The sequence below is a fragment of the Crinia signifera genome, chromosome 2 (genome assembly GCF_055691185.1).
Source record: "Crinia signifera chromosome 2, ASM5569118v1, whole genome shotgun sequence".
Lineage (NCBI taxonomy): Eukaryota > Metazoa > Chordata > Amphibia > Anura > Myobatrachidae > Crinia > Crinia signifera.
In genome coordinates this window covers 321,347,296-321,491,474 of record NC_139218.1, presented here as the reverse complement: position 1 = coordinate 321,491,474, position 144,179 = coordinate 321,347,296, and the positions used below count along the sequence as shown (strand labels likewise).

General features: G+C 43.7%; 1 protein-coding gene across 1 annotated transcript; it reads left to right on the top strand.

The window, feature by feature from the left end:
• Positions 1-39,067: 39,067 nt before the first annotated feature.
• ERBB3 (erb-b2 receptor tyrosine kinase 3) lies at positions 39,068-138,842 on the top strand. Its single transcript, XM_083169172.1, has 28 exons — positions 39,068-39,286; positions 88,716-88,867; positions 91,315-91,501; positions 95,435-95,560; positions 101,546-101,611; positions 103,015-103,133; positions 103,222-103,360; positions 105,633-105,746; positions 106,008-106,128; positions 106,524-106,597; positions 106,687-106,777; positions 108,857-109,059; positions 110,321-110,453; positions 110,565-110,655; positions 110,745-110,899; positions 112,532-112,588; positions 119,072-119,213; positions 119,519-119,638; positions 119,735-119,833; positions 120,467-120,658; positions 120,775-120,930; positions 122,192-122,267; positions 122,402-122,548; positions 122,656-122,753; positions 123,915-124,088; positions 128,697-128,768; positions 131,247-131,514; positions 134,573-138,842. The coding sequence occupies exons 1-28, from the start codon at positions 39,211-39,213 to the stop codon at positions 135,145-135,147; spliced, it is 4,023 nt and encodes a 1,340-aa protein (XP_083025298.1). The 5' UTR covers positions 39,068-39,210; the 3' UTR covers positions 135,148-138,842.
• The last annotated feature ends 5,337 nt before the right edge of the window (positions 138,843-144,179 follow it).

Genomic DNA, 144,179 nt, shown 5'->3' with positions numbered 1-144,179 from the left:
GTCATAATTGGGAGAAACTGGATGGCGAAAGCAGCACCGGAGCTAAACTGCTGGTTGGTATTAGTAAATTACATCGTTAGGCAGGAGCGAGCCCTACACACTAACCGTAACACTGTAACCAAATTTAATTTAATATGGCACAAATGGATTAATTGCTCGTATTATCAAAAGTAATCTATAAACGCACGTATATGGGGTTAATTATATATGATAGAAATGGGGGGGGGATAAAGAGGGGAGGGGGGGGGGTAATATGGGGACGGGATAGATATTACCACTATAAGTAAGATTTAGCAGAAATCCACTTGAAAGTTGCACCAAACCACGTGGAATGCAATATTGAATCATGTAAATTATTACGTACTTTTTCTTTTTTTCTTTAGGTTTGTTGAGTAATTTCACAAATTGTATTAAGGGTACACACGGTAAAATTTAACTATCTGTCGACTTTAGTGTAATAGTGGGCAGTATAAATGTTCCTGCTCTGATACACCTATGTCAAAAATTCACTTAGACCAGTCCCGGCAGGGCCACCTCCCCGCCCTACGCCCAGTCGTAAAAAATAACTCCTAACATGTACCACAGGCGGATAACCCACACTACACCCATCCAGGTTAATATGCAAATATTCACCCTGGGAATAATAAATAAAATATCAACTCCGTTAGATGGGACCTTACAACAAGTACTGTCAATAACCGGGAGCTAAAATGTTGGTCAGAATCTCGGAAACTACACCCCATACCGGTGGCAGCCGTAGTAACTGCACCCCCTATATCAAGTCAATAAGCAGAAAGCGCAATGAGTTAAATCAATAGGAAGGAAGGAGGGAGGAGAAGGAAGGAAAAATAAAAGAAGAAAAAAAAATTTCTATTCCGTAAATGTATTAAAATGTAAAGTACTGTATTGTATGTATGTCTATTGTTTTTTCTTTTGTGTCTATATGTGTACTAAATTATAAGAAAAATAATAAAGATTTGAAAGAATAAAAAATAAGTTGTGCTTAAATGTAATTCTTAGGTCCAGCTATGTGGTGAGGAACACCACATAACTGTCTATGTGGGGAAACTTCTGTTTATAACTGGAAGCCCCAAGCACTGATTTTGCCTTTTTCATTGGCCATAAATAATTTGAATTTGTTCTGGACCACCAACCTGAGGCACCCCTGCAAGTGTTCCGAGGCACCCCAGGGAGCCTAGGCGTAAAGTTTGGGAACCACTGGCATAGCTTGTAGGTCCAGAAGGGAAGCTATATAAACATAAGTGCCTCAGAGGGTTATGCGTATGAAACTTAAATATGATAGGCTTGCCTGAAGAGGTGAGTTTTCAGGGAATGCTTGAAAGTTTGGAGGCTAGTGGAGAGTCTTATTGTGCGTGGAAGGGCATTCCATAGGATGGGAGCAGGCCGATGAAAGTCCTGTAATAGTAAATGGGAGCTAGTGATCCGTGCAGAAGAGAGACGCAAATCTTGTGCAGAGTGGAGTGGTCGAGATGGGAGATATTTTGAGATAAGTAAAGAGATATAAGCTGATTCGATAATACAACATGGTTCCTGTAGAGGAAAACAGCAAATGATACTAACTAACCATGCTACAAAAACTTACCTGTTTGTACTTTTAACAGAGGATTACTGTATAACAATCTCAGGGTTACCTGCGTTTGGATGCAAATAGAAAATATATGAGTTATAATTGTGCATATGTAATGTTTAACGGACAGATCCAGCATGCCCCCCCCCCCCCCTTTTTTCTCTCCCCCCCATACCCGTATGATGTGATTGTGTGAGTGAATGGATGCATAAATAAAATTACTTTGTTCAGTTACAGTATGTAGATTATTAGTTATGCATAATCTGTCCATAGGGATGGTTGAGATGGGGCTGTTCTGCCTGCCTGCACTGGATGCAGCAAAGTGAACTCGTCATTCCTAGAAGACAGGGTGGTTTTTTCATTTATTGCAAGGCCTTGTTTGCATTGTTGCCTTTAATGCCTATGTCACATGCTGTTCGCAGTTCCCTCCTTGCAGGGGCGGATTGGCCATTAAACTTACCGGGAAGTTTCCCGGGAGGCCGGCCGACCCTGAGGCCGAAAGCTGCAGGTGGCTCTGAATCCAGGTCACCTGTCCCGGATAACAGAAATCCCCCACTGCAATGCCCAGCCCCATCGCTAAGGTAATCGGTAATGGGGCGGGCCATGGCAGGAAACAAGGGGCCGGCCACTGCGGAGTTATGGGTAGCAGTGGCCGTGCCCGGAAGCAGTTCCCCGGCTCCAGCAGTGAGTGGGCTGCTCTAAGCTGCTCCTCCTCCTGGTCCCCGCATACACTGAGCGAAGGAGCGAAAGGAGGCCAGTTTACACCAGCAACAGCAGCAGCTCATCGGATGACAGCGGGGGACTGGGCATATCAACAATGGAGCCCTCCGTGAAATGCAGCAGCTGGAGGAGCAGAGAAGTCCCTGCAGGCAGATAAGGTAAGGAAAGGGGTAACAGTGCATTTTACCGCGATTCGCGGGCCTGTGGGGTTATGGCAAAGCTGACTTGATGTAATTGTCATTAGATTAATTTGTCACTGTCTTCCTAAATTCCTACAGTACAGCCCCGCGAATCGCGGTAAAATGCCGTGGGGGGAGGGGCCTAATTATGTAAATCGTCTGGTCACAGCTCTGAGCAAACATAAATTCTGCTGCTGCTGTGCTGCATTTCAAGCTCTGAGTGCCAAATTGTACAAGTGTGTGTATGTGTATATATAGGTATATAGGTGTATATATATATATATATATATATATATATATATATATACACACACACACACACACACGGGCACAGGCTTACATTTTTGCCGGTGGGTGCTCCCCCCAGTCCTGGCAGCGCCGCAGCGGGGTCTCAGCAGAGGATATGCCGTCAGCAGCGGGGGTCCCTGCGGAAGATGGGAACTAGCAGCGGTATTAATACTGCTACTAGTTCCCATCTCCGCCGCAGGGACCCCCGCTGCTGACGGCATATCCGCTGCTGGGACCCCACTGCTGCGCTGCCAGGATCCCCGTGGATGCTCCTCACCTTCCATGGGTGCTCAGGCCCCGGAGCACCCATGGTTTAGGCGCCTATGTATGTATGTATATGTGTATATATATATATATATATATATATATATTGCTCGAAGTGGGTCGGTATACACCGGTATGGTATACCGCCACTTCTTCGAGCACTGCTTTCTTTTTTTTATTGCCACGCTGAAGGCTTTGACTTCCCGAGTCCCCACCCCTTCAGTGGCTATTAGCAGCATGCAGGATGCGGGGCGCTTGCGAAACGGAGCTGCTGCTGTCACTACGCAGGAGGCCGGGCAAGACGGCGGGGCCGTCCGGATCACTGTCCTGCTGATGCGGCATGCACGGCGCCATCCACATGGGATGCTCTGTGCGCTCTGCTGCTAGGCGGAACTACCGGCGGTGGAGTGCACCGGGACCCTGATGTCAGCACTAAGGCTGAGACCCTTCTCCCACCGCAGCCTAGGTCAGGACCCTGACGCCACCGGCGCTGAGACCCTACTGCTGCCAGTACTGCTGCCTTACTAGGTACACCTCTCCCTGTGCCCCTTCTCCCTCTCTCTCTCTACCTGTGCCCCTTCTCTCTCGCTCTCTCTCTATCTGTTCTCTCTCTCTCTCTGCACTAACTGCCCACTGGGGTAGGGAGGAAGAGATAATTGTGCCCAATAGGTCTGAGGTTTGGCACATACATGGGGGCAAGTGTGACAGGGACACTAAAGCCCTGTACATACAGGGCGATATATCGCTCACGCTGAGTGATATATCACTCGGTGTCCTGTTTGCATCAGCGACCAGAGATGGTCGCTGATGAAAAAGAAATTGCTGGGGGAGCCTGGCAGTGGAAATCAGCTGGTCGCAGGAGCATGTTCCTGCGACCAGCGATCACTACGGGCAGAAAACGGGAGCGCGCACCTGGCGATTTATCGCCGGTACACACTCCCATCGCTGGCAATATGGTCACTCAGAGACCATATTTCCAGCGATATTTGCAATAATCACCCGCGTGTGTACACACCATTAGTGAGTGCGTATATAGCCATGGTTAATGGATGCTATGTGTGTTCTTTAAAGCAATGCAGGGATGCAGTTTACACACCACGGCAACTGCTGGAGCCAAGGGCTTAGATCCGCCATCGCCGTGACACAGTACACCTGCTACCACCACTGCCGGAGCCTGCTGGAGTAAAGGAGAGCCACAACTTCCAAAGCAGGTGAGAAATAGACCAGTCTGTCCTTGAAGGGAAGAGAGGGGAGTTAAAGTGATGCCTGGCAATTCTTTTAAACCATTGCACGCCCCCTCTACCCCCTCCTCCATTCCTCGACCCTCCTCCCCACCGCTCCCCTCTTCCTCCTCCCTCTTCTTCTGCCCCTCTCCCCCCCTACTCCTCCTTTCCCCATTCTCCTCATCTCGTTTTTCACTCCTCCTCTCCCTGCTCCTTCTCACCCTCATCAGCACTATAGGTGTAATGGCCACACCCCTTTTATATAGCCATGCCCACTTTTCTGGAGCGCGCGCAGAGAACAATACCTCTCTTTCCATACCCCCACTTTAAAATTTTCACTTCGAGCACTGTGTATATATATATATATATATATATATATATATATATATATATATATATATGTATGTATGGATTCAGTATTGAATCCCGGCGGTCGGGATCCCGGCGTTCAGAATCCCGACGCCGGAATCCCGACAGCCGAAATGCCGACAAATGGGGGACGTGGATCGCCCCCCCCTTGCGGGCTCGCTGCACTCGCCACGCAGCGGGCCCGGTGCCTCGCTACGCTCGACACACTAATTTCTTCTCCCTCCAGGGGTGTCGTGGACACACCAGGAGGGAGAATGTGTCGGCATTTCGGCGGTCGGGATTCCGGCGTCGGGATTCTGAACGCCGGGATCCCGACCGCCGGGATTTTAACTGCATCCCATATATATATATACTTCCAGCGGAACAGCACTCCTCATAACTTGCAAATAGTAGGTGCCCTCCAAAGGAATCCCAGACGTGGGGTCCAACATACAAAACGATGGCTAGCGGCACTCTGACGAATAATACTCAAGTGGTCAGGTTTCTTTCAACGTTTCAAAGCTTTATTATCACCGTCATGAAGCTGCTGCTCCTCTGCCCCTGTCCCGCCGAGATGCTCATGCACCTGCCACCCCTGTCCCCACCGACACGCTAATCCAGCTGCCGCTCCTCTCCCCCTGTCCCCACAGAGCCAGCCAAGAACCTGCCGCTCCCCCCCCCCGACTAGCCCTGATGTTGTCCCCCTCTCCATCCAATTCATGAAGCTGAAGCTCCCTACCACCAGCAGAGCAGTGGAGCCATAATACACAAGGACCCAGTGGCAGCTCTGCACTCCTCTCCTTCCATGAATGCCTAATACCAGCCTGCAAAAAAGTGAGCATTACTATTGTAAGGGGCACTACTGGTGGCATTATGTATAATGGACTAAACTGGGGGCATTGTGTGTAATAGGGCATTAGGTGCTAACTGTATAAGTGGAGCATTACAGTAGCATAATGTGTAATGGGCATTATGGTGTGCCGTATAATGTGTAATGGACATTACATTGTGCGGCACAATGTTTAACTGGCATTACAATGTGCAGCGTAATGGGCATTACAGTGTGTGGCATAATATGTCATGGGCATTTTGGTGTGCAACATAATATGGAATGGGCACTATGATGTGTAATGGTCATTACGTTGTGTGGCATAATGTCATGGCAATTATTGTGTGCTGCATAATATGGAATGGGCACTACGGTGTGTGGTATCATGTGTAATTTGCATTACAGTGTGTGAATTAGTAATGGATGCTACAGTGTGTGGCATAATATATAATGGGCATTACGGTGTGTAGCATAATATGTCATAGGCATTATGGTGTGCAGCATAATATGGAATGGGCACTACGGTGTGCGGTATAATGTTTAATTTGCATTACGGTGTGTAACAATGTGTAATGGGCATTACTGTGTGCGGCATAATATGTCATGGGCATTATGGTGTGCGGAATAATATGGAATAGGCATTACGGTGTGCGGTATAATGTTTAATGGGCATCACGGTGTGTGAATGTGTAATGGTTATTACAGTGTGTGAATTTGAATTTGTAATGGGCACTACAGTGTGTAATAGGCTTTAAATTTAAAGTAAAGAAAACCAACCACAATGTTAGGTTTTTTGTGTGTGTGTTTAGGGGCCCAACCCATATTTTTGAACCTGGGCCCACAACTCGCTTGATCCGCCTCTGTAAGGGGGCAGTGCAGTGGACAGCGTGGGCGGCCGCTGATCGGCGACGGCTGGGCCGGGGAATCCTTTTTATTTTATATAACATACATGGCCTGGAGAAGAGACGGGACAGTAGCTGCTCGGAAAGAGGCCACATCCAGTAGCAGGCAGGGCACTGTTCGCTGGGGAGTGCACTGTGAGGAGGCGGGGCAGCGGACTCTGGAGTGACAGTCTCACTCTGAGTCTGTGATTATATGTGCATTAGGACGTCATGACATCACCACGCACATTACAAGAGGCGCAAACTGTGCTGGGGCCGGGTGGGAGGAGGAGAACAGGAGAAGCCTGTGTTGCGCAGCAGTTGGAGTCCTCAGTCGTGGCTCCTGCTGTCCTGCTCTGAGTCTGCTCACAGCAGCAGAAGACTGCTCTCAGCAGTCCAGTGGCTGTGGCATCAACTAACTGTAAGTAACAGCACTGCCAGCAGCCCATCATCACTGAATATGCAAAATGATTGACTTTCTGCCAGGGCTGCATGTATGTGCATTAATACAGGATTACGTTGTGTGCACTAGCGTAAGGGAGGGATGCGATGAATGGAACAGTGTATGCATGTAGTATGTATGAGAGTGGCGGTGTTGTATGCAAGACAGTGGTGTATGTGTGAGATTGGTGTATGTAAGAGAGTGGCGTAGTATGTATTAGAATGGTGTATGTATGTATGAGAGTGGCGGAGTATGTATTAGAACGGTGTATGTATGTATGTATGAGAGTGGCGGAGTATGTATTAGAACGGTGTATGTATGTATGTATGAGAGTGGCGGAGTATGTATTAGAACAGTGTATGTATGTATGAGAGTGGCGGAGTATGTATTAGAACGGTGTATGTATGTATGTATGAGAGTGGCGGAGTATGTATTAGAACAGTGTATGTATGTATGAGAGTGGCGGTGTATGTATTAGAACAGTGTATGTATGTATGAGAGTGGCGGAGTATGTATTAGAACGGTGTATGTATGTATGAGAGTAGCGGAGTATGTATTAGAACGGTGTATGTATGTATGAGAGTGGCGGAGTATGTATTAGAACGGTGTATGTATGTATGAGAGTGGCGGAGTATGTATTAGAACGGTGCATGTATGTATGAGAGTGGCGGAGTATGTATTAGAATGGTGCATGTATGTATGAGAGTGGCGGAGTATGTATTAGAACGGTGTATGTATGTATGAGAGTGGCGGAGTATGTATTAGAACGGTGTATGTATGTATGAGAGTGGCAGAGTATGTATTAGAACGGTGTATGTATGTATGAGAGTGGCGGAGTATGTATTTGAACTGTGTATGTATGTATGTATGTATGTATGTATGTATGAGAGTGGCGGAGTATGTATTAGAACAGTGTATGTATGTATGTATGTATGTATAAGAGTGGCGGAGTATGTATTAGAACTGTGTATGTATGTATGTATGTATGAGAGTGGCGGAGTATGTATTTGAACTGTGTATGTATATATGTATGTATGTATGTATGAGAGTGGCGGAGTATGTATTAGAACGGTGTATGTATGTATGAGAGTGGCGGAGTATGTATTAGAACGGTGTATGTATGTATGAGAGTGGCGGAGTATGTATTAGAACGGTGTATGTATGTATGTATGTATGTATGAGAGTGGCGGAGTATGTATTAGAACGGTGTATGTATGTATGTATGAGAGTGGCGGAGTATGTATTAGAACGGTGTATGTATGTATGTATGTATGAGAGTGGCGGAGTATGTATTAGAACGGTGTATGTATGTATGAGAGTAGCGGAGTATGTATTAGAACGGTGCATGTATGTATGAGAGTGGCGGAGTATGTATTAGAACGGTGTATGTATGTATGAGAGTGGCGGAGTATGTATTTGAACTGTGTATGTATATATGTATGTATGTATGAGAGTGGCGGAGTATGTATTAGAACGGTGTATGTATGTATGAGAGTGGCGGAGTATGTATTAGAACGGTGTATGTATGTATAAGAGTGGCGGAGTATGTATTAGAACGGTGTATGTATGTATGTATGTATGTATGAGAGTGGCGGAGTATGTATTAGAACGGTGTATGTATGTATGTATGTATGAGAGTGGCGGAGTATGTATTAGAACGGTGTATGTATGTATGAGAGTGGCGGCGTATGTAATAGAACGGTGTATGTATGTATGAGAGTGGCGGAGTATGTATTAGAATGGTGTATGTATGTATGAGAGTGGCGGAGTATGTATTAGAACGGTGTATGTATGTATGAGAGTGGTGGAGTATGTAATAGAACGGTGTATGTATGTATGAGAGTGGCGGAGTATGTATTAGAACGGTGTATGTATGTATGAGAGTGGCGGAGTATGTATTAGAACGGTGTATGTATGTATGAGAGTGGCGGAGTATGTATTAGAACGGTGTATGTATGTATGTATGTATGTATGAGAGTGGCGGAGTATGTATTAGAACGGTGTATGTATGTATGTATGTATGAGAGTGGCGGAGTATGTATTAGAACGGTGTATGTATGTATGTATGTATGAGAGTGGCGGAGTATGTATTAGAACGGTGTATGTATGAATGAGAGTGGCGGTGTATGTATTAGAACGGTGTATGTATGTATGAGAGTGGCGGAGTATGTATTAGAACGGTGTATGTATGTATGAGAGTGGCGGAGTATGTATTAGAACGGTGTATGTATGTATGAGAGTGGCGGAGTATGTAATAGAACGGTGTATGTATGTATGAGAGTGGCGGAGTATGTATTAGAACGGTGTATGTATGTATGAGAGTGGCGGAGTATGTATTAGAACGGTGTATGTATGTATGTATGTATGTATGAGAGTGGCGGAGTATGTATTAGAACTGTGTATGTATGTATGTATGTATGAGAGTGGCGGTGTATGTATTAGAACGGTGTATGTATGAATGAGAGTGGCGGTGTATGTATTAGAACGGTGTATGTATGAGAGTGGCGGAGTATGTATGAGAGCGATGTATGTTTTAATACAGGATTACAGTTAAAAAAAAGTCTTCAGTAAGTTGCTTTGTGGGCTAGCAATAAAATCATAGGTAACACTAACAACGGTTCTTGTACGGCACTAGCCATAGTGTAGTCGTTAGTTGGGGGGGGGGGGCAGCACCAGCAAGCCTGGCAGGCCATTGTTGCATGTGGTATACTATGTAATGGGTGTGCGACGTGTAATAGGCATTACGGTGTGAATTTTTGGAGCGCACCTACGGCGCGCACTATCCCTACTGTCCATATTTTACGAAAATTTGTACAGCCCTGACATGATGTATAATGGGCATTACGGGGTGTGGCATTCATTTTGCCTGTCAACAATGTATCTAAGTATAGTGATGTAATAATCCCGCCTACTGTTATGTTGGCTCCGCCCTTTATTGATTTGTTGCCGCCCACATGAGGCCACTTTCAGAAATTTTCCAGGGCCACTTTTAGTCCCCAATCCGCCCCTGCCTCCTTGTAATGCTTGATATTAATGTTTACAGATGTTTCTTATCTGAACAAAGCTCAATAAAATACTTTTGAAAAAGAGATATAAGCTGGTGCAGTATGGTTAGTAGCTTTATATGTGATAAGTATTTTATATTGAAAACGGTAAAACACAGGTAACCAATGGAGGGCCTGACAGAGCAGATCAGCAGATGATGAGCGTCTTGCAAGGAAGATCAGCCTAGCAGCAGCATTTAAAATGGATTGCAGTGGTGAGAGCCTGTTCTTGGGAAGACCAGTTAGGAGACTATTGCAATAATCGATGCAGGATGTAATGAGTGCATGAATAAGAGATTTAGTAGTTTCTTGTGTGAGATACGGTCGTATTTTGGATATGTTTTTTAGATGCATGTAACATGATTTGGAGACAGATTGAATGTGGGGAAGAAAGGACAGTTCAGAGTCGAGGATGACCCCTAGACAACGAGCTATTGTGGTAGGGTAGATTGTCGAGTTGTCAACAGTGATGGAGATATCAGGATGGTAACTGTTCTGAGCTGGTGGGAATATAAGTAATTCTGTTTTGGAAATATTGAGTTTGGGGTGGCGAGAAGACATCCAAGATGAGATGGCAGAGAGGCATTCAGAGACTTGGCCCAAAACCACTGGTGACAACATGCAAATCCACATAAGACACTGCTGCTTTGAAAAGAGCTGTTTACTAAATATAGCCAGAAAGTCCAACTAACACTTCAACTTTTCTAAAATACTTCTTGGAGTAGCTTCATGTATGTCTAAATGCATCATGGGGTGATTCTGGATGGTTTTCAAAAGCAAATTCCTTTTTTTAATGGACAAAACCATGTGCACTGCAAGTGGGGCAGAGAGAGCTACATGTGTAGATAGTTACATTTGGGCAGTTGCGTAACTAGGAATTTTGCACCCCCCCAGTCAAAAGCGTTTCTGGCGCCCCCTCATTTTGGTAATACAAACATGGCAATTTGTATTATTAATATGTAATAGATATTGTACATAGCTATAGCTGTGGTAGGAAGGGAAGATAGGAGAGGGTAGCCTGTGTGGGGAGGGGGGATTGCAGGTGCCGCAAATGGGGGGTGTTGGAGCTGTGAGGGGAGAGAGACAGGAGAGGGTAGCCTGCATGGGGGAGGGGGGGTTGCGGGTGCCGCAAATGAAGGGGGGGTGTTGGAGCTGTGAGGGGAGTGAGACAGGAGAGGGTAGCCTGTGTGGGGGAGGGATTGCGGGTGCCGCGAATGGGGGGGTGTTGGAGCTGTGAGAGGAGAGAGACAAGAGAGGGTAGCCTGTATGGAGGAGGGAGGGGGGGGTCACGGGTGCCGCGAATGGGGGAGGGTGTTGAAGCTGTAAGTGGAGAGAGACAGGAGAGGGTAGCATGTGTGAGTGAGGGGGGGTCACGGGTGCTGTGAATGGGGGGGGTGTTGGAGCTGTGAGGGGAGAGAAACAGGAGAGGGTAGCCTGTGTGGGAGAGGGGGGGTCGCGGGTACCGCAAATGGGGGGGGGGGGGTTGGAGCTGTGAGGGGAAAGAGACAGGAGAGGGTAGCCTGTGGAGGGGAGGGGGGATTGCAGGTGCCTCGAATGGAGGCGGGGGTGGTGGTGGTGGTGGAGTTGTAAGGGGAGAGAGACAGGAGATGGTAGCATGTGTGGGGGAGTCGCAGGTGCCACGAATGTGGGGAGTGTAACTGTGAGGGGAGAGAGACAGGAGTAGGTAACCCCCCCGCCTGGAGCGACTCAACAGCAGCCGCAACTCTCCCCCCTCCTGAACGGTGGGGCTGGTCACAAATCAAATGGACTTAGCTAAGGGTGCCTACTACAAATACCAATATTGTATGTTCAAGCAAAACTCCTATAGTTAGAACTGTCTTGTACAACAAATCATCAGGCACACATTTTTAAATATATTGTATTTGCAAATGGCAAACATATATTATTTTTACACTCTCAATCAGTAATTTAATCAAAGTAAGGTAATGGGGTCTACACATGGGCCAACACTACTAGCGATCTGAGCAATATAGATTGCTCAGCACACAGCACTGCACAGTGATCTGTCAGCGCTGTGTGCTGAGCGATCTGGCATGGCCAGTGTTCTCCAGTGAGAACACTAGCCCTGACTGGCGATTTTACTAGATTTATCCTGCAAGCTGGATATTAAATGTCTGGTAATAGTGACATGCGGGGCCACGCACCTCTATCGCTATGGCCCTTATACACGGAGCGATGTAGGGGCATTTTCAGTTCTCATCTAGGGCCAGATGCACCAAGCTTCAAAAGTGATAAAATTGAGGGTGATAAACAACCAACCAATCAGCTCCTGCCTCATATTTTTCAAACACAGCCTGTAACATGACAGGTGGGAGCTGATTGGTTCGCTGTTTATCACTCTCCATTTTATCACTTTTGAAGCTAAGTGCATCTAGCCATAGGTGAGATCACTTAGAAAATGCAATTAAATCACCCCATGTGTAGGCCTCTTAAGTGTGGTGACAGATCCTGAATTGTCTCCTCCGTTTCACTCCCACTAGGGTAAGAAACAATTATGAAATTAGAAACAATTATGAACTAATTTCTATTGAATCCGATGCTGGTGTTTTCCATGTAGACATATCTCCAGGCATTTTATTCAAATGATACTTTTTGTGAAACTATTTATTAATATGAATAACAATGTAGCAAACGTAATGATATAGGGAGACTTCATCCACCCTCCAAATGCCACTGATTCCGGGTGACCCTGTTTGCATACCATGTATTTTTCATATATCATACAATCCAAACAGACATGCAGAAACAGATTGGTAATAGCAGAAGTAATGCAATAAATCTGTAAGCACCATGCTAATGCCACTGATTTTGGAAAACAACACAAGTCACTAATGTGACATTACTTTAGCATCATATATTTTGGTGTATCATGTAATCATAGATCCAAATGCCATAAAAAAATTTTTTAATATATGCAACTTATCTGTGACATATTTAACATAAATGCCATATATCTGCTTCGAATTAGATGCCTCATATCATGCATTCATGTTGTCCATTCACTTCAGATTGATGTGAGGTCGGATATCCTAAGAGAATATAATGATCAGAGTTTTTGCGAATTCCATCCAACTTCTGCTCCTCATATGTGTGCTGAATTAGCAGTGAACATCGGAGTGAGAGTGCGGGAGGGGATGTCAATCAAACTCTTATACAAACTAGAAAAAATGATTGGATCTACTATTGTATGAGCACATCACCTCTCCCACAGTTGTTAGTATAACTATAAACCATTACAGGGGAGGCAGCAAGCTAGCCCACGTGGGAATACAATATTACAGCCTAATTTAGAGATAGTGACATATTATATTTACCCTCAGGCATAGCAGTGTGGAAAGTATATACATACAAATACCAGGAGCAATATAGTGGTCTGGTCCTTGCACAAACTAGAACCACCTTACTGTGACTGGACCTGGGGCATGTGCTGCCTGTATGTTGCTTGTTCATTTACAGTACAAGGGCTCCAGCAAAGAAGTATACTTTTTCTTCTACCCCTGTATCAATAGATATATCTGGGCATTTGTCTTCTGTTTTTCCTTACAGTAACCTTCCAATCCTCTACTCTAATAATCTGTCATCTTGTCAGCGATGTGCTGTAGGTTATAAAGCTACAAATTGATGACACTCACACATGTGTCCTGTGGGTTTTTTATATAAAGTTGTAAAACCATTTGGTCAGAGTATTCATTCCTTTGGCAATACCTGCGAGGCACCTGCATTATAATATAGGAGACATATGGTAAATTGCACATTGTGGGCTTTTTATTTTGTCAAGTTCGTGGGATGCCCCAATGGACAGAAGAGGACCCTTTTTCTCAAAGGATTTAGGGGAGCAATTAATTGGAGTATGAGGGAGCTGAATGTGTGGTTTACATTCAAGTGTGACCTAATGACAGTATCCCCTTGACTGTAATATCTTTTTACAAGTGCCAGACAAATTATTAACCAAACATCCACTTCCAAGGGGTGGGTGGATTAGCTTTAGTGTTGCCCCTAGGCAGGGGCATAACTAGAACTGTGTGGGCCCTATAGCAAACTTTTGTAAGGGCCCCCCACCATTGTTAAGGGGGATTCGGCATGAAAAGCCGGCGGTCGGGATCCCGGCATTCAAAAACCCGACGCCGGAATCACGAACGCCGAAATCCCGACAAGGGGGGGACGTGGATCGCCCCCCCTTGCGGGCTCGCTGCGCTTGCCAAGCAGTGGGCCCGGTGCCTCGCTACGCTCGGCACACTAATTTATTCTCCCTCCGAGGGTGTCGTGGACACCCACGGGGGGAGAAAGTGTTGGGATTTCGGCGTTCGGGATTCCGGCGTCGGGATTTTGAACGCCGGGATCCTGACCGCCGGGATTTAAACTGCATCCCGTTAAGGGAGTCAGGAAGTGAGAGATGCCATCATGGAGAGAAAAGAAGAGAGAGACAGAGGGTGGGATGTATTAAAATACATCGCCGCCCTTCGCCTCCCCCCCTCCGCCGCGATGCTGCCGCATATGTACTAACATATGCGGCTGGCATCGCGGTGCGGTGACGGAGGCCCCCCGCGATACCTGTACTCTGGTGTGCGGGGGGGGGGTCTCCATCATCTCCCTGCCGCCACGCTCTCCCCTCACGCCGGGGACAGCTAAGCATGCTGTCCCCGGCGCCTCTTCCTCCCCCTGCAGCCGGTAGGATGTCCGGCTGCTTCACTAGGGGGAGGAGGGTTTTACCTTCCAGGGTCCAGGAGGACCCTTCAGGAAGGTAAGCCAGAGGGGGAGGGGTCGGCGAGGCGGCGGGTTTGCGTCGGTGGCGGTGGGCGGCAAAAAGAAGCCCCAAGGCTTCTATAGGGTATCGCCACCCAAAGGTGGCGATACCCTTCAATGCGGTATCATTTTTGATACATTGGAAAATGCAGTAAACCCAGGGTTTTACCGCATTTTCCATTTGATACATTTTGCCCAGAGTAAGGGATTGTGTCATAGAGACAAAGGGGGAGTGAGAGAGTGAGAGAGAAGGTTTCAGGTAGAGAAAGAGAATGAGAGACTGTGTGAGTGAGTGGAAGGAAAGAGCGAGGGAAGGGTGGGTAGAGAAGAGGGGAGGAGAGAGAGGAGAAAGTGAAAGACTAAGGCAAAGAGATATCGGACCAGATGTATCATGCTTCAAAAAGTGATAAAATGGAGAATGATAAACAGACAGCCAATCAGCTCCTACCTGCCATGTTAAAGGCTGGGTTTGAAAAATGACAGGCAGGAGCTGATTGGTTGGTTGTTTATCACTCTCCATTTTATCACTTTTGAAGCTTGATACATTAGGCCAGGGCTGGGCAATTGCGGCCCTCCAGATGTTGAGGAACTACACATCCCAGCATGCCTTGCATCAGTTTCAGCATGGCCACATAGCAAAACTAATGCAAAGCATCCTGGGATGTGTAGTTCCTCAACATCTGGAGGGCCACAATTGCCCAGCCCTGCATTAGGCCCATAAATAGAAAGGGGAGATGGAGAGAGTGGAGATAAAGAGAAGGGCAGTGAAAAGACAAAGGGGCAGATTCTCTAAGCTTCAAAAGTGATAAAACGGAGAGTGATAAACAGCCAGCCAATCAGCTCCTACCTGCCATGTCACAAACTGTGTTTGAAAAATGTCAGAAATTTATCCTGCATGCTGGATATTAATTGCCTGGCGATAGTGACATGCGAGGCCGCGCACCTCTGTTGCTATGGCCCCTATACACAGAGCGATGTCGGGGCATTTTCAGTTCTCATCTAAGGCCAGATGCACTAAGCTTCAAAAGTGATAAAATGGAGGGTGATAAACAACCAACCAATCAGCTCCTATCTGACATTTTTCAAACAGGAGCTTATTGGCTGGCTGTTTATCACTCTCCATTTTATCACTTTTGAAGCTTAGTGCATCTGGCCATTAGTGAGATCGCTTAGCAAATACCATGAAATCACCCCGTGTGTAGGCCCCTTAAGTGTGGTGACAGATCCTGAATTGTGTCTTCCACTAGGGTAAGAAACAATTATGAAATTAGAAACAATTATGAAATCATTTCTATTGAATCCGATGCTGGTGTTTTCCATGTAGACATATCTCCAGGCATTTTATTCAAATGATACTCTTTGTGAAACTATTTATTAATATGAATAATGATGTAGCAAACGTAATGATATAGGGAGACTTCATCCACCCTCCAAATGCCACTGATTCCAGGTGACCCTGTTTGCATACCATGTATTTTGCATATATCATACAAGCCAAACAGACATGCAGAAACAGATTGGTAATAGCAGAAGTAATGCAATAAACCTTTAAGCACCATGCTAATGCCACTGATTTTGGAAAAACAACACAAGTCACTTACTGTATGTGACATTACTTTAGCATCATATATTTTGGTGTATCATGTAATCATAGATCCAAATGCCATCAAACTTTTTTTAATATATGCAACTTATCTGTGACATATTTAACATAAATGTCGTATATCTGCATGGGGTTAGATGCCTCCTATCATGTATTCATGGTGTCCATTCACTTCAGTGTTGCGTGAGGTTGGATATCCTAAGAGAGTATAATGATCAGAGTTCTTGCGAATGCCACCCAACTTCTGCTCCTCATATGTGTGCTGAATTAGCAGTGAACATCGGAGTGGGAGTGCAGGAGGGGATGTCAATCAAACTATGATAGACACTAGAAAAAGCGATTGGATCTACTATTGCATGAGCACATCACCTCTCCCACAGTTGTTAGTATAACCTGCCCCACCTGCAGTGCACATGGTTTTGCCCATTTTGAGAACACTTTTGTACTGCGATCAGGTCTGAATAAGGTCCATTGTCACTATATAGATTCCCCACGGTATGGATATGAATAAATGAGGCTCTCTATGACCCAGTTCTGATTAATAATGGCACTAGGCAGGGGTGTCAGCTCTCTCTTCTTCTCTTTCTATTATGAATGGAAGCCCTGGCTAATTCTGTTAGACTAGACAAATATTAGTGGCCTCAAAGTGGGTGCTGTTGACTATAAGCTCACTTTGGGCCTTATTTTGGTTCACTCTTTCTGACAAAATACTTCTTAGATGGACAAAACCATGTGCACTGCAGGGGGGCAGATGTAACATGTGCAGAGATCATTAGATTTGGGTGAGTAATTTTGTTTCTGTGCAGGGAAAATACTGGCTGCTTTATTTTTACACTTCAATATAGATCTCACTTTGAAGTAAAACCCCACCCAAATCTAACTCTCTCTGCACATTTTGCATATGCTCCCCTGCAGTGCACATGGTTTTGTCCATCTAAGAAGGATTTTGTCAGAAAGAGTGAACTAGAATAAGGCCCTTTGTTTGCAGATGATTAATTGGCTGTACTCTCCAACCTCAACCTCATGGTTGAGTTCTGGAAGTTTGGATCCCTTTCTAACTTTAAGATTCATTTTTCCAAGTCTGTAGTTGTGAATGAGTCTGCCTGTACCCACTACTTAGAAAGGCTCAAGAAGTCCTTTCCATTTACCTGCCATCCTACTAAACTCATATTTGGGCATTTCCTTGCATTTTGACCTCTTCCAAGCCTTCTTTGGTGACAATTTTAAATTATTACTCCTTACGCTCTGGACTCAGAAGTTAGGATAATAAACATCTCTCATGGTTCAGTAGGCTTAGTGTAGTCAAAATAAATGTACTTTCCAGGGTTCCATACCTACTTCAATCTTTGCCTGGCTGTACATATCCCTAGGACATGGTTTTAAGGTTTGCACAATGAATTTAGAGCTTTTGTATGGGATAATAAGTGGCCTCAATGTCATCATGTCATACTTTTTCAGAGTAAACATATGGGAAGACTTCAATTACCCCACTACTCCGTTTATTAGGATGCTGTCATATTGGGTAGGATATTGGAATGTTTATGAACAACTGATATTAATAGAAATTCATATAGAAAATGTTGTCCACTATGTGATAGGCACAGTACCTGTGGCAATCCAATGTTCCTGTTGTCTTCCATCTTACCATTGGTCCCGCTTCGGCCAGCTGTAGCAGATTGTGGAATTCTTGGGGGTGTGACCTTCAGATATTTAACGGATGATGATTGGACTAGGTTATTTCAAAATACATTTGTTAGTTCTTTCAGTCATTCCGTGATCAAGACTCAATTCAAGGTCCTTTCACGATGGTATAGATGTCCGCTCACTCTAGCTAGGATGCTCCTGGAGATGTTTGATACCTGTGATAGAAGAGATAGGGTCCCCACTGCACATCTGCTGGGACTGCCAACTATACCGCCCTTTTTTGGATCAGGTGATTTCTATCTCCAGGTTGATTGTTGGTACTGAGGTCCCATCTGTTCCCTCATTTTGGCTCCTCAGTTTATATCCTAAATCCTTATTGAAGTTCCCCAATGGTTCTGTGAAAGCTGATCTCAGATTACTGGCAGTTTACTTCCCCTCCCACTATGCAGGAATGGTTCACCTGAATTCATATGTATATGTCCATGGTCTGGGTGACCCGGGAAAAGATTCAGATGGTAACAGCTACGTGATATCTGTGATTGGATCATCCTAATCATATCTACTGAGCACTGTCTGAGCTCGTCTCCTCTAGTTCCTCCCCCAGAAAGGGGGGCAACCCTCCCGCATTTTCCTCCATCTCCCGCGGGTCAAATGACGTGATCTCAGCATTTTAGCCCCACCCCCGCAGGGCTAAAATGACGTGATCACTCTAGACACGCCCCCAATAGGGCAGCCTGGCCATGGCTCCGCCCCTGAACCCCCCCCCCCCTTTTTTTCTCTCCCCCAGAGTGGGCAGCCCCCCTGCTTCAGTGTGCTGGCTGCCCTCAGCAAAAAAGTTGGCAACTATGTAGATCAGTAGTACTAGTACCCCTGGGGGTACTCTGCAGACCAGTTGGGGCTACTTGAACATAATATTGGTAATGGCAGACAATGAAAAAGTCTTTCAAAGGCAGAAGAAGACCCGTTGCCATGGAGAAGAACCATGTTGTGTCACGGTTCTGTCTTCAGCATCATCAGCATCATCAATATCTCCTTGTGCTTTTGCCTGAACAGCAATCCACTGGGAGCTTCCCATGCTGCCCTCAGACATCAGTAATGATGACACAGGTAGAGAAAGCAGCAGCATTAATCCTACAGGTGTTAGTGGGAACCCTGGAGACAATACACAACCAGCGGCCAGACATGGAAGGGCATGATTCCTTGCCGCATACTACTCCTCCGCTACTCTTTAATATAATAATAAGGACATGCATAAGGATACGCATAATGCTCACTTCCACTCCACTCGTAAGTACTGTCTATATTTTAAATTGAAAGGAGGGGTACTCATCAATGAAAAACCTAATCAAGGGGTACGGGAGAGAAAAAAGGTTGGAAACCACTGATATAGATGCATGGGGGGAAATTTTATAGGATAAGAGAATTAGAAAGTGAGAGATTTCGTAAGAAATCTCCAGGGTTTTTTTTAAAGCGGCAATCATTAACACAGCAAAACCAATTTGATTTAGCAGTGTAAATGAATGCCGCTTTAAAAAAATCTGGAGATTTCTTACCAAATCTCACACTTTCTGAATCTCTCATCCTATTACATTTCACCCACTGTTTCTGTTGAGTAGACACTCTCATTTGCATAGTTCTGGAATTCTCATTCTTCCAATATCTGCCTCATGTCCTCCTACAATAACCTCTTCCAGCAATACTTCCTGAGTCATGCAGACAAGTGCATGACCTTGGCTTTACATTGTGATGCCTGAAAGCCTGAGTAACACTTCAAGGCTTGAACTACTGTCTGTGTTTGACATACAAGCATAAACCACACTGTAAAGCTGGCCACACACAATACAAAAATTCAATTCAAGCATTATAATTACATTGGTAAGGACACATGTTTGGGTGTTATAGATCCTATACAGTTAATTCTAGGTGGCCAGATTGATTGATAGATTGATTTTATTGAAACTAATTGTTTAAAATCTCTCCATTTAAGTATTAATATTGTAGTGGACCTGGGGAAAACTTGTAAAAATGTATATGATCTGAAATGTTTCATAGTCCTCAATAACAATTCTCGAAAAAGTGCCACCTAAATTCTCGAAGACTGCAGGTCGCTCTAAGTGACTTTTGTGGCACTTGCCACAAATTACTGGCACATCTGGTTCTGCGTGGTCATTGTCCCGCCACCTACTAACAGACTGCAATGGACTTATTAATGATCTGTATACCCCTTTCACACCGCAACTGCTGGGTAGCACCCGGGATTTAGACACTGGTCCATTTCAGGATCAACTGTCTTGCATTGTGCTTACAATTTGGGTATGGTGTCCTGGTGATGACAATTCCAGCAGTCAGAAGACTGATCCCAGCAGCCCAATGGCCACAATCCTGACAGTATGCTAACCTTCTCCCCTCCCTCCCCCTAACCCTCCTTTCCTGCAGCCTAAAGCTAATTCTACCTCCCTTTAGGGCCTATGTAAAACCGGACCCGGACAAGACCCTGGACCGCCGGACCGGACATCAAAATCTGCAGTCCGGAGCTTGTAGTGTCTGTTACGGGGGGGTGGCCTCTCCTGGGGGTGTCTTGTCCGGGGGGATACCTGTGATGTCACCAGAGACATGGGGAAGGGGAGATTACAGCCCCCCCCCCCATGTGGTCCGGTTCGTTCTGGTTTTTGCTACATGGCCGGACCATACAGGGAGGCTTTATTCTCCCCCTCCTCCTCTCCCTGGTGACAGCTGTCATGTGAAGCCCACCCGGACAGGACACCCCCAGGACGGGACACCTCCGGACCGGACACTACAAGCTCCGGACTGCAGATTTTTATGTCCAGTCCAGTTTTTACATTTACCCCTCCCTTTAGTATTCTGAGCACTGGGATGCCAACTACATCCTGTGCTTGCAATACTTATGTTCTGCCACCATGTCAGATAAACACTGTAATGTGATTGAAGCTATTCCTCCTTTATAATCTGATAAAGAAGACCCAATTTAACATAGCTTGTATTGTAAAATGTGTGCCAGAACTGTATATTGATGTTATTGTACACACATATGTATTCAGCTTTTGCTTATTTGGTCAGCTGCAACATTGTTTTGTGTTAACACTAGTAGTGTAGTAAAATATTATACATTGTTTTCCATGTAGAGGGTTGTGAATAGAACACAAAAATGAGACATTAAAGTGTAATAAAAAGAAACCTAAGTAGTCTCTCATGTTCACAGACACATCAATCATGTGCCTCTTCCCACATCCCCACACACAGATCAAGCAAGCATTGTACACTGGGGCATGTGGGCAGCGCACATCATATTCATCACAGTTGTCAGCAGCCATTCACAGTAAGGAATAAAGGGAGTATAGAAATATGTGAGCCCCTTCTAGTGATGGGTTCTGATAAACAGTCACCTTTGCACTGGTCATGAGTCAGTAGTTGGTGAATGAGTAGTCTGTCTGGCTGATATCCATCCTGTACTATATAACACAATGTATGCAAAATACTTGCACCAGAACCAATGAATGGAAACACACTTAAGACTTAGTTAACACAATATTTGGGTACAATATTTATAACTAGTGTTGCTCACTGGAGGCTGATGAGACATACGCTGCATAACTGCGCCATTATAATCCAGCAGAAGGAGAGTTGGGTACATTTTGCATAATGTACATTTTCCGCAGATTGCGGAGCTGGACATATCTCCAGATGCTTCCAGTCTCACAATGGTAGCATTATATGTGCAGGAGAAACAGTACTATGTGCACCTGGAATATACCAGAATATGTGCTTGCACAGTGCTAGTGTTAATGCTCCAGTTACTTAAAATCCCCCCCACACCCCTCAGTTCCTTGAAAGACCATGTGTCCAGAAGGTGCGTCCAGTGGCATAACTTGAGGATTTAAGGCTTCTGACAAACTCTCATGGTGGGCCTTTTTGATTTCTATAAACCTTTAGATCTAAATATTTTATCATATCTGAATAATTTCTGAATAATGCATACAGTATTAAAAATATGTGAGGCTGTATGGCTAAGGCTGGAGCTGTGAGGGGATGTGCAGGCCGGTGTAGGCGTGTCTGCCTCATCTATGGGTTAGTGTGTGTGTGTCTATGGGACAGTGTGTGCGTGTGTGGAGCCAGTGGCTTAGCAACAGTTCCCACAAACTCATTGGTGGCTTGGAGGTGCTGGGTGGCTTATGGATGCTGGGGGTACTATGGGCAGTGCCAGATTAAGGTCCTCATGGGCCTTGAGCTGAATTATATGAAGGGCCTATTGTGTACTGCCATGCTGTGTGTGTGTGTGTGTGTGTGTGTGTGTGTGTGTGTGTATGTCAGAGTATACGGTGCAGGTGGGGCTAGTAAATCCTTTCTCTGCGCTGTTATCAGTGTTGATTCTTAACCAGTGGAGCCCAGGTTAAAAAATTTCCTTTGTGGCTCAAGTGGGTGTTTGGTCAGCAGGAGGGGGTCATAGACCACTGCAGGATCTTGGATGGCAGGAAAACATTTTCCTGCTAACAGTATCAGCTCAGCAGGTACTTTGGGCCTATTTTGATGGTGGGCCTGGAGCTGCAGCTCCATCCGGCCCATTGTTAATCCTGCGCTGACTGTGGGGCTAACTGTTCCGGGCTGCCACACCTCTATCAGTGCAGCAGAGAGCAGCTGCTGGACCTGAGGAGCAGCACTGTTGGAGCGATGTCCCTCCCAAAATGGCTGCTGCCTCAGAGGAGACAGTTATTAACGATGCAAAAGGAGGCAATGGCTATTTTGGGTGTTCAAAAAAGCAGCCCCCACAGGTCCGTTGTGGTGGTTGGGGTGGGGGGAATACCCTGACAATGAGCAAAACCCCTGACAACAAGGGGGTGGAAAATTTGTAGTTATGGAATAGTCCACCAGTCATAAAAAAATCAAGTAGTGTTGAATTTTACGTTTTCATCAAAACCAAATCCGCTCCTCCCCTCTGCTCCCATTCAGGTCTGGCATCAAAAATCTTGGGTATGGAACACTTGTGTCTTACGTACATAAATTTTTCTATGGGGCTGCTGTTGGAAATAGATATTGAGGATATCTGCTGTAATCCCTCCTTCATACATGGGGGTGATATTCAAGTACATGCAAAGAGACATCAAGTGCAAAAGCATTTTTCAGGCTATCCAATTTGCGTGTAAAAAATAAATTGTCGAGAAAACACACAAGTTCAGTGAAACCTGTGTGTTTTTGCAAGAAACAGCCGTTTGTGGCTGAAAATTGGGCTGTTTTTTTATGAATTTAGTTTTGCCTGCCTGAGGCAGGTGAAAAAAAATACCAGATAAATTGCTTGTGCTGGCTTATCTGTGCTAAGTGAATAGCCCCCCGGCGTCACAATAAACCAATGTTCATGGTTTATTGCATACCCCCTAAATATTAAATTGGTGTTTTGAGGAAATATGCTGCAAATATTTAATGATAAATAGGCCCCTATGTATCTGATTTATTACCATGTTACAGAACCCGCTCTGCATGAGCTTACTGTAGTGACTTCCCTATACAAAAATATATCTACATCTTTGTCTAATACACCAGAAGACAGTGTATTCTTTATAACAGCCACCAAGGGGCAGAACCACGAAACAGGTGCAACATTCTTGGCATATCAGCACTCAAAAACCTGAAATGAGTCAACCTTTGACTCACAAACTCTAGTTGTTAGAAGCTCAATTCTTCTCAAGTCCTCGCCCTGAAAATAATGTGAGAGTATTTTGTACAGAAAGGCAGTGCTAATCCAGCAAGTTTAGACACCCTAACATATTAACCCTCTCCTTCCAGCCACAGATAAGTACGCTCCACAAAACATAAATAAACCCCGTGGCTCAGCATTGACACTGACAGTTTTGAGTAGTGGAGGCATTGTTCAATTGAGACAATTGTTACAGTTTAATCCCATCGTATGTCACTCTACTCTTATATATCCCACACATGTTATTCTTTTTATACTATTTTATACTCTTATATCATTATAAAAATAGCATTGTATACTGTTATTTCTAGACATACTTTCCTTACCCAACCAAGTTTATCTGTATTTTTGTCGCATAGATAAGGGGTGGCTAACCAATACGAGGCAATGATCTAAAAAATATGTTTTGGTGAGACAAAGATGATACCGCATTCCCCCCAACTTGTGAAAGCTGAAAATCAGGAGCCTGCATGCCCCATTTTTCATTGCTGTGGGGGCATGGGCAGCAGCTGCGAATCGTGCTTGCGAATGGGTGACGGACAGGGCAGCTGAGAGGTATGCCACCCCATGCAAATCTAAAGGGGTGTACACATGGGCTCAGGCTTTGACTTATCCCCAGCTTCAACCATGTGTACAGCCAAAAACAGTGTGCGGCAGCTAGTCAAAAATAAGTTGCCTTCACTATTTGGCCAGGCGGTAGCTATGCCCCAGGGCTGCGCATCGCTATCGCCCGCAGTGTACAGACTGGGTGATTCTGGCTAACCTTCGAGGCAATTTTGACTATCTAAATGGCATGGGTTTTGCCCATTTGAAAAAGATTTTTGCTTCTGCAATCAGGTCTGAATCAGGCCCTTTGGCTGAGCCTATTGTCACATCTTACCAGAGATTTTGGGAAACCTCTCTCTCTTCTAAAAACTCATACTTTAGTACATTTATAGTGATCCTTTCCATAATACTGTAACACTGGGATGGCACAGTCAGCATCCAAGGGAAGGGGCATAAGTTCATCCCAATCGCCCAGAGGCAAGTTGGTGTTTGGTGCCCCCTACTTAAAAAAACAGGGAAAACAAATATTGTGTCTGTATACCTGAGACCACAGTGAATTGGCAGGGTTCCAGCTACGCTATGTGAGACTGACCAGTGGGTCCCTTCTTACAGTCCAGCAACAGCATATGCACAGGTTGCTGCGGCACAGGTTAAGTACAAGGTTCCAGGCAGGAGCCATCCTGTTCCCTATAGCACAGGGGTGGGCAATTATTTCAGCTGGGGGGCCACTTAATATTTCCTGCAGATATTCGAGGGCCGCACTCCAGAAATAGGGGGTGTGGTCACTCAAAAGGGGGGGAGTGTCTTTGAATGTATTGTAGCACACCATATACCCCTTAGTTATTCCATACACCTGCCCCCATTAGTAATGCCACACATGCCCCTCATATTTCCAACACCAGCTCCCCCTTAGTAATTTCAAACACCTGCTCCCATTAGCAGGGCCAAAACTAGGTGTTTCGGTGCCTGGGGCGGCAGTCATTTGGTCCCCCCCCCCTAAAAGAAAAAAAACACAAATCACTGCCTTGTGGACAGGCAGTGGGGGTCCGGGGACTGGCGAAGGTTAACTCCGGCTCCTAGCGCTGCCGGGCGGTGGGCGGGAGGCAGATTTTGAAAAAGACTTGCCGGACGCTGATTGGCTGAATTCAGCCAATCAGCGTCCGGCAAGTCTTTTCAAAACCTGCTTCCCGCCCACCACCCGGCAGCGCTAGGAGCCGGAGTTAACCTTCTCCAGTCCCCGGACCCCCGCTAGGACCTGGCGTTAACCCACCAGTCCCCGGACCCCCACTGCTCATTCCAGGGACCATGCTGCCGGGACACCACACTAGCGCCCCCACCCTCCAGCGCCCGGTGCGCGTGACCCCCTTGCCCCCCCCCTAGTTACGGCCCTGCCATTAGTTACACACATACAGCAGCGCCAAGCGGTGGGCCAGTCAGGAGCTGTTTGCAGGCCGCATGTGGCCCACAGGCCACCTGTTGCACACCTCTGCTATAGAGGGTGTTAGCAGGGCTCCTGGACAGAACCACAGAGATCTGTTGGAAAAGCAATGATCACACATGGATCTCACTGTAAACTACACAAGTGCTGCTGTATATGCAGGTGCCCCTTCAGGGTTTTGAGCCCGGAGGCAGGTGACTCCATTGCCTCTAGGAGTTACGCCCCTTTCCCCAAGGACACCTCTACAGCATAATGTAGTAGGAAGAGGCTCAATACTTTTCAGAGGTTGATGACTTCCTTTGGTGGGGACATGATTTTTTTATTGGGCATTTTTCCCTTCACCTAGAGATTCTAGCCTTGTCTGCCTGCTATAATGGACAAGTGTCCTGGTTATCTGGCATTGGTGCCAATGATGATTCTGTGGGAGAAGTAAGGGTTGGGACTGCTTATTTTGTAATGAATTGAATTAAAAAAATATTGTAATCATGTCTCCAAGATGCGCAGCTTGTGCAGATGACAGCCACATATAGCCATGGCCTGCTAGTACCAGGCACTGACCTATGTCTTGGTTGCCATGGACCTCCTATGATTAATTTGCTCAAACCAGCCCAGATATTATAAAATAGCCATGAATTCAGATCTAGGTGCTTGTTGTAGGAGGCAGAGAATAACCTGTCCCTTACCTTATGCTTTATGTTTGCTTTGCATTATATGCAGATTTTACTATGAATATTACCAAGGGATGAATGAGCAATGCATTATTACCAAGCTAGCCATACACATCAGACAGCACATACTGTGTCAGTCATCATGTCACAAATAATAACAAACAGAACTGCCCGCTGAGTTGTGTCTAAACATGTTTATGATCATGTATCTATTTGCAGACACGTCAACTGACTACTCATTCACAGGTCAGTAGGGGCATTCAGATGAAGTAAAGGAGGCATACCTGCCTACTTCTGAAAACTAGTTTCAGGGAGATTATAGTAGTATTTTGCACTGCGCCCCATTGAGGGGGCGTGTCATGCTCCACCAAAAGGGTGTGTCTAGTTCCATATATGGAGAGATTGTGAAAGTGGCACCTAGAAGCGTGGGTGTGTACTGCTACATCTGAGAGGAATCTTGTAAAAAGATTCCCAGAGAAGTTAATAAGAGCTACTATACTTGGTAAAGTGCTGGGAAATGGTGCTGATGATTCAATGGAAATGTATCTATCTATCATTCCTTTTTCCCCAAAAAAATGTAATAGTGTAATGTGGGCTAGGTGAAATGAGGGAGATTGCTAGACTAATGAGGGAGAGAGGGAGATTGCTGCTATTTCGGAGAGTCTCCTGCAGAATGCAGGAGGGTAGACAACTATGAAAGGAAGTGGTATGCTTAATTAGGTAAAGTAATATTTTCAATGCAGAAAAGAGGTGCCTTCTGCAGTCAGAGGCCTTAGCTGAACATTAATGTACTGGGGAGCAGCTATGATTTGTGGCGTGGTTGTAGGTGAGTGAGATCGGACATGCTTTATGCAGTACCACATCTCTAGACAGAGGATGTATCATTGATTACATCCAGGGTTTTGATGGAGCCCAATCCTGCAATGTGTAAAGGTAAAGTGATTGCTTTAGCATCTGCTGACCTCACAGGCATGAGTGGAAAGTGTCAGGGAGGTATCCTAAGGATCCTTCTGCGGTTGCTTTTTGCTGCAGTTAGCCCATGGGCTAGAATGGCTAATGCCATCTTTAGATGTCACTAACTAGGGCCAAGCTCCAGAATGTGAAGCATTATGATGAGGGGGCTGCTTTTGCAGTTGAAAACCAAAATGTTTGAGATATCTCCAGTATAGTTACATCCTGGGGGTACATAATATTTGAGCAAAACTGTGAGATATATTTTTAGTGTGAAGTCCCTTGTTATACTCATGTATAGACAATCATGGCTGACATATAATGAGCAGCGCACAGCGTTGACAGTATGTAGGAGGTGTACATGTTCTCGTCTCTAATCGTCTGTAGGCAGCTGATGTTTAGTTATTCGGGTTCCGCTAGTCACTGCTCAGACACATGATCACAGTGCACTGATTACCAGAGAAACTCATGTGTGAACCAGTTTTCTTGTGTTCTCGCTACACAGTCTCTATGGGATCACCAGGATAGTCTTCCCCGATTAATAATCTACAGAGAAGGGGACATTATGGTGTACAACAAAAGTTCTCCTGGGTCTCTAGGTCTACTTTTGCAGTCAGTATACACTACTTCTCTTGGAAAACTAATACTTTCCCATATGGCCTCCTAGGAGAAACGTTTCAGCCAATCCCTCTTGAGCAGCACCGCCTTGGAGCTTTCTGGGCAACAGGATCGCATGTGAAATATCGCAAGCAACAGGACCGTATGTGGGATCAAGGAGGATCGGCTGCAAGGAGAATTGGCTTATGTGCAGCAGTCGTACAGCAATTGCTCACACGTTTTAATCTTTACTGTATAATACTGTATTATACTGTAATGAAGTATCTGCATTAGCGTATATATAATGGGTACACACAAGACCCTGTGTCTAGGGGGTTCACACCGTACACCCTGCACCCATAATTCTTACCTCTCTGGACTGCCACATCAGCCTTGGCTGCAGAAAATCACTGGGTGCCCGTTCACAGGGCTTTGTGCATACTTAATAGAGAAATCACCAGGATTGTGGCATCATGTTCTCGAAGACCTGCTCGTGTGCATAAAGCTAGAATCTAGCCTGGAAATGGGCCCTCTCTCCTCCTTAACCTGCCTCTGAGATTCTGTGCAATGTCAATTATAAATATGGAATTCACATTTACCTTATAAAATACAATGAAATACAATTAAATATATAACGTAAAAGTACAAATTAAAAACATTAGACGTTGCTATTGCTAAAAACTTGTAGGTGTTTTGATTCCGTTGCAGTTACTAATGGATATTTATGCTGTATGTTTTATTATAAATGCTGTCACTTGATAACTGCTGCTGTCACAACACAAATAACAATTATGTGACGTCATATAATATAGCAGCCTAATAATGATTTATGCAGAATGGGAGGATTCAGCTAATGATAAGTAGCTGGTGATCATTATCATATTAGTACGTATTTTACACATGTCTATGTCCAGGTCGACGTACTCTAGTTACGTTTATATGTAAACCTGTTCTTGCTGCACCTAGAATACGCCTACTAAGTACTCTCAGTAAAGCAATGTGTAAAATGTAGGCATTGCATAATGAAGGGTCATTATATAAAATAATATAGCTATCATTTTTATTTTGCTTAGAGAACCACATAGGGACCCGATGTAGAGGATCAGAATCAGAATCAACTTTATTGACCAGTTATACTCATGTATACCAGGAATTTTTCGCGGTAACATTGCATTGCCAAGCAAGAATATATAGGGAACATACATTACAAGCATTACACGCTCAGGATTAAAGTGGACACTTCATCTATCTATGAGTGCGCAAAGGGTTCGCCATATTAAATGTTATACATTAGATATTGTTCAATTGACAGAGAGCTATTGGGAAGAAGATTTAGCGGTTCTGGTCGACTTCGCATGGATGGACCTGTAGCGTCTTCCTGATGGAAACTCTTCAAACCGGTTGTGGCCAGGTGCAACTTATCTGCCACAATTTTCCCAGCATGCTCCTTGACCCTGGACAGGCAAAGTTCCTGGACAGGCAGGAGGTTCACCCCAATAATCTTCTGACTTTACTACACCTTGCATCTTCCGTCTGTCTCTCTTGTTGGTGGCTCCATACCAGACTGTGATCAAGGAGCATAGGACGGACTCTATGATGGTGGTGTAGAAGATAAGTACCAGCTCCTCGGGGATGTTGAATTTTCTGAGTTGCCTCAGGTAGAACATCTGCTTCTGAGCCTTCTTGAAAACAGCACTTAAGTTTGTGTCCACATTTGAGGTTTTTGACCCTAGAAATTTGAAGGAGTTGACCCACAACACCATGCTGTCTTCTATAACTAACGGGATAATGGCATTAGGTTTCTTTCTAAAGTCCACCACCATCTCTACCATTTTGAAAGGAGTTAAGGTCGAGGTTGTTCCTGCCGCACCACTCATTGGAGACCTGCTAACATAAGCATCTTGACCCCATGTACACAGCAGGGATTTACTATAGCCTATGCTGAGTCCTGCACATAAACACAGAGTATAAATATGCAAGACACCCTCTGAACACTGACATGTGTACAAACCTGCATCAGCCATTTGTGTGTGCATCCTGAGATCAGAGGAGGATAGGGGGAAGACAGCACTGTGCTAGAGGGCTAAAACAAAGGATCTCTGTGGCTAGTTTATACCTAGCAATTGGTAGAGTCTGGGACCAAAACATAGTGAATGATGTCATTGTTGTACTACATAAATAGCACATCTAATTTAATGTTGTAGGAATTTTCACAGGAAGATTAAAACACAATGGGTGTCATTTATTGACGCAGTGTGAAAATAAAGCTGCCAGCATTTGTATCAAACATAAAACAACAGGTAGTATTTTCCCAGCGTACTAAAAAATATTGCATTGGGGCCATATGTATCGGTACCGTAACATGGTTTGTCTGAGTATAAATGAGCCAGCATCTGTCTAATTTGTATTAATACAGATGTGGTAAATGATTTACTCCTAAATTTGCAATGTGAAAGTGTACTGTACATTGTCATGAGAATTTAGAAAAAAGCTTTTGCGTGGGACACGGGTACCAATAAGAGCGTGCACCGGTGCAGAGCTGGGAGGAGACTGATAGCGGCTTCCTGTTTAGGATCTTATATTACTGTGTGGAGTTTATATATTCTCCTAGTGCATACATGAGTTTCCTCCTACACCCAAGAATCACCCTCTTTCAAGGGATGGCCATCGACCATGATTCAAAATCATTGATGGTTTATGGCTGATGTTGAATACTTTTGCCATCGATGGGGGAGAACCAGATGGTTTCCCTACATCGATGGCACAGCAAAAACAATGTTTTTTGTATTTCTGTTTCAGAGCAACACACTTCTCGCGATTTGTAGGTTTGAACACGATCACATCAATGTCTTTTCCTGCACACAGTAGGGGTGCAAATTTCCCTAGCTCTACAAAAGTGTAAGAACATAGTTGACTCTTTCACTATAGCCCCTGAGTGTTGCCATACCTCCCAACATGACCCTCTCCAGAAGGGACACAATGCTCTGTTTCTGGACTTCCCTCTTAATGTATGATTGCCATCACCTGTTTTGAACAGCTTAAGTAATAAGAATGGTGTCTGAACACAGGTGATGGCAATCAAAAATGAAGAGGAAGTCCAGGAACAGTGCAATGTGTCGCTCCTGGAGAGGATCATGTTGGGAGGTATGAACTGTTGCTCACCTCCCTCTCCGTATAGAAATAGTACAATGTGAATGAAATGAGCAGGTTCAGTCATAGGACCTTATTCTAGTCTACTCGGTCCCGATGTTTTGCGTCTGCGCAGGTGCGTTTCTGCACATACGCATTTTTGCACATGTGCAAATGCATGATGCGAGCGGGCAAGGCAAACTACATCTTCGCTGTCCTGCTTGCACCTAGCAGTGAGGGCAGGGAGTGTGGGGCATCGGCGGGGGGCACAGCCCATGGAAATGCCCAGCTTTCATGGGCATTCCCATGGTCAACCAGAATAAGGGCCATAGAAAATTTTCTGAAATGCAAACTCTGTAACTACTACAGGTGACAAATAACGGATACAGCACGAGTAAACCACTACCTCAAGATTTGTGCTTTAATACTTTGCCTCAGCGTGTGGAGGATGTAAAACTGCAGTGATCACGTTCTATGTACAGGTAATTATTTCAAGTTGAATTCTTGTGGTTCATTTAACATTTATTTATGTGGTTAAGTACAATGTTGCCAATTCATCCCTTTAATTACTGACACATGTAAATGATCACATTACAAACATACATATTGAATCCCTTCAGCTAAAGAACCTATTTAATTTACCTATCTGGTAAGTGCTGTAGTATTATCTCATACAGAGGCAGAACTCTGGGAGGCGGGATGTAGTTAAAATCCCGGCGGTCGGGATCCCGGCATTCAGAATCCCGACGCCGGAATCCCGACCGCTGAAATCCCGACACATTCTCCCTCCGTGGGTGTCCACGACACCCCTGGAGGGAGAATAAATTAGTGTGCCGAGCGTAGCGAGGCACCGGGCCCGCTGCGTGGCGAGCGCAGCGAGCCCGCAAGGGGGGGCAATCCACGTCCCCCCCTTGTCGGGATTTTGGCTATCGGGATTCCGGCGTCGGGATTCTGAACGCCGGGATCCCGACCGCCGGGATTCAGTACTTAATCCCTGGGAGGCAATGGAGTCATCTGCCACCGGGCTCCTGCTCTCAAGGGGGCACCTCTCCACCAATGCCAGTGTGTGTGTGTGTGTGGGGGGGGAGACCAATATTCATCTTGCCTCCGGGCAACTGGGACAAACTTACGCCACTGATCTCATACCTCCCAACATGACCCTCTCCAGGAGGGACAGAATGCTCTGTTTCTGGACTTTCCTCTTAATTAATGACTGCCATCACCTATTTTAAACAGGTTAATGGACAAGAAAGGCATTTCACCACAGGTAATGGTAATCATAAATTAAGAGGAAAGCCCAGAAACAGAGCAACGTGTCCCTTCTGAAGAGGGTCATGTTGGGAGGTATGTTATCTATACAATGTATACACTCAAGAGTCTAGACCAGGGGTTCCCAAACTTATTTAAATCACGGCGCCCTACAGCATCAAAATATTTCCAAGGCACCCCTAGGCCAAATGCTTCTTATCGAGAAATTTAGAAACAAAATATTAAATTAAGTACATTGTGTGTATAGGTCACAGTTATCTGGTGAGGGACAGGATTTGTTTCTGTTTGTCCACATATGTTATGATTGGCAGCCACAAGCACTGGTTTTGCCTGGTACAGTGACCACAATATATATAATATGAATTGATCCTGACCCTGGTCCACCAACCCAAGGCACCCCTGCAAGTGTCCTGAGGCACCCCAGGGTGCCTAGGCACACAGTTTGGGAACCACTGGTCTAGACAAAGGTGGTTTATAACAAGTAGGCTTACCATATGACCCATTTAAACCAGGACACACATGAATTACATGGGTTCAGTGGCTGATTAAAATCAGGTAAAATCATGGTTGCCTACCTGGCCCTCTCCTTCAGGGAGAAAATGCTCTGTTCCTGGACTTCCCTGGTAATGTATGATTGCCATCATCTGTGGTGAAACACCTTTCTTATCAATTAACTAGCTCACCACAGGTGATGGCAATCATACATTACCAGGGAAGTCCAGGAACAGAGCATTTTCTCCCTGACAGAGAGGGTCAGGTAGGCAACCATGGGTAAAATCCAGACTTGAAGTCAGCCAGCCACAGAATCTGTGTGTCCCTGTATAAAGGGGTAGTATTGTAAGCCTATTTATAGGACCTGCAGGTTGCATTTATTCTTTAGAAATATGTAGATCCAAACCACAAGCAGCAATGAGGTTTGCATGCATGCAAGGCCAGCTCTACCATAAGGCAGTTTTAGGCAGCTGCCCAGGGCACCTATCACATATTGAAGGGTGTCTATGAGGTAGACATCTGTGGTATACTTAATGCAGGCAGTGGCTGTCCAACATCCAAGATGCCACCTCCACACTTTCACTTGAAGGAATGCAAAGTGATATCGGTGGGAGTGTGGGATTTTGGGGGAAGCCAGTAGAGTGAAGTTTTGCCTAGGGTGCAGAGATACCTTACTCAAGCACTGCAAGTGTATATTTAGTATTTTAATATATTGTTCTGTATTTTCACTGTTCAAAGTAGCGTTTCGTTTTTAACGAACTCACCTGTAGTAGCAGGGCTGTAACTAGCTGTATGCGAGTATAGCCTCGCACTTAGCGCAAAGCTGGGGGGGGGGGGGGGCAACACCATCACTACCCCACTACCAGTGGGGCTGCCTATAACATGAAATCCCCTCTCTTTAATTCTCCCATGCCATTAGCTGCATAAATGTCACAATTCGTGTGTAAATAGGTAGTGGGGCTTAATGCCGAGAAGTGCCCACCCCCATCCATAGTCCTCTGGAGCTGCTGGAGTCAGGAAGTATGCTTCCCCCTCCCCCCTCCCCCTCACCCTTCTCTACCTGACGTAATGTGCGCAATGGGGCTGCCTGTCGTAATGTGTAATGAGGGCTTTGCCTGTCAAAATGTGAAATGGGGCTCTGCCTGGCATAAAGTGTAGTGGGGGCCTCTGTCTTGTCGTAATGTATAGTGGGGGCTCTGCCTGGCATAATGTGTAATGGGGGGATCCCCCTGGCACTGTGTGTAATGGGGCTCTGCCTGGTTTTACTGGTAACAGGGGCTCTGTTTGGCATAGTACAATGGTGGCTCTGCCTGGCATAACGTGTAATGGGGCTATTCCTGGAATAGAATGTAACAGGGGCTCTGTCTGTCATAACGTGTAAAGGGGCTCTGCCTGGCATAATGTCTAACGAGCACTCTACCTGGCTTAATATGCAGTGGGGCTCTGCTTGTCATAATGTGTGTACCAAGGGCTCTACCTAGCATAATATGTATACGAAGCTCTACCTGGTGTAATGGGGGCTCTGTCTGGCATAATGTGTAGTGGGGGCTCTGCCTGGTAACATGTAACCTGGCACTGCCTGACAAAGTGTGTAGTGGGGGCTCTGCCTGGTAACATGTAACATGGCACTGCCTGACAAAGTGTGTAAGGGGGCTCTGCCTGGTTTAATGTGTAACAGGGGCTCTGTCTGGCATAGTGCAATGGTGTCTCTCCCTGGCATAATGTGTAATGGGGCTCTTCCTGGCACAGCATGTAACAGGGGCTCTGTCTGTCATAATGTGTAAAGGGGCTTTGCCTGGCATAATGTCTAACGACACTCTACCTGGCTTAACATGCAGCGGGGCTCTGCTTTTCATAATGTGTGTGTAACAAGGCTCTACCAAGCATAATATGTATAAGGAGCTCTATCTGGTGTAATGGGGGCTCTGTCTGGTGTAATGTGTAGTGGGGGCACTGCCTGGTGTAACATGTAGTGGGTAGCTCTGCCTGGCATAACATGTAACGTGGGACTGCCTGTCGAAATGTGTAAGGAGGCTCTGCCTGGTTTAATGTGTAACAGGGGCTCATCCTGGCATAGTGTAATGGGGCTCTGCCTCGCATAATGTGTAATTGGGGCTCTGTTTGACATAGCATGTAACAGGGGGGGGGGGGGGGGGGCACACAATGTTGTGCCTATGGACGGCCTGCTACATAAATCCAGCCCTGGGTATTAGGGTTAGGGTAGTGGTGTCAAACTCATGGCCCTCCAGCTGTTGTGGAACTACATGTCCCAGCATGCCGTGCCACAGTTTTAGCAATCCATTATATAAAATCTGTGGCAGGGCATGCTGAGATGTGTAGTTCCACAACAGCTGGAGGGCCATGAGTTTGACATCACTGGGTTAGGGAATCCGGGTTAGTTGGTGTTTGGTTTAGGTGTTAGGGTGTTAGAAATAGGATTTTATGGTTGGTTTAGCAGCTTGGGTTAAGATAGTAGGCTTAGGGGTTATGATAAGGGAGAGCTTTGCTATGAAGGTTGGTAAAGTGTTGTAAGGATATTAAGGTTAGTGTTAAGGGTGAGGGTTAACGTTCTAGGGTGAGGGTTAGTATAGGTATGCTCTACGTCCCGGATTTAGCAGGCTTGTTTTATTCTCATAGTATGTGTCCCAGCTCCTAGGAATAGTGGTGTAGAGAGTGATGCTGCTTAGCCAATTGTGTGGTAGCTAAATATGGACAGCCAATGGTCAACCACAAATGTTACTATTGGCAATCGTATGCCACATGGATCGTAAATCAAGAAAATGTTGGCAAATCATGAAAAATACCCTAAAAAAAAACACGTTATCCATCTGTATGCTAACCAGTGTCATGTCGACTTCTTGTGTCTGTTGAACCTTTCATCTATTGACCTTTTGCAAATCTGTCAGACATAGGGCCACTACAACCTGCAACATGGCAAGGTACTTGGTATATTAATAATGTAATCTCATTGTACTTTATGCATTCTCCTTCACTAAAGAACAAATAACAGGGACTTTGCCAACCATACATAAAACAGATGATTTTTTTTTTTACTGGGCACATGGTCAGTTTGTAAAATGCGGACATTTGGGACAAATATTTCCAGAGGAAAATCTTAACTCTTGGGTCTATGCCTAGAAATAAAGGCCAGATGTCAACTGTGTAACTGAAACACATATTCACCAACTAGTCATTTCGATCGTACAGTTGTATTCTGTGGCCAAACCGAGGAAAATATAAAAACTTTGTTTTTCCTGCTAGTAAATTATTAACATGTACCTGAATACGTCCATTGAGAAATGATGTGCTAAAAGTACTAAGTAGCTATTCAGGGTTGATCACCAATCTTAAGGGGCATACACACAGGGCAATTTAAGCCATATTTCTAACTGATCTGATAGATCGCTTAGAAAGGAACCACAGATCACTCTGTAAAGATTGCGATGACTGGTACCACGCGTCTCCATTGCCCACAGAGATAAACAGTGCATGCACTGTCTATCCTGCTTAGAACGCAGTGTTTTGCCTATAAGCATAGGAACAAAACTGCTCTGCACAGATCACTCAGCACACATCAAAAGTGCATCGCATGTGTGCAGCGATCTGTGCTGAGGCAGCTTGCTCTCCATGGAGCACCCGTTGCCCGATGTGTATGGGGCTGAAGATCTTCCCAAAGGAACAGCAGTAACCTCATCACTTGGACCACACCATCTTCTATTGGGATCACCCAGGTTCCCCGGAGGTACCTCTCTGACATAACAGCTCACAGAGAGCACTGGTGCCAATTATACATATGGAGCAATAATACTTTTGGTCAATCTGCAATCCGGGGGTTGTCCCATCCTGGGGGTGTCATGTTCGGGGGGATGCCTGTGATAGCTTTCACCAGGGACATGGAGAAGGGGAGATTACAGCCTCCCCGTGTGGTCCGGACCGTTCCGGTTTTTGCTGCATGCCCGGAACATACAGGGATGCTTCATTTTCCCCCTCCTCCTCTCCGTGGTGATAGCTGTCACGTGAAGCCCCCCGGACAGGACAACTCCAGGACAGGAGACCCCCGGACTGGACACTACTAGCTTCGGGCTGCAGATTTTGATATCTGGTCCGGCAGTCTGAGGGCTTGTCTGGGTCCGTTTTTTACCCATACCTTGCTGATTCTAAGTAGCAAATGTGTCCGTTGCAGTGGACAAATGCGGAACCCCGATGTACTACCATACCTTATGCTAATAGGCAGGGGCGCCGACTTGCTTTTTCTCCGGTGGGTGCTCCCACAGACCACACCCCCCCCCCCCCCTCCACAGACTATAGCAAGGTCTGGCAGTCTGAAACACTTAGATTTGGGCTTTTTGTTTCGCTCAGCAGACCGGATTAAAAAAAAGTTACAAAAGAGATAAAAAAAAGTATTTTGGTGTCTGTTAATCCTAATAGGAAGGACAGTCGACATGGGTTAGGTCAACAGGATCATTAGGTCGACATGGGACTGCCTTGGTGACTGGCAGGTTGGACTTCCAATAGGAAGTCATTGCCAGTCATAGTTAAGCCAGTGCAGCAGTGGCGTAGCTACGTTTTGGGCGCCCCCCCGCCGTTAGGGCCCCCGTCGCCGCCCCGCCAAGCACCCCTACCCCGCCGCCCATGCAAACCCCCCCTCAATCCCCCGCAGACTTACCTATCGCGCTGGTCCCGGCGGCTCCGTTTTTCTGCTGAGGACCACCAGAAATTGGCCGCCCCCATACAGCAGACAGTTTCAGAGAACTGTGTGCTATATGGGGGCGGCCATTTTGTGGTGGTCCTTAGCAGAAGAACGGAGCCGCCGGGACCAGCGCGATAGGTAAATCTGCGGGGGATTGAGGGGGGTTTAACTATAGCACATGCACAGCGCCCCCCCCCCCACGGTGGCGGGGGCTGCGGTGCTATAGTTACGACGCTGCAGTGCAGTCTCACAGACTGCATTTGGCTTCACTACAGTGGCAGATTTTACTTGGGGTGGCTGCAACCGTCACTGGATGTGTTACTTAAGTTTGCCTTAAACATATGTAAAACAGGCCCCTGAATGAAAGGGTTATGGATCATTGGATAGACACCAACTAGGTCAACAAGCATCAGGTCGAAACCACTTGTTCGACATGCATGAAGGTCAACATGACTAAAGGTCGACAAGCGGTTACGTCGACAGGGTTATTAGTTCGACCTGGGGAAGGTCGACAGTCAAAAGGTCGACATGGGGTTTTTCACTTTTTTGTGGTGGGGTGTGTGTGTGTGTGCCTGCAATGCGGCCAAAAGGTACGAGCCACCACTGCTGTTAGGTTATTTGGATTCTCATAAAACGTGTCCCTATTACAGTCTGGTTCCGGTTGACAGATCTACAGTGTCTAGGTAGACAGTCAGATTGACATGCAATAGGTTGACATGAAATTTTCAACATTGCAATAGGTCAACAGGCTCTCAAGGTCAACATGAAAAAGGTGGACATATGACAAGGATGACATGAGTTTTTCATATTTTTTTTTTTAAACTGGCTTGTTTTTACGTCACCATCCATGTCGGCTAGAGGGAGAATATAATACTGTGCTGAGCACATCAAGGCACCGACCCCAAAGCATGGTGTGCAAAGTGAGCCATGTGAGGGTACACATTACACTAATTGGGGATCCATGTCAACAGTTGTCGACATTGACACCAAAAATTGTGCAAAACTCATGTCGACCCTTTCACGTGTCTACCTTTTTTATTAACTTTTGACCCTCTCGACTTTTTGGGGTCAACCTATTGACTGTCTATATAGACATTTTCTAATAATCCGCACCTGTACAGTCATTCCCAAACTATGTGCCTGGTCACTCTGGGGTGCCTCTGGTTGGTGATCCAGGACCAAATCAAATTATTTATGGTCAAAGTAATAGGTAAATCCAATGCTACTACTGGCAGCCAATCATAAAGCATGTAGACAATTACTGTAGAAGCACAGCTGTATACCAACATAACTGAACCTAAGGGTAACAGATAGGCACAATGTACTTCATGTAATACTTGCAATTAAAACAATGGAAGGGCCAGTATTGGGAACCACTGCCCTAGTGTGTATATGTAAGCACATGTACCGCATTAGAGAATGTGTAAACTCTCCTGGGTCAGGCACCGATGTGAATGGCCACATATTCTCACATACTGTAAGTGCTGCTGAACACACACACACACACACACACACACACACACACCTCAGTTTCCCTTTTGTAGTGCATGGTGTTAGGGATAACCCCGCTATTGGGCATTGAAGGGGGGGGGGGGTATTCGCACCTGGTGACGTCACGCAGGTAGTGTAGGTGTCTCTTCCCTGGCTCAGTGCACCAGCCATTGAGGGCCTGAACCAATCACAGAGTCTGTGGGCGGGGCCCGGGATACTTTCTCTTGGATGAGGAATGTGGCACAGAGCTGCGCTGTCAGATACATGCTCCCTCCGCCGTGTCCGGGCTGCTGCTGTGACATTGCATGCCGGCTGCTGCTGGAGTCTCCGGGAAGGGCACCAATACTGCGGTCCTGCCCGGGTCATGTCCCTTCTGTGCCACTGAGCCCCAGCAGCGTCGCTGCCACTGGCCGGGATGGAGAGCTGGGCAGGGAGATGGACTCTGCTGGTAATCGGGTATCTCGCTGTGGAGTTTGTCAGCGCTCAGAACGGTGAGTGGCCGGCACCTGATGAGCGCAGTTCAGTGTGTGCCCTGCTCTGCTACACTGGTGATCTGACGGTGGTTACATGCTGTGGGTGTGTGTATGCGGCTTCTCCCACCTGTATCCCCCCCCCCCCTGCTGCTGTCAGTGGCAACCTGATGGTTCCAGGTTGTGGCACTGCTGACCACTAGTGTAGGTGTGACATAGCGGGCACTGCCAGGCAGAGGGCACGCACTGGTCCCCCTGCCAGGCACTGGGCTCCTCTCTGCTCCGGGCTCTCACATGCCTTTGAACTTGCCCCGGGCAGCAGTGGAACCTGTTCCTACTCCGAGCCTTTTGATGCGATTGTTTTCGCAATGTGCTCCTTCTGACCGAGCTGGCGAGGCATTGTGTCAGGCAGTTTCGGAAGGTGTGTCTTAAAGGTGCAGGCTGGGGACTGGCACGCCGATATACCAGCACTGTACTCCTGTGTATTTGTCATACTTTATTCTGGGCAGTGTATCTGATCACTTGATGAATGTGCAGTATGTCAGCAGGTGCTGTGTGTTACTAGACCTCAATAAGCTGAAGGGACAAATGCATATTGGTTTATATTACTTTTGCTTGGATAAAGGAATGTAGTGAACACAAATGAATGTGATGTGTATACATGCAGTCACATAATAATCAGAAGCAACTCTGCGCTGGATGCAGAACACAGAACCTCAGCAACCCCCATGTACTTGACAATTGCAGGGTCAGACCGGGCCCGCTTGGGCACCCCTTTGCAGGTGTGGCCTCTGGGGGGACTGCCCCCTCTTAATCCAGCCCTGAATGCATGTTCTGTACAATGTGGAAAGTTTGAAGTATATATATCTTTGAAGTACTCTTATTATTAGATTTAATCTACACCCATTTTTGGGTGTTAGCTGCAAAAAATAGGTACCCCGCGAATGTATCAGGAAGGACCACAGCAGGAATCTCCGACACCTGCTGTGATCCCATCTGCTCCATCGTCATAGGTTTCTATAAGGGAATTGTTGCCTATGGGCTGGAGACCGCACTGCCAGCAGGGGGCAACGCTAATCGCTCATGCGCAGACCCCTGGCACCCAGCTGAGCGCAAAGCAGGGTGAAGAGTCATACATCCACACAATATGATCGCAATGCGGTCCTGGGTGGTAATATTCATATTCAAATCACATTGTATAGGCATTGCTACTTAAATGGGGCTAATTTTCATTATATTATGCAGACACAGCCATTTCTGTATCATGTGATGTATTGTAGCTATGTACTAACAGCCTAATGCAGGAGTTTTCACAGAAATCTGCAAAAGGCTAAATAGTATTGTTGATTGCTGTCTCCATTATTATAGATTAGAACGCCATTCTCGGATAATGTACGCCACTTTAAACCTATGGAGACAGATTCCCTGGTGAAGTCTCCTCCAATATGCTGGGGATATAATTATGCAGGGACAGCAGTTAGCACTACCACTGTCCCTGTGAATTAACTTTTGTACTTCAAAACTAAAAGATCCTTTGTGATACTGACTGTATAGACAGTATAACTACAGACACCAGGTTGAAATCTGTTAAAGTTGGATTCTCCTTGAACTGTGTAGAATGGATACTACCCTCTGCATAGGAGGTGCTGCATGAGCTTCAGGTTTATATAAATCTGAGACTACAGTATTAGGGGTCATAGCAAAGATCATGTTATTGGCCATCAGCTGTACACAATGGACATTAAGAGTAAAAAATGAGACTTGGTGCAAAATTCCTCCTACAAGTTGCGTTGAATAGCAGTTACCCAACTCAGCCCTGAAGTCATTTCATTTCCTGAGTGCACTTGGACAACTCAATTTCATTTGTAACCTAAAAATACACAACTTTCCACTCACCAACTTGTTGCATGTCTTTTGATTGTGTGAGGGTGTTTATGTGTATCGATGTGCAGAGGAGAGGTGTTTGTGTGTAACAGTGTGCAGAGGAGTGGTGTGTGTGTGTGTGTGTGTGTGTGTGTGTGTGTGTGTGTGTGTGCGACAATGTGAAGAGCAGTGGTCTTTGTGTGTAACAGTGTTTAGAACAGTGGTGTCTGTAACAATGTGGAGTGTGGTGTGGTAGTGTCAAAATGAAATTTGGAGAGTAGTGGTATTTGTGTGTAACAATATGGGGGATACAGTTGATAGAACGACAAGCAATAGGTCGACAGGCAAAAAGTCGACATGAAAAAACGGTTGACATGAGTTTTTCACGATTTATTTTAAAAAAAAAGACTTGTTCATACTTGAGTCATCCCAGTGGGCATAGAGGGAGAATAAAATAGTGTGCCCGAAGAGTAGCAAGTGCATGTGGCACACTTATACAGTGTCTATGTCGACATTGAAGACCCCCCCCACACCAAAAAAAACCCATCTTGTCGACATTTTTTCATGTCAACATTGTGTCTGTGTATGTCGACATGTTTCATGTGTCAACGTTTTTTTTTATGTCAACCATTAGTGGTTGACCTATTGACTGTCGACCTTTTGCATGTTGACCCCATAACCCAATATGGAGAGTAATGATGTTTGTGTGTAACAATGTGGAGTGTGGTAGTGTTTGTGTGTATGACAATATTACAGAAAGGTGTGCAACAAATGTCCCCTTCCGCCATTGTTCTGTAATCATATTTTCCATAACCAAAATATTTATTGTGTATTGATTTAACAACTGTCATGCAATACAGCTTACCAGTGCATTCAAATACATTGCTTTAAAATAAATTGCTGCTAGTAAGATTAGTGAATAGGTATGTAGGATAAACTTTTACAGTAATATGGCAGGGTGTATTGTGCAACCTCCTTTTTTTCCAAGAATGGTAAGAGCTGTCTCTACTCAAGGGCAGTCAGTACATTGCAGTTTATACTTCAAAATATATAAATATTTGTTGTTGGGTTTATTTTCAGGACTCTAAACTGAAGGACTGTTTGCAAACTGTGTACCATATAGTCATTGGACTAAGGAAATCACTATTTACAGTACTCGGTTGGAATGCATCACATATTTAATTGAAGCAGCAATATTTTTAGAGTTGAAACTCAGCAAATACAGACCAGAGAGTTGCTCATCATTTGCATTGTATATTATGTGTTTTACAGGCATCTCCATTATTAGAAATATCTTGATTTAGGATCTTGGTTAGAGATTGATGCTGCAGTTAATTACAGCTCTATTACACTTCTGAAGTTCCTTGTGTAATAAATTATAAGGCCAGAGTGACAAAAGTTCCTGTGTTTGTCACACAACAGGATTGTTAAGTGATTGCTTTTTATATAATTTACTGAGCTCTTCTGGTGCAGAAGTCTGTAGCAAGTGTAACAGGTTTGAGAAATCTACTGTATGTTTTCTGTGACCTAGGGCAACGTTCTGCCTTCTGGTAGTTTGGATTCCAGAGACTCTAGTGCTGGGATTCAAAGCTTATTGTTGTATTGAATATTAACAGCAGTTGCAGGAGTGACACTTTATTGCACACAACACAGCACTAGCGTGTGTGAATTTGAAACAATGACACTGATTAAAATGCTGCAGATCCAGGTTTAAGGGGTCAATTTCAAAACCTGGAAAACGTTTTTCTCCAACTGGAAAACAACATAACTTTTCCTTTCATGATATTTAACAGAAGTGCATTTCATTTTGGTGTTATATTATTGATCATCCTTCATGGCTGTAGTGAAGGTTGACCAGTTCTGCAACAGTTAGAATTTCATTGAGCTTTTCTCACCTTTTTTTAAACATAACATCATCTCAGGATGGCATTATGGGTTTAGCAACGATCAGATCTCTGCATGAGAAGACACAATAATAGTGCACATTTGACCATCATGCACTCAGGTACCAATGCAGTCGGTTAACCATATCTATTGATGTGGTCAGAAATAACTTACATTTTCATCACTGATGTTAGAAGTGCTAGAACAATTCTACAAGTATTTTTTTTTTGTACTTTTATTGTGTTGTGCTACAAACTGATTTCATTCTTCACTTCGCTTTGGTAATTGTTTTTGTAAAAATTGAAAAGTTTTTGAGAGTATTTAATTCGAAGATGATAGAAAAAGAAAATGCGTAGATGCAGAATATATTTTAATTTCTTCAGAATTTTTGTCATAGTATCCCAGCCGTAGTGTGAAGGGGTGTGGTTGAAAAGGTTGCACGTTCTAGGTTGAACCCCAAATGGTCATAATGTAAAAATGACATATGAAAAGGTCAACACAAGGGTTTTTTTAATGATTTTTTGGGGGTCAAATTGTAGGTTGGATCACATGATACCCCTGTTAGTGTACCGCTTTGCTGGTAATGCTTTGGGCAAGGTGATTGCAGTTCCCAGTTGTAGTTCATGTGGATGGTAAAGTAGGAAAAACTAAAAAAAAATGCAAAAGGATTCAAAACAAACCCTTGTCACCCATATGCAATGCATGTTGGTCATTTGAATCTGTCGACCTTGTGGTTTTTACCTATTGACCTCTGTGTAGAGGTCCGTGTGATTTCCATCACTCTATACTAGTTTATTATGTTGGAAAGTGTCATGCAAAGCAATGGATATACTGACAGAAAACATGTCCTGTTCTTCACATCTAATTTATGTGGTTGTCTCTCACTGTGCAGCTTTCATATAGTGTCATTTCCCCTGAAGAAATAGAGGTCTTTTTAGAAATAATAATAACAAATCTTGCCTAAAAAAGGTTCAAATCTAGGGGAATTGAATTCTAGGTGAAGGATGTGAGTTGCCACGGTACTCAAACACCGGCGATGGCACTGCATCTCACTCCCCTCACACACCAAGCTGGGTCCCATTTTTGCAGAAAACTGCTCTCTGCCATAAAATGCATCTTTTGCCACGCTGATTCAGGTGGGCAAAGTCATCCGTGATTGAATCCCCCCCCCCCCACAGGCCAGTTGCAGTGATGTGTAAATTCTACCAATGGTACACAAACCCAAACCCCTCGTGACCCCTACTAGTGCCGGACCTTTTTGTTCATGGTTCTATGGTGCTGCGAACAAAAATCTGTGAGTCAGTGGTGGTGAATACGAATACATCATGGGTAATTGAATTACCCACCTAATTTTGGAAATATTTTCCTAAAAAAAAAAAAATGAAAAAGAAGCAATGACTTTATATGGGTAACAAGTGGAGTTCCTGCAATATAAACTATATTAACCAATTTCTCCAACAAGAGCTATGTTCATGGTGGAACCCCTTGGTCATTAGCCTTTGCGCAGAAGACATTGTAAAAACATTTATTGTAATGTGACTCATTAATTATGTTTCTGTTACCTACTACATTCAGTTATCTTATACACATTAACAGGCTGGATTTATCATTTACTTGGTGGCTTTACCATCCCTATTTCAGTATTTTGTGAACAAATGTATCTCAATATGTTACAAAGTAAGCTGAGTACTCTTGCTCTTGTTTTGACTCCCGCTCCTATGGTACCTACGATGGGTAGGAGCAACCGTTTTCTCATGGTAACATCAGTTGTGCATTTAGGTACAGGAGACATTTCCACCTCTCTCAGATTACCATTCCACCCAGTCACTGCCAAAGGGCCTTTACGCATAACCTTAATATGAAATATTTTAAACTAATCTGCAAGTTGTTTCCCCATGATCCTCTGCAGCAGAGTCTCACTGTTAAATGGTAAATGATGCTCCCAGTGGTGTATCATGTAAGCCTCTGGGTGCTTTATTGAATTGCTTTATTTACCAGAGAGACAATATGAGAGGGATTTGATTACATGTATAGATATGAAGTAAACACTCTCAGTGTTGGAAGGAAATAGTAATAGTGAGTGGTGCAGCCAGCAGGACAGCATGCAAATCGTTATATGATGAAATTGTAAGCACAGTACATTGTATAAGACTGATGGTGTCTGGGCTGATCATAGACTGACATATGATAGACAGTCATATGGTCGACCACTAATGGTTGACAGTCAAAAGGTCGTCAGGGTCAAAAGGTCGACAGTGAAAAGGTCAACAGGGTTTAAATGTTGACACACAATAGGTCGACAGGGTCTAAAGGTCGACATGGACAAGGTTGACTGGGTTTAAGGTCGACAGGCAATATGTTGACATGGTCAAAATGGAGACATGGTCAAAAGGTTGCCATGGAAAAGGTGAAAAAGGTCGACATGCATTTTTTTTACAAATTTTTCAGCCGACATGTGCCGACAGGCGGTATTTCATGCGCTACCATCCACTAGGGCGAGGAGGGAGAATAAAATAGTGTGCCGAGCGCACGGTACACTTAGATGGAATCGGTACATCTGTCAGAATGAACTTAGGTCTACAGTCATTAGGTCAACCCCATTAGGTCGACTGGCTGGAAGGTCGACCTGATTTAAGGTCGACTTGGGCCAAGGTCGACATGACTTAAGGTCGAATTTGCATAAAGGTCGACATGAGGAAGGTCGACTGGTCATAAGGTCGACATGGGTTTTTCACTGTTTTTTATCCGAATGTCGACACAGTCGACATGGACACAGTTGGCAATGAGAATCGGACCCTCGCATCGCTCGCTTCGCTCGCAATGCATTAGGCACGGTGGCTCGCTTCGCTCACCACAGCTTTAATAACCTCCTCCACGCCCTAGTGGATGGTAGGGCATGAAATACCGCCTGTCGGCACATGTCGGCTCAAAAAACAGTGAAAAACCCCATTTCGACCTTATGACCAGTCGACCTTCCTCATGTCGACCTTTATGCAAATTCGACCTTAAGTCATGTCGACCTTGGCCCATGTCGACCTTAAGTCAGGTCGACCTTCCTGCCAGTCGACCTAGTGGGGTCGACCTAATGACTGTAGACCTAAGTTCATTCTAATAGATGACCGCTTCCCACTTAGACAGTGTCCATGTCGACCTATGTCGAACACTAAAAATATTAAAAACTCATGTCAACCTTTTGGATGTCGACCTTTTGACCATGTCGTCCTGTTTGATGTCGACATTTTAACCATGTTGACCTTTTAACCATGTCGACATTTTACCTGTTGACCTTTAGACCTTGTCGACCTTTTGACCCTGTCGACCTTGTGGCTGTTTACCATTAGTGGTCGACCATATGACTGCCTATCATGAGTCACATGTCTATGTTTTATACCAGTGATGGCTAACCTTTTCAGCTTGGTGTGTCGAAAATCGTGAAATGGTGCATCCTTCCTCCAGTCACGTGTCACTAGGAAATATCAATAATTTGGTGATATTTGCAGCCATAATAGAGATGATGCCCATTATACATCTGCCATACATCGTGATGTCCATTATACATCTGCCATACATCGTGATGCCCATTATACATCTACCATACATCGTGATGTCCATTATACATATGCCACACATCGTGATGTCCATTATACATCTGCCACACACCGTGATGCACCATTATGTGTATCAGCCTTCCTGAATACACTGCCTGCACTGCCATACTCCAGGCTGCACGTCCACTCAGAGCTGCAGCATCTACTCAGGTCACACATTGAGCACTCTGCATTTAATGTGCTTGCTGCCTCCAGGTCCAAGACTCTGCTCCCAGCCCCCAGGCAGCTCCTTCAGAAGTTTGTGACCTTGACCCACATGCTGCTGTCTGGAGACCTGGCTGATGGAGCAGGCTGTGCTGGTGGTGCCCAGAGGGAGGGCACATGCTTTGGCTATGAGCCGGATGAGGTGCAGATGTGCCACACAGTGTACCCCTGGCACTCCAACCACACACGCAGCCCAGCACTGAGCGTTGGCGAAACTTCATCTGGCGGACAGGGGGGGGGTCTCTTTCAGTGCCCACTCGCAGACCCCATTTGCTCCTCCAAGCCACCACGGGGTCTGCAGCCTTATACAGTAGTTCCGCCACTGCCCCCGCCTCATCCCCGGCCATCATGTGCCACCGCTGCACAGTTTAAATAGGTCACTCACTGTCTTGTTGACTTGTTAATGCTGCTTGGTGGGCTTCCTGGGCAGGAGAGGAGGAGACCAGACAGATGGGCACGCGCTGATCTCCGAATCCGCTGAACCAGCAGGCGGCTGCATTCGCGAAAGCCCGTGTCTCCTGGGAAGAGTGAAGCTCCCTGCCCAGGCATACCAATCAAGTGCCGAGCATATCTCTCCGCACACCGGCATGCATGTCACTCAAAGTGCCTTGGCGTGTCACGAGTGACACACGTGTCATAGGTTAGCCATCAGGGTTTTATACCATAACCAAGACTGATACAGATCATGGCAAGGTTTTGCTTTGTTTTAATGTGAATGACCAAATTAGTGGTGGGGGAAGGATACTGTATCATTACTGGTCCTATATCACATTTACAGGGATGCAAAGGGGTCTTTGCAATAGTGCTGCATGTGATGAATGGCCTACACTTATGTAGGGTACACACCAGGACGACCCGCTCACGATGCATATCGTGAGCGGGTCGTCAGTGTCTCGTCCGACCCGCTCACGGGGACGTGGGGGGCCACGACCCGCTCACGATGTGCACCGTGAGCGGGTCCGATCCGGTGGCGACCCGCACCCGGCTGTATGGTCGTCATTGAGATCCTACCTGCAGCAGGTAGGATCTCAATAACGACCGACCGACCCGCGGGACCGCGCATCGGATCGGTATCGGTCCACACCAGGTCAGAAAAGGGCCAAATCACCACCCAATCTACATCCAATTGATCGGAATTGGATCTAGATTGTGGGGATCGGGCCCTAGTCGTCCTGGTGTGTACCCAGCATAACAGCGCAGGCTATATACACAGAACCTGCACATCATGGTCACGCCTGAGAGCAAGAAGCGCTAACGTGCATTGTTTATTTACTTCTGGATTCTCAGCATTCCTAATCCAAAGGTTTCTAGTTGTAAAACAGAAACAGGCTAGTCACATAATTACTCCTAATTAATAAGCATCAGAAGTAGTGCTTTATAGTTTATATAAAAGGTTGTATACTAATGAGAAGAATAATTATTAGATATTATCTGAAATACCTGACGTGCTTTTACATAACTATATATCCATTGTGTATATGCATCCCTTGTTAGCAGGTTGCCATGTTAAAGACGGGTAAGGGTAATTAGGTCGACACAAGCATTAGGTCAACAATCAAAAGGTCGATGTGAGTTTTTCACTTTTTTGCACCAAATGTTGACATAGTGTTCAACATGGACACTGTTAAAGTGTCCCACTTCCCCTGGAATGGCAAGCTGTTCTCACCATGCTTCGGGCACGGTGCCTCACTGTTTTGTTCTCCCTCCGCGCCCTAGTGGATGGTAGAATCGCATGGCAAGCCAAATGCACGCATTGGATTTGGACTATATAGTACAGATCTGCACTATATTGTCATTGCCGCACTGTCTATTCCGCTATTCGATTTCAGCTGAAATGGAGCACGCAACAAATCAGGATCAAAAGCTTAAAACCATGTTCGATCTCCATTCGATGTCTATGCAATACCAATTTGATTTTAGTCAAAATCGGATGGTAAATCTCACAGTGTGTACACACCATAAGAGTGATCCTGAAGTGTAGGTATGTGCCTCTGTGGTGCCTAGGGTTGCCACCTCATCCCTTTAAAACTGGAGACATATTAATTACACAGGTTCTGTGGCTGGCTCACTTCAAGACTCAATTTCAACTGTTTTTTTTTTTTTTTTTTTAAACAGCCATCAGACTTCATAAATTCACCATCGGTACTCTCATGCTTAACAGACCTTAACACTTAACTTACTAACTTATCTAAAAATAACGACACGGACACAAGTGCTGGCGTTTCAAAATAATGAATGTCAAATTTATTTTTGACAACGGACTAAACTATATATATATATTGGTGGCGGCACTAAAGAACGGTCAGATTAAAGAAAAAGGGGGGTGGGTTAGGATCACCATACCATTCACACACCGCTGGTGACCAACTCTCCCAGCCACCACCCGGGTCGGTGGTGGCAGCCATCTTCCGTGCATAGAAGTATGGCTCGTGACAATCGATGCCTGGAGAGCTCACCCACTAACCTACACACATTCCATCTACACAATTGACCGTTCTTTACCGCCGCCCAGGTGAAGAAAATAGAGACAGAAAAATAGGGATGGGAGGGTGGGAAAATTTCCAGAGAGGAAGCTGATTTCTGGTCACAAGACCCTCTGCCCTGCTAAAACTCCTCCCTTGACACCCATTGGCTGCCAGCCGCAGCCCTATCTGTCCCCACTGCTATCTCTTCCCAGCATGAAATCCCTTAGGTGATTTATGTCACCTCCAGCTTAATCAGCCATCGGTGTTCCTTTCCAACTGTATTTATAATCAGCCACAGAACCTGTGTAATTAATATATCTCCAGTTTTAAAGGGATGAGGTGGCAACCCTAGTGGTGCCCCTCTCAAGCTTGTACCTGCCCCCAATGTGTTATGCAGATGCTCACTGTCCTTTCAAATGTGGAAACTGTGTATAATTAAAAACAAATTCAACACTGTGCATTCTACAAAGCAAGACTACTTACCTGGCCCTGAAGCTCATCCCACTAAACATGGCAACCTGATACACAGTCAGAGAGTTAGAACTGGCCATTAAAAAGTCAACCATTATCGTAGGGAACCATCGACGGGGAACTGGTTGTATGAATGAATGAGAATTGAGCCATAGGAGAAGTGGCCCATGGCAACCAATCAGCTTCTCTGTATAACTTTATATTAAGCAGATCATAGATGTTACTTCAGTGCTGATTGGTTGTCATGGGCCAATTCTCCTCTGGCTCACTTCTCATACCGTATCACTGTTTCATACATCTACCCCCCTTAAAAGACTCATAGGCAGAAGATGTGGGTGACTGGTGAATAGTAGTAGTAGTACGTTTATTTATAAGGCGCCGCAAAGTGTCCGCAGCGCCGTACATAGCAAACAAAAAAACAAATTACAAGGTAACGTACAGGGTGTGTTGAAAGATACAGTATAAATAGGGGTATAGCTGGTAGAACTAAAATCAGCATCAGTTCAGAAGTAGGTGTCAAAATTGTCAAGGAGACTGAAGATGAAGTAGAGGAAGGGAAGAACAGGACAGGAGCACAGGTGAGGTAATGAGGTAGGGTGAGTACGTGAGGAAGGAGGGCCCTGCTCATAAGAGTTAACATACTAAAAATAGGTGGGTGGACGAACGAAATACAATAGGATAAGTAGGAACGGAGGGGAACAGAGGCAGGATAGGAGGATCAAAAGAGGTTAGGAGGAGGGATAGGCTAGTCGAAAAAAGTGGGTTTTGAGGGAGCGCTTGAAGGAGGTAAGGGAATCAGATAGCCTGATGGATGGCAGGAGGTTGTTCCAGTGCAGGGGGGCAGCGCGAGAGAAATCTTGGACACGGGAGTGGGAGGAGGTGATTAGGTGAGAGGTCAGTCGGCGGTCAGCGATGGAGCGAAGAGGACGGGAGGGAGTGTGGATAGAGATCAGTGAAGAGAGGTAGGGAGCTGTGGAGGAGGAGAGAGCCTTGTAGGTGGTGGTGAGGAGTTTAAAGAGAACTCGGAAAGGAATGGGGAGCCAGTGAAGAGATAGACAGAGGGGGGAGGCGGAGGTAGAGCGGCGGGAGAGGAAGATGAGCCTAGCAGCAGCGTTAAGAATGGATTGGAGAGGTGCGAGGCGGGTGAGAGGTAGCCCAGAGAGAAGGATGTTGCAGTAGTCAAGGCGGGAGATGACAAGAGAGTGAATGAGAATTTTGGTCGCGTCAGTGGAGAGGAATGGTCTGATGCGTGAGATGTTGCGTAGGTGAAAGCGGCAAGACTGTGAGAGAGCACGAATGTGGGGGGTGAAAGAGAGGGAGGAGTCAATGATGACACCGAGGCAGCGCGTTTGGTCGGTGGACGTGATCTCGGTTTCACCAATGCTGATGGAGATAGTGGGAGAAGAGGGGATGTTCGGGTGATGGAAGATTAGAAGTTCAGTTTTAGCCATGTTTAGTTTCAGGAAGCGTTGGGTCATCCAGGCTGAGATGGCCGTGAGGCATTCGGAGACCTTGGACAGGAGTGATGGGGATAAGTCGGGGGAGGAGAGATAGATTAGGGTATCATCAGCATAAAGGTGGTAATGAAAACCATAGGAGCTGATGAGGGTGCCCAGAGAGGTGGTGTAGAGGGAGAAGAGGAGAGGGCCAAGGACTGACCCTTGGGGAACACCGACTGGCTGGGGGGTAGTAGGAGAGGAGGAGCTCGGAGTGGAGACGGAGAAGGAGCGATCGGAGAGGTATGAGGTGAACCAGGAGAAGACCGTGCCAGTGATGCCAAAGGAGCGGAGGGTGTTGAGCAGGAGAGGGTGGTCAACAGTGTCAAAGGCAGCCGACAGATCAAGCTGGATGAGGATAGAGAAGAGGCCTTTGGATTTAGCCGATAGTAGATCGTTAGTGACTTTGGTCAGGGCAGTTTCAGTGCTATGTAAAGGGCGGAACCCGGATTGGAGGGGGTCTAGAATGGAGTTAGCAGTAAGGTGGCTTAGGAGACGATTATAGGTCAGACGTTCTAGGAGTTTGGAGGCAAAAGGGAGGAGGGAGATGGGCCTGTAGTTGGATGGAGAGTTGGGGTCCAGATTTGTTTTTTTGAGAATTGGGGAGACAAGAGCATGTTTGAAGGAGGAAGGGAAGATCCCAGAGGATAGGGAAAGATTAAAGAGGTGAGCCAGGTGAGAGCAGACTGATGGACTGAGACGACGGATAATATTGGAGGGGATAGGATCGAGCGGGCAGGTGGAGGGAGAAGCGGATTGAAGGATAGAGTGGACTTCAGCAGCAGTGGTGGGGTAAAATGAGGACAGGGGTTGGAAGGAGGGGAGTGGAGATGTAGGAGGGGAGGAGGGAGAGGGTGAGGTCATGGCAGCAGTGATGGCAGTCCTGAGAGAGGAGATTTTGGTTGAAAAGTAGGTAGCAAAATCATAAGACTACATGGATCGCATCTGTGGGCGGAGCTAATTTTATATTTCCTGTGGCAAGAAGTATCAGATATCAGTCAATCAGATATCTTCTAGAAATGGCAAAACTATTACCATCTGTGGAAAACCAAGGAAACACACCATTTATTTAATGCGTATTGTTCAGCTGCGTAATAGACAGCATTTGAGATGTGTGTGTGTGTGTGTGTGTGTGTGTGTGTGTGTATTTATTTATTTATATATATATATATATGTATATATGTCAAAAGCTGGATTTACTTTTTTTTTTAAGTGACTGCAGAAGCAGTTTCTTGACATGCATTAGACCCCACGTGACAGCTGGCTTTAGCTGTCCATAATGGTGTTTACAGGTTAATACTCTGTTACGCATTACTGCTATGGAATGTCAGGTTAATACTGAACTATGTGTATGTTACCTTCATGCTATGTGAGACAAGCTTACAAATGTAGAGTTTAGTGAACTTATAAGATTACTACAATATATACCAAACTTCATAGGCAGGTGCCTGTATGCACACAACCATTTTTGAAACGTTGTCCAAATATTATCTCCTAGCCACATAGTGACCATACTAGTACATCTGTCCCTGACTTCTGTAGCTAAAGTAAACCAGAGAGCGAGTGCCATATCTGACCCATCAGAACAGGATTTGTTTGCAGAGCACCAAGAAATTGATTTAATTCTACATTGTTTAACATGCCAATTGTATTATGTGTGACTAGACTGCAGCGTTACCAAATACACACATATGTAACCCTGTTTATGTAACAAATATGATTAAGGACAATTGGAAAATGTGCTCGTAAATACTGGAAAATAGTCAATGGTCAGTCGTACCCCTTTCAGACAGAGAAAAAGACCCAGGAATTTTCTGGCTCCAGATAGGTAGACCCGGTTTTTTTTCTCTGACTGAAAGGGTCAACAATCGTATTTATTCGTTTTTCATTGTTTAGGAGCAAATGGTTGACTGTCATTTGCTCCCATACATTACTAGATTTTTCTATCCACCAGACAGATTGGACAGATACATCTTTGCGTGTGTACCCAGCTTTAAGGTGCATGGGGACTGATTTTGGAAACTACTGTATTAATGAAAGAACCTGCAGGGAAGTTTCTCTTTTTAAATATTTATTTACTAATTTCATTTTGATCACATATCAAAATACCAACAATCGTTATGAAATGTAAAGGAGTTTATGATGCACATGATAGAATTGTTAGACTCCTACACATTTGATGTAAAGCTTTGATATGTTGTGAGCAGCCTAGAGGACGGTGAATCCCTTCTCTTGTTACCCTATGCTGCTGGGATTAAAGGTTTGCTCTGACTGAAACCAGCCACACTTTACCTCGTCACGATCAGCCTAATACTCCTTCCATAACAGGTGCAGTGAACTGTAAATGTGGAAATCTGATTCTGTTATTGGGGAACCTACCCCTGACAGGAAGTGGGAGGTTGTAATCTGCAATAAACTGTAAAGTATGGCATTGCTGGCACATTAAACAGCAACTGAGTTGGCACAGTTTAAAAGTAACAAATCTCCTTTAAGACCTCATATAACCTCCAGCCTTACATTATACTGTTCTGACAGCATGGAATCAGAGTATAAAAATGAACAGATGACTGGTATTAGTTCCATAGATGTTATTTAAGGCATGCCGATAAATCTCCTATGTGAAATAAATTGCACCCACATACACTCCACTACTGAAATATGTGCTTCTAAGAATAGTGCAGGTCTCAGGCGCTGTGATCAGGCCTGCTGCAGCATTGTAGATGTTAGCACTATGACTATGATCAGGCCTGCTGCAGCATTGTAGATGTTAGCACTATGACTGTGATCAGGCCTGCTGCAGCATTGTAGATGTTAGCACTATGACTGTGATCAGGCCTGCTGCAGCATTGTAGATGTTAGCACTATAACTGTGAACAGGCCTGCTGCAGCATTGTACATGTTAGCACTATGACTGTGAACAGGCCTGCTGCAGCATTGTAGATGTTAGCACTATGACTGCGAACAGACTTGCTGCATCATTGACGATGTTAGCACTATGACTACGATCAGGCCTGCTGCAGCATTGTAAATGTTAGCACTATGACTGTGATCACGACTGCTGCAGCATTGTACATGTTAGCACTATGACTGCGAACAGGCCTGCTGCAGCATTGTAGATGTTAGCACTATGACTATGATCACGCCTGCTGCAGCATTGTACATTTTAGCACTATGACTGCGAACAGGCCTGCTGGATCATTGACGAGGTTAGCGCTATGACTACGATCAGGCCTGCTGCAGCATTGTAGATGTTAGCACTATAACTGTGATCAGGCCTGCTGCAGCATTGTAGATGTTAGCAATATGACTGTGAACAGGCCTGCTGCAGCATTGTAGATGTTAGCACTATGACTGCGAACAGGCCTGCTGCAGCATTGTAGGTGTTAGCACTATGACTGCGAACAGGCTTGCTGCATCATTGACGATGTTAGCACTATGACTACGATCAGGCCTGCTGCAGCATTGTAAATGTTAGCACTATGACTGTGATCAGGCCTGCTGCAGCATTGTAGATGTTAGCACTATGACTGTGAACAGGCCTGCTGCATCATTGACAATGTTAGCACTATGACTACGATCAGGCCTGCTGCAGCATTGTAGAGGTTAGCGCTATGACTGTGAACAGGCCTGCTGCATCATTGACAATGTTAGCACTATGACTACGATCAGGCCTGCTGCAGCATTGTAGATGTTAGCACTATGACTATGATCAGGCCTGCTGCAGCATTGTAGATGTTAGCACTATGACTGCGATCAGGCCTGCTGCAGCATTGTAGATGTTAGCACTATGACTACGATCAGGCCTGCTGCAGCATTGTAGATGTTAGCACTATGACTATGATCAGGCCTGCTGCAGCATTGTAGATGTTAGCACTATGACTGCGATCAGGCCTGCTGCAGCATTGTAGATGTTAGCACTATGACTGTGAACAGGCCTGCTGCAGCGCGGTAGATGTTAGCACTATGATTAGGCCTGCTGCAGCACTGTAGATGTTAGCACTATGACTATGATTAGGCCTGCTGCAGCATTGTCGATGTTAGCACTATGACTACAATCAGGCCTGCTGCAGCACTGTAGATGTTAGCACTATGACTACGATCAGGCCTGCTGCATCATTGTAGATGTTAGCACTATGACTGTAAGATGTAGGTCAGCATAACAAGTGATAGGATCAGTGTGGAATTCTGTCTTCTAGGTAGTCTCGCTTCGCATGCTGCAGTGACTGACATCCTTCATACTTTATGACTTTGTTTTGCAGCTACTTATGTTTTATACCCTAAAGCTTTACGGCATTTGTAATATGTTTGTTTTTCATCTTGTAACAACAACCAAAGGTCAGTCATTCGTCATCAAACGAAGTCATTTGAATACATAGAAAAGGCAACACCTTTTGGTAAGCGTTTAATACAGGGAAAGACATATAGAACATAGCTCACTGTGGAGGAGATATACTAAGCCTTGAGGAGTTATAACGTGAAGAGAGATAAAGTGCTAGTCAACCTGCTCCTAACAGCCGTGCTGCAGGCTGAGTTTGGAAAATGAGGGTTAGAAGCTGATTGGTTGGTGAATTATCTCTATTATCTATATAACTAGTCAGGCTTAGTAGATTTGCCCGGTAAATGGTTCAATAGTTTGTAAAACCTTAAAACGCAAACAGTATAGACCAAGCCGCATACTAAAAATGGATTTAAAACACACAGTTTTCACCTTTTGCGTTTCTACAAGGCCAGTGTTCCTCAGCAGAGGACCAGGGGCCTGATTCTGGTTCATTCGCAAAAGCAAATTCTCCCTCTAATGGACAAAGCCATGTGCACTGCAGGGGGGCAGAGAATTAGATTTGGGTGCTATTTTTAATCTGTGCAGAGTAAATACTGACTGCTTTATTTTTACACTGCAATATAGATATCAGTTTGAAGTACAAAACCCCACCCAAATCTAATTCTCTCTACAGGTTCCATCTTTGGTGGTCCAGGACTAATTCAAATTGTTTATATTTAATATAATAGGCAAAACCAGTGCTGGTGGCAAAAATTATAAAATATGTAGACAAACAGAGCTGAATCTTATCCCACATAATTTAACCTAATGGGGTCTACATTAGATTTTGCTGAGCGATGCTAGATCGCTTGGCACACAGCAATGTGTGCTGAGAGATGTGTCTGGGCCATTGTTCTCCGGTGAGAACACTGACCCTGACTGGCAATCTAACTAGATTTATCCTGCATGCTGTATCTTAATTGCTGGTCGATAACTACGCCTGGGGTCGTGCATCGCTGTGGCCCCTACACACAGCGCGATGTAGGGGCATTTTCTAAGCGATCTAGTGAAATTAAGTCAGCTCACTTAGAACATGCCCTGAAATCGCTCTGTGTGTAGACCCCATAAGGATGACATATAAACACAATGGGCCTTATTTTGGTTCATTCTTTCTGACAAAATCCTTCTTAGATGGACAAAACCATGTGCACTGCAGGGGGGGCAGATGTAACATGTGCTGAAAGAATTAGATTTGGGTGAGTAATTTTGTTTCTGTGCAGGGAAAATACTGACTGCTTTATTTTTACACTATATAGATCTCACTTTGAAGTAAAACCCCACCCAAATCTAATTCTCTCTGCACATGTTACATCTGCCCCACCTGCAGTGCACATGGTTTTGCCCATCTAAGAAGGATTTTGTCAGAAAGAATGAACCAAAATAAGGCCCAATGTTCCTCATTTAATATTCTCCTTCTATATTTCTTAATAGGAAAGCCTGAGGTGCCGTGAAAATAAATTTGATACTCAAGGGTGATTGAAAAAAGTTTGGGAACCACTGACATAGATAGAGACTTTTAGAGTCCAAAGCAGTCCTGTAATAAATCACAGCTTCCCCTGTCCACCCACAAATAGATATTCTTGTCAGGCTTTTTTCTAGAAAATAACAAACAAAATAACGCTTTCTCTTTGTGTATTAGTAATTAGCTGACTAAACTGATTGAGCCCTATATAATCTGCTCATTCAGCCAGAACATTTGGATTGTCTACTTTGACCTGCCACAAAATGGAAAATGGTTTGGTTGTTTCAAACGGTATTGATCGCACAAACAATAATCTGTCTTGGGGAGTGGGGGTGGTGGTGGTGGTATTTTCTTGTGGGTTTTCAAGTAGATATGTGTCATGAGCTTTGTTGTCATAGGCAATGCACTTCTCTGATGTCATTCCTTCATTTAGCATTGCCTTTACTGTATAATCCCAGAAATTTCAGTATTGATACATGTTAGCTATATATATATATATATATATATATATATATATATATATATATATATATATATATATATATATGTATGTATGTATGTGTTCAATAGATGAGGATGCTGACTTTATCTGAAGGACGAAACGCGTTGGGACACTCTAGCCCTCCTCTCTCTTCTAAAGATAAGAACTTTATTTGTTTTTTGCACCTTGAATATACTCATTAGATTCTTTTTATTCTGAGAGCCTCATCTCTGTTTTTTTAGGATAGGAGCCTCTTTAATTGTCTGTTTTTATTTTTCTATTTTTTACTGTCTAAATAAATTTACCTATATTTGTATCTACATATAGTGACGTTCTGGTATATTTATATATATTTTTTCATTGCTATTTATAGTGTATTAAAACACATTTAGTGGTTCCAGGCCCTTTCTTAAACACCAGCATACATTGTTTTAATAAGTGCAGATTGCACTATTTATATTATACATTTAAAGAGCAATTAGTCACCGCATCCTCATCTATTGAACACATCCCTTTTTTGTAAGTAACATACCACTACTTGGACTTTGAGGATTGGCTGACACCCCATAAGTGAGACGGGGGACGTTGCCTAATATACTAATAGTTGCTGGAGACGCACAGGTGGCGTCACACATTTATTTTGCATATATATATATATATATATATATATATATATTTATTGCAAAATGTGTGATTCACGGGTCTACATGAGGGGGCTCAGCTAAAATGACAATTATCAATGATCGATTCTGTCCGCCCGCTTCACTAAAGTGTGGCCAGGATGTGGGAGATAAGCCTGCTCTTCCGGGGATTGCGAGGGCCTCCACAAAAAAGCAGAAGCCTCCCGCAACTTCCTGGACAGTAGGCAAATATGCCACTATGACAGCACTGACTAAAGTACAGCAGTAAATGATCACTGCTTATTCTATATTGGCTATCACTCACTTCTTATTCTTCTAGATCTCTCTCCTGCTTTTTACAATGTTGACCACTCTCTTTTCATACAAACACTACAACTCCTAGTTCTTTAGGCTACAGACCTTTTTTGTTTCTGATCCTACCATGTATCTACTCACTTTCAGTGTCTGCTTCTCTGAATCCATCTTCTCTTTGCTACCACTGCCGAGATGTCATCCTTGACTCCCCACAGTCTTTTGCTCCCCACAGTCAATCTGTCTCAAAATCTTGTTACATACTTCTAAAAACATATGTACACCTTACACAGGGCACTGCAAAAACTCTAATGCTTGCTCTCATTATCTCCTGCATTGATTATTGCAATGGCCTTCTTACTGGTCTTACCAAAAAGAGACTCTCACCACAACAATCCATCCTGAATGTAGCTGCGAGGATAATCTTCCCCTCGCTAGACATTCATCATCTGTGGATCAACTCTGTCAGTTCCTCCATTGGTTCCCTGTATTCTGTCATATTTAATGTTAAATACTTTTACTCACACACAAGACAATTAACCAAACTACACCAATATACAGTTCTTTTGCTTATCTTAACATATCTCCCAACCGGACCTCTTCTCTCTTCACAAGATCTACATCTATCATCCACACTCATTATTTGCTCCCATTCATTGCAAGACTTTATTTGGCTGCAACCGCTTTTTTGGAATGCCCTCTCACGCACAATAATGCTGGGTACACACCAGCACGATGCTGCTCGTGAGGGGGTTGTCACAGGAACGTATGACACGCTCACGAGCTGATGGAGCCGCCGGCCCACCGCCAACCTGCCGCCAACCCGCACAGAAAAGGCAACTGATGTGATCGCGATCCGATCGCGACCCGCACCCACTACAATGGTCGTTTCTCAGATCCTATCTGCTGCAGGTAGGATCTCAGAAAAGACATAACGACCTGTGGGGCTGCGCATCGGATCGGCAGCGAAATGGCCCAAAACATGGCCAATTTACATACAATCGGTTGAAATCTAAATTGGCTCATTTTGGGCCAAATCGTCTTGGTGGGTACCCCACATAAGACTCTAATTTAGACTACAAACCTTAAAGCATTTCCTGAAAACTTACCTCTTCAGGCAAGCTCATAATATTCCGGAAAATGCCAACAAAACCATAGAATTTCCTATCCTATTACATCCATACTGTACAGTCCACACATATTTTATCTTTCCTCAGTTTCCCATCTTCCTGACCCCAGGCCACCATTTTTATATTGTTATATCATATAGTCCACCAAGAACCTTTGCAGTCTGGAGGACCATTATTCAATAGATAACACAGTACCTATCCTTGAACTGTATATCAATGCCTATTTCCCAATAGATTTTTAAGACTATCTGCTATTACTTACTTTTGTTTTATCACTGTTGTTATCAATTGTAAAGCACAACAGAATTTGATGTGTGTGTGTGTGTGTGTGTGTATGTATGTATGTATTTGTATATATATATATATATATATATATATATATTTATTATTGTAGCGTGCCTTTGTGGAGCAAAGGAGGCAGGTGGGGGTGAATAGAGATATGTAAAGGCCCCCATACACTATGCGATTTGGGCCTGATTTCCCCCTATTCTGACGGATTGTGCCGAGATCGGGTTAAATCGGTCCATGGCATGTGTATGACATCCGATCCGATACACAGTCCCATGCACATCATGACCCTGCCATTGGGAGCGCCCCGGGCAGCTCAAAGGGAATTGGATGCCACTTCTCCCATAGGAGAAGTCGCATAGTGTATGGGGGCCTTAAACGGGTGAAAGATTTATAAGTGAATGTGAGGAGCTTGAATTGGATTCTGAAAGTGAAGGGAAGCCAGTGAAGGGCTTGTAGGAGAAGAGAGATGGACATAGTACGTTTTGATGAGGAAAATGAGTCAAGCAGCAACATTGAAGATAGAGGAGAGAGGCATTTGTCAGGGGTGCCAGATAGGGCCCCGACAGTCAGGATCCCGACAGGCATTTACCCAACGTCGGGATCCCAACTGTCAAAACACCGACAGCAGGGTTTCCGACGGCCACCTGCTATTTTCCCTCGCTATTTTCCCATAGAGGGTGAATAGAATAGTGCCTGCAGCGTGGCAAACACAGCGTGGCAAACACAGCGTGGCGAGCGCAGCAAGCCCGCAAGGGGCTCAGTTGCGCTCACCATGCTGTCTGGGTCCGGCCAGTCGGGATCCAGACTGTCAGACCCCTGTACCACACCCTTTGTCAGGGAGTCCAGACAGGAAGAGATTGGAGCGGTCCGGTCTGGAGAGTACCAGTGAGTGGATAAGGGTCTTTGCAGCCTCCTGGATGTGAAAGGGCCTGAACCCATACTTGCCTACTTTTGAAAACTAGTTTCAGGGAGATTATAATTGGTAGCAGAATTTTGCAAAGCGCCCCATTGAGGGGGGTGTCATGCTCCACCCAAAGGGCGTGTCTAGTTCCATATATGGAGAGATTGTAAAAAGAGATTGTGAAAGTGGCCCATAGAAGTGTGGGTGTGCACTGCTACATATGAGGGGAATCTTTTAAAATGACTTATATCCAAATGTAGATGAGCCCCAGAGCAGTTAGTAAGAGCTACTATACTTGGTAAAGTGCTGGGAAATGGCACTGATGATTCAATGTAAATGTATCTATATCTCATTCCGGTACTTGTGTAGTTTTTCGCCCACGCTGCAGGCTCGGTGGCTCGCTACGCTCGCCACGCTATCTAAAATCAACTCCATGCCAACGTGAATAGTGGGGGTATGAACTATCCACGTTGGCATGGAGTTAAGTTACTTTAACATGCTGGCGCCGTGAAACTACACAAGAACCCTCATTCCTTTTTCCCCCAAAAATGTAACAGTTATTTCAGGGAGTTTCCTGCAGAATGCAGGAGGGGGGGGGGGGGGGATTCAAATAAAAATACTCAGGTTTCGGTTCTTGCTAATTGCTCAGCATTCTTCTTTTGTTTTTATTGACACTGATTTTTTTTTTTAAGATTAAGATTGAGTTTATTTGCGACAATTGTTCCATTGAAGTGCCCTGTCAAAGATGAAGGTGCCAAGAACGCAAGTCACGTACATAGTGCTCTATTTCCTTATACACTACTTCCTGCTATCACATTCTGCCACAGTGCCCGGGAACCACTTCTAGCAACAACATTGTGTTTGTAGAGCAGAGGTATGCACCCTGAGTGACACACTAATTATTGTGGAACACAGTGTCCCAACAAGGTTCTGGCAGGCATGCTGGGGTTTTTAGTTCCACAATAACTATAGCATCATGGATTGTGTACATTTATAGTTAGCGACTCTTTTATTAAAGATCTTATAAGGCCACCTATATAATATTATCACGATCATCATCAATGTTAATTATGAAGAAAGCAATGTATGCAATGCTGGACAGACAGCATAATAGGTCATACAAAATACAATATCACACTAACTGATTGTCAACCTTGTAAACATCGATGATGTGACTACATCGCAAAATGAAAGCTAAAAATCAGAAAAAATTGGTTCAAGATAGATGGAGGCACAGATATGAAACAAAGGGTTCTCACTGGCCCTGAAAGATAGCTCAGCCCACAGCGCTGTGGTCTGAGTGATCTTGGCGAACGTTTTGTGCGATCTAGCATCACTCACAACACTCAGAAAATTTCCCCATGTGTAGTCCCCTTTAGACCCTTGCTTGTGAGAGCTGTGTAGACAGAGAAAGATTTCCCAGAGTCAAGAAGAGATAAATGGAGATAAAGTGAATCAGTCGGTTGTAAGAAAAAAAAAAGCTTCAAGTACTTTGTTCTAAATGTTGTTGTAATCAATTCTATACCCCTTTCAGACCGCAAAATGTAGGGTCGTACCGGGACTTTGAAACTGTTCAGTCCCAGTGCAACCCTGCATTTTGGTCTGTTCACATTCCCTCAGTGAACCGGCAAAATTGGCGGTTCGCAGACATCATACGGGGGTGAGACGGAGCGTCATCGGTGGCGGGGGAGGTGGCAGCGTTTAGAGCTGACGCTGCACCAAGCACTGCCTCCTCCTTTGGTGTGAACGGGAAATGGGTCGCTCAACTCGATTAACCCGTTCACACTTCAAAGCAACACGGCAACGAACCAGTAAGACCCCTCTTTTTTACTGGTTTGTATTGCCGTGTTGCTACCAGTTTGTGGGACCAGGTAACCCCTTTAACATTGCACTAATTATCGAACAGCGATGAACCTGGTAATTAGGTGCGATGTGAAAGGGTTTACTAAAGTGAGAAGCCTACTCCTACTACACAGCTACGCGGAAGGCTGAGGATAGGAGTACTGTAGCCGGATAATACATTGAGAGTCTATTGGTTATTGGTTAACAGTTAATAAGTTAACACAATATGATTGACAGGTACAGAAGGTAGACAGGTTCAACAGGTTGATCTGGCAATGGTTGACATAAATGGTTGACATGTTTTTGGGGGTTTTGACACGTTTTCTCAACACTTGCTTCATTTTTCCTCCACATTGACATCTGTTGGGAATAGTAAACAGTGGAGAGCAAAGTGCAAGGGTACACGTTTGTACTGATGGTGGTCACACAACATGAAATTTACAAGTTTTGGCCCCAAAAAACACATGTGCTCATGTGCAGTATAGGTTAATGGACGTTGCTTGGAAATTGTTTGTTGATGTCAGGTGATTAACAGTCTGCAGCCATTTGTGGCCAGGGAGGGGATGCATTGCCTCAGGTTCTTTGGTGCTTATACCAATTTCCGTCTTCCAATGGAGATTTCCTGGCCTCAGCGATAGGGCTGTAGTGGGCATTCTGGGTAACCTCAGGGTTACTCACCCCTCCAATGGTGTTGCAGAGTGATCTGATGATGCTTCCTTGGATGCAGCACTGGATCATACATACATGCATGCAGGAGGCATGTACTTAAACCCGACTCCTCCTGCTGCATGACCATTTGAATGCATTGCTCCAGCTTCCAAGCAAGTAGCAGCAGTAACTACTACAATTCTATTTAATGCAGTATTTGGTGTATTGGAAGTAAGGCATTTATAGTATCTACATCTATTTTTTACAATGTTTCTGGTATTTGCAAGTACAAAAATGTTTTAATTGTATGTGAATTATATTTTCTATAAACTAAACAATCCAGTGGTTCACAAACTTTCTTGAATCACTGCGCCCTAGAGTATTAGAATTTTTTTCACGTCACCCCTAGGCCAAAAGTTTTTAATTGAGAAATTTAGAAAAAATATTAAATTAACTAAATTGTGTTTTATGTCATTTTACATTCTGTTATGTGGTGAGGACCAAGATTGGCAGCCACCATTTATGAATTTAACTTTTACATTGACAATAAATAATTTTAATAGATCCTGGATCACCAATCCAAGACACCCTTGTAAGTGTCTCGGGCCACCTCAGGGTGCCACAGTTCACCGTTTGGGAACCACTAAACCAATCATTTAAATTGTTAACATTTCACCTCCCTACCCTGCAGATGTCGTTCTACCCGTCCCTATTATTTCAGCTCAGTCATGTACTCCCACAGTGGCTTCATATTGTGATCAGCCAGATACCAAGAGTGCTGCAGTTCTCTCTTTCCCATGTACACGCCACCTTTTTTTCAGTCTTCTAACACCGTGTCTCTGACAAAACATTATAACTGATTCTAACAGAAAAATAATAATTGAATGGTTTGCCTTGAAACTTAATTATATTTGTATTGCAGAATAATTGAAGCAGCATTGTTGGCATCCATGAGTATGTGTGTGCGCATGTTACCATGTTGGCAGTCAGTGTTTAGGCTCTGAGGTACAATGGGGGACATTGAATAGGATGAGAGATTCAGAAAGTGAGAGATTTGGTAAGAAATCTCCAGTTTTTTTAAAGCGGCAATCATTTACACTGCAAAATCAAACTGGTTTTGCAGTGTAAATGATTGTCGCTTTAAAAAAAACCTGGAGGTTTCTTACCAAATCTCTCACTTTCTGAATCTCTCATCCTATTACATTTCCGCCAATGTATCCATCATATGTGCTAGGGTAAAAAGTGGAGGGTTTTTGTAAGTAATAATAGGGAATCTGATGAATGAACAGATGCGAGAAGGCATAGGCTTCCCAATAAGCTGTGCCACCTTCCCTGTTTGTAGTCTTTTGATAATCACCCCAACGCTGGCCCCCTGTACTCAAAAGCCACTTTGTAGTAGTGACACATTCTGCATCCTCTTGTCTATTTTTACCCTCCCGACCACAATGGATCCCTAACTGTGCTAGTGGCCTCCCCCTGGCTGCATCTGAATCATTGGTCTTTTATGAAGTCAGAGCATAGACTCAGCTTCTTACGCCCTGCGAGGATCACAATGTAAAAAAACATGTTTATTAGGGAATGGATTAGCTACAAGGAAGCAATTGATTCCAAGTGACTTTTGGGACAATACATAGACCTCCTGGAAGACTATCAAGAATGCAGGTGTTCCGTTCACTGAAATTGCTTAACCCTCTGTCTACCTGCATCCTACACAAAAATACATCCCTACTACCAGATCAGGGTGTGTTTTTTGTTTTACGTTGAATGTTTTGATTTAAGCTGGATTTTTATAAAAATAATAAAGTACACCCATAAATCAAGAAAAAAACAATGATACAAAGTTATTTTAATACATACCTGTATTTAATTGAAATGACTAGATCAGTGGTTCCCACACTGTGTGCCTAGGCACCCTGGGGTGCCTCGGAGCACTTGCAGGGGTGCCTTGGGTTGGTGCACCAGGATCAATTCATATTATTTATGGTCAATGTACCGGGCAAAACCAGTGCGGGTGGCTGCCAATCATAATATATGTGGACAAACAGAAGCAAATCCTGTCCCTCACCACATAACTGTGACATATAAACACAATGCACTTAAATTAATATTGTTTTTTTTTTAAAAATTATCGATAAGAAGCATATGGCCTAGGGCTGCCTTGAAAATATTTTGATGCTCTAGGGTGCCGTGATTAAAAAAAAGTTTGGGAACCACTGGGCTAGATAGTGTCACCATGAATTTGGCACCGCACAGCAAACAACACACTCATTATCAACTGCAAAAGGAAAGAAACAGCAATGATGTTAAAAGTAACAAAGGGCAGAAGTATGAAGCCTTGGAAAGAAATAAAGTAGAAAAACTGCCCAAAGCAACTAACTTTATATAGCACAGCCTTTGAAATGATAGAAGCTGATTAGCTGCTTTAGGCTGTTTTCGGGCATTTGTGTCGGCTGCCAGAGGCAGCAGAAACATGATCTCCGATAACACATGCCTTGTGCCGGTTTATCGGGGATAATTAAATAGACAAGAGTGAGTCAATCAACCGCAAGAAAACGGTATGGCTTATTGAATTCCCCACCAAGATTTGAAAGATTTCCAGGGAAAGAGCTTGAGGGCATTGCAGCAAATGGAATTGATGACGCCTTAGATGCCGTGTTGTTGTTTAATGATATAATGCAATTATTTTGTTGACTCCTGTTAAACATTTATTGCAACATATATTTCCAGGGCAACAGGGGGGGGGGGGGGGGGGGGGGGTGCAATTTTTGTTAAAATAAATATTGCTTCCAAATTTGTACTTAAAATAATCAATAGTAGAGCAATACTGTTAGTATTGATGATAATATACCAGGCAGAACTCACATTCGGGTCAGATGCAGTACCTGTGGCATCAGAGTGCACCTGAGTGCAGGCTGAAACCACAACTAGCGTGCTGTGCTTGTGCTATATTACCACTCTGGAAATTCCAATCCCTAATATAGATTTAAACATTGTGCAACTTTTATTTATTTAGATATTGGCGACTACTGATGTCACTAGGTCAGGTCTAGCCAACGTGAAGTGACACAATTGTGGATCTACAACTTCCAGCACCGTAGTTGGAAGAATCCCCTGATGTGAAAAGGCGCATTGTCCACCAATGCTGCATATGAAGCTCCAAATTTAATTTGATGCAGTTAGTTATCACGCCAGGAAAAGCCTTGGGCTTTAACACTCAGGGTTATTCAGTTACAATCACTTTACCTCATGCAGGAAATTGGTGGCTACTGCAAGTCATCCCATAGAAACTGGCCTGCGATCAAGGCAGCTAACATGGATTTCCAGGGCTACCATTTTGGGGCCCGGGACTAATTTCCAATTTGGGCCCCCCACCTCACTTGACTTACCGTAACCCCGCTCCTGCTCCCCCATCTCCTCTTACACTGAGCTGTAGCCCGGAGGTCCCGGAGCGCAGGCTTCTTCAACTCAGGATGCCGACGGCCAATTAAAATGCAGCACCGGCTGGTGAGCCAATCAGAGCTCATGTACTGGCAGCCGCTCTGATTGGCTGCTGGTATGCAAGCTCTCTGATTGGCACAAAAGCCGGTCCAGCATTTTAATTGGCCGCCGGTGTCCTGGGTTGAATAAGCGTGCACTCCAGGACCTGCTTTGTTCAGCGCACTGAGCTGCCTGGGCCCTACCAGAGGCCAGGGCCCGGGACAGCTGTACCCACAGCACCCCCCTATTGGCGGCCCTGTGGATTTCTGTTTGAACCTCTTCAGGCTCATATAAAAATCATTGTTATCTGCAGCCTGGGGCCTGATAGTTTGCCACAGTAGATTATAATTGAATAGCCCTGACAGATCAATTAGGCTGCAGTAATTAACCGCTGCTAATGGAATTTGACCCTAAGTTTATTGTTTTATAAGCTCCATGCACACACTAGGTGACCCTGGCCACGGCCGATATAGTTAACAATATCGGCAGCAGGAGGCCGATATTGAGTGTACACATTGAACAATATCGGTAAACATCAATCAGAGACGTCACCAGGACTGCTGAACATGTCGGTCGCTTGGCTTTATGCATGTTCTGTAGACAGGAGGGGTTGGTAACGATGCGCCAGAGCATGTATCATTAACGGTCTTGTGTTTACACACTAGACAATATTTTGAAAGGTAGTGTTCAGTATCCCCTTTCTGAGCGATATATTGTACAATCTCCTGTAGTGTGTATGGGGCTTTACTGGTAAAGTTTATTAGCTGTACAACACAATGTAATACATTTGTCCTAACAGCACCCAAGTCATTGCAATAATCCCACTGAGGAAGATGTTCAATGACTGACTGGAATTGAACAATGAATAATTAAAGGCTGATAAACAGTTTGGCCTAATGCCTCAACTGAGGCAAAACCTGTTTGTCGGCACAGGGGGGGGGGGGGGGGGGGTCAGGGGAGGGGTATAGTTTTCTTACAATATGTGCAAAATTCCAGCTGTCATTCCTCATTAACTGTGACATGAACACACCTCACCCCCACACTGCTCTGTGGTGAAGATATACTAGGAAATACACTTAATAAATTAGATCATTCTTATAACCCTGTGAAAAGAAAGTTTCACAACACACATTCATGACTTTAGTTATAATATAATCTAGGATGGTGTGGGCTGTTATTTAAATACACACGTTGTAGTATAATCAATAAGTGATGTCATTAATTACCATTTCACAAACTATAATTGGTCAGTTATTACATCAAAACTTCCAATTACAGCATTACACTGCATAAATATTATTGTATTTATTAAAAATAACATCTATCAACAAGAAATATACCTTTCTTTCGGGTTTGGAGTGTTTCCACCACCCCTCTACCCGGTAGCATCCTGGATTTAACCCTGGTAATTACCTGGGTTGGATTGCAGGAGAATCCAAACCGGGTTATTTGACAAGAGAGCATTTCCACTAGCAGAAAACCCGGGTTGATGCTCGTCCCTGCGGAAATGACCAGGTTATTTATGCTAGTGGAAAAGGGGTATTTAATCCTATGCTACAGGCGATGTCTGGAGGAGACTCCCGCATGCCTCTGCGATCCGAGTGCTGCATCTGAAGATTTCATTACCAATGGTCTCACCCATCTGCATAAGCCTCAGTTTGCTTATGGTGTCCATACCCGGTGCTGTGTACAGGTGTGATGGGATGCGTACTCCATCGCACATCCCATTGCAAAGCACATAAAGTGTGTGCTACCCGTACTTTTTGAGCGAGATTGCATTGCATCTAGTTCAAAACGCTCACGGAACTTTAGCACATCGCTTGCGTTTTGAACTAGATGTGATGCCATCTCACCGTGTATGGGCACCATTAGACTTGCTTTCTGAACCCTTCTACTGAGGCCACACAATCTATGTCCAGACACACATAGCCTTTCAGCAACTGTACAAATGTCACTACAGTGTACATCTGTATGACTGTGCAAGGACTGAGACACTAACTTCCAGCACCTGTAGGCTTTGTTATACTGCATGGTGCTTTGTTAGACATCACCATTAAAACTTCCACCAGCCCTATGGTAGGTGTATATTTACCCTCTGAGTATGATCTCCAAAGTGAATGTTTGAGTACGCAGACACTTGGTGATGGCCCGTGACACTCCCGGTATGCAGTCGTTAGGTTGGCACTGTCTAGGTCAACAGTTCGACCACTATTATAAAAAAAAGATACACATATGAAAAGGTTGACATGAGTTTTTCCGGAAACAAGGGGCCTGATTCAGACCTGTAAGCACAGGGACGAATTCGGCCTCCGTGTGCAAACAGTGTGTCTCCGCCCCCATGAACTCCCACCTTGTAAATGATTTTGCAAGGGTTGCGAATGGATTTCCATCCGGCCGGTTAGAGGAAAAAATGATTTGATTTTTACTCACCGTCAGATGATTTTTCCTGTTGTACCTGGTGTATGCAGACACCGTGTAGCCCAGGACTTACTCAGTGGCTGCGAACAACTGATGTCATCCATGTCAACCTTTATGCATGTTGACCTTTACTCATGTCAACCTTCATGCACGTTGACCTTCAGTGGTCGACCTAATGCGTGTAGACTGAATGCATGTGTATCCTCTGATCCATACCCGAAGTAATAAGCTCTGTTCCCGATACCGGTGCGGATCGCCAAGGAGCTGCCCCTGCTAAAAGCTGCTTGGTAAATAAGGTGAAACAAGATTTTCCATAGCTGGCTTACTGGTGATAGAATTTATAATAGATAACGCCTTACATGTACACAGCAAAATCTAAATGTTACTTTATGATGTTAATACAAAAGAAGAAAAATATTTGTTTCTTTTATACGAGTCCATTCCAGACAATATTGTTGTTGTTTTTGTTTACTTTCATATTTTGATGAAAAACTGTCACAAATACTTCCATCTGCCTATACAACCAGAAGGAAAGTACACAAATAACAGGAAACGGCCCAAGCAAGAAATGAGAACGGTTCATTAATAAAGTATAGTTTGTGGGCACAGGGCCAATCCAGACTCCCTCTCTGCAATAGACACATGCATGGGACTGCTAAAACAAAAAGATCCACAACATACTATACTATCGGTCTCAATCATTTCCAAGCTCAGGAGACTACTGTATACCTTCCATTTAAAATCTTTTGATCTCTTAGAAATGTTAGTTTGCAGTCGTTCATTCTGGTATGTACATAGCTCGCCCAGTAAGAGCAGAGTCCAGTGCTTACAATTAATGAATAACAAGCTCTTCCGCTCTGTGGGCAAGACTACCTATGGGTCCAATCCCTATATATTCCTTAAGTCATTACTACCATCACCAGAATAGTATAAATGCAGTTGGTTAGTATAAGACAAATGGGGTAATGTCAAAATCTGCACAAATACAGGGAGAACATACAAACTATAAACGGATTGGAAATCAGGCAACAATGCTAACCATTGAGTCTCGTATAATTTCATATTCTTCTGTTCTAATGTCATGTACATGTGAATCTGTAATATTCAGATTTGTAAGCATGGTTTATGATGATTCCATATTCCGTCCACATGCGTTACCTTTGAAGGCCCTGATTTGATCATAACAGTCCCAGATACATTTGTGGCTTTGCTTAAATACCAAACACTATGACAAAGGGCCCAATTCAGACACAATCGTGCAGCTGCGAAATCACAGCACGGGCGAATATGGAACGACCGACCATGTGTACAGTACGCTGTGCGCAAGCTGTCTATGTGTAGGCAGCCATCGCTGGCTGCTCATATACACAATCATAAAATAATGAACAGAAGAAGTGTGGTGTTCATGTCCCCAGGAGAAATTCTTAGTACAGACTTGTTTCTGACCTCACAGTATGTGATTTGCTAATAAAATAGATAGTAGGACGGAATTTCTCACTGGTCTATGTCCATTATGGATCCCTGGCAGATCTTGAACTCACACAGCATATTCAATAGTCTCCATTGTTACCGAGAGCTCTTAATCAATACAGACGTGGGAATGATTTATGACCATGTCATTGGCATTTGTAATAAGGCAAAATGAAGGGCACTGGTCCTATGCAAATGGAAGAGACATATTCAGATTTGCACTAGTGTTAAAAGAAAAAAGAAAACCTAACGTGCAGGTGCAGTTATGTGTCTGGGAACGAGACTGTTTTTTTGTGCCGCTTGTTTTGTTACACTGTGGTATTGTATATATTTCCGCAAACTAAAGCTTTTGTCAGCTTGGGAATTTCTTTGTCATTACAAGCATATTATCATTTTCATCTTTGTATAGACATTATTCTTAAACATTATTCCCTTTGAAAAGAATACGTTCTGTAGCACTGTTCTTTGTGCATAGAACAAGCGTAATTGTTGTATTTCATTTTCAATGCTTTGAATGGACCAACCAAGTATTCCACCATTTTCATTTGGATTGTGCCACATGGTCACTGTTCCATAGAAGGCTCTGGCTGAGATGCACCATAAGTTAGAAGGTAATCTGCATTGGCATTCCCACAAACGATTTAAAGTACAGTAACAGATAATATGAACACCCCCCCCCCCCCCCAAGGCCCTGTACTCTGTACCAAATACAATAATGAAGTTCAAATAGAACTGTACACTGTTTTCATACTTTGATGTCCATAGTTTTAATTATATGCAAATTCAGTTTGTAGCCATTATACTGAATACCTTTTTGGAAATGGGTCATTGTCTGACTTAAGGGGGTATCCTATTGGCAGCGGTAATTTGCCTTTCTTTATAGCTTTGCCAGGGGCTATTCAATTAACCCTGATGTGGCGCGATCTTCCCCCTGATGTCGGCATTTATCACGGATTATGCTTCCGTTGAATCAGGCACCTGACCATAATCCACAAAAAAGCTGACCCACGGAGCCGAAGTGTTTATGAGGATTAAAGGCTTTAATCCTCATAAACAATTCTGCTGTTTCGTGAACATTTGGAGTAGCGTTTTAGGTCTGTAGGAAATAGAAAAAACATATTGACCTAATTCAAATGTTGTTGCTATATTTTTCCTTTCACAATTGCGATTATATGTAAATATGGGCAGAAGCTAACCTGAGCATATGTACGCCCATTGCTATTGTATCATTTCCATCCAGTGGCGTACAATTGTGGAAACTTAGGTACCATTAATACAGGTCAGATCATGTGGCAGAATCTGAGTGCCTCTCTATGTGTGCCCATAAAACGTCATCAGAATGACTGACACACCTGCTTTAACCTGGACACTCCCCTTTACCACCACCAAACACTGTCTTCCAGTCATGCACATTGTAACTGATCCAACTTTATTGAAACTTTTTTGTTGCTTGAATGAATTCCTACAGTATTATGCTGTTAGCCTGCCATGACCTGTGATATTGTAAGGGCACTAAGTAGTGGTCCTGGTGTCTCTTTCATTTTGTAATATGGAAATATGTTATGTATGGAGTATCATTATTATGGCTGCACATTATTGTATATATTGTATAGGTTGTAAGCTTGCAGCAGGGCCCTCCCACCTCCATGTCTCTTAGTTTTTACCCAGTTGTTCTATCACTGCCTACAATTGTAAAGCGCGATGGAATCTGCTGTGCTATATAAGGCACTTTAAATAAATAAATAAAATAAATAAGTACATGGTATCATTATGTGTGGAGTATAGTGCTTTATGATAATACACTTTGTGTACCCACTTGTATATTGAGAGAGAGAGGGCAAAAAAAGAAAGAAGGATAAGGATTTGGCACTATCAGTATTGAAGCAGGGTAAGTTGCCCGGGTGCCGGACGGGGTCCCGACAGTCAGGATCCCGACAGTCATTTACCCGACGTTGGGATCCCGACTGTTAAAACACCGACAGACGGGTTCCTGACGGCCACCGGCGATTTGCCCCACAAGAGGCTTTGTTGCGCTCTCAATGCTGTCTGAGTCCGGCCAGTCGGGATCCCGACGTCAGGCTAATGACTATTGGGATCCCGACTGTCGGAACCCCATACCACACCCAGTTGCCCAGGTGCCTTCTGTGTAACAGCAACAACAACAAACAGAAGGGTCAGCGGCACTCACGGAACTTGTAGAGGTATAAATAAACTCTGCTTGGTCACAGCAGTTGGATCCAAACCTACTTAGAGAGAGAGAGAGAGAGAGAGAGAACTAACTTTATTTATATGTCTCCAGCTGTTTTTTTTGACAATAGCTTTTGAGACATAATTAGCACTATAAACTGTCTGTCAACTGCCTAGTCTATTACATGGAAAGACATGAGCTCATTCGGGGCATATACTGTATGTTAGCAGTAGGTGCTAAAGATTATCTGGGTAGCGTATTTCTGTCTTATGGTCATTAATGTTTTCCTCTTACATCTATCTATTGGGATGGCTTCCACCCAGGAGAGGCTGAATACAGAGTGCCCATTGTAATGTAGAGTCCCATTGCAGCAGTTGTATATGTGTGTGTTTGGCTACTGTGCAGAGAAATTAATTAGATGGTAAACCACATCCTACATTGAGTGAGTAATACAAAGATGAAGGACTTAATCTCTCCTGCTGCTTTTTAGGAGGCCTGGAAAATACACAAGCCTGCTCTGTTTTCCTGTCACCTCCATTGGAGGACAAGCAGGGACACTGAACAGAGAACTATTCCTTATCTGTTGACCCGGGAATGCCACCAAGCCTTTAAAGAGACAGACTACCTCAGAGCTTAACATTTGTCTGGTGAGAACTTGAAAAACCGGGCACTTGTAGAATCTGAAGTTTACACATTTCTTAGGAGTGTACAGGAGAAAAGTTTAGTTCATTTGTTCAAAATGTCTGATTTTAAGTAAAGCCCAAGACACTTGCTGTTGAAAAAAGTTTACCTCACAATCATTTTATTTATTTGCCCAATCCAGTTGGTGCTGTTGTAGCAGCAATGCATGAAGAAACATATTGTTCTCTTGCAGTAGCATTTATGAATATGAAATAATTTCTCTCATTGGCTCCTCAACTCTTGTCAGAAGAGCATGATGGATTGGGATGGAAAACCAGAATATACCCAACCCAGAGGGCAAATATTTCTCTGATAGTCATGGGGTTTTAAAAGTTGCAGATTTTATGAAAGTCAAATCATAAGTAGGTTTTGTCTTTAATTGATGTTTTAAAAAAAAAAAAAAAATCATTTGCAAAACCGAAAAACTCTTTTAGATTTCACCTTAGGGTAGGAGACGCTTGCACAAGTGTAATTTAGTATTTGTGCTTTCAAATGACGACGGGGAAGGACTGGTGTTTTATAACAAGTATATTCTAGTAGAGAGCTTATCTCAGTAAGAAACCAAGATTGGAATTTAGATTGACTAAAAATCTGCAAAGTGTGACTTCAGTGTTACACAACGTGATCCCATGTGGACTGAGCCTATAGTCTTGAGAATGCAGTTTATGAATTAACTAGAACCCAGTGACTACATAGATTTATGAGGTACTATGACTAATATGAGCAAATTAAGTTTTTACTCAACTAGGTCGTCTCACAAAATGGCTTTCTCCGCAGTGTCTGACAAGTACATCAGTATGGCAACAAAATCCACTTTGGCAAAGATGTCTGTTCACAGGAACCATGACTGTACCCATGTTTCTAATTTGTATATTGACATTTTCATATGCTGCCCATCTACTTCCTTGTATGTGACAGTCATTCATTTTATTCTAATAAAGTTCTTCCATAAAGTCACAAAGTAAATGAGGGATTTCCGATGTTTTATTTATTTATGTAATATGTAAAATACATCTATCTGCTTCTGCAAGTCATACATCTGCTAATGTGATGAAGGAGAAATGTGTGATATCGTCCCCTCTTGGTTGGCATTCTATACGTCATCTGTCAGCTGTCCCCCAGTTCTAAAGTACAGCAGGAAGGGAGTCTGGTATCTACACCAACTCTCTACTATGCCACTCATCACAGATGCATATTATATTACTTCAAGTGCTATAATTAATGCAGTGTACATGAACCACAGATCTGCCAATTTGATTCCCCCTCCCAAGATTTGCTCAGCTTAAAAATATGGCATGCAGTACTGTGCATGTATGGCAGCAAATTAAATAGTCTATAATACCACATCATATTATGCTATATTTGGTAATTTCTACAATAGTACACTCAGGGGCGTAACTAGATATTCGTAGGCCCCATAGCAAAAGTTTGTAAGGGCCCCTATATACCAGATATAGGTGATACATGTATATAGAAAATATAACTTATACAGTAAAGATGGGCCCCCTTCCGCTCTGGGCCCCATAGCAGCGGTACCCCTTGCACCTATGGTAGTTACGCCTTTGAGTACACTACTCAAAGTTAATTATACAGCTCAGATGGCTAATATATACAGATTCAACTAGGTATAGGTTACAAGCAGAAAAATCAGCTCAAATCATCTCCTGTGGATTAACGTCTGTGGCAGCACTTAATTGAATCTTCTCTATACAGTACAAAGTCAGTTTAACAGTCCACCCTAGTGGTCATGACATGTAGGATAAGTGTAGAGTGATATGTGTATAGGGCTGGTTCTAGAAAAGGTAAGGCATTGGACTTTTCCAAATATATACAGATTTTTTGTGTGTGCTAAGTAAAAATACACCTTATCTACAGTATATGGTGGTTTTATTGCACCTCTGAAGAAATTGATCCTCCTTGGGTAAACAGTGTCTTCAGTTGGTATTCACTGTCACTCCAGCCTTCTGCCCCTTGTCACTCCACTCTCCAGTCTTTACAACCTCCTGTCTTTGAGCCTCTTGTCACTCCAGCCTCCAGTCTTTCCAGCCTCCTGCCCCCTGTCACTCTAGGATCCTGTCTTTCCAGCCTCCTACCCCTTGTCACTCCAGCCTCCTGCCCCTTGTTACTTTAGGATCCTGTCTTTTCAGCCTCCTGTCCCCTGTCACTCCAGCCTTCTGTATTTCCTTCCACTCTCCCCTATCACTCCTGCCTTCTGTCACTCCAGTTTCTTCCTGCATCTCTCCATCCTTCTGTCTTTCCATCCGCTTTCCCTCTGTCATTCCAGCCTCCTGCCTTCTGTCATTCCAGTTTCCTCCCCATCTCTTTATCCTTCTGTCTTTCCATCTGCTTGCTCCCTGTCACTCCAGCCTCCTGCCTTCTAACACTTTAGCTTCCTCCCCAAAGTCACTCCAGCCTCCTGCAAAACACCACTCCAGCCTCCTGCAAAACACCACTCCAGCCTCCTGTCCCATGATTCTCTAGCCCCTGAGCAAGGTCACTCCAGCCTCCGCTCACTTCAGCCTTCTACCCCATCACTCTAGCCTCCTGCTCAGTCACTACTGCCCTATGTCTTTCCAGCCTTCTGTCCCTTTCAGTGTCATTGCCAGGCAGTTAACAGTTATGGGGTGACTGCAGCTGTGCCCCAGTTTAATAGCCCCTTTAACTGCTACTGTGCATATAAATACAGAATAACGGTATTGTATTATATAACCATATTCAGTAGTCAGGTCATAATGGGCAAGTCTAATGTCCTTTTAGAGTGTTTCACACACACAGCACATACAAATTTACTTATAACAATTTGGCCTAGGAAATTATTTTACAATTTTGGCACTTATGAAATGTGTGTAAACCCTGTTATCATTCTGTAGCAAACATGCACATTATTTACTCAGAGTGATCTGGATTGGATTTGCTAAGGCTGTCAGTACATAATACAGGGCTGGAAGGTAGAGATCATGTTAGGTAGCTTTGTGACACTGTAGACTTCCAGGGCACAAATAATTATGAGCCTAATTCTGAGCTGCATGTAATCAAGTATGGATGTATGAACAAGTCTGTTTGAAAAAAAAAAAAAAGGTTGGTTGTTGGGATATTGAGTGCGTTAGCATGTCTAAACAATATGCATGTCTAACTTTTATCACTGTCTAACTAATGCATGTCTAACTTTTGTCAATGTCTAACTAATGCATGTCTAACTTTTGTCAATGTCTAACTAAAGCATGTCTAACTTTTGACACTGTCCACGAAATGCTTGTCTACATTTTTGTAAATGTCTAACTAATGCATGTCTATCTTTTGTCACTGTCTAACTAAAGCATGTCTAACTTTTGTCAGTTTCCAACTAATGCATGTCTAACTTTTGTCAATGTCTAACTAATGCATGTCTAATTTTTGTCAATGTCTAACTAATATATGTCTAACTTTTGTCAATGTCTAACTAATATATGTCTAACTTTTGTCAATGTCTAACTAATGCATGTCTAATTTTTGTCAATGTCTAACTAATATATGTCTAACTTTTGGCAATGTCTAACTAATGCATGTCTAACGTTAGTCAATGTCTAACTAATTTAGCCTGTCTAACATTTGGTGTTGACCTATTGACTTTCTGACTAGACATTGTCTGTCAGCCGTCTGGAACCCCTCAACTATCAGCCAGAGTAAAATACTTATGGTATGTATTGTATGTCATTACTGTGCATTCAGGGTCCATTATCAGAAGTGGAACCAGAAATGAGCAGGATCCTCCACCTCATTATCATTTAACATCACATTTAAATACCTGTATTGGAATTATTGTTACTGATAGTATAGATTTATGGATTATTAATCTTAGTCATTTTCAACATAAACTGTTACTGGTACCAATTTTGGCACAGTACCACCTATGAAGCTGAGATGCATTTGCTGCTTTCAAATACATTGGTGCTTATTTGTACCATGCTAAAGCAATTATATCATATGCTTATGTAACCAGTAATTACATGTGTCTTTTTATATGACATATATTGCCACACCTAATCGTGTCAACACAGGCTCTATTGTGTGGTACTGCAGATGGTCTTTCAGACAATTATTACATAGATTTCTTTGTCAAAACTATGACTTTGTATAATCTACAACATAATTTGCCACATGGAAAGATGTACATAATTCAATACTTCATTTAACAGTAACTTTAATGTTCCACTATTCTGAATGTGCAGAACATTGAACAGGACTGTTGGGTTGCTCTACAGAGGAAGATTTTAAATAAAGTGGTTGCAGAATCAGCTTTATTTGGCCAGGTATACTTGCGTATACTAGAGATTTGATTTGGATTATTGTGCAACAGCCTGGTAGGTAACAAGTAAACAGTGGCAGTACAGATATATGTAATGCATACAGATATACACTAGATGCACCCTGGGGAGGGTGGTGGAGACTCGGGTGACATATTTTGGCTGAGCACAACACCCAGGCAGCCGTCAGCAGCGCCACTTGGTCATTGCACAGCCAGGAAGGTAACAAGTAAACAGTGATAGTACAGATAAACAGAAATATAGAAGATGGAACATATTTGGTTGAGCTGCATAGCTCCTAAGCAGCCATCAGTGGTGCCATCTTGGTCATAGTTACTTTCAGGTCAGCAGCAGGGCCTGAGCAGGTCATCTTTTCCTTATTCAGCAAGTTGTATGGCTGAGTCCCGATCTCCTGGGAGGCTGGGGGTGTCCAGGGTCCTTGTTTAAGGCCGCAGCTGGGGGGTGGGAAGGGTGGTGAAGCCAAGGGCAGAGGCTGGGCTTTCGTTGGGTTGCAGGGCCATCGTGGAGACCTTTCCCTGAATGTAACTTTGTGACTTCAAGTTGATCCTTAGTTGATAGAGATTGTTCTGTAGATAGTGGTACTTCATATGGCTTTGTGGCAAAAAATTTTAAAATAAAGACCTGTCATCTTGTTCGTACTTCTGGAGAGGTCTTCTTAGGTCTTTACTCATGTCCCCGATGGACTCTGTATCAGTAGAGTGCATGCCTGGGCAGGAGAATGCTTCCATGCACATTTAGCTTAGACATTTGTCTCTACACTTGGCATGTGTAAGCCGATAGGGTCACGCATGCCCGGTAAAAGTGTACATTTTCATCTGTACTGCACACGTGTGAAGCGTAAATCCCCACTTTGGACCAGTATCACTGGTCACATGAATGGGTAAGCACAGTGTAATGCCACATTGAGATGGTATTATGCTTCAGTCTCAACCTGTAGCAATATAACTATGGTTACTATGATATAACTATGGGATATTATTTTCCCGGATGGTCGCTTTTGCCATACTTCAGTACGGGGAAGTGAACATTGATGGAAATTGGAGAACTGTAGAGAAAACCTTAGATTTCCCAGTACATGAATAGCCTGAAGCTGTGAGAAATCACTAATGGCTTCGTACAGCTTTTTAAATAGAGCCCTTAATTTCTGATTGCCACGATAAGCAGCGATAAATTATAGTTATGGGAACTAAAGGCCCATACATACTTGGCGATTTGGAGCTGAAAGCATCTCCGTTTTGTCGGTGAGCGCTCTTGCATCATCGCTGGCCTGGCATTCATTTCCTGGTATTACCAGCAGATGAGCGATGGTGTGGTCCATGATTTTCAGCCCAGCGATTTTCTCCATCATCGTTGTCCATACACGCTGAGCAAAAATGCCCATGTGTATTGACCTTATGTAGTGATTAATAATTTGACCCTATGGGGGAAATTTACTAAGATGGAAGTTGTATTTCACATAGGATGTTGCTATGGGAAACTAATCAGAATCGACGACTTCTTATTTATTTAGCACCCTCTACAAGATAATAGACAGGATCTGATTGGTTTCCCATAGCAACATCCCATGTGAAATACAACTCCCATCTTAGTAAATTTCCCCCAATATGTTAAAGTGTTGTTTTACACAGCAAATATAGATGTGTTGTACTGAGTGTAGACGGTATCTGGATGGCTGTCAAACAATGTATAGGTCGACACCATATGGTCAGCATAGTGAAAAGGTCTACAAAAGCATAAAGGTCTACATGACTGGTCAACACATCAAAGCATATGTTGTTGTTGTTGTTTTTTTATGGGGGGGGGGGGGCGTTTTTAAATAACTTTATAATAATTTAGACTCTGATTGGGAATGGAAAGGTGTGCCGAGTGCTGCACTGGCCAGAAGCATGGTGAGTGAAGCGGTACACTAATAGGGGATCTACATGCTCAGGTGTCAACATAAAATGTCAACCTTGTCATGTGTCATACTTTCTGTGTCGACTTTGTGCTTGTGTCGATCTATTATTGACAAAAAATATCACACCTAATATACCACTGCAGCTGCCAAGGCAAGACCCATTCTGCACATGCACAGAAGCAAGCCTCCTGCCAGCGGAGTTGTACGCAGACTCTGAATCCGGCTCTTTGTACATTAATTGGTTGCAATAACTTGCCAATGTGTCAGTAAATGCAAACAGAAACATTTCTAATGCCCAAGCCTTTATTTTAATCATTGTAAAGTGAATTACGAGAATTATTAGTAGCGCAGCAGAGTGTGGATCTATAGTGATATTTTTTTCCTCTTTGTGCTGGATTCTGATTCTAGTGAAAGTCTTATAATACATACAAGTAGAGAATGCACAAAACATTTTTGGTGATGTATGTAGATATGTTATGCCTTGTATCCAGATCCCCCTCATGCTCAGACCCTGCCCCTAAAGTCCCCTATTAGATTCTTGCCTGGGGCACAATGAGGGACTGTGTCCAGCTAGAGAGAAGGCCACATTGTGTCCGGCAGAGAGAGAAGCCATTCTCTCCGGGACAGGCAGAGGCGGGGGCAGCATTGCTTGGACACTTGTCAATGTTCTTGGGTTTGTTTGGATCCTTTCTAAGGTTTGACCTTTCCCAGTTCTACGTCTGGAGGGGAAAATCACCCCTAACCGTCACTGAGCTTCTCTATGATTTTAATTATTAACAAGAGCAAGTAAAAAATGAAGAGTGAGTGGGGGATGAATACTAGGACCCAATTTCCATAATTAGATTGTATCCCTGTATTGTTCAGGGGAGAGGCTTAACATATTTTGAGGTAAAAATGGCACATTTGTTTTACTGTAGACATGAAATTGAGGAATGTACGCAGCTGTGAAAACACGATAGCCGTCATATACAAGTACACCATGTGTGTACAGAAATCGCTTTGGTTTGCACTGTCGCTAATATTAGATGTTCCAGTCAGTGCATTTCAAGGTTCACACCTTACACCCCCTCTCAGCACTGCTGCACTTCACCAGTTAGACATGTACAAAGGGTTTGGAGAGAAATAAAAGGTAAAGAAGTGCAAACGTGTGAATTTGACACCAAACCTAGCTTCTTACCAAGGAGCACGCCTTCATTTATTTAATCTGTTCAGTTGTTCTCCTATAATACTGCTCATGGTTACTTAAGTAACCTAAATAAACATGGAGACTTTATCACAGGTCACATTTTTGTGTAGGGATTTCTTGTTTTATACATTGGAAAAAGTTCACCAAGAAATGTTTTACTAGATGACGTTCAAGTGGGAGGAGCAAGATATTTTTAATTCCAAGTGTGACCGGTCACCTGCTCTCACTGACTACACCTTTTTATGTCTGTTCTCTCCAACCAATCATTTCCTCCCCATATACCTTTAGGATTTGCATATCAATCAGACCATCTTACTTGCAATGCATAACTAAATAAATATTACATGCCAAAAGGATGAATCCAATTTCCTAAGAATATTTAACTTCCAACAAATGTGGAGATATTTTGATTACCACGTCACATAAAGAAACACAGACGTACAGATGGAGCACCTCTCATTCAGCTCAGTGAATTGCCAAATCCCCTGAGCTGGCGCAGGCTGGCGGAGAGACGCTCCATCTGATGGAAAAGTGCCGAGTGTCTCACACCGACGCGCTTCCCAGTCACTTGGCTGCAGGGAGCGAAATCCCTGCCCGAATCTGCTTCAGGGAGATGGGCAGGGGAAGGGGGTGCGGGCAGCTACGGGGGAGCGGCGGGCTCCGTCAGTACGGGGAGCGCGAGCGTCTCACAGAAACCGCAGACCACAAGGTATGTTACCTGCTGTGCATTGCTCAACAACAGAAGGCATCAGACCTCCTGCTAGGAAATCAGCATCTCATGTCCCTGTCACAGAGCTAGTGATAACTTCCACAGTGCATTTCTACTTTTGAAATACATTTCTCAATACTCTTAAATAGATCTATGCTTTGTGCAATGCTCTTAGATACATATACAGTAAAACATGTACATATAGCACTACATCATAGCTGCCTACCCTCCTGCATTCTGCAGGAGACTCCCTGAAATAGCAGCAATCTCCCTCTCTCCCTCATTAGTCTAGCAATCTCCCTCATTTCACCTAGCCCACATTACACTGTTACATTTTTGGGGAAAAAAGGAATGAGAGACAAATACATTTATATTGAATCATCAGCACCATTTCCCAGCACTTTAGCAAGTATACTAAATCTTTCTAACTGCTTTGGGGCTCATCTACATTTGTATATAAGTAATTTTAAAAGATTCCTCTCAGATGTAGCAGTACACACCCACGCTTCTCTAGGTGCCACATTCACAATCTCTCCATATATGGAACTAGACACGCCCTTTGGGTGCAGCATGACATGCCCCCTCAATGGGGTGCTTTGCAAAATTCTATTACCAACTATAATCTCCCTGAAACTAGTTTTCAACAGTAGACAAGTATGCACTACATCATACCCTCCAACATGACCCATTCCATTAGGTACAAAATGCTCTGTTTCTGGACTTCCCTGCCAGTGGCAGTTGCAGAGGTTGGGATCCAGCACAGTCCAATATTCAAATAGGGGAGCCACACCTACTGCCACCCCAAACATCACTGTCCTGGACTCACTGGCAGTTGATGTGACCCCCCTCTTTGAATATTGGACTGTGCTGGAGTCCCACCTCTGTAACTGCCACTGGCAGGGAAGTCCAGGAACAGAGCATTTTGTACCTAATGGAATGGGTCATGTTGGAGGGTATGCTACATATGTTACACATTTTAAACATGTCAAGTGGCCACTTTCATGTAAAGATGGTGCCACAGCACAGGGATTAACCCCTTTAGTGGTGTCCATTTTGTCCACGTGTGACTGGGTTCCTGGCCACACCAAGTATACAGAATTTAATTTATTATTGTTTCTTTTTGTTGTTTTCTATGTACAAAATAGTTTTCTAAAAATGACTGTGTCACTAAAATAATAAATGTGCCTCATTCTGCAAACAAGGAAGCCCTTAAAAAAAATGAATTAGAATGTTGGCACTGTTCAGTTACGCCTTTCTCTATCAAGTTCCTCATAACAGACATTGCAAATGGCTGCTCACCTGCTGTCCTACACCACAAACATTTGGGGTTACATTTACTAAAAGCTCTAAAACAGAAATGAGGTGATGTTTCCCATAGCAACCAATCAGATTATGTCTATCATTTTCTAGGATGCAATAGATATAATCTAATTGGTTGCTATGGGCACCACACCTCTTTTTATTTGAAGAAGCTTTAGTAAAGTTACCCCTTTGATGGAAATCTCCATCATGAATCGAGGCCCGTAACATCACCATATAGTACCTTGCCTCTTCCCATTATCCATACTTTGGGCCAGATGCACTAAGCTTCAAACCTGCCATGTCACAGACTGGGTTTAAAAATGTCAGTTAGGTGCAGGTTGTCACTCTCCATTTGATCACTTTTAAAGCTTAGTGCATTTGGCCCTCCAATATGTTGGGACCTTTTTCTGTTTAAAGTGTTTTACCTACAGTATGCTGAGGTTAGAATTGTTTTTTGTTGTTTTTTGTCTATGTATATCCAAAGTAAAATATAATGGGCAACATGTTACTGTATAGATGTTATCGTTGTCAGCATTTTTCTGTACTATCCCTGGACACATTGTTGGTGCCGCTAAGATGGGAACCTACATCACGGTGCACCACAGTCCTTGTCATTCATCATTCATTCATTATAATATATACATCATATATATTGCCAATATACTGTAGAGTCGGAGTGGCTGACCAATGATTCACTGCCAATCTGTGTATGCCAGGATAATGTTTACAGTCAACCAGCTGTCTGTACTCACAATCAGCATCACTGACTAATGTCATGTCAGCAATGCCGACTGTATGGGGGAGATTTAATAGGATGAGAGATTCAGAAAGTGAGAGATTTGGGAAGGAATCTTCAGTTTTTTTAAAGCGGCAATCATTTACACTGCAAAACCAGTTTAAAACTGGAGATTTCTTCCCAAATCTCTCACTTTCTGAATCTCTCATCCTATTAAATCTCACCCTATGTGCTAGAGCAGGTGCAGAGAGCCAGGTCCTCTATTGCAGCGGTGTTAGCACTCCTGCTCGTTATTAGCCAGTAATGCTGGTAGAGTGTATTTTGTTACTGTGGTTTGGCTTCAGACGCTGTAAGTGTGTCTTGTATTGGTGGTACATCGTACATTATCCAGCTACATTACACTGTGTGGTCTGCCTTGCAGGGATTTTGTGGGGGATTATTTTGGGGTGGTTAGTACATTAACCAGGTAAAATGTATATGTTTTTTTTAGTTTACACTTCATTTCCTCATAGCCCTAAAAAGTATTGTATTATGTACTACGGTACTGTAGATCATGAAATATGTTTGTCCGAGTAGATCACGTCCAAATGACTGGCCATACCTGACATAGGGCCAGATTCTCTAAACTTCAAAAGTGATAACATGGAGAGTGATAAATAACCAGCCAATCAACTCCTGCATGACATTTTTCAAACACAGTCTGTGACATGGAAATTAGGAGCTGATTGGCAGGCTGTTTATCACATCCATTTCCATGCAGTACGGATGGTGTAATGGTTAGCATTACTACCTCACAGCGCTACCTCACAGTTCGATTCCCGCCATGGCTCTAACTGTGTGGAGTTTGTATATTCTCCCCGTGCTTGCGTGGGTTTCATCCGGGTACTCTGGTTTCCTCCCACAATCCAAAAATATACTGGTAGGCTAATTGGTTCCCAAAAAAATTAACCCTAGTTTGTCTATGTGCGTGTACATGTGGTAGGGAATATAGATTGTAAGCTCAACTGGGGCAGGGACTGATGTGAATGTTCAAATATACTCTGTAAAGAACTGCGGAATATGTATGTGCTATATAAGAAACTGTCAATAAATAAATCATAATAAATGGATGTGATAAACATCCATTATCCTATAGATTGTAAGCTTGCGAGCAGGGCCCTCCTACCTTTTGACTGTCTGTAAACACCCTGCTTGTTGTATCACTGTCTGCTTTGTAAAGCGCAACCGAATTTGCTGCGCTATATAAGAACTGTTAATAAATAATAATTAATAAATTATACATATCTATTTTATCACTTTTGAAGCTTAGTGCATCTGGCCCATAGAGTTTTTGAGTATAGTATTTATTTATTTATTTATTATTTATTTACAGGTTCTTATATAGCGCAGCAGATTCCGTTGCGCTTTACAATAGTAGACAGTGATAAAACAAACTGGGTAACAACATACAGACTTGGAGGTAGGAGGGCCCTGCTGCAAGCTTACAATCTATAGGGATATAGGGGGAAACACAAGGACAGGCACCAGTAATACCATAGCAGTCCCACCAAGTTACAAGTCCAGAAGGGTAGCTATATAATACATAAGTGCCTCAGAGGGTTATGCATGTAGAACTTAAACATTATAGGCTTGCCTGAAGAGGTGAGTTTTCAGGGAACGCTTGAATGTTTGGAGGCTATTGGAGAGTCTTATTGTGCGTGGAAGGGCATTCCATAGGATGGGGGCAGCCCGATGAAAGTCCTGTAATAGTGAATGGGAGCTGGTGATCCGTGCAGAAGAGAGACGCAGTATGTTCATTCTGTGTGACATAAGAAGGACCTGTAATAAGGTCTAAAATAAGGATCTAGGGCCAGATGTACTAAACTTAAAAAGTGATAAAATGTAGTGATAAAATACCAGCCTATCAGCTCCTAACTGCCACACTACAGGCTGGATTTAAAATATGAAAGATAGGAGCTGATTGATTGGTGGTTTATCACTCTTCATTTTATAACTTTTCACTTAGTACATCTTGCCCATGTACATTAGTCAGGAAGACCACATGAAGTTATTTCACATCACTAATATAAGTTAGGGCATTTCTAATTAATCAAAATGTCCAGGCATTTCTAATGAATGAATGGAACCTTACTGCCAATTTACTTAATTTGAAAATCTAATAGTAGACTGACTCGCATACTGCTCCCTGCAGCAGGGAAGGTTTCATAGTTCATAATGACTGATAACAGAAAACAAAAGATCTATTTCACTACATGACAAGGACACTTAACATTTTTGTGTTGGAATGCATTAGCCTTCCCTCTGGGAAAGCTATACAAGTAATTAATGCACTAATCACACCAATATTTACAGCTTCTCCAAATGTTTCTAGTAAAGTAGCATCTGCAGGACAAGCCGCTAAATAATTATGTGCAAATATCGGGGGACAACCGTGGTATCGGGGCCCAAGCCTAGATGAACCCCTTTGTCCTACATATGACACGTTCTGCTATGTGCAGTAGAATGGTGGGTTTCCCTACTTTGCTATTTTGGGGTCAGTAAATCTTTGCATACTTATTATGGGAACACTGTATTTATTGTCGGCCATAATTCCTAAAAGGAAATATGAACAAATGTTGATGTCCCAGTAGTGCCAGTTACAGATATCCTCAGTAGTGCCAGTTACAAATATCCCCAGTAGTGCCAGTTACAGATGTCACCAGTAGTGCCAGTTACATATCATGTCCCCAGCGGTGCTGTTACAAAAAAAAAGGTACAAAAGGAACATTCTGGAAGCTACTGTATGCTTTTCAGAATAATTTGTATAACCGATATCCCGATAAGGGATACTGACCCTGTATAGTGATGTTTGCTGCAGGTGAAAAGATCATAATTAAGTGCCAATTTTCAGGATCTATCAACTAATTATCTTTTAGTCTTACCCAGTACTGAGCTTGCCCAGCTTCTAATAGGAATTTTCATTTTAATTTTGCGGTTATCCAAATATAGATTTTTTTTTTTTGCAGTGTACGATAGATATCTGTATTCCTTCTCATCCACGTGCCCTTTCATTGGTGTCTCCAGTATCTGGATGCTGGTGTTGCTGCTATCATTTGCTCTCTGCTCTATGTGCTCTGTTGTGTAAATAGGTGCACAATAGGGCACACTGTGAGTCAGACGCAATGTGACTGCTTTTATAGGCATCCGTGGAAGCTAGATACTAAAGGCCCCCATACATTAGTCCGACTTGTCCTAGGGACAAGTCGGACCTGATTTCACCCTGCAGCTCCCCGGGAGGGGGACACACGATTAGGCACTTGATGTGCCAAGGTTTGCATATGATAAATCACATGGATTTATCATTTGCGGTCCCCGGGGAGCTGCAGGAGGGAGCCATGCGGGGGACATCAGCGGGCGGGGGATGCCGGCTAATAGAGAGCCGAACAGGGGAAGGCTGCATAGCGAGCCGGGCAGGAGGAGGCTGTTGTGGTGGGGTGACAGCGGGAGCAGGGCGCCGGGCAGGGAGGATGACGCACGCTGGCTGCCGGGCAGCGGCGGGAGCCGGCCCGGGAGGAACAGATAACTTGGAGGAAAAAAAGCCCATACAGATGACTAGCAAACCATTGATTGGCTGAGACCTCTCTCAGCCAATCAGCGATTGGCTGAGAGAGGTCTCAGCCAATCAATGGCTTGCTAGTCATTCTGTATGGACTTTTATTTTTTTTTCAAGTTATCTGTTCCTCCCGGCTCGCGCCGCTGCCCAACAGCCAGCTTCATCCTCCCTGCCCGGCGCCCTGCTCTGGCTGTCACCCCACCACAACAGCTTCAAGTGCCTCCTGCCCGGCTCCCTATGCAGCCTCCCCCTGCTCGGCTCTCTAAAGCCGGCATCCCCCGCCCGCTGTCATCCCCCGCACGGCTCAGGGGCTGGGCTGCACATAAGATTTAGCAAATCTTATGTGCAGCCCGTCCGACCTCCCAACCCCGATCCGATGCGCACGGGACCGCAATTTAAGGGGGGATCACAAGCCACTTCTCCACTAGGAGAAGTTGCCTAGTCTATGGCCAGCATGGAGTTTTAGCTACATGCCCATTACATAGAAACATAGAATTTGATAGCAGATAAAAACCACTCTGCCCATCTTGCCTGTCCTGAACACATCTACACGGGGAGAGGAAACATGTACCCAGAGGAAACTGATACAAGCACCAGGAGAATATACAAATTCCACACAGGTAGTCTTATGGTGGGAATTTAACCCATGAGCTGTGCTGTGAGGCAGGACTGGGAACCGTTACACCATCCGTACGTCCACAAGACAGACCAGTCACATGCTGCCCCCAGTTTCAGCAATTTCATACAAAGTGGGTATTCAATCCCGGCCGCTATTTGCGATGGGGGAAATAGCGGTGACCGCCTATTCAATGGTGTCCCTTCCGAGAGCATTGAAGAGGCAGATCGACAGAACGGGCCCGTTTTGTCGATTTCGGCCATGAATTGTCGCGATCAAGGCCGAATATCGACAATGCATGGCCGATGATGGGGACGTGCCCCCTTTTCGGCGATCGCCAAGCAGGACATTGAATCACGCCTGGCGATCTGCGGTCAAACAAAACGAAAACGGCCCAGGGTCACCGCTGTCAGGCCAAATCGACAGTCGCAACCCGGGATTGAATATCCCCCACTGTGAGATCCGACAGAGATTCATCTGACTTAGAACTGATTGTAGGCACGCAAGCATGCGTAAGTTCGCTTCTGCTCTGTATGGTAATAAACAATAATTCAAGAGTAAAAGAAGAGCTACAGGCACAGTGGGCCAGATGCATTAAGCTTCAAAAGTGATAAAATGGAGAGTGATAAACAGCCAGCCAATCAGCATGTGACATGGCAGGTAGGAGCTGATTGGCTGGCTGGTTATCACTCTCCAGTTTATCACTTTTGAAGCTTAGTGCATCTGGCCCAGTGTGTCTAAATCTGTCTTTGCACAGCAAGTGGGTATTTTGTGCATTACAAATGGCCTCCTACATTTATATATTCATGCTGCTATTTGTTTTTTTTTGGAATGAGATGGACCATAGCCTTATTATTGTATATATTTTTCTCTTGCAGTGTGTACGGGGACAGTGAATGGTCTCAGTGTAACTGGTGAGGCTGAATACCAACATCAGACCTTGAAGAATATGTATAACAACTGTCACATTGTGATGGGCAATCTGGAGATTGTGCTTGTTGAGAATAATAAAGATTTGTCTTTCTTAAAGGTAAGATACCATACAAACAGTGTCTGTGTGATCATAATGGCTGACTTCCTGTGCCGATGTGTCTTCCCTGCTCTATATGTGTAGCAGGTGCTAAACAAGCGTGCTGAAACAACACACGTCTTGTGATATTCACTGAGCACCTGCATTACTGACGTCTGTTGTTTTAGTTGTGAGTATATTGTATTGTGAAATGCTAGTGAGTGCAGTGAGTTAGTGCTTCTACAATAGGAATGTGGCCCCAGCCTGTCCTGTATAACTGGCCGTCATGCTGGAATATTGCACAACTGGTTTCTCCTCCCTGTTCCGCCCTAGAATCTTTAGCAGTCCAACTGCTGTCTATTCAAAAATGACACTACCCACGCACAGGTATGTAGGATTCCCTCGCTTTATTGCAAACATCATGTGGTATTAAAGTATAAGAAATCCATGACATTATCAGTCATCATCGCAACATATAATAACCTTCAGCAGCACAATCCACCTTATATTATACAAAGCTTTATTCATTTCACAGAAACACAGCCTTATCCAGCCCTCTGTACTGTACTGTACAGTGCTAACAGAAAACTTTTATACAATACACAGGATTTTCCTCAGTGGATGTTGGGCTGTGCCGGATGAAAAGACCTCTGGGTAATCGAGGCTGGTCACCAAATGGACATCACGTCCTTATATAGCCACTGTGCTGATGAAGGTTATGTTCCTTCTGGTGATAAATACTGAAGTCCTACTACTATCAGGGATATACAGTAGGTTACCTGCTGTCCCAAGTGAACATTGTCAGTCCTGTTCTCACCACCAGAAGTGGATGGCAGGAGTTTCTCAGTTCTTGCCCCATCAAAACCAATCTCCTTATGCCATGCTTTGCATAGCATGTTTGCATAAATGACTGGTGTGGAATGGAATTTAGTTTCATTAGGGAGTGTAGTTCCAAGATTTATACCCAGCCAGAGTATGGAGATATACAGTAGTATAGGATATGTATTAAGTAGATCAAACTAATCATAGAATAAATATATATATAATTTTTTTTTTTTGGGGGGGGGGGGGGTTTGTTTCAAATCTATGGCACTTTTCCAGAAAGATTAGATAAGGAAATTGCAGTATGTAAATTAGGTATAAAAATGGATAAAGGAATCCTACTGCTGAAAAACACTTGCACAACCCAATATGAGTCAGTCCCTTCTACTACTTGTTTATGGAATTCTTCTACAAACTAGTGTCGTCAGTGTTCCAGATTGACAGCATCGGATTGGCTCCATTAGACTAGCTCTGGCTCCAGGCTGGCTCCATTAGACTAACTCTGGCTCCAGGCTGACTCCATTAGACTAGCTCTGGCTCCAGGCTGGCTTGATTAGACTAGCTCTGCCTCCAGGCTGGCTCAATTAGACTAACTCTGGCTCTAGGCTGGCTCCATTAGACTAACTCTGGCTCCATTAGACTAGCTCTGGCTCCAGGCTTGCTTCAATAGAGTAGCTCTGGTTCTAGGCTGGCTCTATTAGACTAGCTCTGGCTCCAGGCTGGCTCCATTAGACTAGCTCTGGCTCCAGGCTGGCTCCATTAGACTAGCACTGGCTCCAGGCTGGCTCCATTATAGTACCTCTGGCTCCAGGCTGACTCCATTAGACTAGCTCTGGCTCCAGGCTGGCTTGATTAGACTAGCTCCAGGCTGTCCAGGCTGTCTCCAGGCTGGCCCCATTAGACTAACTCTGGCTCTAGGCTGGCTCCATTAGACTAGCTCTGGTTCTAGGCTGGCTCCATTAGACTAACTCTGGCTCCATTAGGCTAGCTCTGGCTCCAGGCTGGCTGCAATAGACTATCTCTGGTTCTAGGCTGGCTCTATTAGACTAGCTCTGGCTCCATTAGACTAGCTCTGACTCCAGGCTGGCTCCATTAGACTAGCTCTGGCTCCATTAGCCTCAGAGCTAGAGTAAATGTAATTTTGTTTATTTTTCTTTTCAGTTAGTGTACTGTCTTTCATGAGGTTGTATATCCAACTTTAGTTGAACGGACATATTAGTCTGATTGTACATTTTAATTTTTAATTTTAAGCTTGCAAAATAAAACATCCGCTACAGAAGCTCCAGCTCTGAGATCCGAAGCCTAGATCTATTTTGATTTCAGCTCTGTTTCGTTTTAGGATTAAAACAGTAATTCAAAAAATATGGGTCAGTTCCAGTAATCCCCACAAATATCCCTCCTACAGTACATTGGTTATGAGACATGATAGTGTACTATTATTCTATTAACATCCAATGAGCATTTAGGTTTCATATATAGATTAACTTATATAGACAGTTGGCCTTGTTCGAGCTTCATGTAAGACCTTTGCTGCTGTCTGGAATACAATGCCTAATGTTTCAATGGTTATTGCAATAATTGGAGTAAGAAAAGTCAGTTATTGATCATTGCTGGATGTAATTCGTATTTCACTGGTTTATTTTCAGTCCATACGAGAAGTCACTGGATACGTCCTGATCGCTTTGAATATATTTACATATCTGCCACTAGACAACCTGCGTGTGATTCGCGGACAAAATCTCTATGAAGACAAATACTCACTTTACATGACTCTAAATAACCAGGTTAATGGGACACAAGGTATCCAGAAGCTGAGCTTCCACCAGCTCACAGGTACAGTATGGGAACATGACCAAAATATTTCTAGGACAGGTTTGGATTAGGGGGCAAGTCATGTCTGTATAGTGGTGATACTGAGCTACATGTCCCAATTCTGCCTCTACCAAATCTCGGCTTCATTCCAAGGACAGATTTAACTTTTTCCATAACTGAATGATAATAATAATAATAATAATAATAATAATAATAATAATAATAATAATACTACTTGTCATATTATATTAATGCAAATTATGTAAGTATGTAAGTAAGTAAAATTACATCTATGTGCATGTTCTGTGCACATGTTTCAGTTTGTGGTGGAATCATAAGTTGAGCACACAGAAATATGTAAATTCAGCCAGCAATGTCATAGATGTTATATAATGCTAATATAATACTTGTCTGGTTGCCAATATTTCCTAAATCTATCAATTATGTATTGCTTTATATAACTCGTACTATTCTCTTTGATCTTATATAACCTAAACAACAGTCCCACAATGAGAAGTGTATATTCCTGCACCACTATTACAGACTTAGGGAAACCACCACTATACAGACATCTATTCCATACATTTTCTCAATATATGACATTTTATTCAGCCTAAGATGTGGAAGACGTAGGAAAAACCTGAACAAAGAGCTTACAGACTTTATTCAGTATAAACTTACTGGAATACAGGAGGAGAAGGAAGTTGGACATATGTGGAACCCTTGTGGCACCATATAAATACATTATTATTATTATAATAATAATATGTGAGACCGGGCCCGTGAACTTAAGGGAGGGTCATTAAGCAACAGTAGCAGCCAATGGTATCATAGGAGCAATTCTCTTGGATGTAATAATACAGTAATATTGCAGAAATACAAGGCTGTAATAGTAGTGAGACCATATACAGTATGAGACAATGCAATGGACAATAAAAGCAGAAAAAAATATTGTAGGCCATGGTAAATGCAAAAAAAAAAAGAACAAATGTAAAATAAAAATAGGTACAATAGTAAAAGCAACAAAACAAGATGAGAGACGATGGTAACATCTTTATGTTTTAGAAGTCCATAAGTAGATGTTGTGAGGTACCGTAGTCCAGGGTGATATGTTATGCAAAGGACTACTGAGCGAGAAGGTTTAAGTGGTTTTGCTGCCAAAACATTGTAGAGGTTCCAAAGACTCACAGAGGCTGATTTAGGTGCGGTTGGAGTTGATGTTGACATGTCAACATTGTAATTGGTAGCATTTTGACTGTGTCTGCATTTTAATCCTGTCGTCATAATGAATGTCAGCATTTTGAACATATTGGTATTTTCACTGTTTGCCAGTGCATGATATTTTGAATGTCGGGAAATCATACTAACCTGCCCAACATAATGTGCGCCCATGAGAGCATTTCAATTAGTGGCCCATTGCTTTATATGCACTCAAATAGGCAGGGTTTCGCTGTGAGTAGTGTCTACTCCCATCTAAAGTACTCATAAGGGAGCCCAAATGCTTGTTTGAGTGCCTAAAAGCCACAGATTTTGCACACATTTCCTCTCACATTTCAGGCGGCAACAAGAGAAAATGTCCTCCTGTGGCTAACAGGCGTCTCAATGGAGCAACAATTGTTCCATTTTGCATCCACTAGTGGTAGCCACTGGGGATAACAATTGAATCACCACCTATAACCTATAACCAGCAGACTCATCCAGATAGAGGCAGGCTCATATTTTATATGTTTGTCTTGTAGGGTAGAAAACATAACGGTACTTGTGTATTATCACGGCTCCCACAATTTCCATCTTATGGGATCTTATACAATTTAAAATTGTATACCATTGTATATGGCATACAATGGCATACGATGAGATGAGATGAGATGAGATTTTAAATTGTATAAGCACCCTAATGGGTGCTTACAATGTTAAATGCACCCCCACGCCACCCCCACTATCAACGCCAACCCGAAGCGTGGCGAGCGCAGAGAGCCCGCGTGGGGCGGCGGTACGCGTCCTCCGACCTTTTCATACCCCTACTATCCATGTCGGCGTGGAGTTGATTTCATATAGTGTGGCGAGCGCAGCGAGCCAACGAGCCCGAAGCGTGGCGAGCGCACGCGTAATACTTTACATGTATTACGCGTCCCCTCGCGGGGCTCGCTGCGCTCGCCATGCTTCGGGCTCGGTGGCTCGCTGCGCTCGCCACACTATATGAAATCAACTCCACGCCGACATGGATAAAGGGGGTATGAAAAGGTCGGAGGACGCGTACCGCCGCCCCTCGCGGGCTCGCTGCGCTCGCCACGCTTCGGGTTGGCATTGATAGTGGGGGTGGCGTGGGGGTGCATTTAACATTGTAAGCACCCATTAGGGTGCTTATACAATTAAAAATCTTATAGGGGGGGCCAATTGACCTTGAAAGCACCCATTAGTGTGCTTATACAATTTAAAATCTCATCTCATCTCATCGTATGCCATATACAATGGTATACAATTTTAAATTGTATAAGATCGGGTCCCATCTCAGCACATCTCATCTCATTGCATACCATCTTAAGCCTTATGGTATGCAATGAGATGGGATGAGATGGGAGCCGTGATAGTACACAAGTACCAACATAACCACCCATAGCTGAGATTTCAGTTTTGCTTGGTGTTAACCTTTGAATTCCTCTATCTTCCTCCCTGTTGGTAGAATTTCCATGGACATATCACTCTGTCAATTAGTGTGTCAGTTATCAAAGAATTAATTCTTCCATTGTGAATTATTCGGGGAACCACCAAAGTGATGTCCTAAAATAAGGACATTCCCAGAACAGAGAGCGAATTGAGATGACAAGCTGGCTGGCCTAATGGGGACATCCCCCTACAGTAACCTCATCGAGTGCTGGGGAGACTTTGCAGCCAGCCTGGTTTGTGACCAGCTTTATTAAGCAGCCAGGCTGCACCCCTCCTGCCTCTGGTGATACTTACAGCACAGACAGAAAGCTGCTTCCGCACTGCAATCCTTACACTGTTTGTGCTCAGAAACACCCTGATGGACTTTAGCCATTTGTTTTTGTTCATGGCTTTACTACTACTGGAGTTGCGCCAACATTATTGTGTTTTCTACCTTACCAGACAAACAGATAAAATATGAACCTGTCCCTATCTTTGGATAAGTGCACTGGTTATACAGGTTTTATAGAGTTTAGCAAATACACCTTGCTCACAAAAGATCATACATTTACCCTATATGTACAGAGCTGTATGAAAGTGTCAGAGGTTTTGTACAAGGTGCTGGACTCCCTCTCTAGAGCACACTGATTTCCCTAATGTAAACTTGGCTGATTGTTGGTTCGGGTGTGAATCAGTTGGTCACCAGCAAGTTGTTGTTAGACAGTCATTAAGTCGACACCATTAAGTCTAGGTTGACATGCAGGAAGGTCGACATGTGTCTAGGTCGACAGGGTCATTAGGTCAACATGGGTTAGGTCGACAGTCAAAAGGTCGACATGGGGTTTTTCACTGTTTTTTTTACCCGAATGTTGAGACAGTCGACATGGACACAGGTTAAAGTGCACTGCACTGCGTCCCCTCACATGGCTCGCTGCGCTCGCCATGCTTCTAGCTCGGTGCCTCGCTACGCTCGGCACACTATTTTATTCTCCTGCCACGCCCTAGTGGATGGTAGGGCATGAAATACCACCTGTTGGCACATGTCGGCTCCAAAAACAGAGAAAAACCCCATTTCGACCTTTTGGCTGTCAACCTAACCCATGTCGACCTAGACTCATGTCGACCTTCCTGCATGTCGACCTAGACACATGTCGACCTAATGGTGTCAACCAAATGACTAACAACTTGCTGGTGACCCAATGACCGGATCCCGTTGGTTCACTGCACAGACTGGCTGCCTCTAAAGTGTAATGCGTCCACTGTAATAGGTAACCAATGCATTACTTATGTTTCTTTTCTGCTTCCCAGAAATCCTGGCTGGTGGGGTGCATATCACAAAGAATGAGCAGCTGTGTTTCACTGATAGCATTGATTGGAAAGACATCATACGAGATCCGAAGGCTCAAGTTGAAATCGAAGACAATGCTGTAACATGTGAGTCCTGGTCTTGACTAACAGCATTGCAAACATGTACAGTACTTCATTACAACTGTCCTATGGACATACAACATGCAGTGTTTCCATGGGTTACCTAAACTGGCCATGTATGAACATTATGCTCCTCCTCACCTTCTGCCACTGCATGTGTGTGTGGAAGAAATGAAAGCTGTGGGATAGGGATCACAGCATCCCTCTCCTGCAAAATACTCCTCATCCTCTGACACTGTGTGTGTGCAGGGGAAAGACGGAGGGCAGTGGTAACTATGGTGATCACAGGATCCCTGCAAGAGACTCCTCCTCTCCTTCTGGCACTGCAAATGTGTAGAGGAAAATGTGTGATCACAAGGTCCCTATCCTGCAAGAATGACTCCTCCCATACACTACTGAGATTTGGTCAGATTTGACCCGATTCCAACTGATCTGGGTGGCAGGGCAAATGGCAGCTGCTGAGGTCCAGGCGGCGGCGGGGCGGGCAGCAGCTGCTGGGGTTCGGGCGGTGGGTAGGGCAGCAGAATTAAAAAAAAAAAACTGTCAAAAGACTGGCTGGCCGCTCATTGGCTAAGAAAGAGCTCTCTTATACCGCTTTCAGACTGCACTCTAGACCCGAGTTATTGCCGTGTTCTTGCGGCCCCAACACGGGTTAAGGTGCGGTCTGAAAAGGCCACCACGGGTCGAGCAACACGGGTGTTCAACCCTGGTATTGACCAGGTTGAACACGGCTATGACCCGTGTCAAGTGCAGTGTGAACGGGTGCCTGGGTCGAGCGACCCGTGTCCCGTTCACAGTATGGAGGAGGCAGCACTGTCAGCTGCCGCCCAGCTCCGCCCCATGTGACGTCACCGACTCGGCAATATGCCGTGTCGGTGTCGGAACTTTCAGACCGCAATGCCGTGTTGCTCTGGGGATGGGACCCGTGTCCTAATCCCGTGTGCGACACGGCATTTGCGGTCTGAAAGTAGTATTAGCTAATTTTTGTAAACCGTGCTAAGCAATTCACAGCCTTGTATGAGGCAGGATTTCACTAAGACTCGGCAGCAGCTGTCAAATAGTAGTCTGCTGCATTGTTGCACTTTGTATACAGATTCAGTCTCACTTGCTAAATTGATCAGTGTTATCCAGCAATGCAGTTTTTGCAACCCAGGTTGTTTTATTATGCAAATAAAAGTCGCACAGGAGGAGTTGGATGGTTGGAGGTTTGAAGGGTTTTTATAAAGTTGGACTGAAGTTGGTCTGATGTGTGGCCAGCTTAAGTCTCTGAGGACCTGGTGCCATGACTAGACGCAAAAGTGTACGGGCACTCATCTGCATCTCATCACTGCTTATATTACAGTGTGAAGCCATCAGAGGTGACTGTAATGTTTTTTTTTTTTCTTTATTAAACAGTAAATCCGTTTGTTGCTAACGACAGTTGCACTGGTTTGAATATAAATAGAAACAATGTAGACTGGGAGGTTAGTTACACTTCAGCACAACACTCAGGCTGTTTCTATGTATCCCTCCAGTGTCTGATTTCAGCTCTCTTGGACCTAGGCCAGATGTCTTATCAATAAGATTAGGGCTCGATGGGTAAAGTTCTCTATAGCGAGAAGTGTGAACTTTTGAAAGCAGAATTCTGTATAGGTGTCAAGTCCCTCTGTACTATGATTTCTGCAAAAGGCCATGTTTGATTTTCCTGTCAGAAACTTAAGCAGTAAATGTATTTTGAATGCTGATTGCATCTATATACAATCTGTGTTTATTCTGTACTAGCTAAGCCCACTCGAAGCAAAAGCAAAATCTCTGCTACCTTGAGATTGCCTCTGTGTTTCTGTATGTGTGAAAGAAAAAGAGATGTAGTTTCACTAGCTGCCTGCAGATGGCAGTGTTTCGGTTACATACGGACACTACACATATATATAAGATGTGTTAAGGCCCTCATCCATTACTGCGAGTTTTCCCCTGAAGAAGTCGCAGCTGATGCAGTATATATTGCATGCCATCCCATTTCCTGCTGCCGGTAGTCTGCCCATGTTGGATATCGGACCTACGAGCAGATCCGTTCTCTGACTCCGATCTGGACCATGCATCGGAAAGGATGTTGAACAAATCCGATTTGACCACTTTTCACAACCCGATCATTCGGAATTGGGTGAAAAGTGAACTAGAGGCCTTTACTTTTGCTGAAGTGGACAGATCCTAGCAACATACTTTGGGGAATAGAGAATAGAAGAAGAAGATAGTGGATAACAGGTGAAGTACTGGACAAATAAGAAGCATTATACTTTACTAGACACATACTGCTGTAATAGGCAAAGTATGTGACAAGGGTTGTAAAGAACATACAGCAGGGTTCTATGAGACAAGGTAGTCCCATAGCAGCACTACGTCACCCTCTCCCTTTCTGTAGTTTAGTCTTTGACCGACTACTTAATCTATATGTGGGGGTGTTGGTCATTGTGGCCTGATATATTGTGTCTTCACTTACAGTGACCTAGGGCAATACAAACTCTAAATATAAGGGTAGCGGGGAAGTGACTAACTGAAGGAACAAGTACAATGAGACAGGAATCACCACTAATGCAACACTGTCATTTACTTGTTCCTAGAGACAGAGTCAGGTGTAATGACGCCTGAGTTGATCGGAGGTACGTGTTAAGCAAAAATCCTATACAAGGCATGGATTTGACTAGTGAATGACTGCGGCTTTACACAAACATCCGAGTTAGTCCAGGAACCCGAACTTCCAGTGTCATTACATCTGGCCAAACTCTGGCCACAACAGGTGTCATCACATCTGGCCAAAATCTCAAAAGTATCTCTTCCCGCACCCAGGTACCTCCTGACTGCCAATAAATCGTAATTCTCCCCCCCCCCCCCACCCCCCAAAAAAAGTCAGTGTAGTTTCACAGCGGCAGGCTACGCTACGTTTTCAGTGTAGGCTAAGCTACTATGTCAGCGCAGCCCAGCGGCTGCCCTGCGTAGTCAGCGTAGTGCCCCGTCAGGCAGCTAGTCACCGTACTGTCCCCGGGAGCTGCAGCTCTGTCCCCGGTGTCCCTGGCAAGCATATTGAGCTCCTCTCACACAGCGGGTTCGGTAGCGCGTGCGTCTCCTGCACAAAGGGGGGATGCAATGCACAAGTGCGTCTCATGCAAATAAAGGACACATTTGCCAGTGCTCCATGTTACATACTGGCAAATGCCTCCATTTCAAATCCCCAAAATCCACGGCAGCCTGAAGTGTGGTGAGCATAGTGCGCCCCGCGAGGGGATGCGGTACGCATCCTCCCGACTTGTACATAGCCCCACTATCCACGTCGGTGTGGAGTTTATTCTATAAAGTGTGGCGAGCGCAGCGAGCCACCAAGCCCGAAGCGGGGGGGACATGGTTTACTTGCCGTGTATTCCACGTCCGCTCGCCACGCTTCGGGCTCGGTGGCTCTCTACGCTTGCCACACTTTATAATATCAACTCCACGCCGACGTGGATAGTGGGGGTATGAACAGGAGTATGCGTAACGCGTCCCCTCGAGGGGCACGCTACGTTCGCCATACTTCGGGCTGGCGTGGATAGTGGGGGTGTTTCAGGAACACATTCACACCTGTCATGTCAGGCAGGTTAAAATGGTCAATGCTTCCCCCACAATGTCATAAGCGCTGACTGACTATGCTAACTGCGTAACACTGACTGACTACGCTAACTACGTAAGCTCTGGCTGACCGGGAAGGGGCAGGAACACGATGCTGATACTGACAGGGACGCCTGACTGACAAGGCTAACTACAAAAGCTCCAGCTAGCCGAGAAAAGGGTGGGAACACTACGCTTATTCTGACAGGGACGCTACACTAACTACGTAACTGACGCTGTGAAACTACACAAGTACCAAAAAATAATCTAGCTTCATCTGCACAATGGCCTAGCAGAGATCTCATGCAATTTTCATCCCCTGACCCACCAAGTGGGAAATCCACCATTGCCTGCAAACCCCCCCCCCCCCCCCCTCCTCCCCATACTTGTGTCCCTCCTGGAGAGGATCATGTTAGGAGGTATGTAGTTAGATATAAGAGGGGTGTATTCAAACTGAAATTTAAATTGCAGCGTGAGAATAAAGCAGACAGTATTTAAATGCTGGGTGCTCCCATATGGTAATGGGGCTGCCCGGTGCCCCTCTCAGCCCCCCGTCCGCTATGTTGGGAGCATGCACCCGGCGAACAGAATGTTCGTCGTGGGTGTACTCACCGTGCCTATGCACATGCGCAGAAATACGCATGAGCACTAAAGAAACAACATTTTAATATATGTCAAGTACAAATGCAACTGTAACATTTAATTAACCATTCTGGATATTACTGTGTGACTGCTGTAAATGATAATTATAAATGTTGGTGATGGCTGTGACAAGGTGTAACTTTGTTCCTTGTCTATGTGCGAGTAGCTCTGCGTGTCTGCAGCGACAATCAGGGACTCGTTTCAGGTGCCACACAGTTCAGCTCCGCAAACCCTTTTTAACAAATATTAGCTCATGCCACCATGGTGCCAAGATAAACGCTGCGCTGCCAAGCCTCTGCCATCTCTTATCCTATTTCAAGAGGCCAGCCATCATTTTACTTTAATGCAAACACTTTACACGACGCAGAGCAGTCTATTTCATTATTAAGACACAGTAATAGCAGTAACATAAATGTCATTGTTTTATCATGTTTTACTGCATTCTGCCCCCTTCAGATGATATAGCCAGGTCAATGCTGTACCTGCAGTATTAGTAATGTTACACGCCTATAGTTCTGTCCGGTTTCCTTGCAGCAGGCATCATACTTGTACATACTAAACAAGTCTGTCCTCTTTCCATGATGTGAATGTAACTGCATGTGACCATCTGACCTGTTTGCATTTGCAATTCACACAAGTGTCTGATTGCAGCAATTCTAAAAGGGGCATACACACAGGGTGGTTTTAAGCTATTTTCATTTTTCAGGGTCCCTAGGCAAAAGCAATCAGCGGGACTACAGGTCCCAGCAAGGCTTCCCCACATGCCAATATCCAGAGAACCACAAGTACCATCATGTGGGGCATTAAGGGTTTGCTGGCACCTATTATCCTCTTGTAAAATAAATATTTAAAAACCTCACAAGGAACAACTTTAATGCGCTCATTTATATATATACTTATCCCTGGTGCCACTCAGGCCACTTGTAAAGTATGGGATAAAAAAAGACATACTCATCCTACTCCTGCACCAGTCAGTTCTCTTCTCCATGCATCGGTCAGTCCTCTTTTCTATGTAGCATCGAAAGGCTTTAAAAATAAATCAACACGGAAGCTAGAGAAGCTATATTTCCATTTTGATAACGGGGCATGTAGTTCCGAAACGTCAGTTTTTTCTATTTTAAAAAATACATGTTTTGAAAAGACCGGCTTGAGCGCCTCTGTTATTCCTTCCACGCTATATATATACATATATATATACATATATCACCGCAAATGTTTGAGCCCACGTACTTTGTCATTTGCAGTGCCGCCAGCCAATCAGAATCCACTACCATGGGAATCGGCCGCTGATTGGCTGTATACGACCTGTCAATCAATAGCATGTTAGCCAGATGTTGGTAATCAAGTAAAAAAAAAAATATTTGATGGATGATCTGAAGATGTTCTGTCATGTTATAGAGAAAATAGCAAAATTAACATGATTCAGTTGTTACTCTGATGATTAAAAGCTGTGTTTTTTTTGGTGATGAGTTTGGCTTGCTTAGAAAACTAGGGATTTATTCCATAGGCCAGTATTCCTTTTACAGATTTACATACTGTACTTTGTTATTTTCAAAGGCAAGTTATACAATGAAAGAAATTGTCCGATTGGTTGCAATGTTTCTAAATAAACCCTTTTGTGTCAAAAAAATGTTTAAATTATCTATGTAATTATCATTTAATTTCTCTAAAATGTCATTGCATATTTCTTTCTTAACTGTTGTATGTGAACAATTGCTGTATTCTGTGATTCAGGTGCGCCATGCCACGCCTCCTGCGGTGAGAAGTGCTGGGGACCGGAACAGGAAGACTGTCAGAAGTGTAAGTGTTCAGGTTTTCCCTGGAGCACCAATAAGTTTGTCAAAATGTATAGATGTCCTCAATATTTCACTATTCATTCCAAACGCACAGGGTGACACACTAGGAAAATCACTGAACCCATGGTCACATAGTAATGTATTTATATTGCATGCGGATAAAATAAATACTAGACTTTGCAGAGCTTTATTTTTAACAGAGCAATTTACAGCTGAGCCCGGATGCACAGGCTCCCAACTTTACGTTTGTCTGCACATTTTAATTGTTCTTCCATTCCCTTCTATGCAACATAAATACAGATGTACCCATATACATCTACTACTACTACTACTAGCCTCCTTTTGCGTTAAACAGCCCTAGTCATGCAGCGCCATAGTGCCAAGGCAGAGGAGTGGGGTAACGGGGTAGATAATGGTGTTGTCAACAGCAATGGAGATATTGGGGTGTGTTGGACACTTTGGATGGAGGAAAGATGATGAGTTTGGTTTTGTCCATGTGGATGGTTTTAAATGTGCATAAACCGTAAGGATCTCTCTTAAATAATGCAGGACACTAAGGCCACTTGTTTTCATTTAGTGGGCCAGATGTACTAAGCTTCAGAAGTGATAAAATGGAGAGTGATAAACAGCCAACCAATCAGCTCCTACCTGCCTACCTACCTGTCACAGACTCTGTTTGAAAAATGTCAGACAGGAGCTGATTGGTTGGTTGTTTATCACTCTCCATTTTATCACTTTTAAAGCTTAGTGCATCTGGTCCAGTGTCTCACAGTTGGGACCACTGTCTGGAAGTCCTCCTTACAGCTTATATGTAAAGTGTTTACCGCGGTTGGAGGCACTGCAGTGAAGGCTTGAAAAATCTATTCTCCATGCCGCCGAGATAAAGTGTTTTCTTTTTCGCTGTGCTGTTGTATTGTAGAGATGCACTACGAGTACGCTATGATGGCCAATAACACTAGTGTGTGACCTCCCCAGCATGCTGGCTGACATCACCGTATTCCTACTTCATCAAAAGGTGAAAACTGTAGTATCACTGCCAAGGGCCGCGCACAGCGCTTGAATTACCCCCAAAGAGGTGAAGAGCTGAGTTAGCCTTTTATTATATAGTATATATATTATATATTTCTTATATAATAAAAGGCTAATGGTGCTCTTCACCTCTATGGGGGGGTTCAAGTGCTATGTCTGCCGTTAGCAGTGACATTACTGTTATACACTGCAATGCTCTCTCATTCTAATGGGCTAGTAAATAGTGTGTGTGTCTGTCTGTGTGTGTCTGTGTGTTGTGAAAGTGATTGAGATCATGTCTATTGGGTAGTATTATCAATTATTGTTTTATAGTCACAATTAAAATATATTGTCCTATAATAGCTTTTATTTTAAGCAATGATTTATATCTCTCCACAGTGACAAAGAACAATTGTGCTGCACAGTGCAATGGACGTTGCTATGGGCAGACTCCCACTGAATGCTGCCATGATGAGTGTGCAGGGGGCTGCACAGGTTCCTTAAACACTCAGTGCTTTGTGAGTACTTTTCATTGAAATGTACCAGAAATTTCCTTTACATTCAACACTCTCTCTCATACACGTATCTGTCTCCTTTTTAATACAGTCATGTCGGAACTTTAATGATAATGGAACTTGTGTCCCACGATGTTCTCAGCTGATTTACAACCCGCTGACCAGCCAAATGGAACATGGTCCTGATGCCAAATTCCAGTATGGAGGATCATGTGTCAAGAACTGCCCCCGTATGTATAGGCAGGCAGGAGAACTAATGTCTGACTTGTATAATGCACAGATACAGTTTTCTTATTTTACTTAAAGCATGAATAGAACTTGGAAGAACAAAGTAAATGAACCAATCAAAGATGTTTCATGCAACTGATGTGACTGAGGGGTTATTTTGGTTCACTCTTTCTGACAAATTCAGTCTTAGATGGACAAAACCATGTGCATTGCAGGGGGGGGGGCAGATGTTACTTGCAGAGAGAGTTAGATTTGTGTGGGGTTTTACTTCAAAGTGAGATCTATATTGCAGTGTAAAAATAAAGCAGTCTGTATTTTCCCTGCGCAGAAACAAAATAACTCACCAAATCTAATTCTCTCTGCATATTTTACATCTGCCCCCCTGCAGTGCACATGGTTTTGTCCATCTAAGAAGGAATTTGTCAGAAAGAGTGAACCAAAATAACCCTCTGAGGCATTATCTGTAATTAGAAAAATATGAGTGAAAGTACCGGATGCTGGCACTGGATCTGGTTAGCATACTAGTGATCAGGAGGACGACAGTCTGAATACCGACATCACAATCCTGTCACTTGTCTGAGGACTGGTGCTGAATCCCAACTGTCAGCATTCTACTCTTAAGTATATCAAGAAGGATTAGGATTAGGCTGGGGGTAGGTTGGGCCATATGTGTGGGGTGCAGAGGCTTTTCTATAACGGGTGCAGTTTGCGCAGTGCACACTGGCCACGGGGTCCAGGCGGTCCCACACTGGGGCAGCATCTTTGCACCAAAGACACAAATCACTGGAAAAATGTCAGCCGCTGTGCACTGGATATGTCCCCAGGGATAAGGTGTGGCCACCATGTTTCCAGAGACCTGTGCATACGCCATAGCGCCGTCAGACAGGAGGGGGCTTGCAGTGAAGGCTGCACATGTCCTCTCCTCTTTTAAAATGCCTCTGGTGGAGTGAGAAGGTTAGAATGAAGGGTTAGGCTGCTGGTGGGGGGATGCAACTGTTTGGGTTAGGCATGAAAGGGGAAGGGTTAGGCCAGTGATGGTTAACCTTGACACTCCAGCTGTTGTTGAACTACACATCCCAGCATGCCCTGCATATGTTTTAGCATGGCCAAATGGTAAAACTGTAGCAGGGCATACTGAGATGTATGGTTCAACAACAGCTGGAGTGTCAAGGTTAGCCATCACTGGGTTAGGCTGTAAGGGGGTAGCGGAATCCTGAGCATTGGAATGCTGCTGTTGGCAATCTCACTGCCGCCGACAACAACAGGTGAAAAGGGTGGCTGAAGGAGAAATTTGCATATGAGGGAGGTCCATAAAATACATTATATTTACAGGGAAGCATACAGATGTTTATGAAAATAAATGGGGGGGGGGGTTCAGTTATCAGTAATATACACTCATGTGCTCACCAACCATGACTATGGGACAAAAACAGTGCTGGTTCTCCGTCACGCCTATATGGAGTGCAGGAAAATACCTCTGATGCTGGTGGTAATGAGGTTTCAGCGAATTAGTTGGAATCTTCGCTCCCTCCTAAAATCTGAGACAACTGCAGCCTTGGGGCAGGTCTCGCAGAGAATTGAATAGCTCCCTGGCCCTTATTCTAATCGGATCGGTACGGCCCGCGTGCGGCCGTACCGCCGATGTTTTTACTCTGCACATGCGCAGAGGTCAATCTGCGCATGTGCAGCCCCCTTCGCCGCAGACGGATTTCGTCCGCCGCAAAGGGGGCGTATAGGGGCGTGAGAGGCATCATGCCCTCATTTCCCTATGTGTACGCCCCGCGTTTCATGGGCGTTCCCATGCAAACGCGGGGCGTACGCATGGTAATGAGGCCATGACGCAACTCATGGGGGCGGAAAGCTGACGTCGCCGGATGTCAGCTTTCAGCCCCCATACAAGCTAGCACACGGACGATTGTCCGTGTGGTCTCAGCTTGCGGGAGCTGCCGCGGCGTGCGGACCTGCCTTCGATGGTCGACGACCATCGAATGCAGGGGGCAGCTCCCACCATGGTGGAGGCGTAGCCTCCACCATTTTTATGCGGATCGCCAGCCGCCCGTGTACGGACGGCCGTGGCGATCCGTAGGGTGGGCGGGGATTCGTCTGGTGCGGTCGCAGCCGCATATGCGGCTCGACCGCACCAACCAGAATAAGGGCCCTTGTCGGTAAAAATGGGAGCTACAAACCATTATATTGTCCCCTAAGAGTTAATACGGCATAGGTGATGGAAAAAATATATTTTCAGAAAGTGAATAATTTTTTTGTTCTCTTCAGACAACTTTGTGGTGGACCAGAACTCTTGTGTTCGTGCTTGTCCCAGCAACAAGATGGAAGTGAATAAGAACGGGGTCAAGATGTGTGAGCCATGTTCCGGGCTGTGTCCTAAAGGTAGGCATCAGCTATTGGGAATATCACATCGGTGTCATGATGATGTTTGTAAGGTTGTTGGCCCGTGTATTTCACTTGATTAAATATTTTTGGGCTGATTTATACTAAAAGTAAGAATTCACCTATAGAGTGTTAAGAGTTGTTTGTTAATAACTGTAACTTTGTTGGAACTAATAGAAAGAGAAATAATGAATAATATACTGTCTTACTCACATCAGTACTGTGACATGGTCTAATTGCTTTCCTTTCCCTTAAATCCAGCTTGTGAAGGAACAGGACTTGGCAGTAAATATCAGACTGTGGATTCTAGTAACATTTACAAATTTGTAAACTGCACCAAGATACTTGGCAATTTGGATTTCCTAACCATTGGCCTCGATGGGTAAGAAATATATAATGTATGTATTCACAAGTCTTCATTCTTGGTTGATGTTCTCAGTGGTGGAGCTAGGTGCCACGGTGCCCAGAGCAAGGGCATGTTTCGCGCCCCACCTCACCCACCCATTTTTAGTAGGTGGGGATCTTGCGCTGTAAAAAGTGGGTGCGGCCTAATGGAAAGGAGGCAAGGCCTCTCAAAAGGGGGCGTGGCATATTACACATTATACCACACACCGTAATGCCCATTGCACATTTTTGCGAACTTTGTAATGCCCTTGCTACATCCCTGGATGTTTTTACCAACTGTCCAAATGTTGTAGTAGAGAATTCTCTAGGAACTCACCATGAGCAAGAGATACATTCTTTGTAGGTTAATTGCATTTATGTGTATGATTTTAGAGATGAATGGATGAATATCACTGCTCTAGACCCTACCAAACTGAATATCTTCAAAACGGTGCAAGAGATCACAGGTAGGAGGAATACCATTAATTTTAATAAGATCATTCACAAACCATTCAGATGATAATGTCTAACTGCTCATGTACTCCTCTCCTATTAGGATACCTAAACATCCAGTCTTGGCCAAAACATATGAATGACTTCAGTGTCTTCTCCAGCCTCACTACTATAGGAGGTCGTACACTCTACAAGTGAGTCTCTAATGTCCCTCTATTAGAAGAATATACTCCTTCTATGTATGTAGCACTGGTTTTAAAAGAGTTCCCGCAAAGCATCATTGCATGTCTGTACCCATGAGTCCAACATGTTCATCGAAGTGTAACTGGAAAACAGAGTCTGAAAAGAGGGATAACGGAAAACTAGTCCCTTTTACAGAATGATTAAGGCTATCTGTGTGTGTAAGGGAACGCCATGGACACTTTGATATTGATTTACTCTGATACTGTGCAGTGTGTTCTAGTCTACAAATAAACATTTAATGAAATTCAGGCTACTAGAAAGGATGATCAAACATAATAATAAAGACTTGCAGAATAGCATTGGCAACAAAAAAGATATAAAGAAAATTGGATTTTGGATAATGTAATTTTTTTTTTCGAGTTTCGCTATGGGCTTGATTTATATTTTCACTCAATGACGATTCTCACGCAACTCAGCGATTATCGAGCGATTGGCTGGAAGTGACTATATGGGGGAGATAATGGGCGAGTTGCAGCAGTAGCAAAGATGCGCCATAGCTTTATTTGCGGGTGTAGTTGCCGTCAGCTACAATCATGTACATAGAGAAACAGCATCATTGTCACTACTACCTCAGCAAGTGTGTGTGACCATAGACACACTTGAGGAGTCGATGTTCCTCATTTTTGTGCTGATGCTCTGTATGTGTGTACAGTTGCCGAGGACTTTGCCCTGATGAGCATCTATATAATTTTCTGGGCATCGGCTTCACTTGTGCTGTTGAGCAAATCCGTAACCTGGACAATCGAAGCTGTGTAGGCATGCAGGGGCAAACGCAGACATTTTATGGGGGGGGGGGGGGGGTTCTGAATGTATGTATGTAAGTGTGTGTGTATAGATACATATATATGGGATACATACGGAGGTCCAGCGATGGGGCTGCCAGTGTTCTGAATCCTGATGCCGGCATCTTGAAGGATGGAAACCTGACAGGGGTCAGATAAGTATACCTACCTTTCTCCCTGCCCACCCTTAACCATCCCTCCTCACAGCCTAAGCTTAGCCTCCCTACTGCATTACCCTAACCCTCCCCACTAGTACATAACCCCCGTACCCTGCTGCCTAAATCTAACCCCCACCCGCAGCCTAACCCTAACCTTTCCCCCCACAGCCTAACCTAACCTTCCACCTTTGCAGCCTAGATCTAAGTCCCCGCTAGTGCCTAGTCCCCTTCCCAAGCCCTTAGTAGCAGTACCCCCTTCCAAGCACTCCCCCCCCCATCCCTCAGTGGCAGCACCCCCATCCCCAGCTCTCAGTGGCAGCAACCCCCCACCACCCTCCCCACCCCTCAGTGGCAGTCCCCCCTTCCCAGCCCTCAGTGGCAGCAGCTTCCCCCTCCTCCTCCCCAGCACTCAACCGCAACCCTCCCCAGCCCGAAATAGTAATTCACCTTACACCCAGTGTCCTCCTCATATGGCTTCATGAGTACCCCCTGAACCTGGTATCAGCATAGTGGTTGCCGGTCTGGCTAGGGGGTTCCTGCAGTGACCCGTCCTTCAGTGACAATGGCTGTCCTCGATGGCGCTGGCTTTTCCCCCTCTCCCAACCTATAACCATTGTGCTGCGGCTGCGCGGCAGGTTCTTTTTTTTTTTGGGGGGGGGGGGGAATTTTGGGATAACAATTGGTCTGTCAGGGGAGTTTCTGGGTACTCGGAAAATCCCCCTGTGTGTGCTACTGGCATGTGTGTGCAAATGTGAATTAAGCCCTAAATAGTATAACATAACAAATTACAGTATTTTTCCTTTATCTGGCAATATACTGTATGCTCATCTTTTGTCAATTCCTTGCCAGATATTCAGTAACATTATATTTAATATTATTAGATAACTTAACCCTACTGTAAATGGTAATTTGTGTTTCACTTTCATTTCACTTCATTAATATACAGTATACAACACAACATGACAGGACATTTTTAATAAAAAAAGTTTTATGTTACATTTCCTTTGCACCTTTAATACTACAATGCACTAGTGATTGTTTTTCTCCTGTATCTGCTAAGGAGACCTTACCTCTCACTTATATATTGCAGCCGTGGGGTCTCACTTCTTGTGATGAAAAACAGCAACGTGACATCTCTTGGGTTCCGCTCACTGCGTGATATAAGCGCTGGGAAAGTGTATATCACTGAGAACGAGAACCTTTGCTTTTATCACACCATTAATTGGACAAGTTTATTTACGACAAGAAGACAGAATTACGAATTAAAGAATAATAGAGCTCCAGCTTCCTGTGGTAAATCTTATGATGATTTATATTGGTCTTATTGTATATATATTCCCGGGGAAGGTAATATAAAGTTTTATCTTTTGCCATTAAGCTGTGTTGTAGTGATAAAATCAATGTTTAAAAAGTATTATCAATATCAAACCTTTGGCTATCGGGAATTTAGTATGGTCACTTGGGACATTGTCACTCCATGTTGAATAACACGGCTTCACTTGTGTACCGCTAGGCCACCCCTCAGAACATCTTTGAATAACTGCATGCAGACACCTACTTTGATGGGCACCTGCACACCATGGTGATATCCTCGGTCACCTTCCATCTTCCTGTTTGTAGGAATAATTTGTGCTGAATAGCAGAAAGGTGGTATATTTACCTCATATCAAGGCTAGTGGGTGGTAAAGTTGCTATATAACCCTCATGTCAGGAATGGTAGTAGCAATCTTCAGCAAGTGTGCAGAGGCAGAATGTAAATGGGATGTAGCATCCTGACAGTAAGGTTGCCGTTATATTACACCGTTAAATATCTGGATTAGAGTTAGACTGCGGGAAGGGGGAGGTTTGGGTTCGGCTGCGGGAGGGGAGTGTTAGGGTTATGCTGTGGGTGGGGAAAGATTAGGGATAGTCTTTTGGAGAATTAGGGTTGAGTGACCATATCCCCGTGCATACAGCGTGACGGGAGCATGCTCCTGCAACCAGCCCTGCAGTGGTCCCTGGTGGCAGGAGCATGCTCCTGCGACCAGTAGCTTCCCCGTGTAGATCGTCTTGTTTTCTTCAGCGACCATCGCTGATGAAAACAGGACACTTAGTAATTTGGTCATTCAGCGGCCAATCGTTCCATGTGTACGGAGCAAGGTGGAGGTTAGGGCTAGACTGCAGGAGTGGAGGTTGAGAGTTAAGCTGCAGGAGCGGTATGTTAGGCCGAGGGTTGGGGTAGGGGTTACACTATTTGCCATAATATGTTGGGATTATGAAAGTTGGGATGTTAGTGTCGGTATTTTGGCCGTCGGCATCCTAACTGCCTGGATTCTGTGTCCAACACTATGTAAACATGCATACATACAAGAAAGAGTTCATTCTACATGGAAAATACTGTATATGACTGTCAGCATTTTGGCATAAGTGAGACAGGGTTTTTCAACATGCTATTTTTTGCTGATTACATGACGGATGGCCTATCATCGACGTATTCTATTTCACATGAAAAAAATAATATTTTTGAAATATTGTTTATTATATTAACATTTTGTTTTGTTTTTACTTGACACAGTAAAGGAAGGAAAACTATGTGACCCTCTTTGCTCTGGTGCTGGGTGCTGGGGTCCTGGGCCTGGACAGTGCCTGTCATGTAGGAACTTCAGTCGAGATGGGGTCTGTGTGCCATCCTGCAACCTTTCATATGGGTAATTGCAAAGTTCTTGTTACAGAATTATTTACTTTTAATGTCATTATAATAGTCACTGTCACTTTGTTGTTTTTTTCTGATAGTAATTCATCTCCCTTTATTTGTGCAGTGACCAGCGGGAGTTTACTAAGAATAAAGTTTGTCTCCAGTGCCACCCAGAGTGTCAGAAAATGGAGGGAAGTCTGACTTGCAATGGAACCGTAAGTGCTAAGAGTTCAAACTAATGGCATTGCCTATTACTAAACGCCAATTTACTTGCCCTACATACAGTTTTTCTTTATTCTGGCAGGGTGCAGATTCATGCATGCAGTGTGCAAACTACCGGGATGGATTACACTGTGTGGCCAAATGTCCTCATGGAGTCCTGGGGGAAAAGGGACCAATTTACAAGTACCCCAATGGCAATAACATCTGTTTGCCCTGTCATGAGAACTGCACAGAGGGGTGAGTGTTTTTCCATCTCCTCATTGGAACGCTCTATACATTATTTAAATGACACTATTTGTCTGCAAACAGAGGAGGCAGCCATTTTGTGAGCTTCCTATATTCAGCCTATTCATTAACTAGAAACTGCTAAAATCGCTGATGCCAGAGTTGTTGTTGTGCTTCTAAAATGTTATCCACCTACCATGTAACCCTCAAAATAGCCACCACTCCAAACAGGTCACTCAATGAGTGTTTCCTGGTGCCACCTCAAACTACTACGTTAAGTGTTCATGCTTTGGATGGCCAAAACCTGTAATGCAGACTAGAGCCGAGAATATTTTCAATCTGAACAGTCTAGTCATATTTAGATTTCAACAGTAATCTTCCATGTCACTGCGGACAGCCGGAGCTCAGATTCCCCACGCTGTGACTATAGCAGCAGCTGTCCTTTGAGAAGCAGCAGATTACTTTCACATTCCCCAGGTACTTTTGAAATACTGTAGTGCTACATTTGAGGGAAAGCTGGGCACTGCACTGTCATCTTCTATGCCTGCTAAAGAACTTCTTCAGGAACCTGGACCTTTATCAGAATCAGAATCCGCTTTATTGGCTAGGTATACTTGCGTATACTAGGAATTTGGTTTGGATTGCTGTGCAACAGCCGTTTAGGTAACAGTTAAACAGTGAGAGTATAGATATACATAACACATACAGGTATACGCTCGATGTGCCCTGGGGATTGTAGATGCAGAGAACATATATTAGCCGAGCTGCACAGTGCCTAGGCAGCCAACAGCGGCGCCACTGGTCATTGCAAACAGCCAGGTAGGTAACACTTAAGCAGGGACAGTACAGTTTTAGGTTGCTATGCAGTGTGCGAGACAGGGGAGATACAGGGGTACATATGGCTGAGTGGCACAGTTCCTAGGCAGCCATTTGCAGCGCCATCTTGATCATGCTGCTCAAAGGCAGCAGTAAAATTAATAATTTTATTTATATAGCACTATTCTTCCATAGCTGGCACACACAAGCTGGCAGGGTGCGCAACCCGCGATGGTACAGCATACAGGCTTTGCATACAGTGGGGGTGGAGGTACATGGTACAAATCATGGTAAAGAAACAGTAAACAAAAAAATTAATACATAGTTTCATCAAATTAGAGGCTGAGAGATGGTAATTGGTGAAAAATATAATGATGCAATGTAAGTCCAAATCCAGTCCAAACTCCAATCAAACTCATGCTTCAGCTGACATGCTTACAATGCAGGCTTAGATGGCAGGCAAGCCTTGAGCAGGACTCCAAATATTTCCAATTTATGCCTGCATGTACTTGATACATGCAAGGAATATGACAGGAACCCAGCCTGCCATGTGCATTTACACTAAATGTTGGGCTGAGAGTACCCATCTGAGACCAACATTACCTTAGTGGCCATTTGAGACCAACCTTACTGTAATGAGGGGATATTTGAGGTGAGTAGCTAACAGTTGATGTATAACCTCTTTAGCACACCTGTGGTAAAGCAGTTGTAAGGCAAAAAGTGGCCATAAATGGAGCAACATGAGGATTCCTTGTATTACCCAGATTCCTGCTTAATGTTTGTGATTGTGAGAATTATGTATATTCTAATTAATCCTTTGCCTGACAGGTGTGATGGACCTGGCATACAAAACTGCATGAACTTGGTTCTACATCTAGCTGAAAGGTAAATCTGTTTTATTGAGCTACTTATTGCGTGTTTAATTAAATGCACTATAACACACGCTTTATATACTGGAATCCCACGCAGCAGCGTTTACTGGTGGTCACATCCACTCTTCCCTTCCACTCTTAAGGCCAGTACACATGGGGCGATTTGGGGCTATATTCTAAGCGATCTGACCAGATCTCTTAAGCTGTGTACACACGGTGCAATATATTGCTCGGTGTCCCTTTTTCATCAGCGACCAGAGATGGTCACTGATGAAAAGGAGAATCTGCAGTGGGAGCCGCAGAGGGAAACATTAGGGGGCTGAACACGGGAGCACGCAACCGGCAATTTATCGCTGCATCACAAACAAATCACTGGCAATATGGTGTCTCAGCGACCATATTGCCAGGGATATTGCATTGTGTGTACACAGCTTTAGAAAGTAAGCCCAGATCGCGCTGTGTCTACATTGTATAGCAATGGCAATGGCAATGCGCAGTCCCGCAGGAATAGACCGTGCATGCACTCTCTATCCTGCTTAGATCACAGTGTTTTGCCTATGAGCATAGGCCAAATGCTGCTCCGCACAGATCCCTCCACACACATCGCGGGTGCATCGAGGTTGTGCAGCAATGTGTGCTGAGCGATCCATGCTTAAGCACATAAATATAAATTCTAACTAAATTCTAATAAATGATGACTTATTTTAACACCCACCTACATCAGGCTATTTCCTTGTTTACATACAGATAGTGGTAGATGCTCAATTAGTTCAGTAACATTACTCCGGTGCATGAGGGATGGGTTAATACTGAGTAAGTAAACAAGACATTTTTTCCTCAGCACACTGAGTAGTATTAGTAACCAATCTTGAACACTACATGATAATAGAATTCAGAGATATTGGTTACATATACCTGCTAGACATAGCAAGGTACAAAGTTTCATACACTATACTGATGAAAACAACTTTGTACTTTGCTACTTTGTGTTTGCTCTAGCACTCACTGACATGAGACTAATGGTATTTCGGAATTGGACTGATTTTTGGAATACCTCCCAGGAGAAATGATGGCATAGATTTTGTTGGCCTCCTGTTCTTTTTGGCTTTATGATATCGAACAGTGGTGCACAAACTTTCATGAATCATAGTGGCACCCTACAAAATCAATATTTTGTTCACTGTACCCCAGAAATTCCGCAAACAATAATAAATGAAGCAAATTGATTTTATGTGGCAGCCGCTAGCGCTGGTTTTGCCAATCCCAAATAATCTGATTTGTTATTGGACCACCAGCCCATGGCACTCAGGGTTCAAAAGGAATCCGGACTCACGATAGATTGACTCTAGGTAGACCGTCATTAAGTCGAACACTATTGGTCCATAGCGTCAAAAGTGTGACAGTCAAAAGGTCGACAGGGTCCAAAGATCCATAATAAAAAGTTTGACAGGGTCCAAAGGTCGATAATAAAAAGGTCGTAAGGGTCCAGAGGTCGACAGTCAAAATGTTGACAGGGTAAAATGTCGACATGGTCAAAAGGTTAACATTGAAAAGGTCAACATGAAATGTTTTCCAAAATTTTGAGCCAACATGTGCTGAAACATGGTATTTCATACTCTACCATTCACTATAGCGTGGAGGGAGAATATAATAGTGTGCTGAGCCCAGCGAGGCACCGAGTCCGAAGCATGCGATGGGCCGCAGTACACTTAGACGGTGTCCATGTCGATATAGACAACAAAACATCATGAATAACTCATGTTGGCCTTTTCCATGTCGACCTTTGGACCATGTCGATCTTTGGATCCTGTCAACCTTTTTACTGTCAACCTTTGGACCCTGTCGACCTTTTGACTCTCGATCATAAGTGGTCGACCATATGACTGTAGACCTATACATTGTAGATTTAAATACCATAACCGGTTCAAAGGCAGCCAATATTGGAATCACTGATGTATAACACAGAGGCAGTAATAGTCGAGGGGAGCTCACTGCCCCCTCTGTGTGCCTGATGTAATCACATTCTTCTTCAGGACCTGAAAGATGCGGGACCTGATTCTGAGTCACTCATCGTAGCCCACGCAGCATTTGACTAAGCATGGTCGACCACACAACGGCCAATCTAGACACCGTCGTTCTGACGACTAGATACAGATTCAGTCCCACATAGTTGGATTTAGAAGGAAACTTAATATTTGTTGGTGCCCAACAACGAAAAGGGATATACTACAAATATTAATTGATAAATGATCCCCAAAATGTCACTGTTTTAATATATTTGGAGTGTTGGCAACGATATATTAATTACAGATGTGTCCTTTATATACCTGTCCTTTTGCACTTTTACCTCAATTTTGTGTCTTAGTTGGATACACATCAGACCTGTCTTGCATAGATTGCACGCCTTTTCCTCAGTTTTTATACTATCCTCCTTAATTTTGCATCTTTACTTTGCTTACAGTGTACTACATATTTATGATTAATATGTTTGTAGCAACATAATGATGCTTTTCCTTAAATGTTGTCATTTTTTTTCCCTCAGTTTATTTTAATATTTTCTTCCATTTGGCTGGTCCTCAGTTTTCCATTTGAGGGTTACACAACCTCATAGCAGCACCTGTTTAAGACCATGTAATACAGTTGTAGGCGGTGTGCACCTGGGATGTGCCTGCATGGAGAGAATAATAACATAATGGCAGGATTGTATGCAGGGTTAAGTGGGTTCACCTTCCCTGTCAGTATCAGAAATAGCTGTCATTCTGGTTTGGGCCCCTGCATGGTAGCATTACTCATCTGTATGACATCACTGCAATTATCCCAGATAGGTTTTAAAACAATGAAGGTATAAAATCCTAGCAGTTCATCTCATAGAACACAAGACTGTAATGACATGACTCTTACTGCTGACTATTCTCTGTCATTCTGTGCAGACTGCTTGAGGCACCACAATATACTGTATATAGAAAATTAAAAGAGGGTTTAATAAAAGTGCTATTCAAGTAGTGCAGTAGAGTCCTAGGGCCAGATGCACTAAGCTTTAAAAGTGATAAAATGGAGGGTCATAAACAACCAACCAATCAGCACCTGCCTGACGTTTTTCAAACACAGTCTGTGACATGGCAGGTAGAAGCTGATTGGTTGGCTGTTTATCACTCTCCATTTTATCACTTTTGAAGTTTGGTGCATCTGGCCCCAAGTCCGTTTTGTAGGTCTCTTCCTTGTTCCAAGTTCAGAGGGATTCTCAAAAAGTTATAAATATGTACCCTTAAATACAAGTATCTAAAAATTATCAAAACAATAGAAACAGTAATATGTCACATTTCTACTGATATATTTTCACAATACTGTACCGTAACACATTAGTACTACTATAAATATATCTTATCTGCGGCGTGCAATGGTCAACTGATGTGTTTTGACTTTTTTTGATACCTTTGTCCACATGATTAAGTCATGGGGTACATTTGCTGAGATGGGAGCTCTATTGAAGATAGCAACCAATCAGATACTATCTCTATTTCTTATTTATTTAGCACCTATTAGAAGATAATGGATAGAATCTGATTGGTTGCTATAGACAACACATCATCTTCAAGAGAACTCCCATTTGAGTAAATTTACCCCATAGTACTCAAACACGTAATGGGCCGTATACACCTGAGAGCAGGTTGTGAAAGTGCTGAGAAATCTGCAGTTAGGTAGTAGTAGTAGTAGTAGTAGTAGTAGTAGTAGTAGTAGTAGTAGTAGTAGTAGTAGTAGTAGTATACTTTTCTTTATATAGCTACAATAGGACTCTAGGCAATTTACAGATAGTTTCAATATCATACAGAGGTGTACATTTTCTTGGTTCATCTGTGCCAAGCATTAATTATCCTACCCATAAAGGATCCAAGTGAGGCATATATTTTAAGCACACTACATAGGATTACACTAGGCAGAACAGGCAATGGATATAACCGGGGAGATAATATAATAGGGAAGATCATGTCACAATTGTCACAGCAGAGTACCAGGTGTGGCACCCTTTATCAGATTAAATGGCAATTTATGCTAAGCAACCTGACTTTGTCTTAAAATAAACTTGTTTTAACTCAGAAATCCTGCTACCTATTAAATTCACCTCAAAGTCCATCCATAGTAATACAATTCTAACAATATGAACTAACAAGAAACACAATGCACCATTATTATGTTTAATCAATATATAATAGTTACAGCAAAGGCATATGGTCATCACAAGGCACCAGTCAAATATCAATTAAATTAGAACTGCATTTCCACATAACGATGACCCTCTTAAAATGCAAAGTTGTCCCTTATTTTTTTTTTTCATTTTCAGTGGGCCAACTTTTTACTTATAGTTCCCATTTTCCCTTTTTAGTAAATCTCTAGTCCTTGTATTGTGTTAGCTGTAGTTAAAGGTCACAATTTGGTTATCTTACATCAGGGATGGGGAACCTTCGGCCCTCCAGCTGTTTTTGCACTACACATCCCAGCATGCCCTGCTACAGTTTTGGTATTTGGCCATACTAAAACTGTTGTAGGGCATGCTGGGATGGGTCCCCATCCCTGTCTTACATAGTGGTTTGAGACATAAGCGATAACATTTGTTTGGCTGCCCTCTAGTGTTCCATTTTGCACAGTGCATCAAATTTAGTGTTTCGTCTCAAAATGTAGTAATTGTAGTGGACAAATGGTTATTATTATTACCAGTTATTTTATGTAAATCACTCATATTCTGAAGCAGGATATTTGACCATTCACATCAGTCACTGTCATAGTGGTGTTAACAATCTGTATTTCTTATCACATGTATACCATAGTTGCCTACCCTCCTGCATTCTGCAGGAGACTCCCTGAAATAGGAGCAATCTCCCTCTCTCCCTGAAAAGTCTAAAAATCTCCCTGATTTCTCCTAACCCACATTATGCAGTCAGATGGAATTTTCACTTGGCATTTATTGCATAGGCATCACAACTTTTATCATGTATATTGTGCTGAGAGAGAACAAACTTAATATCACAGCAAATAATTGCAAACAAATAATCCAATATTGCAGGCAGCAATGTTATTATCAATAACATTTCTCAAAATATTTAGTTACTAATGTTATCTAGAACTATCTCACAACAAGCATTTAAGCACATATACGACCATATATGGAACTAGCCATGCCCTTTGGGTGAAGAATTATATGCCTCTTAATGGGGCACTGTGCAGAATTCTACTGCCAACTATAATCTCTCTGAAACTAGTTTTCAAAAGTAGGCAAGTATGATGTATACCCATGCATGGCAAGGTTCATTTATTGTCAGGAATCTGTTAACCTACAAGCAGGTGCAGCTACATTACTGACTACATAGTGCATGATTACATGTGCCACCCGGCCAACCCTGCACTTTTTGGTGTGGCCTGCAGCACAGTGCTCAGGGGCTGCAGCCACCACTACTGACCAGCATATGTTTGGAGTACCTGGAGGAAACCCACGCAAGCAAAGGCAGAATATACAAACTCCACACACACACTTAAGGCCATTTTGGTATTTGAACCCCTGACCTCAGTGCCTCGAGGCAGTAATGATAACCTTTACACCATTTCTGCTAACCAATTTAGAATGTTTCATAAATGCCTCCTTAGATGTACTAAGCCTTGAAAGGTGATAAAATGGAGAGTGATAAACCACCAACCAATCAGTTCCTACTGTCTTTTTTCAAATATAGCCTGTGACATGGCAGTTAGGAGCTGATTGGCTGGTGGTTTATCACTCTCTTTTTTATCACTTTTCAAGCTTAGTACATCTGGCCTTATGGGGCAGATGTATTAAGCCTTAACAAGAGATAAATGCAAGGGTGATAAAGAGAGATAAACGTCAATCATCTGCTAACTGCCATGTTACAGGCTGTGTTTGAAAAAAGTCAGTATTACCCCTTTCAGACATACTATCCGGGATTTTAGTCCCGGTTCAAACCCGGGTTTTTAAAAATCCCTGGTCCATTGCAGGTAAGCAGGACCCGGGATTTTAGAGGACTAAAATCCCGGGTAGACCCTTTCAGATATACCCTAGTCCCATGATTGTGCGCGTGCACGTGAAAAATCCCGGGATTTTGCTGTATGTCTGAAAGGGGTAAAAGCAGCTGATTGGCTGGATGTTTTTCTCTTTATCACCCTTGCATTTATTTCTTGCTAAGGCTTAATACATCTGCCCCAATATTTGCTATAGTTTCAGGACTTAAGCAAGTAGTATTCCTATCCCTGATATAGTAGAATTCTGCTAGCCAGTGCAAATGTTTTTATTACTTATGGTGTTGATTCAATTATATTATGAAAAATCTTGTTAATCCACAAGGAGGATTGCAGGAAAACATGCAATGTTGGAGGGTAGTGTAATCACCTTCAAAGGGTTTGAATAGGATAAAGTAAAAAAAAAAAGATTTGGTCTGTCAATGATTTATAGTGCATATCTCCGAATTAAAAGTACCTTGTGTTCTGTCTGCAGTAAGACCCAAACAATGGTGGCAGTGGCAGTGGTGGTATCCATATTCGTTCTGCTTAGCTCCACCCTCCTGGTTCTTCTGTATTGGAGAGGACTGAAAATTCGCAAGAAGCGAGCAATGAGGCGCTATCTGGAAAGGGGAGAGGTAAGTGCCAGCGTCTGATCCTAATGTGACCGTTCTCTCTTCTTTGTGTAATTGCTTTGTCACCAATGTGAAACATAAACAATATGAGACAATCTGCCTGGCACCTGTAGAAACACCTGTAATGGCCTGACAACACCTGAGTTGAATTTTGTGACTTGCTGCTTGCTACCACTAGATCATGATTATTGGCTGGGGATTAGGTGGCTGACCTAGTGCTGTAGACTGAGGAAGGAGTGGCTGAGGTGAATGTAAGAAGTTTTACTGTATGAAAATATTTAAGTGTAACCTTGTTTACCCCTTCTCAGTGCAATGATATGCTGGACCCATCAGAAAAGGCCAACACTGTGCAGGCTCGAATATTCAAAAGCACTGAGCTGAAGAAACTGAAGATTTTGGGTTCTGGTGTGTTTGGCACAGTGCACAAGGTAAAATGTCTGTCACAGAAATATCTCATGTAAATGTACCATCATACATTCCTCCTTCCCTCTCGGTCCTTAACATTCCTGCTTTTTTCTGTACAGGGTGTTTGGATTCCAGAAGGAGATTCAGTTAAGATTCCAGTCAGCATCAAAGTGATACAAGACCGCAATGGTTGTCAGACTTTCCATTCCGTAACTGATGTGAGTCAATAGAAATAGGATGCAGTGGATGCATTGTTCTACTATGGTTATGTTTAGCTGTTCCTATTTCATATACTGTATGAGGAACAATAGATAGCAAAAGTGACATGCAGAGCATGAAATATGCAATGCTGCAAACCAAAAGTTATATATTAAATGCAACTATATGTGTCTGCATGGTGCCTACTACAGAACTCTATGGAAACACCCCTGGTTACGGCCCTGCCTGTTCCATTATTACAATATTATGGCACAAAATAAAATTGATCAGTATACTTTAATAACCATTTTGCTGGGACTTTTTTTCATCATTGGAGAGAAATAAAATATCAGCCCTTCAGCTTCAAACTGTAATGTTAGAGACTTATTTGAAAAATGATACGAACAAGCTGATTGGTTGGTCCTTTATCTCTCCACTTTATCTCACTCCAATACATCATCGATCTGCCCCTTTGTGTTTGTAGTTTTTCCTTTAAGTGTACCCCACTTGCTTGTGCCACATGCCTCATTTATGATGTTCCATATAATGCAATTTAGAACTATTTAAAATCAAAGCAAAAAAACATACAAACAAGCAACACCTTGCTGTCTATGATGTTCTTGATTTACAGTTATGACTTTCTGTCTCCATAGCAAATGCTGGCAATGGGGAGTCTGGACCATCCCTGTATTGTGCGATTACTGGGTATTTGCCCAGGAACACAGTTACAGCTGGTCACGCAGCTTCTGCCAATGGGATCATTACTCCAAAATGTTCGCCAGAATAAGAACAGTGGTGGCATTTGCCCGCAAATGCTGCTTAACTGGTGTGTGCAGATTGCCAAGGTGAGTCTGTATATGAAGCAGCTATGCATTGGTGGAATGTATATATCTACACCTATGTTTCTTCTATAAGCTGTATAGTCCTCTGTGTTTATGGCTACCTGTCATGCTTTCCCCAGGGCATGTATTACTTGGAGGAACATCGCATGGTTCACAGAAACCTTTCGGCTCGCAACATCCTCATGAAATCTGGCAATCACGTGCAAGTGTCAGACTTTGGTGTGGCAGATCTTCTGTACCCAGACGACAAAAAGTATTGCTACAATGAGATCAAGGTGGCGTTTTACATTCCTATATTCCAAAATACAGTGTGCTATAGAAAAGTACTAGATATTGTTACACTTATTCATATACTTTACATTATTTTACATAGAAAATAATATTAACAGGGCAAATGTGTAATAGCAAATTGTAATCAATCAGAAGGGGAAACACATTGTATAATAAAGGCAAAACTCTGGTTGCTATGGATTACTACATAGTTTTTACTACAGTATTATGCACAGATTAATCCGTTTTTACCTGAGTTGACTTTAGATATTTCAAATACCTATAGTATTGGGTGAGTTATTCCTTATAACAATGAGACAGGAGTGATATATTTACCTTGGATATCGCTTTTCAACTTTTCTACCAATATAATATACAGTAATTAACACTAGTCCATTGCTACCTATAATCTAGAGTATGTATGAAATGATCACTCCATATTCATCTGTCCTACACTATCATAATTCGGGTCAAATTACTAGTGGGAGTTTTAAAAAGTGATAGATGTTGCCCATAGAAACCAATCAGATTCTAGCTATTATCCTTCAGAAGGTGCTAAATAAATAAGTAGAATCTGATTGGCTGTTATTGGCAACTTCTATCACTTGTAAAAACTCACACTTAAGTAAATTTATCCCTTATACTCCTTTCACACCAGCCTATTTTCCCGGGTTGGCCCCAGGAACGACCCAGGCCAAATTCTAGCTAGCAGGGTTGCTCCCAGGAATATAGGCCGGTGTGAATGGTACTTACTTGGCTTCCCGGCTTTTATGGCTTTGGCCGTGGTGCTGGAAGCAAGCACCACACTCTCTCTTGCCACTGGACCAGGAGGTACCAGTACACAGCTCCTGGTCACAGAGCCCACTACCACCCTCACACCAGAAAATGCATGGACTAGGTTGGTGTGAAAGGGGCCAACCCGGGGATGTCCCTGCATGGTCCTGGGACTGTATTCCCAGGTAAGTCCCTGCATTTTCTGGTGTGAAAGGGGTATTAGTATCCCTGTCTAGAAGTGCTCTGTAGGGCCGCGTGATTGGGTAAATATGGTCTTACTCAGTAATACCACTGGCTTTGTTTGTAGTGCTATTTTATGTTGTAACATTATAAATATGTAATGTCTTTGTGATATGAACTCTGATAGCCAATAATAATTGTAATGAATATAATGTGTACTCTTTAAATACATATTTAGGGATCTGCCATGGTTATCTTTATAAAGTGATGATATTTTTATTAATGTACTTTTTTCCCTCTAACTGTACACAGACCCCTATTAAATGGATGGCCCTGGAAAGTATACACTTTGGCAAATACACCCATCAAAGTGATGTATGGAGCTACGGTAAGCGTGATGGCTCATAGTCTTGCATTTCACTACAGCTGTAGCTAGTGCATTCACTCCTTCCTTTCACTTCTCCACCACCTAAAATTGTGATCTGACTTTACACCAGCAATAACCTCTGTTGTTGCATACAGGTGTGACATTATGGGAAATGATGACATATGGAGAAGAGCCTTACCCAGACATCCGTCTGTCCGAAGTGCCAGACCTCCTTGAGAAAGGAGAGCGACTCTCCCAGCCTCCAATCTGTACCATTGATGTCTATATGGTCATGGTGAAATGTGAGTCCTTAGTCTCTTTCCTTAACTATTGCCCCTATGTCTCTCTTTGGGTTCCTTCCAAATGAGCTGAACTCAGAAACATGTTTCCTCTCATGCATCATTCTTAGGTTGGATGATCGATGAGAATGTCCGGCCTACATTTAAGGAGCTGGGCAATGAGTTTACCCGCATGGCCAGAGACCCTCCTCGCTACCTGGTTGTAAAAGTAAGATGTGCTTCCTTTATTTACTACCTGCTGTATGTAATGTCTATAACAACCAAAGCAGTCATTCCACTACTCAAAGCACTATTCATTGTTATGTGTACCACAAAGTAATAATATATAGTATTAAAATTAGCAATTAGTTCATTGATAAATATACTTACAATCGCACCTACTGTATACCACCTATGTTGGGAAAACTTTAAAACTGATTAACTACAATACAGCGATGTGCTGTTATCTGTAACAACCAATCAGATTGTAGCAGTTACTAACCAAAGCAATTCTCAGGTTCCTATTGGCTATAATACCTGGCGCATGTAGCTTCGGTTTTATAAATAAGCTGTTAATCATTACAACTTGCAATGTTACTTTCCCCAGGTGTTTCTCTATTCTTCTTCTTTATCCCTGCTTATTTACATTCCCAGTGTGTATTTGTGTGTGTGTATATATGTATTATTTATTTATTATTAACAGTTTCTTATATAGCGCACACATATTATAGCGCTTTACATAGAATATTTGAACATTCACATCAGTCCCTGCCCCAGTGGAGCTTACAATTTATATTCCCTACAACATGTACAAGCACACAGACACTCTAGGGTTAATTTTTGTTGGAAGCCAATTAACCTATCTGTATATTTTTGCATTGTGGGAGGAAACAGGTGTACCCGGAGTAAACCCACACAAGCATGGGGAGAAGATACAAACTACTCCACATGTGATGTTGCTATGGGCAACCAATCAGATCCTGTCTACTATCTTGGGTGCTAAATAAATAAGAAGTAGATTCTGATTGGTTGCCCATAGCAACATCACATGTAAATTAGAATACACATCTTAGTAAATTTCCCCCTATGTGTGCAGATATTGGGATTTGCTGCCCCCTATGGTCAGCATTTCTCTATATTTCAGATTGAACAATACATTTAATCCTAAAAGTCAGCCATGTCCACATCATATCAATCAATGTGAGATAATGACACTCATTTAATATGACAAATTGACAAATATAAAACAGATATAATATTTTCTATATTGTAAAGACAATAACAGTCTGATGTGCCATTGCTTCTCTTCCCTGCACTGCACAGTAGGTCATATATGAATGTTATTAGGAATTATTGTGAGGTGCTTACTGTTTTTTTCTTTCTTGTACAGCGGGAGAGTAATTTTCTTCAGTCACCTCTTCCTGGAGATCCTCCACAGTTGTCTGAGAAAGTATCCGTGGAGGACACAGATACGGATTTAGACACAGAAGATGACAGTATTGGGCCACAGCCCAAAACACCTAACACTGTCTATGCATCTCGCCACAGAATAGACTATTCCCGGGTAAGTGCTTTCCAGGTTACACCCAATGGTATGACCACCAGGCAATTTACCATGAATCCTTTTTCACTGTGAAATGGTTCCTGAAGCAAAAAAAAAAACATATCACATCCTCGCTAAGGCAAACATTAACATAGAGAATAAGGAGGCACTTTCATCCAATGCAAATGTAGTCATAAGCAGGGCTGCCATCAGAAATTGTGTGGCCCGGGACTAACAAAATGAGTAGGGCCCCCCCTTCCTCTTCTCGAACACCTGGAATACCTGGTGAGATCTGTGTTGGCAACACTGTCCACACTACTCAACTTCTACATTGCTTCAAGGGAAATGTGACAAATTATACTTTATAAACTTCCATCTTGGGCCCTCTTTATGTTTCCATCCTGCCCCCCCCCCTCCCCCTCCCAGTGGCTACCCCGGTCATGAGTACCGGTCATGAGTACCTTGAGTAGAAAACACAGAGCATATGTGTGGACCAGCAGCATGATTGGCACCGCTGAACTCGCGGGTGACGTCATCAGTAGCAGACAAAGCCTACTCACATAGAAGGGCACCATAGCCAAAAATAAATATGGCCGACGGCAGCCGACGCATATGGAATGACGCTAGCACCGACGCAGCGCGATCAGGGCCGTCTTTTCGTATGGGCTTAATGGGCACTTGCACAGGGGCCCCAGGTGTATGTGGGCCCTATGCTGATAGCTGAGGATCCCCTTTTTCCAGGGATACCAGAATTTTGAAAATCGGCCCTGGGGAACTGGAGATATCCAACTTCAAACAGCAGTCCACATCCGACCTGTTAAATGCAATTCCCAGTCATATTTCTCAGGTTCTCTCTGACTTAGAGTTTTACTGAGAGTATATTCCAAAAGTTGGGACTCTCTCTGTCGGCACTAGCAGCTTATCTCTATCATGCCCAAAACCAGAGATATCAGCCTTCCAGCAGCCGGTCCCTGCTTCAGCTCCAAACATCTGGTGTACAGTTTTATATTTATCAATGGATTTTCAATGGATTTCTCTGGCTCCTGATCTCTGATCCCCAAGTTCCCAGCACCTCCTGAAAGTTGGGATTCTAGGCTTTTATACTATTGAAGGCTAAGAAATCTATTTCCAGATAATGGCGATATCTGCAGTCAAATAAGCTGCACTTCCACCGGAAAATGACGAATATTAAGCCCACTCCATTATCCAACCCTCCCCATTATCAATGGATTTTCAATGGATTTCTCTGGCTCCTGATCTCTGATCCCCAAGTTCCCAGCACCTCCTGAAAGTTGGGATTCTAGGCTTTTATACTATTGAAGGCTAAGAAATCTATTTCCAGATAATGGCGATATCTGCAGTCAAATAAGCTGCACTTCCACCGGAAAATGACGAATATTAAGCCCACTCCATTATCCAACCCTCCCCTGCGTATAAAACACCCCCTACCTCCCTGGAAGTAATTTACAAGGGACCCTTCATTCGGCTCAGTGCCCCCTTCCACACATTATTGTTCGCCCTCCCACCACCTGTGCAGTAAAGGAGTAATTAGCAGAAGTTACTGCTCCAGGTCCTACATGTTGAATGGAACACCCCCTGCCACCTGTGGGACATCAAAGCTGCTGCTGATAGCAATCCCCCACCCCTAGGAGGGGAGAATGGGTAAGGGCCCCAGTGCATTGCTTTGCCCAGGGGCCTACACTGCTGTTAAGACGGCCCTGAGCACGATCGGCGGCCCAGCCAAGTGGAAATCTGGACCAGCCCACCGGGAAATGGCCCGGTTTCCCGGCGGGCCGATCCACCCCTGAATATAGCCTAATAGCAATAACAATACTTTCTGGAATTTTTTGTTGGATAATCCTGCTATATCACAAATTTGAAGAAATGGATATATGAGCTATCCCAAATAAGCAGTTAATTTTAATTGATGCCCGGTATGCAGAAAGCCCCAGCGGCTGAGAGTATGCGGCAATACATTTTTATGATTGGTGGTATAAACAGGGAGTCCTGCAGATCTTTGATCTGGACTTTGTGAACATTATTGATACCATTTATCTTCTGAGGAATTGAACCAATTTTTATTGATTCAATGATTATATTGTGAATTATGTATGTAATTCCTTTTATTTTTCATTTAATTTAAAAGTTATTTTTACTAATACATTTCTTGATATTTTTGATTCTTCAATCATGTGGCGCTCTCATATATATATATATATATATATATATATATATATATATATATACATATATATATATATATACAGTCCAAACTCCGGCACTCCCCAATATGCTGCTGTCGTTTCTTACCCTGGTGCCTTCCTTGGGAGTAAATTCCCTATGTAGACGATTGTAGGCAAATGAGGCGTCACTCAGGGATTTGGTGCAAAAGATCAAGGCAATTTATTCTTCCGACATGTTTCGAGCACGTAGGCTCGTCCTCAGGGAACAAATGCATGTACAAACAAAACGTGCTAAATACCCAGCAAAGGTCCCACCCCAACAATTAATTAAGAGGCATACTCACCTGCGTCCACAAGTGTGTTGTCTTCCGCGTTGGTCCGTTCAGTAGCCCGGGGTATGCGAGTGACATCATCTCAGGCGCCAGCCTACGGCGGCGCCTTGCGTATTCTGTCACAGGCAATCTCCTCCCAGCGTCTGACTGACGTCGGCGGCTTGACGCTGCACTCCCTGGGCCGCAGGTGTTGCCATGGCGATATGTACACAACTGAAAACACAAAAAATACATAATAAGAAGAGCATTTAAATATGCATATAAATAATGATATATAAAGAAAGTGTCACAATACATTTAAAATCAAGGTCTGTGTGTTCACAGAGGAGTAAACATGTTTCCTTTTGAATAACCACCAGAAAGGTGGGATCTTATAACCGTAAAAAATCATCTATTCAAGATTTCAAATTTTAAATAAACTGATCTATGTCAGAATTAATATAATTATTTATCTTTGTAATATTATAATTCCCTGCACTTAGATGTGATGAAACAACAAGTGATAGTCAGAACTCTATGGGGTTTACATCACAAAAAGTGATGCAATCCCATCTGCTCATTTAATCCCCTAGGGGAGATGGTATCTAATACAAAAATCCATCTGGCTTCTGCTTGTAAAAGGCGTTTGCCTCTGTTGCCTCCTCTAGCTGAGGCAGGTATGTGGTCAATTATTTTAGACCTGATACTTGCTATGCTGTGTCCCTTTTGCACACAGTGTCTAGCCACAGGCTGATCACTAGTGCCTGAACTTAGTGCATGGCGTATGGCAGTTCTATGATTCGCCATGCGCTCTTTGAACTGACATTCTGTCTTGCCCACGTAGTAAAGACCACATGGACAAGACAGAATGTACACCACATAGCGGCTGGTGCATGTGAGGGGGTACCTGATGACATATTGGCGTCCTGTGTGGGGGTGGCTCACAGATTTTCCTGGCAACATTGATCTACATGTTGTACACCCAACACATCTGTAACAGCCCGCAGGCCTAGACAGAAAGTGTGTGGGTGTCTCTTCTTTCATGAGCCCAGTTATATCCACTTTTACCAGCATATCACCCAGATTTTTGCCCCGTTTGTAGGCCGGCATAATTCTTGTATTTTTGAGACTTTTCAATTCTTTATCAGTATTGATTAAGGGCCAATGTCTTTTAACCTGCTTGGTGACCTCAGCACTGCCATTGGCATACTGCGTCACCCATGGCATCCGATTAAGAATATCTGTGTTGGATGATTCTACAGATACCGGCATGCTGGCGTTCCCAAGTACCCTGTCCTTGGCTGCTAAGAGATCCTTCTTTTTATATCCCCTTTCCAAGAACTTTTGTTGCATGAGCTCTAGGTCCTCCCGTTTTTGGATGGGGTCACTGGTAATTCTCCCCACTCTCTAATAGCAATAACAATACTCTCTGGAATTTTTTGTTGGATAATCCTGCTATATCACAAATTTGAAGAAATGGATATATGAGCTATCCCAAATAAGCAGTTAATTTTAATTGATGCCCGGTATGCAGAAAGCCCCAGCGGCTGAGAGTATGCGGCAATACATTTTTATGATTGGTGGTATAAACAGGGAGTCCTGCAGATCTTTGATCTGGACTTTGTGAACATTATTGATACCATTTATCTTCTGAGGAATTGATATTTTTGATTCTTCAATCATGTGGCGCTCTCATATATATATATATATATATATATATATATATATATATATACATATATATATATATATATATATATATATATACACATCAACAAACTTGTCTGGAGTGCCGATTACCCCTTATCCTGTATATATATACACATATATATTTAGATGACCAATGTTAGTGCAGATGATCTGGTGCTGCATCTTTGGATGCAGCAGCAGATTAGAGAAGCAGGTTGGGAGTGACTATTTACATATTTTATTGTTTTCTCCTGGGGCATTAGCATATTATCGGACAGCTGCTGTGTGCAAAGACATAGCAGCTGTGTGATTTGTGCATCTGTAAATCAGGCCAAAAACCCTGTTACCTCTCTATCTGCTTGAAAAAAATTCACCTTCATAGTCACACCTAGGGACTTTTACCATAAATACTATTAAGTGTTGTAATCAATGTTTTTGTATTTCAGAGTCAGAGTGTGCAGAGTTCTCATGCCGGATATCTCCCTATGAACCAGAACAGCGGCACCATCAGTAAAAAGGTAACAAGATTATTCAGGACGAAATGAAAGAGATACTAGTTCTGTTCCTCTGGTGCATATCTAAGGGCCTAATTCATGTCTGTACGCAACGGCTGATGTTCATGCAAGGGAAGATTATGGTACTTGTGTATTATCTGGGCGCCCGATTTTTTTCATCACATGCCACTACTTAAGGCATGCAATGCGATTTTTGATTGTAAAGACCCTATTTTTAATTGTATAGTCACCCATGGGTGATTTCATACCCCCACTATCCAACTACGCATGGAGTTGATTTTATATAGTGTGGCGAGCGCAGCGAGCCCCGCGAGGGGACGTGGATTTCTTTACATGTATTACATGAAAAATCGCATCGCATGAATTATATGCCACTATATTGCATGCGATGCGATGCAATACAATGAAAAAATCGGGCGCCCAGATATTACACAAGTACCAAGATTATTAGCAAACTGCCTATGTGCTGTTATCGCATGCACATACACGAGGGTTGCACTGCTTGCACGTTGTCACAGAGTGATTGGCAGGAACTGACCATTTGAAAGTGTTAATGGGAAGTTTAACGGGAGTGTTTGGGAAAGGCAGGCGTGTCATGGCGGTTTTCAGTGCATGTTTCTTCTGATGGCTGCATGATCACACATGCTGATACATTGAGAGTCAATGCTGCTGTGGCCAATCTGCGTAGCTATAGAACAACCTTAGCTTTGATGTGTATGCTCTGTAATGTGGCCTTTATTCAGGTTGGATCATATATGCTAAGTTGCTCACAGCAGCTGAGGATATACAATCCTTCGCAGTGCAAATGCAGGAGGAGGAGATGCATTTGTATTTGCTAAAATTGCCATGCCATCACAGGGGTAAATCAGACTTGATTGCATGATAATCGAATGGCTGTGAATGTGTACGGCTCATAGTAAGCATGAGGTCATCCTGTGATGAAATCCAGAGACTTTTTTTTAAATCGCTGGCCGAATGCAAGTTGATTGACATGAAGCCGGTGTTTGGGGGTGGTAACGAGCCGTTTACTGGGAGTGTCAGAGAAAACAAATTGGCAAATGAGCAACCCAGCGATCAGATCTGAATAACACCACAGTTCAGAATGAACTTGCAACCGTTGGTCGACTTGCACGCAGTGGACCTTGACAGGCCGAGTAAACTGTGTGGGAGGTGCAGTACTTGGCCTCTTAAACACCAGCTAGCTCTACCCACATGCCTCCCCATGAATGCCTCTGCCTGTCAACCAGGCAGAGGTGTTGCCACTACAGTCCTGCACGTGTGCTTAACGGGTCCGGCAGGTGCACAGTTTCCCTATTATGGGAATGAGGGCCGGTGAATGCGGTTGGGATTGATCTTGCAATGAGTCCGCCGGGCATCTGCTCTCATTCCTGGGCAGCAGCTTCACTTTTATAACACTTCTAACAATAGCAACTCCGTAGCCTAGAGAAGCGTACAAACATGTATTGGGCCTAAATGTGCACAGTATGTTGGTTTGAAAAGCTTTCTTATTCACATTGCGGCATGGAATAGATTTTGATCGCATTCCCAGGATTGTGGCATATTCCTTTAGTAAATACAGACAGCTTCAAGAAACACTTGAAAATAACATGTGAGGTTCTAGTAAATCTGTTATGATGAGACCCAGGAATGTCATGTTTTACAGTACATTGCTTAACCCCTTTAGTGATGGCTTTTTCTGGGGCATGGCCAACCTCTGTTCTGCCCCAGCAATACTCACCACTGAGGATGCTGCCGCTGCTCCCCTGCTGCTGCTGTTTCTCCATTCCTACTTTTGGGTATTTGGCTGTTCCAGAGTCCGAACGATCGATAAATTATGCTTTATATTTATAATGCCAACATATTGGCAGGGCGGTCCATTTACATTTCTTTCACAATCTAAAGATGCATATACATGGGAGATTTTGGATATGTACGATATTGACTATGCCATTTCCCTTAAACTCCTTGGAGCCCGGAACCATACAATTGTGACTATATTTACTTGAAATTGTCACGATGAATGAACTCGACCATACAAGAACACAAGACTGTATACAATATGGTCAAAATTGTCTCACCTGCAAGATTTTTTCTTGTGATGCCGATCCCATGGGGGCAAGCTTTGGCATCACAAGCTGTGTACACACGGTGAGGTTTGTGCTAACCTTTCTTCCACTCGTATCGCACCGCGTGTATGCACCTTAAGATCAGGGACATGCACATTGCAGCCATTAAGAGCAGCTCAGTTCTAATCCAGTAATCCTAACACTGTGATTTTTGTATTCTGGGAGAAACTCAAAGCAAATCTATGTGGACATGGAAAAAATATGTAACATCCATGTCAGACAAAACTCTAGCGCTGTCATTTCTATTCCATATTCCAGTAAAATGACCATTTTCATAGCTATAAGGTAATGTTGGAGGAGCCATTATCTTATATTGGTGTGCAGTGTAAGAGTGACGCTTTTCCTTCTCCTACAGGGTACATTGCATCGCGTGGAGCCAAGTCCCCGGCGTGTGAGCAGGAGAAGAGAGGATTCTTTAGGCCGCACAGTGTCTGAATCATCAGAGGGTTGCTGTACTTCCTCTGACATGGAGACAGCTGAGGAATTGTCATGTGGGGGTGGTAGCCTGAGTCTTAGCCCTCGCTCACGTTTAGACAGTGCCTATCGCTCCCAGAGAGAGAGTCTCCTTGCAGGGACCCCAGATGCGGACTGCGAGTACATTATGCCGGAAGTTAGCCAGGGAGGTATGTATACATTTATAATTTGCCAACCCCAGTTTAACTATCATTGAAATGAGACGGTCATGTGGGTACGGTATCTTAGGTCGACAATGTTTTTCACAGCTTTGTGTGTCCATATTAATAACTAAGCACATGGACCCTCCATAAGTGTACTACGTCCCCTTGCGTGGCTCTCTTCGCTCACCATGCTTGGTGCCTCACTACGCTGCCTTTACTCTTTATATTCGGGGATGGTAAAGTAGGAAAAAGTAAAAAAAAATACACGTTGACCTTTTGCTTGTGTCAACCTTTTGACCACAGGGTGTCGAACTATTGGTTGTCGACATACCATCCAGGTACCTGATCATGTATACAGTATAAAAGGATTGTTTACTGATTTGACGGTTTTCTACTTTGTAAAGGCCCCATCCACTAGTGCGATATTGCCACTTTTTATGCGATTCTGACGCATTGCTCTGACGGAGTGCATAATAAGTGACACATTGCATGTCATTTACCTGTGATTGTGATGTGAGGCGCGTTCCCATGCGCCTCGCATTGCAGTCACAGATCCTACGGGCTGGCATGAATATATGTCGCAGCTCGTAGCCCTGCTTAGGATTGCATACGATCAATGTATCATATGCCATCCTGCCCCCCCCCGGGAACCACGGGGTGAGTTGGCAGGGTATTGCATGCAAGGTACCTCGCCCTAGTAAACGGGGGCCTTTAAATTATAGCATGGCTCTGTGAAGTCAGACGGTAACTTTGTTTGTTTGTTTTTTTACTCAGTAATTTGTTTACATGAGACCAGATTACAAAAAAAAAAAAACACACAGTTGATGGAGAACAAATCAAAACAAATCTTTCCTTGGTAGTTACTAAAGCCCCCCATACACGGTCCTTTTAACGGATCCAATCTGTGCTGAAACAGCACACATCGTATCGGATCGCATCCCTTGTGCATGCAGTGTGCATGCACTGCGATCCGATACGATGTTTACCTAGTACAAACAGTATGTGCAGCACACTGCACCGTACTATGTGATCGCATAGTACAAAACGGAGCCGGTGAAAACGGAGCGTGTATGGGCTCCTTAACATTGATCCCAGCAACTGAATCACTGCCCAAAGTTAAATACATTAGAGGTTAAATGTAAAGTGTGGGCTGATGTCACACAAGGCTGTTGCTGCAAGTGCAGCCACATTAAAATTCTAGAAATTATAATCCAATCTTCACATGTATTTAGATGTTCTCTACCAGTATACTGCTTCCAACGGTTACATAAAACCAGAATCGGGGATAGCACATATTATTATTGTTTATTTATATGGCGCCACAAGGGATCCGCAACACCTAACAATACATAAATGAGCAAATAACAAATTACAGTACAAGGCAATTTAGGACAAGTACATGGGACAATTGCATCAGGGGACAGGGGACGGAAGCAATTATTAGGGTGGCAGAGATATAAAGGGAAATTTACTAAAGGAAATTTGTAAAAAAAAATAGGTGTATTTGTATCCAGAAATACACTTATTTTTGACATTTACTATCCTGAAAATACGGCAATTTGTATTGATGTGCTATCAATACGAATACGAATTGCCGTATTTTCGGGATAGTAAATGTCAAAAATAAGTGTATTTCTGGATACAAATACACTGATTTTTTACAAATTTCCTTTAGTAAATTTCCCCCTTATTCTAAGAAAAACACATGAAAATAGGAGAGGGCCCTGCTCATCAGAGCTTACATTCCAAAGGGATGGGTCAGACAGACAGGGGTGACACAGAAGGGGTAGAAGTGAGCATAAACAGAGGGTTAGGATGAGAGATCCTAGGTCTTGAGATCCCATTTAATGTTTTGAAGGGATGTGGAGAGTCTGATAGGCAGGGGTAGATAATTCCAAAGATAAGGAGCACAAAGGCCAAAACCTTGGAGTCGGGAATGGGAGGAAGTAACCAGTTGGCAGGAGATGCAACATGCATTTGTGGAGTTAAGAGAGCGGGAGGAAGTGTGAAGAGAGATATGGTCAGATATATAGGTGGGAGAGGAATGATGATAGCTTTGTAAGTGAGTGTGAAGAGCTTGAATTTTATTCTGAAGGGAAAAGGGAGCCAAGAGAGGGGATGGGGGCATAGTACATACGGCGAGGAAGATGAACCAGGCAGCAGCATTAAGGATAGATTGGAGTTGAGAGAGGGTGTTTGTCAGAAAGGCTAGATAGGAGGAGATTACAGTTGTCCTGTCTGGAGATTACCAGTGAGGGGATGAGGGTGTAGCATCCTGGGTGAGGTCCGATCCTAGAAATATTTTTGAGGTGGAAACGACAGGTCTGTGAAAGGTGCTGAATGTGAGGCAGAAATCAGATAATTCAGGAGGAAAGGGACAGAGAAACTAGTTATGTTACCCTGGTGCATATCTGCTGCGAGTACAGCCAAATAACTAAGGGCCTAATTCATGTTTATAAGTAATGTTCAGGGAATGGAGTGATTATAGGCAAACTACCCATGCCTGTGTGCATTCTATTGAATTCTGACTTGCTAGGCAAAGAATGTCCACCTTATAATGGGGCAGATGTATTAAGCCTTAACAAGAGATAAATGCAAGAGTGATAAAAAGAGATAAACATCCAGCCAATCACCTGCTAACTGCCATGTTACAGGCTGTGTTTGAAAAAAGTCACTAATGAGCTGATTGGCTGGACGTTTATCTCTCTATATCACCCTTGCATTTATCTCTTGTTAAGGCTTAATACATCTGCCCCAATGTATTATAAACTTTGCAGATTGGGAGACTACATACAAAAATGATTTTACTGATTTTATGGGGGAGATGTACTAAGCTTTGGAGAAAGATAAACCAGCAGATCGGCCCCTAACTGTCATTTTCCCCCAAACCACGTCTGTATGATGACAGTTAGAAGCCGATAATTTATCTCTCGCCACTTTATATCTCTTAATACATGTCCACCTTAGTGTATTTAAAAAGTGTAGACACTCACATCAAATAAATGGAGAATAATTCACTCTGTCCACAAAACCAAGTGTCACATCTTTTCACATTCTGTTACAGACCTGTCACAGGATGGTACATTGACATCCATTGGATCCAGATCTGTGACCCCATGCTTAACCACTGCTGGTGAAGAGGATGATGAGGAGGAATATGAGTACATGAACAGGAAAAGACAACTTTCAGAGAGTCTCGAGTATGAGTACATGGACATCAGAGGGACAAGGAATGTGAACATTGAACGTGCAACATCTACGCATGAGGGCACTAAGGACAGTGATTATGAATATGGGAACAAGGAGGAGTATGAGTATATGAATGAACAGGCAGGGAGCAACCACAGCCAAGAGCTGGGGGAAGAGGACACAGAGTACACGTACATGAACCGAAGTGGCAAAATGAGAAAAGACAGCACATCAGGTGACAAACAGGGATATGAGGACATGAACCTTATTGCCACCCGGCCTAAGTCCTCAGACAAACCTCCAGTAATCCCACAGACATGCCACAGAGAGGCACTGCAGAAAGGGTACATTCAGCCTCTACGGGAACTGGAGGTAAAAGACTGTGCATTTGATAATCCGGATTACTGGCACAGCCGATTGTTTGTCAAGAGTGACCTGCAACGGACATAAATAAGACAGATGCAATAAATCTGCAGGACAATCTCTCTCCTACACCACTTCTGTTCACTTCTGAAGTCCTATGCGGGATGCAGGTTGGATTTTAGAGGTTTTCAGTGGAAGGGACCATTTAAAGAGGTATATGGTTGGCATTAGCAGTAGTGCTCCTGTGAGTGGCATGGATTTATTGTATATACTTGTCACTGCACAGAGCGGTCTTGGATCAGGCATTAGCTAACTACAGACCAGTCATGAAGATTATTCTATGGGGAATTCATAGTGACGGCTTATTACACTGGCATTACCTTGTTCACTCCGCATTCTGACATTATTTTTTATAGTACATGTGCATGTTTATACAGTTTATAAACACGGTTGTGAGAAAAATAGCATTTCAGTGTTATATTATATAAAGACTCATATAGCACATTTTCCTAAATAACAGACCACAAGTTGCCACAAATGGTAAGGATTTTGTACACATTTGAGCATTTTATTGAAAACATATTCTTATAGATAGTAACAATCAAACGTTGTCATATTATAACTATTCTCCCATTTGTAGATGGATCTGACCTGTTCTTTAGTCATACAGATATATTATGCAGCATGGGATTACATTACCATAGTACCACTAGTAGTCAGAGAAAGCAGTCACTAAAGACCACAATGCAGTATTCTAACGTATTGGTAATGCCATATACACACAGAGTACATTCACAATACAACGACAACATCAAATGTTTAAACTATATAGCACATATGGCTGTGCAAAAGGGGAAAATAACACATGGCTCTAACATATACTGAATATTATGCAGCCATAGTGAACTTCCACCTTGAAAATGTCCTGAAGATTGTTCATAGCACTTAGTATTGGGGTATTCTCTTGATGCATATTTCAGAGAAATTCATGTGGAAAAAAACACTGTCAGCTACTATAATACACTGCCATCATTTGACCTTTAATAACTAAATACTTCTTACCAATAGAGTACGCTTGTCACTGAATATGTACCATCTTTCTTTAAGTGGTTCACTGCCAGGTGCCAGCCATGATTGATATGTATTCATATACATACCATGGAAGTAGCCAGACAGGGTTAGCACATTTGATTGGAAGATGATCACCAGCAATACTCTGGGCCTTTAATCTGCTATCATTTGCTAATGCTGCTCAAGGAAAGCCACGAAATTGTTGCACATTACAGTACATCTTGTAGGCAAATGAAAGAATGCTAAAATGATGTGAATCATTTGCATTGCAAAGAAGTCAAAGGAATTCCATTATAGGTTTCAGACCACTTAGGAGAAAATAACATTCTCCTGGTTATGGTGTGAAATATGTTGTTTTGTTAAGTAGTATAACTTTTCTATATAAATCTGTTGTAATATAATGATGACATATGGCATTAAAAATAGTAATTTTGAAATAAACTATTAAATCAAAGAAGGATGAACATGGACAGAGAGCGGGAGATCCTCTGCCTAATTTTTTTTTAATAATGACAATGATTTATATATGATCTGTACAATAACTGATATCAACTTTCTGATAGTTCACTTTGTTTCTTGGCCAATTCATGAACAAATAGGAAACTAATAAATATGTTACCTGTGTGAAGAAAAAAAACTATGTATATGTATACACTGTATGTATATATATATATATATATATATATACAGTGGTCGAAGTGGGGCGGTATACGGGGGTATGGCATACCCCCACTTTAATCTGAAGATTAAAAAAAAAGTTTTTTTTCCCCCTCAGGATGCTCTCTGATCACTCAGCAGCACATATTGTGCTTTTGTAATACCCCTGTACAACGGGGCAGTCTGGCAGGGGACGTTGATGGACAGGGGGGTGTCCGAAGGTGCGCACTATATTCACTCTTTACTTTTCCATACCCCCACTTCAAAATTTCCATACCCCCACTTCAAAATTTCCACTTCGACCACTGTATATATATATATATATATATATATATTATTGTTCAGGTACATGGAGTAGCAATATTACACTCACTGTATTCATTCAGTTATAGTTTACTGATCGTCACTACACTGCTTAGGACCTTCTGGGCAATGGTATGCCTATGTTCACTATGGTCCTACTGCAGTAGGAATAGTAGGCTGAAGAGTTTAGTAGTTAGGCAGCAGGCTCCAGGTTTGCACTATAAGACGACCAATATCAGTACAGTTTGGCAATAGGCAGAAGACCTATTCATTTGAGGACAATGTGGATATTCCACTGAGATGTGTAAGGCCTTGTACAAGCAGGGATTAGGCATGTTGTTTATGCCTATTAAACTTGCTCTGATACTGATAGTCTAAAGACAAGTATCATATTCAGCGTTGCCTTCATCGAGCAGGTAATTAATGAATGCGCTACAAAGTGTTGTCTGTTCTTAACAATCGTTTTTTTCTAACTCCTACTGTATGTGTACAATCCTTTGTCTGTTAATTCTATACTAAGTAATATGTGACAAGTTTATATGAAATAATTAGTTTGTTTGCTACATAGTAAAATATGTTTGTTTTTACACATAAATGCTATCACATCCACCTTTCCTAAATTCTAGCCATATGGCTCGATTTAGCACACCATTGACCACGCCACACCTTGTGATTTTTCTTGATGACAGCTACTTTAATTCTTTTGCGGGATTCTTTTTTTTAGAATCCAATCACTATTCATGGAGGAGTAGCTTACCTGTGCTATGCATGTCCTGTCAAATGCTGCAAAAAGGGAAGGGTGTAAGTGGACACACTCACACAGGGCGGTAGAGAACCTGTTTGGGCCCCTGTACTTTTCAGGGGGGGTGGCCTAACCATGGGAGGTGTGGCCATATACCTCCATGGCCCACTACAGACCAGCATACAGCACCATGTGCTAGTTTGAGAAGAGCAGCTGCTGCCAGGTAATGGGGGCCCCACTGCGCCACTCCATCAGAACTGGGCCTTGGAGAATTAGAAACCCCCCCCCCCCCCCCCTCTCGGCACCACTGCACACACAGATACGTTTAGGGGAGCTATTGGTTCTACATGCTATCTATAGTGGTATAGAGTATAAAACCCTTTGCATGTGTACCATAAACATACACATGGTACAGGTGAATATTTTGTGGGCAGAGCCAATACTCACTTCTACTGCACACATGTTGGATTGGGTTTGCTTTAAAGACATTGCAGCCACATTTTCATAGCCAAACAGCATTTGTGTAGTGGAATGTGTGTTCCTCTTTCAAGGCAGAAAGCACCAGTGTTCAAAGCTTCATTGTGATACCACGCAAAAAGTAACTGGGAACAGATAGGGAGAGATCCTACGGATTCTCAATGTGCTTCCGCTGTGTGCAGGGACAGTCGCAGTCCCCTTTAGCTAGTGACATTAATGCCTACTGCTTGCACCTCTAACAGCAGTGTCACTTGCTTTGTGTATTTCCTCCTGTGTTGTACATTTTTGTGAATTGACCTTGTATGAACATTTCTATTCAGAGTCTATTTTTGTAGGTTATTTTTGTACTGTTCCAACATGCGATGAGAAGTGTGTGACAGCTGGCGCTCACTCTATGGTGACAGCTGAATTTATCATATAAAGCACAATGTATAGGAGGGAATATGCTTGTAACTAGTCTTAGTCACCGGCTGTGAAGCAATTAATGTGTAAAGTAATATGATCAAATAAAATGTCTTTTCTATGCAAATAACATGGATGGTCTCAGTGAGTTTGTATCCTTCATCGTCATTCTTTATACCATTTGTGATTGGGCAGGTGCATATTGTAATATATGATAGGGGTTTGCCTGTTCTGAGTAGGGAGATGTGTACACATTGGTGCATATTGTAGTATGGTCCATTACCTTACACTGAATTATTCTTCCACCAAATTACCTGTGGGGGAGGGGACTGGTCCCTCCTCGCGATGTGCCCACAAAGTTTTGTGGACACATCGCTATAGTGCAAGCGCTTTGCTACACAGTGAAGCGCTCACACATTACTGCCTGGCCTAGCTGCAAAGCCAGGTGCAGGCTTGCCTTGCTCTGGGCAGCCAGGGCATGCGTGTGATGTCACACATCCACAATGGCCCTCCCTCCGAATGGTCCAGATGGACTTTTTTTCCAGCCCGTGCCCTGAAAACACCGGACACGTGCATGTGTCGATCTACGATTTTGCAAGGGCGACTGATTAGCTGCTATGATCCGAAACCATTATACTATTTATTGTGGTTTACTAAAACTATGGGCCTAATTCAGACCTGACCACTAAGCACCCTTTTTCTCAAATGGACAAATCCATGTGCACTGCAGGTGGGATAGAGTTACATTAGGGTGGAGGGTGTTCTAAATTGCAGTGTAAACAATTATTATTTTTATTTATTAACAGTTTCTTATATAGCGCACACATATTCCGCAGCACTTTACAGAGGATATTTGAACATTCACATCAGTCCCTCCCCCAGTGGAGCTTACAATCTATATTCCCTACCACATGTACACGCACGCACACACAGACATTCAAGGGTTAGTTATGTTGGGAGCCAATTAACCTACCAGTATATATTTGGATTGTGTGAGGAAACCGGAATACCCGGAGGAAACCCACGCAATTACAGGGAGAATATACAAACTCTGCACAGTTAGGGCCATGGTGGGAATCGAACCCATGACCTCAGTGCTGTGAGGCAGTAATGCTAACCATTACACCATCCGTGATGCCCAAGCAGCGAGTATTTACCCTGCACAGAAACAAAATAACTCACCCAAATGTAACTCTCTCTATACATGTTACATCTGCCCCACCTGCAGTGCAGGATGGTTTTGCCCATTTGAGAAAAAAACATGCTTTGCGATCAGGTCTGAATATGGCCCAATTTTATTTAAACCTTTTGCTATGAGCAGATTAGATAGTGAGGGGTACAGTTACTAAGATGGGAGTTCTATTGAAGATGGGATGTTGCTCATTGCAACAAATCAGATTCTACTTATAATCCTCTAGGTGGTAAATAAATAAGTAGAATCTGATTGGTGGCAACGTCCCATCTTCAATAGATTACTCCTATCTTAGTAAATTTGCCCCTGCGTGTGGGTAACAGTTGCAAACTAAGGGGGTGATTCAGGTTTACTCGTCGTGAACCAAATTAGTCCCCTGCCCCGATAGTGGGGGTTTGTGCATTTGCATTTCTGCACATTCACAAACCCCGACTGCAAACGGTCTTGGCGATTTACAATGTTGCCCTTCACAGCGGGGAGGGAGGGATGGGGGCCATGGTGGCGCTGGGACATGGGAATGCCCAGTGTTTCATGGGTGTCCCCATGAATCTGCTAAGTGTTTCCATGGGTATGCGTGTGGGACAAGGTCTGCTGGGGGCAGGTGGCCGCCCTGTCTTCATTCCACCACCCAAGAAAAACAATTTTTACTGACACCCACAGCGCAAAAGATTACCAAGGTTTCTGCCCAGGGTGATATAGAGAAAGTCTTAGAACATTTTGGACAGGAAAAAGTGTTATAACACCCACTAGCGAAACCTATAGACAACTTACACTAATTTATAAGTGTCCACAATGAAAGTCTTTTTAAATAAACAATCCAGGAATCTGAAAAGACTCAAAAGAGAAGAAACATAGTGCAATCCTGCAATCATAGGTTGAGTAGATTTTATTCTTTATGTTGCATTCACATGTAGTTGTAATTAAAGCGCATATCACAAAAAAACTTATTTTATCATATGTTCCTCCAAATAGATTTCCTAGGGAACTCAAAAGAGCCAAAGATGGTGCAAATACTGTTTAAAAGTATAAACACAAAAACAATTTATTGGTAAACTCACAAAAGCAGATGATTAAAAGCATATCACCCATAAAGTGAAACGGACTCCAGGGTTTGGGAGGCGGAGGTTTCACCTTTAGCAGCGTCTCAGCGAGCAGCAAGGGATTCCGTCCTGATGATAACCTCCTCGGTCCTGGGTCCGTTCGGAGGTGGCGATGAGCTTAATCTCATTGCCACCACCGAACGGACCTGGGACCAAGGAGGTTATCATCAGGACCACAGTAATCCGGACTGGTGGACAATACCACTAGGCGACCCGCAACACCAATTAATAAAGCGGCCTTGGGTGCACATGCATACCCTCCAACAGTACCGATTTAGCCATTACAGTACCGTGTTTTAACGGCCTGTACCGCTTAAATCCTCCTGTACCAATTGTACTGTTTTTTTCTAGCTGCAGCACTTATTGTCAGGCACCTCCTCCCGCCTTCACCTCTCTCTCAGCCGAGGAGGTTGCGGGGACTCTGGGATGTGTAGTATCCGACACCTCCATATGTTCCCCCGGGAGCTTGAGGGGGATCCGCCTACAGTACTACAAATCCCGAGATGCCCCGCGGGGGAACGCAGCCGGCCCACCTCCCCCTGCTCAGGGATAGGCTGCGGTGAGATAATTGTCACCTGTGGGGAGTGCATGAATCACCGCGCGGCGCGCAGCAGAAGAGAAACGTGCCGGGCGGGGGACGTGGGGCAGGTAAGGTGATTTTAGGCATATTTGGTGACAGAGATCAGGAAGCGGCAAGCAGGGGGAGCTGTGTGACGTGCTGCTGCCCAGGAGGAGGGGGGCATGCTGGGCTCTTGTCAACATGACCAATGCTGTGTCCCCTGGATGTGCAGAATGCACCATTACATACCCTCCAACTGACTTTACCATTGAAAGTATAGGGGGGCTTGGCCACGCCCCTTTCACTGTGGTCACGCCCCCTTTACGTTTGTGTACCGATTTCTGCCCCTCAAATGTTGGAGGGTATGCACATGGCACCCTGTCCCCTGGCCCAGCCCGCAACTCAGTAAGGGGGAGGTATATAAACCACGAAACGCAAAAAGGAGGTAGAATTAAGCTTGCATTTCAGAAAGATGTAACAGCCCAATCCCTTAAGGGATAAAACCTTACTGCCCACTACATACAGTATGTTTCCATAAAACAAATAACAGACCTGATCGCTGATGGGCGATTTTTCAGAGCCCTGCAATCAGATTGCCGTCACCCAGACAGAGTAAAATCCTGCCCCGTGCAAGTCTGCAAACAGCTTGCGAAAATCTCACCAATCGGCTGCCAGCTGCAAATCTAAATGCATCTCACTCACCATCTAATGATTTTTCCAGTCTGTGTGTAAACCTGACCCTTCCACCGGAAACAGGCTGATCGAGACCGGAGCTGATGTCACAGACCCTCCCTAAAAAGACTTGGGAACGCCTGCATTGAATGAATGCTACAGAGCTACCTAAGGTTTTTTTTTACCTCCAAGGTGCATAGCTTTGCCCCACAACACCCACAAAGCCACGCCACTGGGCTTTGAATGGGCTGTAATTTAATAAAACCTTAAATGGTGACCAACAGTGGGTGAAACCATTAATGGTTTCCTTGCAAATGGTTTCACACCATTGAGGTCAACCATCAATGGTAACTATTGATGGATAACCCACCGATGGCCTTCCCTAGCTTACCGTACTATGGGCAATAGACCTTATTCAGGTCAATTTGCAGCAGGGCTGCGTTCGCACGGGGACCGATGTCTGTGCATACACATTTCTGAGCATGTGCATAAGCAGGGTGCATGCCCCCATGGTGAACAAACACAGGACAGCAGAGGGGCGGAGAGGGGCATGGGGCGGCCCCATTAGCACATGGGATGCCCAGTATTTCATGGGCGTTCCCATGAGTACACTGGGCGTTCATTTGTGGGCACCTTCCACATCTTTCGATGGTCGGCGACCATTGAAAGATGTGGGTGGATCCCCCCGGCCTGCAAATGGATGTTAGTGTGTGCGAATTTGCATCCTTGCTAATCAACCAGAATAACCCCCAATATGTACTAAGCCTTGAATAGTGAGAAAGTGGAGAGTGATAAATTACCAACAAACCAGTTCCTTTCATTTTTCATACCCAGCCTGTAACATGACAGCTAATAGCTGATAGGCTGGTGGTTTATCACTCTCCATTTTGTCACTTTTCAAGGCCCTATCCCTTGAAATCAGAACTCTAATATTTAAGCAGTGTACGCAGGGTGCGATGTGCTAGCCAGTTTTCACTAAATAGTCAAAATTACCCAGCAAAGTTAGCCAGAATCCCACCGTGTGAACACTGCAGGTGATAGCGATGCACAGTATCACTATCACCCTGCCAAATACACTGTGCAGGCAAGGCAATTTTGACTATGCCACACTCACAGTGTATTTTCCTAGTCAAAATCAGCATAGTCAAAATTGTTTTACCCGCCCTTTACATAGGTTGGCAGTACGGATGGTGTAATGGTTAGCATTACTGCTTCACAGCACTGAGGTGATGGGTTCGATTCCCACCATGGCTCTAACTGTGCGGAGTTTGTAAATTCTCCCCATACTTGAGTGGGTTTCCCCCGGGTACTCTGGATTCTTCCCACATTCCAAAAATATAGTGGTAGACTAATTGGGGGGGTGGCTTAACTAGCAGCTGGGTCGGATGCAGCCTAAATGAGCTCCGACCTGAAAACCCTTCTCAAAGCCCTTATTCCCTTGCTCCTTGCCCCCCACTGCCCTTCTGTCTCTCCCCGACACACCGACCTTGCTGCCGGGTGTGCCCGGGGTCCGCTGCTGCCTTCCTGATGCCTGCTGCACTGCCTGACCGCCGGGGCCTACTTTACAGCTGGAGCCGCGGCCTCGATTTTCAGCCTGTTGCGGTGCGGAGCGCGGCCTCTCCCGCGCACACTGCCGACTCCTGCCTGATGCCCGGGCCTCCTCCACTCTCCCCGGGTCCCCGCTGAGCCACGAGCTGCCACCCACGAAGTGGCAGACCGCGGCCTAGCTCCAGTGGAGATCCCGGATCTGTGCTGCGGCTGGCGTGGAGGGCCGCAGTTTCGCCCAGAAAGGAGGTGATCCATCCCCAAAGAAGCACAACAGCCCTATCAATCCCATAATCCACCTTTCTTTCTGGATTATCCCTCCCAACCCTTTCAGCCCAATCCCTTAATTCCCTTAACACCCCCTGGTCGGAGGAAGAAATCTGTCTTGCCATTAGATCA

Coding starts and splice junctions, on each gene's coding strand:
- ERBB3 (XM_083169172.1), top strand. CDS start 39,211: ATGGAGAGCTGGGCAGGGAGATGGACTCTGCTGGTAATCGGGTATCTC. Junction 106,778..108,856: donor GGAGGTCGTACACTCTACAA/GTGAGTCTCTAA, acceptor TATATATTGCAG/CCGTGGGGTCTCACTTCTTG. Junction 112,589..119,071: donor GTTCTACATCTAGCTGAAAG/GTAAATCTGTTT, acceptor TTCTGTCTGCAG/TAAGACCCAAACAATGGTGG.